This window comes from Miscanthus floridulus, chromosome 7 (assembly GCF_019320115.1).
Source record: "Miscanthus floridulus cultivar M001 chromosome 7, ASM1932011v1, whole genome shotgun sequence".
NCBI classification, from domain to species: domain Eukaryota; kingdom Viridiplantae; phylum Streptophyta; class Magnoliopsida; order Poales; family Poaceae; genus Miscanthus; species Miscanthus floridulus.
Window position 1 is genome coordinate 21,389,879 of NC_089586.1, and position 144,179 is coordinate 21,534,057.

Consider the following 144,179-nt stretch of genomic DNA (forward strand, 5'->3'; position numbering starts at 1 on the left):
GATGATGTGGTGGTTGTTGAGGAGGAGGACACCACCAGGGAGCTCAAGAGACTGGAGTCCACTCTTGCCAAAGTGATGATGTAGATCAAGGTCAGTACTGCATCTATAATGCTTGTCTTTGACATTGGAGATCGGAGTTCTTCATAGTCATTGTGCATTTTCAGGGAATAACTTAGACTATCGAGCAACGGCGCCAGCTGATCAAGAGGATGGAGCCTCTTACTGAGGAGAATGAAAACTCAAAGAGGCAATGAAGCTCATGGAGAAGAACATCCAGAGGGCCTAGCGTGAGAGAGACCTTGCTAAGTCCAATGCGCGGGACCTAGAATACAAGAAGGGTGTCCTATCCAAATAGCTAGCGACGACATCTGAGCAGCTATGGGGCAATTCTGAGCAGCTGGCCACCATATCCGAGAAGCTGACAAGTACTTCCAAGTAGCTAGAGCAAAAGTCCAAGCAGCTCAGAAATGTCTCTAAGCAGAGATGTTGCATTGTTGAACAGTTATACTATTACTAATGACTGTTGTGCTTGTAGAGCAAGATGTAGAGCTTGGCCAGCTGTGCCAAACCATCGAGCAACTCTAAGAGGAGATGGCAAAGGAGTCAGGGCGAGTAGACAAATTAGCTGAGGAGCTAAACAGTGAGTACTTCTTGGTCAGAGTTACTATTGGAGTAATTTCGTTACCTGATGGAACCTTATAATGCATGCAGACTACCATCAGCGGGTCAAGGCGTAGTTTGATGTGCTGGAATAGGAGGCCAAGACCCAAAGGAACAAGTTCGACGCTGTAGTCACTAGAGTCAAACTGGTGCTCGATTGCATCAACCTAGAGGTGGCTCCTCAGCCCAACGGTAGGCCACCATGTCCAGAGACCATCATCGAAAGGTGCAAGGTGGCATGGGAGAACTTTAGGAGTTTCAACCATGACACCATTGTTACCGTCGTTACTCACGCCCTTGCGGTGGTCTGGTCCCACTACCCAACCATTGACCTTTAGGCAATTAGGGCCAGATTCATCGGAGGGATGGGTGAGCCGAAGCACCAGCAGCTAGAAGATGAGGTGGAAGACATGGCGAAGAAGCTAGCCAATGACATCGACCTATTCAGTGAGATGGACGGCGATGGCGAAGCTAAGTGATCTGCTTAGAGAGTCATGCTATATTAACTGGATAGAGTAGTTAGATTGCGCAAGGGCACAAATAGACATTTATGTATATGTATAAATGCTGAACTCTTTGGCCTTAGCCAGCCCATAGTCCATAACATCGAGTGTGGAGCCCATGCACGTGTAGGAGGAACAGGCGTCACCAAGAAACCACAACCGACCACCCATAACGCAGAGCGTGGAGCCCGTAGCACGTGTAGGGAAATATCAAAGACTGGGTCTTCTCCATAGAGAACAAAGTGGAATGTGTGCTGCTCGACGGTTGGCAAAATAACTTAGAGATAAATGTAGTATAAGTGGCGTCTGAGTAGTTAGTTCTTCACTGAACTCTTGGCCCCGGCTAGCCCATAGTCCATAACGTCGAGTGCAGAACCCATGCACATGTAGGAGGAACAGGTGTGACCAAGGAACCACAGCTGACCACCCATAACATAGAGCGCGGAGCCCATAGCATGTGTAGGGAGAGATTGGAGACTGGGTCTTCTCCATAGAGAACAGAATAGAGCGTATGCTGCTCGGTGGTCGGCGAAATATCTTGGAGATTTGGAGAAACATGGCCGGTGATTTAGAGAAACCTGTTAGGTGAAATACGTTGGAGATTTGGAGAAATGTGGTCGTCGATTTGGAGAGACCTGTTCGGCGAAAATGTTGGAGATTTGGAGAAACGTGGTCAACAATTTGGAGAAAACTGTTCAGCAAAAAACATTAGAGATTTGGAGAAACATGGCGGAGAAGTTATGGCGATCTCATACTGGAGTTCGTTAAGGAGTAGCTTAGAGCTCGACGACCGTAAGTGGAGATTAAATCATAATGGAGAAAAAATGGAGACAAATTATGGTGACCAAAAATTTTATTCATCATAAAGTGGAGAATACATATACGTGGTGTTTCAAGGATAGAAACGTATAAGGTGCTTGATGTGCCATGAGTTGGGGACATCAATTCCGTCTAAGTCACATAGGCGATAAGACCCTGGTTGGGTAACCTCTTTGATGACATAAGGCCCTTCCCAGGGGGGAGAGCTTGTGCATCCCTTCGCTTTTTTGTTTTCTGCGGAGAACGAGGTCGCCGACAGTAAATGATCGACCTTTGATGTTGTGGTTGTAGTACCTCCGCAAGCCTTCTAGATATTTGGCTGTGTGAACACAAGTGATCAAGCGTTCCTCTTTGGCCCTATCAACATCCTCTGTCCGAATAGCTGTGGCTTGCTCTTCATCATAATTTTCCACCCTAAGTGCTTAGAAGGAAATGTCCGCTGGTAGTATTGCTTCTGAGCAGTAGACCAACAAATATGGAGACACACCGGTGCTACGACTGGCTTGAGTGCGTAGTTCCCAGACCACAGCTGGTAACACTTTGAGCCTTCTGCCTGAATGCTTTTCTTCTTTCTGATATAGCCTCTTTTTTAGGGCATCAAGAATCATGCCGTTCGCTCGATCGACCTGGCCGTTGGCTCTTGGATGGGCAACAGAGACGTATTTGATGAAGATGCATCGGTCTTCGCAAAAGTCCAAAAAATGATGGCCAGTAAATGTAGTTCTGAGGTCGGTGATAATGCTGTTCAAGAGACCGAATCTGTGGATGATATCCTCAAAGAGCTTGACTGCTTTCTTTGCAGTAGCCGAGACGAGCGGTTTATACTCGATCCACTTGGAGAACTTGTCCATGGCGATGTATACATACCAAAAACCACCTGGCACTAGCTTGAAAGGTCCAATCATATCTAGTCCCCAACATGCGAAGGGCCAAGAAGCTAGGATGGTCTACAGTTCTTGTGCCAACACGTGTATTTGCTTGGCGAAAAATTGGCATCCTTCACATCGTTGGACGAGGTCTTCTGCATCAAAGATGGCCATGGGCTAGTAAAAACTAGCTCGAAAAGCCTTACCAACTAGGTTTCTCGAGACCACGTGGTTGCCGCAGGAACTAGAGTGAATTTCGAGAAGTAGCTTCACTCCCTCTTCATCGGTGATGCATTTTTGCAGTATCCCTTCCTTGGCACTATTCCTCATCAAGTTGTTGTCCACCAGCATGTAATGCTTGCTTTGACGGATTAGGCATTCAATTTCAATCTTGTCGGTGGGTACTTCGACGCTGGTGAGGTACTTGATGAACTGTTCCCTCCAATCGGCGGTCGGTGAAGGTACCGTGAGTACCAACTGCTCGGGGGGAGATTTCCTAAACTTCCTTCTCTTCCTTGGTGGATGGCGCCAAGAGATCTTGAACGAAGACCCTTGGTGGAATCACGATGTGAGAGGAGCCTCACTTGGATAGGTGGTCAGCAAGCTAATTTTGATCTCGTACCACATTGTGATACTCGATACCGTAGAACTTCCCTTCAAGCTTCCTGATTTCGGCACGGTATGCATCCATCTTTTCACTGGAGCAAGTCCAATCTTTATTGAGCTAGTTGTTGATAGAAGATGCTTGGCAGTCCTCCGAGGGGTATCCCACAAAGGTAGATTGATCAGTGGAGGTGTGCGTGATAGGAACTAGATGGTGACACAAGGCACAGAGACAACGATTTAGATAGGTTCAGGCCATCTGATCAACACAAATACCCTACATCTAGTGTTGTCAATAGAATATTGTTGGCAGTCCTCCGAGGGGTATCCCATGAAGGTAGATTGATCGGTAGAGGAGCGCGAGATCAAGAATAAGAAGGCAACAGAGATACACGAGTTATATAGGTTCAGGCTATCAGTACGATGTAATACCCTACTCCTATGGTCTGTTGGTTTGTATTAGCTATCGTATGATATGCTGTGATTTTAGAGGGGTCCCTACCTACCTTATATAGTCTGGGAGGCAGGGTTACAAGTCAGTTAGATCTAAGAGATAATCGGAAAGTAATAACTGATTACAGTTGTCTTAGGATCATACATATCCTAACAGATCTCATAGTATCTATAGGATATCTTCCTGATGTCTTGCGGAAGGTGCCGAGTAGAGTCATGCCTCGCAAGGCTTCTTCTTGTGGGCTAGGCCACCCCTAGGGGCGAAGCCCATGAGGTCTGCCATGGGTATCCGGGGTCATACCCCTCATAGCTAGTCCCCGAGCACCTTGTACCCATTGTGCAACACCGTCTTGAGCTTGTCCGAGCAGGTGCGAAACAAAGCCGAGCAGTCCAACTCATGGTCCGACCACTGTGATGAGTCACCGAGCAGCTATGAGCAGTTGGCGAGCAGCGTGCATTATAGCCGAGTAGCATGGACCATCGCCGAGCAGCATGCCCCAAGCACGGCTTGTCATAAGGGTGTAAGGAGCTCAAGTCTAGAATTAAAAATTTCCTCTTAGTAGACCAAGTGTGCCCACTTAGAGTCCGACCACAAGGAAAGGAGATAATCTTGTTTGGTTTCCAGAGTAACGAAGTCTTCTAGAAAAATCAAGCACATTCACCACAAGGTGAAGTGTGCCCACTTAGTCCCCGAGCCTGATAGTAGATGGCGTAGTCATGTGGTGCCAAGGTCCAAAGTAGAAGAAATAACAGACAACCAGCTGAGCAGTCAGCCAGTCCCCGAGCATAGCTCTAAAACAAGACGAAACACATTCACCATAAGGTCAAGTGTGCCCACTTAGTCCCTGAGCCTGACAGTAGGTGATGTAGTCACGTGGTGCCAGGGTCCAAAGTAGAAGAAATAACAGACGACCAGCCAAACAGTCAGCCAGTCCCCAAGCTACAAGTAGATATACCAAAACAATCAAACCATGGCAAAAAAATTGGAGTAATGGTTGTACAGTGTTAGTTACTGAGCCACAATAAATGGCAGAGAAGTCAGCGATATTTAGGTGAGGAGCAACTGAAGGTAGTGATAAATGAGCGCCGTGAGCTGCGGTTTGCGCGGAAGCCCACGTAACAGCCCATTTGCCGCATCAGAGCAAGCGCAGCAGCGTAGATCGCAGGAATGGTTTCCCAAAAACCCTCAGATGCAAAAAAAAGGGTGGGTAAAGTGCTTTATAACTATGCCGCCATAGTCCCCACTCCCACCCTTGCCACTTTGTCTTTCTCCAATACACCCGCATTTCTAGATTCATATGTACATCTACCTCTGCCGCCAAACCCTAATCGAAATATGAGGGATGGAGCCGAAGAAGGGAGCCATGAAATCAAAGAAGATGAGCCCAAAGAAAGTAGGCACTGAGGCCTAGAGGGATGAAGAGTGGGTGCCGTCGCGCACTAGAGAGGCAGAGCTAAACAGACTAGTTGAGGCAGGCGTTCTTCCTGACCGCGCGACCGCCGGATGGTGGCCGGCCCTCGGTGAGCCCTTTCCAACACCTCATACCAACGAAGTTGTGGTATTTGAAGATTACTTTTGGCGTGGGTTGGGATTCCCTGTTCATCCATTCCTTAGGGATTTGTTGGAGCTATGGGTAGTCAGTTTGTGCAATCTCCACCCAAATACCATTCTTCACATATCTATCTTTATCCACTTTAGTGAGGCATTCCTTGGTATCCTTCCCCACTTCAACCTTTTCCGTTATCTATTCTAGCAAAGAAGAGAGGTGGTGGTGGTTCCAAGGTGGACGGCGGAGTATACCTTCAACTGCGAGACGGAATGGCAGGTGAATATCTTACTGTGCCACTGAACACATCATTGAAAAACAGGAACACTAGGTGGTTCTACATAAGGCAGACTAACCTAGCCATCCGCTGTGACCCTGATCACATCCCGAAGAACCAAAAGAGCTGGTCAGAGATGCCAAGAAACGCTAATATGGACCAAGTGAAAGAGCTTCTTGACTTAATCCGAGATGTGAATATCAACAGTGGATTGGTAGCAGTGAGTTTTATATTGTGCCACGTTCAACCCTACAAGGAGAGAGCCCATCCTGCCTTTGAATTCAAAGGGAAAACTAACAGTACCCGGGAGAAACCGGATATGCTATTGAAGGAGGTTATTGAAGAGTGAGCTGCAGAGCTGTTCACTTCGCATGTCTCGTTCAACATGCCAGGGTATTCAAAACCCTTTAACTGCAAGAACCAACCACCCTAGATAAACATCTCAGCATTATGTTCCTGATGCTTTTAATCTATCATCATTTCCAAACATCTTAACTCATTCACCTGTAAAAAGATCCACTCGTAGGATAGAGCCGTATACTTCTCGGGTGTATCGAGGAGTGAATGGCCGACAGGAGTAGACAGCCGATGACTACTACAGCCCGAAGAGGAGGGGCTGAGCACCTCGTTGGATAGTGCATCCCTAGTATCGGAGAAAATCCGTGGGAAAAGGCCAACGGTAGACGAGTCAGCTCGGAAGAGGAGAAAGACGGCGGGCACCGCTTCCTACAAACTGGGCGGCATCTTGCTTGGTGATGACCAGGCTACTCGACCATGAAGGACTGCAGTGTTGGAGTGGTCTGATGATGATGAAGACCTGATAGCACGTCCGTCGAGCACGAAGGAGCCACCACTCCACACTGAAGTCCCCGTTCAGAGAGCAAAAGAGATTCCTGCACAACCGATGACGGAAGTCCTGGTGGTGTAGATGACCAAAGTCCCCGAGCAACAAATGGGAGTAACCTTAGAGCAGCATGTGGAGAGGGCTCTAGAACACCAAATGGATCGGCAGCCTTCTGTAGAAGAGCGGGAACCTCCCCAGCAGAGCACTGAGGCAGACCACGCAGTTGCACCTAGAGGATCAGCCAGGTATTGCCGGTTCAAGAAGTTGAACCGGAAGACCAAACCGTGAGTATATTTGTCTTGTAGTAGTAACGTTGTTCCTTGACCTCTTTTGAATACCGACAAGCTGACATTATGCAGAGCAATGTCAAGGACCGCACCTACGATAGAAACAACACTGACTACTCCCGTACCGGAGTCCCCGAGTGCTCAGCAACTAGAAGAGAGGTCAGCTGTCGCTGCCGGCGGTCCCGGCGATGGCAAAACTGTAACACCCCGGTGTTAAGCATGCATTAACATTATACAAATCATGAACATAATACATCATCAAGCATCATAATCATACATGCATAATCATGTTAAATAATAACTGAAACAATGCTTTAAAACATATGAAACATGCTTGTGAAACATGTATGTTGCATTACTGTTTAAATGAACCTGGGTTGTGTTTGTGCTTGTAATGATGTTTAACATGATTGTTTGGGAGTACAAATGACTTAGAAATGTTTCACATGCATTTTGGAGCAAGGTGTATATTCAAAGTTTTCTCAAATTTTGCTTTTGAAAATAATCTTCCAAAATACGGTTTTGAAATTAAATTGACCTTAATTTTGTAATTCAAAATCTAGTGGGATTTAGCCCTAGCTCCTTTTGACAAAGTTGTAGAGAATAAATTTTAGAGCAACTTTTATTTTTGGACCAAAGTTTGAAACTGATTGAAATTGCTCAAAATTTGCATTTGAATGTAATAGGAATAGAAAATAATTTCAAAAAAAATTCAAATTGCTTCTTACCGGGCCACCGCTCCGCTTTTGGCCCGCTCGCGCAATCCGGCCCGCATCGCCCGTGCTCTCGCTCCCGCGCCGCACTCTTTGCTCTGACCCAGCAGCAGCTTCGTTGGCCTAGGCCCACACCGCGCCACCCGCTCGCCCGCCCCCGTGCTCCGACCACGCCAGAGCGCGCAAGCCGCGTGGTGGCCATGCGCCGACGAGATCACCACGTGGCACCATCGGCCTGCCCCATTCCGACCAGCCCTGCCCTGCCTTCAAGACCCCTGTTTGAGCCTCCCTCTCCTTTCTCGTGCTTTCTCCTAGTTTCCTCTCACCCGCCAGCAGCAGAGCACGCGCTCGCCTCCACCACCGCCGCGCTCCCTCGTCGGAGTTGGCTCGCCCAGCCACCATAGCTCGCCGTCGACTGCTCCATCTTGCCAGCAGCTCCGCCTCCACCTCGTGCACCCCGTGCTCGCGTTGGTTCACCTTGGTAAGCTTCCACCGGACATGAATCGCTCACCGGAGTGAGCTCCTCCTCGCCGGTGATGCTCCGCTCCAAGGACCTTGCCCCTCCGTCCTCCTTCTCGCTCTCTCTTCATGCGCACGAGCATCGCCCGGGCTCGGTGGAGCTCCCACACCGCTCCCCACGCCACCCCCATCACCGGAGACGCGCTCCCGCCGGAGAGCCGAGCCGCTGTGCTGCCATGCACGTCGGCGAGGTCGCCTCCGTGCACCTCTGGCCATGCCCGTTGCACAGCTGAGTTCGCCTTGAGCCATAGAGCACGTAGGTCACCTTCACTGGGCCAAAGACCTCACCGTCGATGAGCTCTCACCGTCGGTGATCTCCTCTGTTTCGATTCGGCTGACGGGTGGGGTCCCGCTGACCCTCGAGCCCGTTTGTCAGCCCCTGTGTGTGTACGCGCGTGTTCAGATTCGGGTGGATCTAGCATTTTTGAACCGGGATTTTCATAAAGAATAAAAGAAATGATTTACAGATTTTGTTTAAATGATTTGGAAATTTATAACTTGCTCAAAATAGCTCCAAATTGGTTGAAATAAGTTTTGCTAGGTTTCTTGTGACTAGATCTATCTGTTAAAAATATTGCACGTCAGATTTGTGATACTTTTCTGTGTAGCTTTATTTAAATTGAATAAATGCTCATTTCTTAGAAAATGTCTAATAAATAGAATATACATCAGAAAAATATGGTTCTAGTTTTATTAATCTCCTTTAGTGATGTGCTTTGTAGAAAAAAATAGATGTCATGCATGTTCTATAGAGCAATATTGATGTGTAGTTCAAGTGCCTTTAATTGATGATTTTTGTTATTTTAATAGAGACCAAAAATTGTATAAAACATGTGTATGATAATTTTTGTGCAGTGATTGTTTACTGTGTAGAACATAGGAAAAATACCAAATCTGTTGTTTGACACTTTTCATAGTACAAAGTATTTACATGCTCATATTTATGCCATAGCTTGTCATTTTTGTGTAGGCTATTTTACTTATCCAAATGCCATGAAAATTTTATGGTAGTCTACTTAGGGTAGTACTAAGCTACTGTAATTTTCTCAAATTTTATGAGCACCAGAAATATATGTTGCTGTTGTAGCCCTAGTTTAAAATGAAATAAAATAATCTTCTTCAATGCATGTTTAGTTAATAATGTTTGCTTTGGTGTATCTTTGAAGCATCTTAACTTGCTGTGGTGACTTGCCATGTTAGTACAGTGGTTGTAGTAGTAGTATAGTAGTACATGTTCTTGGATGATGTTGGCTACCTTGTAGAAGAGCATTACTTCTACTATGTCCAATAAAGTTAAACATGTTCATCTACATTCCATGCATCATGATCATTACATGCTATCTCTCCAATGCACCTATGCATGAGCACTTATACATCTGCATCATATAGGATCACAGGAAGGGTTGCTAGTAGCAGTTTAGGAAGAGCAGACCGGGATAGATCCACAAGAAATCCAGGCACAGGAGGTGCCAGAGGAAGAGGAGAAAGGAGAGGACTTGCCTGAGTGCGTGGATCATCAACCTAGTTTGTTCGAACAAGGCAAGCCCTGGAGCATTCTAAGTCTCCTACTTTATAAAAGCAATTCTTCCTATATATGCGTTTATATATTGTTGCATTAAGTTGTAGGAGTTGATTGAAACCGTTGATGCATTTATTACTATCCTTGCCTACCTTATTACCTTATTACCCTGTTAGGTCAAGATCGAATAACTGCTTAGCCTTGCTTAGACCGGTAGCGATCGGTGATATCCGGTCACCTACATTTATAGGTGGTTACTGGAAGAATTTAGCTATGGAAATAATGATATCCTAGAATTAACCATGTGTGATGGATAATTGGAGACCGGACAGAAAAGTTGGAGGCAACCAGACAGGGTACTGGGTTGCTGTTAGTTTCTATCTGTGTCGATTAAGGACCGATCGTTGCTCGTCCCTCTTGTCATGTTGAACGCATGCCTCACATTTCGCTGGCCGAATAAAGTACCTTTCGACCGTGAAGCTAGTGACACTATTCGAGCCGGGATAAACTCGTATTGGCAGACTGGTGCTGAAGGGGGTATGATGTGGACACAAAGAGTGAGCCCAAGGTGCGTCCTGGCTGTCGGGCGGTCCCTGGGTAGTGCGGTCCCTGACTGTTATCCCGTGGCTACTTGGAAAGTGTTATTGGTGATCTGTAGCTCACTTGATCGGTGAGTGTGGTTTGTGTGAGGAATAAATCACCAGCTAGTTAGGAATCGATTCAAATCGCCATCGCTCCTGGATAGTGAGCACTTGACTCGAGTTACAGCATCGTAGTAATTATGATGGAACATTGATGGTTATCTGGATGGTATGGGATATGCTAAATCTAAGTTGGTAACTGGATGTTATTGGTTAATCAAGTGATTGCTATAGTATAGGTGCTTACCTAGATGGATAGGTCATAATAAAGATGATGCAAAGTACTTAAAATGGTTTCTTCATGATAGCTTATGCTTTTCGCAAATGAGTCAGCTAGCCCACTAAAGAAAGCCTTGCATAATCCTTGGTGTCGCTTTATTTCGGTTTAAGACGGGTAAGTTTAGTTGAGTACCTTCTCATACTCAGGGCGTTGTTCCCATTGTTGTTGTAGATGGTCAAATGTACTATGGCTTTTGCATTAACTGCCTGTACTCGGCGATGGGTGACAACTAGGACCGAGGGCAATGGTCACTCCATATCTCTCATCTGATGCTTTTGTTGGAGATGACTACCTAGTGGCACTGTATCTGAACCAAAAGTGTGTGTGTGGCTTTAAAACTATTTGATTCCGCTATTTCAGTTTGAACTTGGGTTGTAATAACTTTATGTTCTAAGCTCTGATGTATCCAACTGTCATTGTGAACTTTATGTTGCATGGGACGGTGATTGCTAAACTTGTACGATCTTGGTTTGTATGTCGATTGGTTTGAAATCCTTCATGTTTTCATAGACTACCGGGTTATACTGGCTTAAGTTTGCTAAATTATCTGCTTCGGCGGAAGATTTCCTTACTTAATCTCGTATAATTGGTCGGTTTTGTTACAGCTGGTATCAAAGCAAGGTTTAGCAGGTTACTATTCCCATGAGTATTTAAAATCAAAATTATGCTTAAAACTGAGTTTTAAAACTTAAGAGTGTGCCGGTGGTCATATCATGTATGCCCAATTAAGGACTCTAGGTGGCTTATTTAAGTACTGACTTAGGGGTCTTTGCATCATATTTCTATTTCGTTGCTCATACGGCGTGCTATTGTATGAATGCCATTCACTTGAGTGGTAATGTATGGATCCATTGCCTCTATGCCCCGGTAAGCGAGAGTTGTGAGAGCATGATCGGATACACTGCCGATCTAGGGAAGTGCTCATATGATGCCGGATTATTTACATGCCATATGCATGTTTGTATGAAGGTATCCAATGTGTGGGGAAATTCCATCCTGTGGTCACAATGCCGTCGATAGGACGATGGTTTGGATAGTTGCTACCATTGTACGCGTATCTGGGGATACGTGTAGAGCGAGTAGATTACTTTATTGCTTTCGTGCATATTTTTCATACTGTCAGGGTTTGGGCTGAAGTGGATCTTTTGTAGGTACATAACAGTGTTATCGTGTAGTACGTATTAGCTACATTTATGAGAGGCCGTTGTATGCCACCGTCTATGCCGCTAGCAATTGTTATTTTTCCTAAGTTTGTGAGAACGTACGGAACGTGCATGCATCATGTTGTTACATATCATTCATGGCATTGTTCCTCCCCTTATAAGTTGATTATCTCATTTTAATAAAAATGACAACTTAACCTTGTTCTCACGTGAGTAATAAAACAAAATTTGCTATAGATGGCATGCACAAAGCAGACCGCTCGCAAGTCCACCAGAGGCAGAGCTCCCCACCATCAGCTTGCTCCACGTACCTGTCAGCACCACACGTTTCTTGAAGAGTTTGGGATGCCTACACTCTTGTGGAGAGTGCTCAGCTATGTAGGCTATCCTGATGGAATGGAGTCCCGCTATTTCTGGACAAATGAGCAGTTGGGGGAAGGTCTCTTGGTTACTATGGAGGCCGTTGTTCATCCCTGAGGTGACGGTTCTGAGTGGACTGGTTGGCGTTATGAGTCAACTGGTAGGACCGCTAAAGAAGCAGCTGATAGGGTAGCCTTTGGGATACTAAGGGATATCATGGATTGTTTTCCTTAGGAGTTGGCAGCCGCTATAGTTGGAGTCTTTCCGAGGGGCAACCCCTCCACTAACTTGTGGCAGCAAGCAAGAGGAAGATCTCTAGAGATTGGTGCAGCAGAAGGATAGAACAGTGATAACCCTACAATGAGCGCCATGTTCACAGTGATGAAGGCTTTCAATGGAGTAGAAGGTAGCCTGAGACATGTGTCTGGTGCTCTTGGTCATGCCCGCGATGACTGATGTTAGCTTCAGAGGGATCACGACATAGAGATTGAGAGGCTCAATGCCGAGATGGCTCAGTTGACTCGTTAGAGGGATCAGGCGACTTAGAGGACTAGAGTCTATGAGGGAGATGTATGTGCACTAAGAGAGCAGGTTGAGCATCTGACCACTGCCAACAGGAATGCTGAGCGCATGTTGATCCATGTGCTCCACCAAAGGAATGAAGCCTGGTCCGCAGAAGATGTTCTGAGAGCTCGATAGGTTAAGCTAGAGCAGCAGCTGGCCAATGCAGAAGAGTACAACAACAACCTACATGAGGAGGTTCATCAGCTGAATAACCAGCTCCACCCTTACGTTCCACCTAGAGCAGCAGAGATGGATCTAGATGAGGACAAGGATCCCGAAGAGCCTGAGGCACTAGCTGATGATGACAACGATGATGTGGATGGTGACAATGTCGACATCTCTGACTTAGACAGCGACCATGATGAGTAGGCTAGTAGTTGTTGCGCTAGCTACTAGGATTTTATTTGCGATGACCTTTTGCATGGTTGGCATGTCTGGCATGTAATAATGAGTAGAAAGACTAAGACCTTGATGTAATGTTGGAAAACTTGGATGTGTTTGTGGCGAAATCTGAACATCAAAAGTCCAGTGTATGTATGCTGGCAATTTGGTTGTATTGGACATGATGTGTGCGCTTAAGTAATCTAATTAGTGATGTTGTGTTAATTGGAATGACTTATTGTGTCCCTATTTTATTGTATGAATTTATTCTCTCCAGTGAATTCAGTACGGCATAATTTTTCATTCACCTGCAATTTCTACAACATCGCCTAATAATTACTGTTGCTAAAATATGCAGATGCCAAACACTCGCCGTACCATGTATGACGCTACTGAGGCAGGTGGTAGTGCCCCTGGGAATGAGAACCGTGAACCACCACCACCTCCTCCTCCACCGTACACCACGGAGCAGTTCTTCACACAGTTCCTTGGAAGTCAACGCAACATGGAGAGCGTGCAGCAGAACATGGAAGCTGCATTGTGCCATATTGCTGACAACACCCGCCATGGGTTAAACCCAGGTGGACATGAAGCGAATCAGTATAGCAGTTTCAAGGACTTTATGGACACCAGACCACCAATTTTCAAAGAAGTGGCAGAGCTATTGGATGTAGAAGAGTGGATAAACACCATGGAAGATAAGTTTCATGTTCTAAGGATGGCCGAAGTCTTGAAGACTGAGTATGCAGCTCATCAGCTACAAGGCCCTACAGGAATGTGGTGGAAGCACCACCGCACCACTTTTCCCACAAATGCCCACATTACTTGGAGGGAATTCACTGAGGCTTTTTGTGGAGTTTACATTCCACCTGGTTTGACAGAAATGAAGTTTGGAGAATTTCTAGCACTAAATCAAGGCACCAAGAATGTGACACAGTATCTACAAGCATTCAACAATCTAAGTCGCTATGCCTCTGACATGGTGAATACCGATGCCAAAAAGATCGCGAGTTTCAAGAGAGGTCTGAATCCCAAGATGATGAAGCATGTGGGTACCAACACAAGAACTGGTTTCAATGACTTTGTTAGTGACTGCTTAAAGCAAGAAAAGAACAACAATGTATATGCTACATCCAAGACTCGCAAGAGGGCTTTTGAGTCAGGTCCATCCCAGCCAAGGGCCCCGATGGCAAATCATTCTGTGTATCATCCGCCTACCCCTGGTGCAAGGTTTAGGCCACCCTAGCGGAGGAATTAGAATGCCCAGCAACCTTAGAGGAATCAGAAGCCATTCAAGATGGCGGTGCCACAAGCCAAGACCGGACAAGGTAGTTCATCTGGAGCTGCTACTCAAGTAAGAGGACCATGTTTCAACTGCAATCAACCTAGGCACTTTGCGAAGTTTTGCCCCTATCCCAAGAAGCAGCAGAATCAGTACCAAGCTCATGTGCACCACACCACCATTGATGACATCCTAGAAGGAGAGCCCATGACAGCCGGTATATTTTCTATCAACAATCATCCTGTAGTCATTTTGTTTGATTCTGGATCATCTCATTCATTCATAAGTCAAGCATTTGCAAGAAAGTATGAGCAAAAGATAGTTGAATTAGAAAGTGCTTATCAGATCAGTTCAGCTGGGGCCGATCTGTTAACTAATCAGATAATCTAGGGGGTAACCCTATGTATAGCAAACAGGCAGTATAAGCTTAACTTGATAGTTATGCCAGGGCTAGTTATGGATGTTATTATGGGAATGAACTGGATGAATAAGATGGGAGTAGTAATTGATGTTGGAGGAAGAAGCATTTCTCTCAAGGAACCTGTTGGAGAAGGTACATTTCAAGTAACCTTACCTCGGAGAATAGATCTGACCAGTACTACTTGTGCAATCCAAACTACTCTTCTAGCCAAGATTCCTATAGTGTGCGAGTTTCTGGACATATTTCCAGATGAGTTACCCGGTCTCCCACTGGATAGAGATGTTGAGTTTGCCATTGAGTTAATCCCTAGAACACCACCGATCTCAAGAAGGCCTTATCGGATGCCTCCAAATGAATTAGCCGAGTTGAAGAAACAACTCCAAGATCTGTTGACTAAGGGTTTAATTCATCCAAGTTCATCAGAATGGGGATGTCACGCACTGTTCATGAAGAAGAAGAAGGATAACTCCTTACAAATGTGTGTGGACTACCGGCCACTGAATGCGGTGACAATTAAAAACAAGTATCCTCTACCTCGGATTGATATCTTGTTTAATCAATTGTCAAAAGCCAAGGTGTTCTCCAAGATAGATTTGAGATTAGGGTACCATCAGATCAAGATTAGACCACAAGATATACCCAAAACCGTGTTCTCCACCAGATATGGTTTGTATGAGTATCTTGTCATGTCCTTTGGTTTGACAAATGCTCCTGCATACTTTATGTATCTGATGAATTTAGTCTTTATGCTAGAGTTGGATAAGTTCGTGATTGTGTTCATTGATGACATTCTAGTATACTTAGAGAACGAACAGGATCATGCAGAGCATCTAAGAATTGTCTTGACTAGACTCAGAGATCACCAGCTGTATGCTAAGTTTAGTAAATGTGAGTTTTGACTGAAGACAGTTCCTTTTCTCGGTCATCTGTTATCTGAGAATGGAATCTCAGTGGATCCTAGTAAGGTACAAGAGGTTATGGACTGGAAGGCACCAAGCACAGTTCATGAGGTTCAGAGTTTTCTTAGATTAGCCGGTTACTATCGTCGTTTTATACCGAACTTCTCAAAGATTGCCAAGCCAATGACAAGTTTGCTACAGAAGGATCATAAGTTCGTTTGGATAGAGGAGTGTGAGGTAGCTTTCTGCACCTTGCGGAATTTGCTAACCACTGCTCCTATTCTAGCGCAACCGGATATAGAGAAGTCATTTGATGTGTTTTGCGATGCATCAAAGAATGGTTTAGGATGTGTTCTGATGCAAGATGGAAGGGTCATTGCTTATGCCTCATGTCAGATGAGGAAGCATGAGGCTAACTATCCTACGCATGATTTAGAGCTTGCGGCCGTTGTGCATGCTCTAAAGATTTGGAGACACTACTTGCTTGGGAATGTATGCAATATCTTTACAGATCATAAGAGTCTCAAATACATATTTACTTAGTCTGAGTTGAATATGCGATAGAGAAGATGGTTAGAGCTGATAAAGGATTATAATCTGAATGTGCACTATCATCCGGGAAAGGCAAATGTAGTAGCAGATGCCTTAAGTAGGAAGTCACATTCTCTTGCTGTGCAACCATTGTTTGAAGATGGGTTCAATTTGTTGCATCCTGCTATGTTGCATAATATCCAAGTTAGTTGTACCTTGGAGAGTAAGATCATTGAGGGTTAGAAAATAGATAAGGGAATATTCCATATCAAGGAGAAAATGAAGAAAGAACTGACCAAGTACTTTAGAGTGGATGAACAAGGAGTGTTATGGTTTAAGGATCGTCTGGTTGTACCTAAAGATCGAGAGCACAAGAACAAATTGATGGATGAAGCTCATCACTCTAAGTTGTCTATCCATCCTAGAAGTAACAAAATGTACCGAGAATTGAGACCTCGTTATTGGTGGACGAAGATGAAGGAGATTGCAGCGTATGTTGCTCATTGCGACATGTGTTGTAGAGTGAAAGCTCTTCACATGAGACCCATAGGAATGTTGCAACCTTTGTCAGTACTAGATTGGAAATGGGATGATATAAGTATGGATTTTATCACCGGTCTTCCCACCACACCAAAGGGGAATGATTCGATTTGGGTGATTGTAGATCACCTTACCAAATCAGCTCACTTTTTACCAGTCAAGATCACTTTTCGACCCCCTCAGTATGCTAAGAAGTACATTGCAGAGATTGTCCGATTACATGGTATACCAAAGACTATCGTGTCTGACCATGGGTCACAGTTTACCGCTCATTTTTTGGAGCATCTTCATAAAGGTTTGTGTAATAGCTTGGTTCATAGTACAGCTTACCACCCATAGACAGATGGGCAGACAGAGCGAGTAAATGTTGTTCTTGAAGATATGCTTAGAGCTTGTGTGTTATCATCTAAGGGTTCATGGGAATCATGGTTACCTTTGGCAGAGTTCGCTTACAACAACAGTTACCAAGAAAGTATCAAGATGGCTCCATTTGAAGCATTGTATGGTAGGAAATATAGGACACCATTGAATTGGGTTGAGCCTAGAGAGAGAAGGTTTTACGGAATTGATTTTGTTGACGAGGCTAAGAAAAAGGTCCGTATTATCCAACAAAACATGAAAGCGGCACAGTCACGCCAGAAGAGTTATGTAGATAAGAGAAGGAGACCGCTAGAATTTCAAGTTGGTGACTATGTCTATTTGAAAGTTACCCTAATGAAGAAGAAACGGTTTGGAATCAAGAAGAAACTTGCTCCTAGATTTGTAGGACCGCACAAGATCATAGAGAAGAAGGGTCCCATGGCTTACAAGTTATAGTTACCAGAAGCAATGGGTTCGATCTTTCTAGTCTTCCATGTGTCACAGTTGAAGAAGTGCTTGCGTGTTTCGGAAGAGAGAATAGAACCTTAGAGCATTCGGCTCAAATCAGACTTGGAATACCGTGAGCAACCGGTTCGAGTTTTGGACACTAAGGACCGAGTCACTTAGAACAAAGTGGTGAGAACATATAAGATACAGTGGAGTCATCACGATGATGGTGATGCGATGTGGGAAACAGGAGAATATCTGCAAAACGCTTATAAGGATTTTTATAACAAATGGTTCATAACTCAAAATCTCGGGACGAGATTCTTATAAGGGGGAGGGCTGTAACACCCCGGTGTTAAGCATGCATTAACATTTTGCAAATCATGAACATAATACATCATCAAGCATCATAATCATACCTGCATAATCATGTTAAATAATAACTAAAATAATGCTTTGAAACATATAAAACATGCTCGTGAAACATGTATGTTGCATTACTATTTAAATGAACCTAGGTCGTGTTTGTGCTTGTAATGATGTTTAACATGATTGTTTGGGAGTACAAATGACTTAGAATTGTTTCACATGCATTTTGGAGCAAGGTGTATATTCAAAGTTTTCTCAAATTTTGCTTTTGAAAACAATCTTCCAAAATACGGTTTTGAAATTAAATTGACCTTAATTTTGTAATTCAAAATCTAGTGGGATTTAGCCCTAGCTCTTTTTGACAAAGTTGTAGAGAATAAATTTTAGAGCAACTTTTATTTTTGGACCAAAGTTTGAAACTGATTGAAATTGCTCAAAATTTGCATTTGAATGTAATAGGAATAGAAAATAATTTGAAAAAAATTCAAATTGCTTCTTACCGGGCCACCGCTCCGCTTCTGGCCCGCTTGCACAATCTGGCCCGTAGCGCCCACGCTCTTCACTCTGGCCTAGCAGCAGCTTCGCCGACCTAGGCCCACGTTGCGCCACCCGCTCGCCCACGCCCACGCTCTGACCGTGCCAGAGCGCGCAAGCCGCGTGGCGGCCATGCGCCGGTGAGATCGCCGCGTGGCACCACCGGCCTGCCCTGTTTCGACCAGCCCTGCCCCGCCTTCAAGACCCCTGTCCGAGCCTCCCTCTCCTTTCTCGCGCTTTCTCCGAGTTTCCTCTCACCCGCCAACAGCAGAGCACGCGCTCGCCTCCGCCACAGCCATGCTCTGTTGCCGGAGTTGGCTCGCCCAGCCACAACAGCTCGTCGTCGACTACTCCATCTCGCCAGCAGCTCCGCCTCCACCTCGTGCACCCCGTGCTCGCGTCGGTTCACCATGGTAAGCTTCCACCAGATGTGAATCGCTCACCGGAGTGAGCTCCTCCTCGCCGGAGATGCTCCACTCCGTGGACCTCGCCCCTCCGTCCTCCTTCTCGCTCTCTCTTCACGCGCACGAGCACCACCCGGGCTCGATGGAGCTCCCACGCCGCTCCCCGCGCCACCCCATGGTCGGAGACGTGCTCCTGCCGAAGAGCCGAGCCACCATGCTGCCATGCACGCCGGTGAGGTTGCCTCCATGCACCTCTGGCCATGCCCATTGCACAGCTGAGTTCGCCTTGAGCCGTAGAGCACGTAGGTCACCTTCACTAGGCCGGAGACCTCACCGTCGATGAGCTCTCGCCACCGGTGATCTCCTCTGTTTCGGTTCGGCTGACGGGTGGGGTCCCGCTGACCCCTAGGCCCATTTGTCAGCGCCTGTGTGTGTACGCGCGTGTTCAGATCCGGCTGGATCTAGCATTTTTGAACCGGGATTTTCAGAAAGAATAAAAGAAACGATTTACAGATTTTGTTTAAATGCTTTGGAAATTCATAACTTGCTCAAAATAGCTCCAAATTGGTTGAAATAAGTTTTGCTAGGTTTCTTGTGACTAGATCTATCTGTTAAAAATATTGTATGTTAGATTTGTGATACTTTTCTGTGTAGCTTTATTTAAATTGAATAAATGTTGATTTCTTAGAAAATATCTAATAAATAGAATATACATCAGAAAAATATGGTTTTAGTTTTGTTAATCTCCTTTAGTGATGTACTTTGTAGAAAAAAATAGATGTCATGCATGTTCTGTAGAGCAATATTGATGTGTAGTTCAAGTGCCTTTAATTGATGATTTTTGTTATTTTAATAGAGAGCAAAAATTGTATAAAATATGTGTATGATAATTTTTGTGCAGTGATTGTTTACTGTGTAGAACATAGGAAAAATACCAAATCTATTGGTTGACACTTTTCATAGTACAAAGTATTTTCATGCTCATATTTATGCCATATCTTGTCATTTTTGTGTAGGCTATTTTACTTATCCAAATGCCATGAAAATTTTATGGTAGTCTACTTAGAGTAGTACTAGGCTACTGTAATTTTCTTAGATTTTTATGAGCACCAGAAATATATGTTGATGTTGTAGCCCTAGTTTAAAATGAAATAAAATAATCTTCTTTAATTCATGTTTAGTTAATAATGTTTGCTTTGGTGTATATTTGAAGCATCTTAACTTGCTGTGGTGACTTGACATGTTAGTACAGTGGTTGTAGTAGTAGTATAGTAGTACATGTTCTTGGATGATGTTGGCTACCTTGTAGAAGAGCTTTACTTCTACTATGTACAATAAAGTTAAACATATTCATCTACATTCCATGCATCATGATCATTACATGTCATCTCTCCAATGCACCTATGCATGAGCACTTGTACATCTGCATCATATAGGATCGCAGGAAGGGTTGCTAGTAGCAGTTTAGGAAGAGCAGACCAGGACAGATCCACAAGAAATCCAGGCACAGGAGGTGCCAGAGGAAGAGGAGCAAGGAGAGGACTTGCCTGAGTGCGTGGATCATCAACCTAGTTTGTTCGAATGAGGCAAGCTCTGGAGCATTCTAAGTCTCCTACTTTATAAAAGCAATTCTTTCTATATATGAGTTTATATATTGTTGCATTAAGTTGTAGGAGTTGATTGAAACCGTTGATGCATTTATTACTATCCTTGCCTACCTTATTACCCTGTTAGGTTGGGATCGAATAACTGCTTAGCCTTGCTTAGACCGGTAGCGATCGGTGATATCTGGTCACCTACATTTATAGGTGGTTACTGGAAGAATTTAGCTATGGAAATAATGATATCCAGGAATTAACCATGTGTGATGGATAATTGGAGACCGGACGGAAAAGTTGGAGGCAACCAGACAGGGTTCTAGGGTGCTGTTAGTTTCCATCTGTGTCAATTAAGAACCGATCGTTGCTCGTCCCTCTTGTCATGTTGAACGCATGCCTCACATTTAGCTGGCCGAATAAAGTACCTTTCGACCGCGAAGCTAGTGACACTATTCGAGCCGGGATAAACTCGGATTGGTAGACTGGTGCTGAAGGGGGTATGACAGGGACATGAAGAGTGAGCCCAAGGTGCGTCCTGGCTATCGAGCGGTCTTTGGGTAGTGCGGTCCCTGACTGTTATCCCACGGCTACTTGGAAAGTGTCATTGGTGATCTGTAGCTCACTTGATCGGTGAGTGTGGTTTGTGTGAGAAATAAATCACCAGCTGGTTAGGAATCGATTTGAATCGCCATCGCTCCTAGATAGTGAGCACTTGACTCAAGTTACAGCATCATAGTAATTATGATGGAACATTGATGGTTATCTGGATGGTATGAGATATGCTAAATCTAAGTTGGTAACTGGATGTTATTGGTTAATCAAGTGATTGTTATAGTATAGGTGCTTACCTAGATGGATAGGTCATAATAAAGATGATGCAAAGTACTTAAAATGGTTTCTTCATGATAGCTTATGCTTTTCACAAATGAGTCAGCTAGCCCACTAAAGAAAGCCTTTCATAATCCTTGGTGTCGCTTTATTTCGGTTTAAGACGGGTAAGTCTAGCTGAGTACCTTCTCGTACTCAGGGCGTTATTCCCATTGTTGTTGCAGATGGTCAAATGTACTATGGCTATTGCATTAACTGCCTATACCCGGCGATGGGTGACAACTAGGACTGAGGGCAATGGTCACTCCATATCTCTCATCTGATGCTTTTGTTGGAGATGACTACCTACTGGCACTGTATCTGAACCAAAAGTGTGTGTGTGGCTTTAAAACTATTTGATTCTGCTATTTCAGTTTGAACTTGGGTTGTAATAACTTTATGTTCTAAACTTTGATGTATCCAACTGTCATTGCAAACTTTATGTAGCATGGGACGGTGATTGCTAAACTTGTACGATCTTGGTTTGTATGTCGATTGGTTTGAAATCCTTCATGGTTTCATGGACTACCAGGTTATACGGGCTTAAGTTTGCTAAATTATCTGCTTCGGCGGAAGATTTCCTTACTTAATCTTGTATAATTGGTCGGTTCTATTACAGAAACATTGGCGCAAGCAATAGGCGCGTCGGCAACAGCGATCGAGGCTACGACTGAAACCGTCGGTACTTTGGGAGCGGAAGCTGGAGCTGTTGTTGATGCGTCGGAGGCTCGGGAAGCAACTCCAACGATGGTCGAGGAGCAAATTGTACCGCCCATAGCAACACTAGGAATGGTCGGAGCTGCTGTTCGGCCACGGAGCCCCCTAGTGGTGCCTCGAGCGACGATGGAAGAGGACGAGGTCGAGGAGATCGAGCGAGCCGAACCTCAACCCCAGTCCATCTAGGTTATCCGAAAACACAGGGAAGAAGTGTTAGTTATTGAGGATGAAAACACCACCAAGGAGATGAAGAGGCTAAGATCCGCGGTAGCTGGAGTAATGACTCAAATTGAGGTTAGTACTGCAACTATAATATTAATAAATGGTGTTGGAGATCGAAGTTCATCACTGGCATTGTACACCCATAGGGTATAACACGTACAGCCGAGCAGTGGCATCAACTGATAAAGAGGATGGAGCCCCTTGCTGAAGAGAACAAGAAACTCTGGGAGGCAATGAACCTATATGAGAAGAACATCCAGAGGGCCCGACATGAGCGAGACCTTGCAGAGTCCAATTCGTGGGACCTGGAACATTAGAAGGAGGTTCTGTCCGAGCAGTTGGCAGCTGCAACCAAGCAGCTACAAAGGAAATCCGATCAGCTAGCAGCAGCATCCGAACAACTACAAAAGAAAACCGAGCAGCTGGCTATTGCATCAAAACAACTAAAAAATGCTTCCGACCAGTTGGAAAAGAAAAACCAGCAGCTAAAAAGCCTAACCGATCAGAACACAGGTATGATTATCGGCGAATATACTTTGTATTTGGTTGAACAACCATCTTCTAGGTGATAACTATTTTGCTTGCAGAGCGAGATGCGGAGCTTGGCCAGCTTCGCAAGACCATCAAGCAAATCCAACAAGAGAAAGCAAAAGAGTCGGAGCGAGCAAACAAACTGGCCAAGGAGCTAAAAGGTGAATACCTCCTAGTTGGAATTACTGCTGAAGTATTTTTCTGGTATGATGGAACATTATAACGTTTGCAGGTTATCGCCGTAAAGCTAAGGCACAATTCGATGTGCTGGTGCAGGAAGCCTAGGTCCAAAAAGACAACTTCAATGCTGTAGTTACCTCAATAAAGCCGGTGCTTGACTATGTCGACCTAGAAACGGCACCCCAACTTGACGGTAGGAGGCAAGGGTCAGATACCATCATCTAGAGGTGTAAGGCAGCGTGGGAGAATTTCAAGATCTTCAACCACGATGCCATTATGACCGTTGCTACTCATGTCCTTGCGGTTGCTTGGTCCCACTACCCAACCATCGACGTTCAGTCGATAGGGGGCGGTTTCGCCGAAGGACTGAGCGATGCGGAGACCCAAAAGCTAGAGGATGAGGTGGAGGACGCAGCGAAGAAACTGGCTGGCGACATAGATCTATTTAGTGAGACGGATGGTAGTGACGTAGCCTAATGATCTGCTTGGTTGATATCATCTGTAATTTCTGTGCAATGCAATTAGAACACGCAAAAGTGCAAGAAAACTTATATATACGATAAATGTTATAAAGTGCATGTGTATGCAGTTAGATTGTATTTCGGCGTAAAAATCTTCGTAGTTATTACCATAAGATATTTATATGAAGTATAAGTAGAGTCCGAGTAGTTAGTTTGCTACTAAACCCCATGGCCTCGGCTAGCCCATAGTCCATGACATCGAGGGCGGAGCTTGAGCACGGGTAGGGGGAACAGGCATGACCAAGGAACTGCAGTCGACCACCCATAACGTAGAGCGTGGAGCCCATAGCACGTGTAGGGAGAGATCAGAAACTGGGTCTTCTCCATAGAGAAAAGAGCGAAACGTATGCTGCTCGGGAGTTATCAAAATGACTATAGATGTTATAAACGGTGACCGAGCAATAAATTTAGCTCTGAGCTCTTGGCCTCGGATAGCCCATAATCTATAACGTCGAGCGTAGAGCCCGTGCACATGAAGGAAAAATAGGCATGGCCAAGGAACCATAGCCGACCACCCATAACACAGAGCGTGGAGCCCGTGGCATGTGTAGGGAGAGATCGGAGGCTGGGTCTTCTTCGAAGAGAACAAAAAAGAAAATAGGCTGCCCGCTGATCGGCGAAATATCTTTAAAGGTTTACAGCAAATTATTTGGCGGTTTGGAGAAAAACATGTGGCAAGACATGTTGGCGATTTGGAGGAGACGTGTTTGGAGAAAAATTATTCGGCGTTTTTTGGTGAAAATGTGTCGGCGTTTTGGAGAAAACGTTTGGCGTTTTACGGAGAGAACCATTCAGAGATTTTGGAGATTTGGAGAACTTTATTCGGTGAAATCGTGGCCAGTGATTTGGAGAAATCATTCGGTGAGTATCGTAATGCTCGGCGACCGTACGTGGAGATCGAAAGTTAAAGGTGAAAAAATGGAGACAAATTATGGAGACAAAAAAATGGAGAGTACATATCTGGAGCGTTTCAAGGGTAGAAACGTATAAGGTGCTCGATGTGCTAAGAGTTTGGAACATCAATCCCATCTAAGTCACATAGGCAATAAGATCCTGGTCAGGTGACCTCTTTGACGACGTAGGGCCCTTCCCAAGGGGAAGAAAGCTTGTGCAACCCTTCGGTCTTTTGTTTTCTGCGGAGAACGAGGTCACCGACGATGAATGAATGACCTTTTACATTGTAGTTATAGTACCTTCATAGACCTTCTAGATACTTGGCTATGCGGATGTAGGTGATCAGGCATTCTTCCTCGACCCGGTCAATGTCCTCTATCCGAACAGCCGTAGCTTGCTCTTCATCATAATTTTCCACCCTAGGTGCTTGGAAGGCAACATCTGCTGGTAGTATGGCCTCTGAACCTTAGACCAAAAAATATGGAGACACACCAGTACTGCGACTAGCTTGAGTGCATAGTCCCCAGACCATAGCCGGTAGCTCTTTGAGCCATCTGCCCGGATGCTTTTCTTCTTTCTGATATAGCCTCTTTTTGAGGGCGTCAATGATCATACCATTAGCCCACTCAACCTAGCCATTAGCTCTAGGATGAGCAACGGAAACATATTTAACGGAGATGCACCGGTCTTCACAGAAGTCCCAAAAATGATGGTCAGTAAACGTAGTTTTGAGGTTGGTGATAATGTAGTTCGGGAGACTGAACCTGTGTATGATATATTCAAAGAGGTCGACTGCTTTCTTTGCAGTAGCTGAAATGAGCGGTTTGTACTCGATCCACTTGGTGAACTTATCAGTGGTGACGTATACATACCGGAAACCTCCTGGCGCTGGCTTGAAAGGCCCAATCATGTCTAGTCCCAGCATGCGAAAGGCCAAGAAGCTGGGATGGTCTGTAGTTCCTGTGACGGTACGTGTATTTGCTTGGCGAAAAACTAACATCCTTCATAGCACCGGATGAGGTCTTCTGCGTCAGAGATGGCCGTGGGCCAGTAGAAGCCAGCTTGGAAAGCTTTGCTAACCAGGTTTCTCAAGGCTGCGTGATTGCCACAAGAACCAGAATGAATTTTGTGAAGCAGCTTCACTCCTTCGTCTTAAGGGACGCACTTCTGCAATACCCCTTCCTTGGCACTCTTCCTCATCAAGTTACCATCTACCAACACATAGTGCTTACTTTGATGGATTAGGCGTTCGGTGTCACTCTTTTTGGTGGGTACTTTAGAGTTGGTGAGGTACTTGATGAACTGCTCCTTCCAATCGGCGACCAACGAAGGCACCACAAGTACCAACTGCTCGGCAGGGGGAACCTCCTCAACTTCCTTTTCTTCTTTAATGGATGGCACTAGGAGATCTTGCATGAAGACCCCCAGTAGAACCATGGCGTGAGACAAACCTATTTTTGAGAGCTGGTTGGCTGGTTGATTTTGATCTCGTACCATATGGTGGTACTCGATACCATAGAACTTATCTTCAAGCTTCTAGATTTTGGCACAGTATGCATCCATCTTCTCACTAGAATAGGACCAGTCTTTATTGAGCTGGTTTATAACCAACGCAGAGTCCTCGTACACCATAAGTCATTTGATGCCGAGCTCGATAGCTATTCGTAGACCATGGAGACATGCTTCGTATTCCATGGCGTTGTTCGAGGCCGGAAAGTGTATCCAGAGGACATAGTAGAGTTTATCTTTGGTCGGCGTAATGAATAGAATGCCTATGCTAGCACCGCTGATGTTAAGGGCGTCATCAAAATACATCACCCAGTGCTCTAGGCAAGTGGAGGCAATGGGTTCTTGGATCTTGGTCCGCTCAGCAATGAAATCAGCAGGCGCCTATGACTTAATGGTAGATCAGCTTCTAAATTCAATGGAGTAAGTGTCGAGCTCAACAGCCCACTTAATGATGTGGCCGTTGGCCTCTTTGTTGTGGAGAATGTCCCCTAGAGAGAACTCAGTAACCATGGTGATCTTGTATACTCAAAGTAGTGTCGGAGCTTTCGCGACGTAATCAAAATTGCGTATAATAGCTTTTGTACCTGAGGATAATGAGTTTTGGGCTCATTAAGCACCTTGCTGATGAAGTATACCGGACGTTGCACATTGTAGTCATGCCCAGACTCTTCGCATTCGACGACAATAGCCGTGCTGACGATGCGAGAAGTGGCGGCGATGTAGATCAGCAGAGTTTCATCTGGCCATGGCGCTGTCATGATCGGAGGTTTTGTTAAGAATAACTTGAGCTGCTCAAAAGCTGTCTCTGCCTCCTCCGACCAGGAAAAATGTTCGGAGGCTTTAAGGAGCTTGAAGAAAGGTAGCCCTTTTTTGTTGAGGCGTGAGATGAAGTGACTTAATGCAGCCATGCAGCCTGTAAGTTTTTGTATATCCTTGACGCATGTCGGCCGCTTCATGTTGGTGATGGTGGAGACCTTGTTAGGGTTTGGTTCGATGCCTCAAGCACTAACGATGTAGCCCAGTAGTATACTAGATGGAACTCCAAAGATGCACTTTGAAGGGTTTAGCTTTCATCAGTATTTGTTCAAGTTGGAGAAAGTTTCTTCAAGGTTAGCGATAAGATTGTCGGCGGTTTTGGTCTTGACGACCACATCGTCGATGTAGGCTTTGATGTTGCAGCCAATCTATTGGTCGAGGCACATCTGGATAGCCCTTTGATAGGTCACCCTAGTGTTTTTGAGTCTAAAGGACATAGTGGTGTAGCAGTATGCACCGAAAGGTGTGATGAATGACGTCTTGACCTGGTCTTCTTCCTTGAGGGAGATACGATGATAGCTAGAGTAACAGTCAAGAAAGGAGAGCAGTTTGCAGCCGACGGTGGAGTCTACAACCTCATCTATCCGAGGCAGGCCAAAGGGGTCTTTAGGGCAGTGTTTGTTAAGATCAGTATAATCAACACACATTCTCCATTCTTTATTCTTTTTTCGAACAAGAACAGGATTAGCTAACCAATCTGGATGATACACTTCTTTTATAAATCCAATAGCTAAAAGCTATTTTATTTCTACCCTAATAGCCTTCTTCTTGCCTGGCATGAATCGGTGGAGTTTTTACTTGATCGGTTTGGCGGTCAGCGAGACATTCAAGGAGTGCTCGATCTTCTCCCTAGGTACCCCCCGGCATGTCTGTAGGTTTCCAAGCAAACATGTCGGTGCTGGCACGTAGGAAGGAGATGAGCACGCTTTCCTATTTGTGGTCAAGGTTGTAACACCTCTGGTGTTTTGACCTAACACTAAAATTTGCCATGTCATCATATGCATTGCAAAGCATTCATAAAGTAGAAAATTTTTGAATGCATTCACTAAATAAGCTTTATTTAGTAAGTTGTTATTTTATGTGTGATGTGATTCAAAACCCTAAAAAAAGATCATGACCACAAGGTCAAATTTCATATGATCATATGAGGCCATGTGTCATTTGACTCAAATAACCCTAATGGGCCATGCTACTGGTCAAAAATCAAAGTTAAAGTAAAAGGAAAACAAATCAAATTTGAATTCAAATTCAAATCATAAAGGTCCTTTTTTGCCCCTTTTGTCTAATTCAAAATCCATTTGGAATTTGGGGTTGAGGCAAAAAGCAAAGTTGAAGATTATTTTATAAGGATCAACTTTGGTATTCAAAGTTTTTCAAGTTTACATATAAAATTTGGAGTAATTTTGAAATGATTCAAATGCTTAAATGCACCCCAAATTCAAATTTCAAAATGGAGGCAGAATTTGAAAATATTCTTTGAAGCAAAGTTGTAGAGTTTGAAAAGTTGAGAAACTTTCATTTTTGGAGATTTTCAACTTCTTTAGAAAAATTGGGAGTAATTTGTAAAATGAACTCAGTGGCAAATCTGTAATTATTTCAAAAATTCAGATAACTACAGAGCGCCACTACCTCACCGCTGGCGTTCTTTCTCCGGTCTTCTAGGCACGCCTGTGACCGCCCTTGGCTTTGCGCTGGCATGGGGAGCACTCTGCGTGTCGAGTCCGTGCGCTCCTGGCCAAGCTATAAGACCCTGATGACGCCGTTCATTTTTCTTCCTCCCCTCTGTTTTCCCGACACCGCCATCTCAACTCCGGCGAGCTTCTCTCATCTCCTTAGCACAAGCAAGCCCTATCAAAGCCATGTTCTAGTTCTGCCTGCTCCTTGCGCATTCGACTGAGCTATTGCTACCACCTAATATCGCCGAGAGCTCGGGGTACACGTTCATCTTCCTCGTGGCAGGCGACATCAACAGAAGCTTTGATTCACCATGGTCAGCCTCGTCCGGTGAGCCGTTGCCCTTGCTGGTTGACTCTATGGATTCATCTCGATGCTGTAGTGCTCATTCCACTCTTGCCAACTCGTTTTGCCCACTACAGTCATCGGAACGCTGTCGTCGACGAGGTCCGCTCTGCCATGATCTCGGTCACCGTCGAAAAGCATCACCGTAGCTTCTCCGGTCTCGCCTGTTGCTTCAACACGATCGGGGTGAGCCACTGATGCTTCCTGTACTCTCTCTTTCACCGTTGCTGGCCTTGTTTCGCCAGCATAACGTTGCCGTGCCACCGCGTCCGCCATGGCCGGTGTTAGCCTTGTTCCATGTTGTAATCAACCTCCGTAGTGCCACAGATCGATGCGCCTAGCTCTTGTGAACATGTTGGTACTTTGGCCGTCGCTGTTGGACTCACCGTCGACAAGATAGCGCCAGTCAGCACCATCGGAGCCACGGTCAATGCCCGAGGTTGGGGATGACAGGTGGGGGCCGGCTATCAGTGAGAGCAAGAGAGAGAATAGTGAGTTTTGTTATTTTCTGATTTTGAATAGTGTTGAATCTTTGGAAATTTGTAGGAAAATAATCCTAGCTCCAAAAATTCTGAAATTTTGTGTGTAGCCTCTGTACATGCTCTAGTATGGCTCAAAAATTTGAAACTTGAAATCTGAATATATTTTTAATGTTCAAATATTCAGTCCATTAATTGATAAATGCAATTTCCATGATTTTTGTAGGCCACTGTATAATTCCAAAAATTATGAAATTTGTTTTAGTACACTAATTTATCATGAGGAAGCTTACATAAAATTTTGAGGTCATTTGGAACAAGTTCATTTTTGGGCTTATTTCCAAATTAATTCAAAAATAAATAAAAGCAAACCCTAAGTGTTTGATTAATGTTTGATCTGGTTTTGGTCATGTTTTGTGACCAGTAGGGTTCAAGATCAGTGTGGTCGGAGAATTTGCCATAGTGGTCAGAGAGTTCACCGTAGTGGTCAGAGAATTTGCCATAGTGGTCGGGGAGTTCACCGTAGTGGTCGGAGAATTCACCGTAGTGGTCGGAGAATTTGCCGTAGTGGTCAGAGAGTTCACCGAAGTGGTCAGAGAGCTCACCAAAGTGGTCGGTGTTGGCGTGATCACATCTATTATGAATATGGTTTAGTTAATTTGGCTTGTAACTGTACCATGAAGGAAAGTTGTATTCCAGGTGTTTTTACATTTCATGTACCATGAAAGCATCATGTTTACGTTATCATCATGTTAAAGCATATGTTGTCATTTCGTGTAGAATCCAAGAGTAAAATGATTCTAGTTGAACAAGTTCTGGAAGAATCCCCAGTTGTCATGGGATTCGATAATCGTGGTACTGATCCGGAACCTGAGATCATCAATGAAGGCAAGCCCCGGTTTATGCATTAAACCATTATCTTGTTACTTTGAAAAGTTTGTCACCTATGTTACTTATTGCATTAAGTTGATTAACTCAAATGTTACCTACTTGATGCATTGCCTACCTTGATAATTGTTTACCATCCTTGAAGATGTTTTCTTTTACAAAGGCATAGAATGCTTAGTATGCTTTATGGTAGGCTTTCCAAAGTAAAAGTTTCGATACAATTAAAGATGGCATACTGGCCAAAGAAAGAAAGAAGGTAGAATGAACTAGAGACTAGTCGGGTGACTTATCTTGAATGTTGGGTAATATTACCGACTATGTCGCTTAAAGGCCACTCATTGTGGATCTTCTAAATGAGACACTTTGTAGTACTAGCCACATACTCCGGTAAGCCTAGTTCAGCTAATCCGATACTAAGACGAATGCCCATGCACTGGGAGTGGAGAGATGGCGGGAGTAGCATGTACCCTCGTGGCTGGAATGTGGCTGGATTTGAGGTGTGCTGTGCTCTCGGGTGGCGTGGAGATGGCTTAGTATAGGAGGATCCGGTAGCGAGGTTGATATATGCAAGATTAAGTTCTACATATGTCGTGTGATAAGGAATCCCCAGCTGGGACTTGAATCAATTCGAATTGCCGGTGCTCCGCGGATATGGAGACTCGATTCATTACAGAAGCAATGCAGGACTGGTGAATTACTAAAATATGAGAAAAGAATGGAATAAGAAGAATTGAAATATGGGAAATGTACATTTAGTTGAGATAATGAACTAAAAGAACTTAGGGGTAAAACTTGAAAATAGAATGAAGAATAGTAAGCTTTTGGCAAAGAACTTTTGAATCTTGCTACATCCTTACCTTGTCCCAAACCCCTGCATCTCTAAAGTCTTACACCCTGTTACGTCGGTTAGTCTTGTTGAGTACCTTTGTACTCAGGGTTTGTTAACCCTTGTTGCAGGTGAGTCGCATGCGTAGGCTTGTTTTGGTCCCTGCTGCATGTCTATGTTTGAAGTCTATGACGATGAGGAATGATGAATGGCCTTTGGACAAGGCACTAGTTTGTATGATAAATAAAGTTAATGTAATATTATCCCGCTACTATGGTTGTATGACACTTATGGTATTGTAAGTTTGAAAACAACTGGTTTGTAACCTATGTTACCTTAAGACTTCCGCTATCTTTTACTCTGGTGTATATATTTGAATAAACTATTGTAATCTGCAATGTCTATGATTAGGATCCTATTTGAAAAGAGAATTGTGGATGATTCAGGTTTCCCGAGGACACCTGATAGACCTGTTGAGTTGTTGGGAACTCGTGAACGCTATCCGAGGTCTGTTAAGACAATGATAGGTGCACATGGGCCCGATTTCTTAGGAGGTTCTGCCATAGCTGGTATTAGAGAAATTCCCATCTAAGATCATTGTAGGTAACTTTGGAAAACCTTCAAATTGATTTGGATCAAAGAAAGTAAACTTGATATTTTAAAGTTCAAATTTTTTTCTTCTTACCTTTGATCTAGACTCAATCCTGTCTTATTTGAAAGTTCATGGCGGACAATATGATTAGGTTTGTCCTATGTATTAAAAATCTAGTACTTATGATTATATAAATCTTTTGTACCTAGATTCGTAAGATTGATTCATGCATCATGCTTGAGCACCTTGCATAATAATTCCCCTTAATAGTGGTTGGGTAAGTAATGTCAATCCTATTCTTGCTAACCTCCATTATCCTCAAGCTATTCTTATAGTCTTACCTTAAATCCTATAGGCTATGGCTAAGACCAAGGTAACCGCATGCAAGTCCACTGGACCTCATGGAGTCCCTCATCACCAGTTGGCACCACGAAACCATGAGCTTGGTGAAGGAAGTTCTAAGAAACTAGGAGATGAAGGATCTTCAAGCAATTCCGCCAACATCGAGAACCTTACCAAGGAGCTTAACACTCTTCGTCGAGCTCATGCTAAAGATCAAGAGGAGCTGGTGGAAATGCAAAGGGGCATCACCATGACCATGGAGCTATGGAATGAAGCCTGGACATGAGAGGATGCGGCCAATGAATGCATCCATGAGTTGGAGTTCTACGTAGAAGACCTAGAGATGGATAATGCCATTCTTCATGAAAATGTCCACCTACTGTACGCTCAACTTCATCCTCCTCATGGGGATGGTGAAGTTATAGATGAAGAAATGATTGTAGACCCAGGAGAAGTCGAGAATGAAGAAGAGGAGGATCCTGAGGAGTTAGAGTACTTCTTAGATGAAGATGAGGTTTCGTCTGATATGGGCACGGATGCCGATGACTGAGAGCTCGGAGTAGTAATAGTTCCTCTACTGCTTTCCTAGAAAACCAGGGTTGTCTTGTGGGATACAAGACATGTAATTTAAATAGGTAACCCTTTGTAGCATGGAACCTTTTAAATGCTTTCAATAAAGAATAATGTAAGTAAACGTGTTTCTCTAATAGATGCCTTGTCCTATCACCCAAACTGGTGCTAGTGGCTCGCATGACGATGATGAGTGCCCAAATCCTCCACCAATGCCTTCGACTATGGCGGATGCCATCGCCGCGCTCGTCAATGCAACGGTAGAGAATGCTAGGTTGTTAAGGGAATTAGCGCAGAACCAACAGGCACCATACCCTAATCGTGGCCATCGTAATAATGGAAATAATGAGTTAACCTATGTTGATTTTTATTGACACATGTCCGCCAGTGTTCTCTAAGGTAGAAGAACCTTTAGAAGCAGACAATTGGCTTAGGATAATAGAGCAAAAGTTTGAGCTGATTCGCTGTACCGAGGTTCAGAAACCAAGGTTCACGGCACAGCAACTTCGAGGAGCTGCTGGTGCCTGGTGGGCAAATTTGGTAGCAGTACAACCCGCTGGTCACCAAATCACCTGGAGGGAGTTTAAGGATGCCTTCAGGGCACACTATATCCTAGATGGTGTGATGACCATGAAGTTAGAAGAGTTTTTGGATCTTAAGCAAGGGGAGCACCCGGTGATGCATTATGTTGGACACTTCAATCACCTGTCGCAGTATGCTATAGAGTATGTGAATACTGATAGGAAGAAGAAGAATCATTTTCATAGAGGCCTAAACACTAAACTTCAGACCATGATGGCAACTTGTGGTAATGCAACTTACCATGAGACAATCAACATTGCTATCGCTTTAGAGGAGAATTACCACCGACAAAAGGAGGCGAAGAAAAAGAAAATATTTGCTTCTGGATCATCAAGTGGCAAGCGTCAAAAGATAGTCTACCATCCTCAGAATCATGGCCGTGCACCATTCCACCCACAACAAGGCCAAGGCAGGCAGCAAATCTTTATTCACCCTGCAACTAATACGCCTTACCCTCATCAAGCACCGCAGCAGCAAAATAATACAAGTAATGCAAACCGCAATGCTACTCCCCAGAATCACAATTATCCATGTTATAATTGTGGTAAACCCAGACACTTTTCCCGTGAATGTTCGTATCCTAGGAAGAACAATTCTGATGCACCTAAAGCCCCTGTTACTCAAGCTCAGAATCAGTATAAGAGCAATGCTCAGAATAATCAGAAGGGTCAGGCTGAGAAGAAAACTAGAAGGGTCTTCTATACTCAGGTGGAATCTATTCCAGAAGGAGAACCAGTGATGATGGGTATGTTTCCCATTGCTAAGCATCCTGCAATTACCTTATTTAATTCCGGTGCATCCCATACATTGATCAATCGTACATTTGTTGTGAAGCATGGGATAGCTATTGGGGAAACAAAAGAACCATATCATATACAGTCACCTAGGGGATGAATCTGTACAAGGGAGGTAGTTCAGCATGTACCTATTGATTTAGGAGGTTATGAGTTCCCTACCAATATGCTGATATTAAAGGATCAAGATATAGATGTGATTCTTGGTATGAACGGGTTAACCCAACACGAGGCTATCATAGATGTCATGCGTAGAACCATAAGGGTAAATGCACCTGATAGTAAAACCCAACTTCTCATCCAACTTCCCTTTCCTAAGAGTACAGTGGAGACAGTCTGTGCAACTATTATTGAAGGAGCCAAGAAAATTTCAATGGTATGTGAGTTTATGGATGTCTTTCCCGATGATCTGCTTGGTCTACCACCAGACCGAGACGTAGAGTTCAGAATTGATCTGAAACTAGGGACAGCACCAGTGTCTAGAACAGCATATAGGATGCCACCCAAAGAATTAGTAGAATTAAAAATGCAACTACAAGAGTTGTTAGACAAGGGTTTCATTCAACCCAGTTCATCACCTTGGGGATGCCCTGCTATCTTCGTGAAGAAGGACCAAACCTTAAGGTTATGTGTTGACTATCGGCCATTAAATGAAGTCACCATAAAGAACAAATACCCCTTACCTCGAATTGATTTGCTTTTTGATCAACTTGCGGGAGCTAAGGTGTTCTCAAAGATAGACTTAAGATTAGGCTATCACCAGATTAAGATTAGACATGAAGATGTGTCGAAGACAGCGTTTACTACCTGATATGGTCTATATGAGTATCTAGTCATGTCTTTTAGGCTAACCAATGCCCCGGCTCATTTCATGTACCTGATGAACTTAGTTTTCATGCCCGAGTTGGATAAGTTTGTCATGGTGTTCATTGATGGCATTCTTATCTATTCTAAGAGCAAAGTGGAACATGCGGAACATCTCCGTATTGTTCTACAAAGATTAAGAGATCACCAACTATATGCTAAATTCAGCAAATGTGCATTTTGGTTGGAGGAAGTAAAATTTCTGGGTCATGTGTTATCTGCTGAAGGTATAGCTATTGATCTGAGCAAGGTAGAAGAAGTCCTTAACTGGAAAGCACCTACCACTGTTCATCAAGTTCATAGTTTTCTAGGGTTGGCAGGGTATTATCGTCGGTTCATCCCTGACTTCTCTAGAATTGCGAAGCCAATTACTGGACTATTGAAAAATTAAACTAAGTTTGTATGGTCAGCAGAATGTGAGGAGGCCTTTCAAACATTGAAGAAGTTGCTGACAACTGCACCAGTTTTAGCACAACCGGATATCAAGAGGCCATTTGATATCTATTGTGATGCATCTGGAATTGGTATTGGCTGTGTTCTGATGCAAGAAGGCAGAGTCATAGCATACGCTTCTAGACAACTCAAGAAGCATGAAGAACATTATCCCACCCATGATCTTGAATTAGCCGCCATTGTTCATGCGCTCAAGATTTGGCAACATTATTTATTAGGCAATATCTGTCATATCTATATGGATCACAAAAGTTTGAAATACATCTTCACTCAGTCAGAGTTGAATATGAGGCAAAGAAGATGGTTGGAACTTATCAAGGATTATGACTTAGAAGTGCATTATCATCCAGGCAAGGCTAATGTGGTTGTCGATGCCCTGAGTCGCAAGAGTCATTGTCATTGTCTGATTGTAGAACCTATGCAATGAACATTGTGTCAAGAAATGGAGCATCTGAATTTACAAATCATAGAACAAGGTTCCCTGTCCAATATTGTAATTGAGTCCACTATCAAAGATTAGATCATTGATGCTCAACGGAAAAGTAAGGGCATAGCCCATATCAAGGACAAAGTCAGATCTGGAAAACCAACATTTTTCAAGATTGATGAATCAGATGTTGTGTGGTTCAAGGATAGATTGGTAGTACCCAAGAATCCGGAGCTACGAAAGTAGATTCTTGATGAAGCTCATTCTACAACATACTCCATTCATCCGGGTAGCAATAAAATGTATCATGATCTGAGAAAGAGATATTGGTGGACCAAAATGAAAATAGAAATAGCTCAATATGTAGCCAAGTGTGATATTTGTTAGAGAGTCAAAGTGGTTCATATGAAGACTGCAGGTCCATTACATTCTTTGCTAGTTCCATCTTGGAAGTGGAAAAATATTTGTATGGACTTCATCATGGGATTGCCCAGGACATCTGCAGGCTACAATTCAATATGGGTTATTATTGATCGCCTAACCAAGATAGCTCATTTCTTACCAGTTAGAGATAAATATCGAGCAGAACAATACGCAAAGCTTTATCTTGATAGAATCTTTAGTCTACATGGGGCACCCAAGACCATTGTCTCTGACAGAGGGTCATTGTTCATATCCAAGTTTTGGAAAAGTCTACATGAGTCTTTAAGAACTAAACTTATCCATAGTTCTGCTTATCATCCGCAAACTGATGGACAGACTGAAAGGATAAATCAAATTCTGGAAGATATGTTGAGAGCATGTGTCCTTTCCTTCAGTGCTAAATGGGATGAATGCCTTCCCTTAGCTGAATTCTCATATAACAATAGCCATCAAGAGAGCATTAAAATGGCACCATTCGAAGCACTGTATGGTCGTAGATGCCAGACACCTTTAAATTGGTCAGAAGCTGGAGAGCGTTGGTTCTTTGGGCCAGATGTGGTCAAGGAAGCTGAAGAGAAAGTTAAGCTCATACAAGCTAATATGAAGGTAGCTCAATCCCGATAGAAAAGCTATGCTGATAAGAGGAGACGACCGCTAGAATTCAAAGTGGGAGATCATGTCTACCTCAAGGTATCACCAATGAAAGGAGTTCATCATTTTGGGATTCGGGGAAAGTTGGCGCCTTGTTATATAGGTCCTTTTCAAATCCAACAATGATATGGACCGGTCGCCTATCGCGTCAAGCTACCAGATCATATGTCAGTTGTGCATGATATCTTTCATGTATCTCAGTTAAAGAAGTGTCTTCAAGTACCTGACCAAGTGATCGACTTTGGTGATGTAGAACTAGAACCTAATTTGACTTATGCCGAGTACCCCATTAGAGTCTTAGATCAGAAAGATCGAGTCACTCGAAGACGTATAATCAAGTTCTATAAAGTATAATGGAATCAACACACTGAAGATGAAGCTACTTGGGAGTCCGAGGATTACTTAGAAGAAAATTTTCCTGACTTCTTCACTTCTATCTAGTTGCAATACCTTGTCTATATTGTAACTTGTCTTGTTTGTCAACAGAATGGAAAACCCCCTCACTAGCCTTTTGAATAAAGTTGGATGTGTTAGCTTGACACATTTCCTTTTCTATTACTTAGCCTTAAGTTTTAAATCTCGGGATGAGATTTCTTTAAGGGGGAAGGGTTGTAACACCTCTGGTGTTTTGACCTAACACTAAAACTTGCCATGTCATCATATGCATTGCAAAGCATTTATAAAGTAGAAAATTTTTGAATGCATTCACTAAATAAGCTATATTTAGTAAGTTGTTATTTTATGTGTGATGTGATTCAAAACCCTAAATAAAGATCATGACCACAAGGGTCAAATTTCATGTGATCATATGAGGCCATGTGTCATTTGACTCAAATAACCCTAATGGGCCATGTTACTGGTCAAAAATCAAAGTTAAAGTAAAAGGAAAACAAATCAAATTTGAATTCAAATTCAAATCATAAAGGTCCTTTTTGCCCCTTTTGTCTAATTCAAAATCCATTTGGAATTTGGGGTTGAGGCAAAAAGCAAAGTTGAAGATTATTTTATAAGGATCAACTTTGGTATTCAAAGTTTTTCAAGTTTACATATAAAATTTAGAGTAATTTTGAAATGATTCAAATGCTTAAATGCACCCCAAATTCAAATTTCAAAATGGAGGCAGAATTTGAAAATATTCTTTGAAGCAAAGTTGTAGAGTTTGAAAAGTTGAGCAACTTTCATTTTTGGAGATTTTCAACTTCTTTAGAAAAATTGGGAGTACTTTGTAAAATGAACTCAGTGGCAAATCTGTAATTATTTCAAAAATTCAGATAACTACAGGGCGCCACCGCCTCACCGTCGGCGTTCTTTCTCTGGTCTTCTAGGTGTGCCTGCGACCGCCCTTGGCTTCGCGCTGCTGGCCGAGCTATAAGACCCTGATGACGCCGTTCATTTTTCTTCCTCCCCTCTGTTTTCCCGACGCCGCCGTCTCAACTCCGGTGAGCTTCTCTCATCTCCTCAGCGCAAGCAAGCCCCATCAAAGCCGTGTTCTAGTTCCGCCTGCTCCTTGCACATTCGACTGAGCTGTTGCTACCACCTAATATCACCGAGAGCTCGCGGTACGCGTTCATCTTCTTCGTGGCCGGCGACATCAACGGAAGCTCTGATTCACCGTGGCCAGCCTCGTCCGGTGAGCCGTTGCCCTTGCTGGTTGACTCTATGGATTCATCTCGATGCTGTAGTGCTCATTCCACTCTTGCCTACTCATTTTGCCCATTGCAGTCGCTGGAACACTATCGTCGATGAGGTCCGCTCCGCCGTGATCCCGGTCACCATCGAAAAGCGTCACCGTAGCTTCTCCAGTCTCGCCTGTTGCTTCAACACGATCGGGGTGAGCCACTAATGCATCCTGTACTCTCTGTTTCACCGTTGCTGGCCTTGTTTTGCCGGCGTAACGTTGCCGTGCCACTGCGTCCGCCATGGCCGGTGTTAGCCTTGTTCCATGTTGTAATCAACCTCCGTAGTGCCACAGATCGATGCGCCTAACTCTTGTGAACATGTTGGTACTTTGGCCGTCGCTGTTGGACTCATCGTTGGCGAGATAGCGCCGGTCAGCGCCATCAGAGCCACGGTCAATGCCCGAGGTTGGGGATGACAGGTGGGGGCCGGCTGTCAGTGAGAGCAAGAGAGAGAATAGTGAGTTTTGTTATTTTCTGATTTTGAATAGTGCTAAATCTTTGGAAATTTGTAGGAAAATAATCCTACCTCCAAAAATTCTGAAATTTTGTGTGTAGCCTCTGTACATGCTCTAGTATGGTTCAAAAATTTGAAACTTGAAATTTGAATATATTTTTAATGTTCAAATATTTAGTCCATTAATTAATAAATGCAATTTCCATGATTTTTGTAGGCCACTGTACAATTCCAAAAATTATAAAATTTGTTTTGGTATACTAATTTGTCATGAGGAAGCTTACATAAAATTTTGAGGTCATTTGGAACAAGTTCATTTTTGGACTTATTTCCAAATTAATTCAAAAATAAATAAAAGCAAACCCTAAATGTTTGATTAATGTTTGATCTGGTTTTGGTCATGTTTTGTCACCAGTAGGGTTCAAGATCAGTGTGGTCGGAGAATTCGTTGTAGTGGTCAGAGAGTTCACCGTAGTGGTCGGAGAATTTGCCGTAGTGGTCGGGGAGTTCACCGTAGTGGTCGGAGAATTCACCGTAGTGGTCGGAGAATTTGCCGTAGTGGTCGGAGAGTTCACCGAAATGGTCGGAGAGCTCACCGAAGTGGTAGGTGTTGGGGTGATCACATCCGTTACGAATATGGTTTAGTTAATTTGGCTTGTAACTGTACCATGAAGGAAAGTTGTATTCCAGGTGTTTTTACATTTCATGTACCATGAAAGCATCATGTTTACGTTATCATCATGTTAAAGCATATGTTATCATTTCGTGTAGAATCCGAGAGTGAAGAGATTCTAGTTGAACAAGTTCTGGAAGAATCCTCGGTTGTCACGGTATTCGATAATCGTGGTACTGATCCAGAACCTGAGATCGTCAACAAAGGCAAGCCCCGATTTATGCATTAAACCATTACCTTGTTACTTTGAAAAGTTTATCACCTATGTTACTTATTGCATTAAGTTGATTAACTCAAATGTTACCTACTTGATGCATTGCCTACCTTGTTAATTGTTTACCATCCTTGAAGATGTTTTCTTTTACAAAGGCATAGAATGCCTAGTATGCTTTATGGTAGGCTTTCCAAAGTAAAAGTTTCGATACAATTAAAGATGGCATACTGGCCAAAGAAAGAAAGAAAGTAGAATAAACTAGAGACTAGTCGGGTGACTTATCTTGAATGTTGGGTAATGTTACTGACTATGTCGCTTAAAGGCCAATCATTGTGGATCTTCTGAACGAGACACTTTGTAGTATTGGTCACATACTTCGGTAAGCCTACTTCAGCTAATCCGATACTAAGACGAATGCCCACGCACTGGGAGTGGAGAGATGGTGGGAGTAGCGTGTACCCTCATGGCTGGAATGTGGCCGGATTTGAGGTGTGCTGTGCTCTCGGGTGGCGTGGAGATGGCTTAGTATAGGAGGATCCGGTAGCGAGGTTGATATATGCAAGATTAAGTTCTACATATGTCGTGTGATAAGGAATCCCCAGCAGGGACTTGAATCAATTTGAATTGTCGATGCTCCACGGATATGGAGACTCGATTCATTACAGAAGCAATGCAGGACTGGTGAATTACTAAAATATGAGAAAAGAATGGAATGAGAAGGATTGGAATATGGGAAATGTACATTTAGTTGAGATAATGAACTAAAAGAACTTAGGGGTAAAACTTGAAAATAGAATGAAAAATAGTAAGCTTTTGGCAAAGAACTTTTGAATCTTGCTACATCCTTACCTTGTCCCAAACCCCTGCATCTCTAAAGTCTTACACCCCGTTACATCGGGTTAGTCTTGTTGAGTACCTTTGTACTCAGGGTTTGTTAACCCTTGTTGCAGGTGAGTCGCATGCGCAGGCTTGTTTTGGTCCCTGCTGCATGTCTGTGTTTGAAGTCAATGACGATGAGGAATGATGAATGGCCTTTGGACAAGGCACTAGTTTGTATGATAAATAAAGTTAATGTAATATTATCCCGCTACTATGGTTGTATGACACTTATGGTATTGTAAGTTTGAAAACAACTGGTTTGTAACCTATGTTACCTTAAGACTTCCGCTATCTTTTACTCTGATGTATATATTTAAATAAACTATTGTAATCTGCAATGTCTATGATTGAGATCCTGTTTGAAAAGAGAATCGTGGATGATTCGGGTTTCCCGAGGACACCCGATAGACCTGTGGAGTTGTTGGGAACTCATGAACGCTATCCGAGGTCTGTTAAGACAACGATAGGTGCACGTAGGCCCGATTTCTTAGGAGGTTCTGCCACAAAGGTGAGCCCTAATCTTCACAGTCTTGGAGGAGTCGTCGAGGCCGACCTCCTTGACTTCTTTGGACTTGGCAGAAGCGCGAGGAAGCTCCAGCTCTAGGATCTCCATGTCATCGACAGGTGCCATCTTGGCTTCGACGACTATGCTAGCCATCTAGATGGAGAGGTCGGTGGCTTTAGCGAGGGCGAGACTCTCTCTCACAAGCGTAGGCGACGGAGAGGTTGGCGCGCAGAGATAGGACTCCTACAGGCGAAGGCATCTTTAACACTAGATACGCATAGTGCAGTATGACCATGAACTTGGCTAGAGCCAGCCGACCAAGTATGGCGTGGTAGGTGGTGTTGAAGTCGGCGATGTAGAAGTTAATATGCTCGACGCGGTAGTTGCTTACCATGCCGAACTATACTAGTAGGGTAATCTCTCCAAGTGGTATGGATGCCCTGCCAGGTACCATGCCCCAGAAGGAGGAATCCGAGGGCGTGAGATCTGTTGTCCCGAGACCCAACTCTCTTAGGGCCTCAGTGAAGAGTAGGTTCAAAGCGCTCCCACCGTCGATGAGGACTTTTCTGAAGAGTACCTTCTAGATAGTCGCATCGAGGACAAGGGGAAAACGCCCTATGTAGGGTATGTCCGCCCACTGGTCGGCCCTACTAAAGGTGATGGGGACCTCAGACCATGGGTGGTAGCTGGGGTTGGCCGTGGTTTCCTCTAAAGCAACGGTGAGCACTCGTCGGGTGGCGAGCTTCTATTCTCTTCTACTCTCATTGGAGGCAAGGCCTCCGAAGATGGTGGTGACCACCTTGTCATGATCCTAGAAGGCATTATTATTGCCCCTAGGTGGTCGGCGGCCACCGTTCTTGTTGGCGTTGTCATCTAGCTTCTTGTCCTAGAACTCCTTAGCCAAACAAGGCAGTCTTTTATCTAGTGTTTGGCGTTCTTGTGCAGGGGGCATGGGCTATCAAGGATCTTCTTGTACTGCTCATCATAGTTACGCTTGGCTCGCGGCTCATTGATGTTGGCAACAAAGTGGTCTGGTCGGCGACGGCGATTCTGACCAAGCTTGAACCCTTCTGGCCAATCACGTCCGCTGTCCCAGTGGAAACTACGGTCGTCATAGCGGTGGTCATTGTGTCATCGGTCGTCGGTGCGGTCATCATAGCGATGAGTCAGGCGATTAGTGCCCGTATCTTCATTAAAATGCACCTCGGCTTCCTCGGCGTCAGCATACTTGTTGACGGTCGTGATCATCTCGTTGATGCCTATAGGTGGCTTTCGGTTGAACTTGGAATGGAGCTCGCGGTGATGAAGTCCTCGGACAAAGACGGTGATGACCTCAGCTTCTGTGATGTTGGGAATAGAATTCCTCATCTCGGAGAAGCATCTGATATAGCTGCGGAGGAGATCAGACGGCTTTTGGGTGATGCAGTTGAGATCATGCTTGGTGCCCAGATGCGTACATGTAGCCATGTAGTTGTCGGTGAAAACTTTCTTTAGCTCTTCCTAAGATGCGATGGAGTCTGGGACAAGGCTTGTGAACCAACTCATGGCGGCTGGTGTGAGCATGATAGGGAGGTAATTCACCATGACATTAGTGTCACCTCTGATGGCGCGAACGGTCGTGGCGTAAGCCTACAGCCACTGGGTTGGGTTCATCCTTCCTTCATAGGGCTCGACCCCAGTGATTTTAAAACCACGTGGCCACTGGAGTGTTCAGAGTGCCTTGGTGAATACCGGAGGTCCTTCGGGATTGCCGGCTCCATCATCTGTGACGTTGCCAATGGCGATCAGCTCTAGAGATGAGTCTGGGTTACCGTACTCTCGCTCGTACTCTTGGCGGCGGCGTACTTCATCTTCATGGCGACCAAAGCGACGCTACTCGATACGCTGTCATGCATCTCGGAGATTGCTGAGGTGCACTCAAGCGTCCTATTCGACCTCCTGGTCGTGCTGGCGATGGTGCTCGGTGCGGTGGCCCCCAACTCCACCATGGAGGGGCAGTGACTGGTCGGTGAAACGGCTTTGGCTGGGGCGGCGATTGGATCTTGGCGCAGCTAATCGATGAATCGTGCTTGTCGAGCACGAAGGTCTTTGGTCCTGGCAGATATCATTGACCTAACAGTGCGCCGCTTTTAGCATGGCAGCGACCTTGGTGACCTCGGGAGTTTGCGGGAGCTGGGCGAGCTCATTGGCAGCTACGGCCAGGTTAGCACTTGGAGTTTTGTAGACGTCGTGACCATTGACATGAAGAAAATCTTCATCAAGGTTGCGATGAAGCGGCCTCCCTTGCGAGTCAAATTGGTTGTCACGAGCGGCCTCAGCCATCATGAGGGCGCGCTCATTTTCACAGTGCTGCGCGCGGTTGACGTTCCTATTTTCACAAGCGGCGCGTTCCTCATCGGTTTCGCCGTTCTGAGGGGGCTGTCGATACTGACGTTGAAGATGGCACCACCCCAAAAAGGTGAGAAAGGAGGTTGCTCGATGAAGGTTTCGGCGAGGGTCTCCGTGGAGCCCTAAGATTCAGAGTCCGGACTTTCCTCCAAGATGGTTTGGAGGGATGCTCTGGGGCATCGGCTGGCGTGCAGCATGTTGACCGTCGACGAGAGTTGGTAGGCGATCTGGTCGGTGAGAGGATGGATATCCCCCACCTGGTCGGCAAATCTGGCCCTGAGGGCATCTTGGTACGTGGCGGCGGTGTTGGCAAGCCCGAAGGGTAGGGCCATAACCCTTAGAGTTTGCCAAGCAGCTTCTAATAGATTCGGATCAGAGAGTGGTCGGCACCGAATGAAAGTGTCCAGAGCTGATTCAGCAACGGAAAGGCAATCGGCGAGCTTCAAGCCGACCCGATCGATGGATTCGATCAGATCATCATTGTTTATGTGCCTCCTCTAATAACAAGGAAGCGAATGGCGAGTCATTGATGAAGGCGACCTTAGAAGTGGATCTAAGATCGAATCTGTAGTTGCAGGTGCGAGGGTGGTCGGCACAGAGCGGATCTGCACCAGCTCGAGGAGCTCTCCGACTCCGTCGGCGTTGATGGCCCATGAGATGGATCCGACCGTGAAGATTTGATCGGGCTGTGGGAGGGACGAAGAGCCTATGAAAAAAGCCATCTTGTTCGATGAGGAAACGGCACGCTAGCCCCTACCTAGCGCACCAACTGTCGATAGAATATCATCGGTAGTCCTTCGAGGGATATCCCACGAAGGTAGATTGATCGATAGAGGAGCGCGAGATCAAGAACAAGAAGGCAACAGAGACACATGAGTTATACAGGTTCAGGCCATCAATACGACATAATACCCTACTCTTGTGGTCTATTGGTTTGTATTAGCTATCGTATGATATGCCATGATTTTAGAGGAGGTCCCTACCCGCCTTATATAGTCCAGGAGGTAGGGTTACAAGTCGGTTAGATCTGAGAGATAACTGGAAAGTAATAACTGATTATAGAAATCTTGGGATCATACATATCCTAACAGATCTCATAATATCTTCAAGATATCTTCCCGATATCTTGTGGAAGGTGCCGAGCAGAGTCATGCCTCATAAGGCATCTTCTTTGTGGGCTAGGCCACCCCTAGGGGCACAGCCCATGTGGTCTGCCATGGGTATCTGGGGTCGTACCCCCGACAAGTGTCTTTGTTGTATTATATTGAATATGGGATGTATGGAGATGCCGACTAGGGGGCCCTGCCTCTTCTTATATACTCTAGAGGGGTAGGGTTATAAGAAAAGTATCCTATTTGGTACTATACAATATCTTGCGGTGCACGTCGACCAGTGCCGTGCATGTCTTGATCTTGTGGGCTGGGTCACCTCTGATGGTGCGGCCTATGTCTTATCTTATGGATACCGGGGGCCATACCCCATAGCTAGTCCCTGAGCCTGACAGTAGGTGACGTAGTCACATGGTGCCAGGGTCAGAAAGTAGAAGAAAGGCAGAAGACCGGCCGAGCAGGCAACCAGTCCACAGGTAGAGCCCTGAATTAAAAAGTGTACATTCACCGCACGGTGAAGTGTGCTCACTTAGTCCCCAAGCCTACTAGAAGATGAAGAATGAATCTTGTAACGGGGTCAAAGAAAAAGAAATCTAAAAGCTTACCGATGTCATCTAACATGCGTATATCAAGACCCTAGATGTGCTGCTCAGGATCAGCACCCTAATCCGAACAGCATGGAGCAACTTGATAGCACACTGATGAGGCATAGCAAGATCTGACCATCAAGGGAGTCCTCGACGTAGCTGGCGACATCCGAGCACCGAGGAGTGCCCGGCGTAGTTGGTGATGTCTGAGCGCCGAGGAGTCTCTGGCGTAGCTAGCGATGTCTGAGCACTGAGGAGTCCTCGACGTAGCTAGCGATGTTCACAAGGTGAAGTGGGGTGAATTGTGCCCACTTAGTCCTCTAGCACGAAGAATCCAAGCACCGAGGAGTAACCAACGTAGCTGGCGATGTCCGAGCACCAAGGAGTCCCCGATGTATCTAGCGATATCCAAACACCGAGGAGCCCTTGGCGTAGCTGGCGATGAAGCATGAGCGACGAATAGTCTGGTCAACTAATCGACGGTGAAGTGAGCATTGAGTAGAAGCGATCGGCGAATAGTCTGATCAACTGGTCACGCGATGAAGTCCATGAACCTAGCGGTTCGACCAGTTGATCGGTGGAGAAGTCTGAGCACCAGGTGGTTCAATCACCTAAACGATGATCTTGCAATACAAATATATAGAACGGGTAGTATATGATATAAAAATATATGAACTCCAGAGAAAAATTAGCAATGGCGATGAAATAGCGTATGTAGCTCGACGATCAGTTGGTGTGAAGATGAATTTATATTTAATACAAACCGCCCGAACAGTTAGTGTGTAGCTGAGTCTCCAGCCCTAGCTAGCCCATTAACCATAACGTGGTGCACGGAGCCCATGTGCGTGTAGGAAGAACAAAGTGTCGCTAAGGAGCCGCTGCCGACCACCCATAACACAGAGGACAGACGCTCGTGCACGTGTAGGGAGGAGCCAGAGATAGGGCCATCTCTAGGGACATCCGAGCGTCAATATGACTATTCGGGGTTCAGAAAATCGTTTGGAGAGCAAACATTGAGAAAATAGCTCGGAAAAACATTATGGTGATATACAAAGATTGGAGAATATTTAGAAAAAAATATTAAAGCATGACTTAGCTTTAGACAGAATGTCTGGTCGGTGGCGTATGACGTTATCTGGTCGGCGACGCGGGCAGCTTGCTTGACGGCTAGAACAAAGTTGATCTCATGTTGGAGTAGAACAGACGTAGTTAGAGCTTGGCGGTGTCAATCCGCGTATGAAGACGTGCGCCATGGTTATCGGAGGATGTCGACATGATCAGTCGAGTTTCCACGAAGGATGTTGATCTTAAGTTACGCCATCTGGTTCGCCAGGGATCAGCGCGCACGACCCCTACTTGGTGCGCCAACTGTCGACAGAATATCATCGGTAGTCCTCCGAGGGGTATCCCATGAAGATAGATTGATCGACAGAGAGGCGTGTAATCAAGAACAAGAAGGCAACAGAGACACATGAGTTAGACATGTTTAGGTCGTTAGTATGACGTAATACCCTACTCCTGTGGTCTGTTGGATTGTGGCTATCGTATGATATTGTCTATGTTTGGAGGGGGTTCCTTCCCGCCTTATATAGTCCGGGGGTAGGGTTACAAGTAGCTTAGATCTGAGAGATAACCAGAAAGTAATAGCAGATTACATGAATCATGGGATCATACGTATCCTAACAGATCTCGTAGTATCTTTAGGATATCTTCCCGGTGTCTTGTGGGAGACGCCGAGTAGAGTTGTGCCTCGCAAGGCTTCATCTTGTGGGCTAGGCCGTCCCTAGGGGCGCAGCCCATGTGATCTGCCGTGGATATCTAGGGTCGTACCCCCACAGAGTCTTACTAGTATGACATGATCGTGTAGATTGCTATGCTATAGGACTCCGATAGAAGTCAAGTGATTGACTGTCACTCGCGAGAGATAGGAAATATATTATTGTTGTTACTATATTATTATCATCAGGAATATATATGAATGATAATTGGAGATTGGGCGGAATGGTACTTTGGATCTGGACTTGGTTTGGCATTCGAGCGAGACTCGGATTGCATTGTTCCGCCTATGTCGGTTAAGGATCAGCCATTGCATTGGGTTCTAGGCAGGTCATAGACTTATTATCCTGAACACATACTTGTGTATGGGCACGCAAAGTCTTATTGCTCTCTTGTCATGGGTTCCAGCTCTTTCTGGACCGACTGATTGGAGGCAGGGATGGTGGAGGTCTAAGCACCGCACTGAGTCTGGGACTCTGGAGCGGGGGCTTGGAGTCCAAGTTTGGATGGAGACCTGGACCCCATGACAGGAGGGTAGTGGATTGGTCCTGCTTGTGCCTGGGGTATAAGCGGGGTGTGTGTTTCAAGGTATTCAGCTGGGATACATTGGTTTGCGAATCGCCGGATGATCCGGTACGACTTGTCTACAATCTAGCACCGTAGTAAGAACTGAAATAGGAAATATGTAAAACTGGTTCTGATTGTTTACCACCTGCTTGAAAGAAGTACAAGTGCTTACATAGAATGGTTAGTTAATGAACTAATGATGACTGCTAATAAAATTAAATATAAGGACGTACGTTTAGTAATGCTCCTACAGATGCAATAAACCCATAAGTCAGATAGCCTTGCATATCCTTGGAGTATTTTCTTTTCTTCAATCGGGTAAGTCTTGCTGAGTATAATTAATTACTTAGGATTTTATTTTCCCCTGTTGTAGGTGACAAGCGGATGCTAGAGCTGACTCTTGGGTGTAGATTCCTCCTGGTATGCTCAGAGATGATTCCTTTACGCTGCGATCATAGTTTTTATTGATAACTCTCGCTAAATGTTTTATAAATAGAAGTTTTATAATCTGTTGTCATAGTTTATATATCAATGCTTCATTATGTCATGAATAGATATTTATTTCTGCTATAACTCTGATCACATGTTTATATTCCGCTGTTAAATTAAATTGTCCATAAATCTGATAACCTGGGTATATTCCGCTGTTATAATCCATAAATAGTATACTCTCATGCTGCATAGAAAGTGATGTAAGAAATGATTTAAGAATGTTGTAAGCTTTCTTCTCTCATTTGTGATCCTGATGGAAAAAAATATGGATTTTCGGGTTCTCCCTTGGGGTGTGCTCGACGGAACTACGTAATTTAGTGTCCTCCCTTGAGTACTTAGTATCTTGAGTACTTAGTGTCTAATGGAAGACAAGTACTCCTGGAAGGTATTAGATTAGACGGTTCTGCCACATGTCGAAAACTTGCTTCTTTCTCGTTTCTTCTCCTCCCTTTTTTCCCTTCCTTTTTTCTTCCTTCTTCCACACAAATTATAAAGGGGAGCTCAATGAGAGCTCGTTATGCGGGAGGCGGTAGGAGGGTTCATGCCTCTGCTCGTCCCACCGTTGGATCCGCACCTACCTACGATTATGATTGGGCACCCCTCGTGTCCTCTCGCTTCTCAATATGTCACCCACCAGATCACCACCCCCAATGCATGACACATAAAATGCATGCTAAGCTTTTGTACTATGATGGAAGCAAAACGATGCATTCTAAAAACATTATATATACTTCATCCGTTTTAAATTGTAGGTTGTCTTAATCTTTTTAGATATATTGTTTTTAATTTACATGTAAACATAATAATATATGAGATGCGTAACAAAAAAGATACATGGGAGCCAATTTCGTATGTGGGGTCTCGTCACTCCTACATTGGCTGGCTGCTGATGTACATTGTACACTCTCGTGGTGGCCCAGCCTAGCCCAGCCCAACCCCTGAGCTGTGGAATGGTCAAGTCACTCGTGCAATGCAACGCGACCACACCTCACCTTTGCGGCTGTGCCCAAACATGCATGGCGCCCTGTGCCCCTGTTGGCATTGGCACTGGCAACTTTGAGACGTGGCCCTCCTTTGGCTTTATTACTTTTTCTGAGCCTAGGGCTTTATTTATTTTAGCTGTATTAATTATTAATTCAGCGGACGATCGAATATACGAGTACAACAACAACACTTCTGGACGGAGTAGATCGTCTCGTGCGCGCTTTGCCATCACACGTGCTGCTAGAACGCTAGTGCGACCACAATCTGGACCTTGTTTAGTTTCTCCCATTCGTATCCCATCAAATATTTAGGTATGTATAGAGTAATAAATGTAGACTAAAAATAACTAATTATACAGTTTACGACTAATTTATGAGACGAATTTTTTAAGCCTAATTAGTTTATGATTTGACAATGTGGTACTACAGTAACACATGTGCTAATGACAGATTAATTAGGCTTAATAAATTCATCTGTACACCTGTACACGCGGCAGCCATCAGGTGGATGTATGCATGCCTGCTCGGTGCATACAGGATGCTTGGAATTTTTTCCCGCATGGAGAGGCTCCCGTTGCCCGGCCGACACGTCGAACGTGCGGTGTGGACATGCTACTTGGGTTTGTTGCACAGAAGATCACCTGTTCGTCCGATGCGAGGTGGTGGTAGTAGTGGTATTTTTTACCGTGAGGTACTGATGCGGTCCTTTTTGTTAATATTCTGTTCATATTATTCTATATTCGACTTATTCAATTTTTTAATTAAAATATTATTTTTTCTCATAATAATTCGATCAAAATTTTACCAGCCGAACAGAACCATCGGAGAAGCAGCAATAACAAAAAAAAAATATATATATATATACCCGCACTCCTGTGGTGTCAAAGCAACCTCTCGGCTCCACCTCTCCCGCAACGATTGACGTGCATGTGGCTACACCTCCTTCCGGCGGTCCTGCTGGCTGCACGGCTCGACCTCACCTGACACAATCACACATGGCAACCCACTCCCTCCTCCAGTACTCCTGCCGTCCAGCGTATGTTCGATTGATTGATGCTGTGATGGTCTCACCTGTCTCTTCTCCTCATCTTTTGCTACACCGCCTGTCAGCTTTGCCGCATGTAACCCAACCAACCAACCAAGGCAGGGCAGCACCCTGCACGGCTGCATGCACTGCTCTGTGCGCTCTCTCCCCAGTCCCCAGTTTGGCCAGTGGGGTGATCCAAATCGTGAATTCTTGGTCCGTGTGGTGGCATTCAAGATTTGAAGTGCGCCGGGGGCCAAACCAACAGGCCTTTCCATGCGCATTGCCAGCAAAGGCCTTCACTAGACACAACTCGTGCCAGATTTACTCCAAAAAGACGGCTGAAAGCCTGAAATATTCAGAATCACTCAAGCGCGCGCGCGCACAGAGAGAGAGAGAGAGAGAGAGAGAGAGAGGGGAGAGATACGAGGCAAATTTCTAAGGCAAATTTCTAGGATTTGCTTAAACTTGTTGGACCCTTATGTGATGGAGCTGGCAAAGCGGCAATAATGGTGGATGGAGCGAAAGAGGCTGGGGCCTGGGGAGCAGGAGGCGGGGGTGGTCCAATCGCTGGCGCTGCGGCAGCTCTTGAAGCTGCAGGGGAAAGGGAGGCAGCGCCGCCCCCATCTCACCTGTGCGCGCTTCAGGTTTCGCCATCCCCACGCCTCCATTATTGTACGGAGCTTTTGACCGGTGGTCTCCTCCTCCCTCCAGCTGCCCCACGGCCACCTCAGCAACACCACGGCCACGTGTGCCACCTACGTGGCGTCCACGTCGGTGTACTCGCGTGCTGCTTTGCTATTCATGTAAACATTCCTGTGAAAAAACCCAACCTTCTCCAGACTCCAGCAAATTGGTCTCCAGGTTATATTATTGTATATATTATTATATTATGACAGATGAAATGCGTCTGCTTCACACTGTCAGGTCCAGGCAACGCTATTTCACCCAACTGAGTTGCAACATGCTCACTCCCAAGTCCCAACCATGTAACTTGGTCAACCAAAATCAGAAACTCTGGCCACCCTAGAATTTTTCTACAATTACAATTTGCCTGCTGACAAACCTGAGATGAACACCACGGCACACAATCAATGGTAAATCCAACAGTTTCCCCATGCAAACTGAAGGTCAAGGATCCTTTCAGCATCAGCACTCGCCAGCTTCCTCAGCCCGTCTGTCAGCTTCATGACGCGGCATAAGGGGAAGCACCAAGGAACGTCTCCAGCGCGGCCAGATGGTGTCTCAAGAAGCTGTACGCGAGCTCCGTGCTCACCGCGGCTATCCGAGCAACCATGCCTGTTCCCTGCGGCCAAAAACGATGACAGATGCGGTGTTCCATTTTCATAAACCAAAGGGGCCCAAACCGCACACATAAGAATTGAATCTAGCACAACGATGAGATGGAGCAGCGACAAACTGTGCGGCCGAACGGGCTGCAAGAGGCGACGAGCGGAGGCCTTTGTGGACGCTGGGGAGGTTTTGATCTTATAGTGTAGAGGCTACCGCGGGATGTCGGAGGGCGCAGTTGCCCGGACATCAGCTTCTTCACTTTGTCTTGCATCTTGTCTTGTATGTGCCTTAGCTTTGGCCTTCAGAGGAAAGTATGCCATGAATCATGAGCAATATAGTTTGGATTCTGTCAGCCAGAATTTTCCGTCAGGCAAATGGTAGCTTAAATTCCAAAAATGTATGTCCTGAACTCCTGATTTCTAACAATTTCATTTGTCGATTTGTTCCTAATAGAAAACACCAAATCCTAGATAGGCCCTTGCATATAACACTAGCTCTTCCTATGAATACAGCAGTGAACTGTTAGCTATATTGAGTTATTGACAGAAACAGAAATAGACAATCATAGCATATGGTACTGTTAACTTTGTGCCCTACAACAATAATTGCAAAACAAAAAAAACATAAGCTTCTAGGCTGAAGTGAGTAATGCAAATTCATCGGTGTAGTGCTATTTGAAACTTCATGTAATAACTTTCAAATGTTCAAACAGAGATGACCAGAGCATAAGGCAACATGTGTTTGAGATGATGATGTATTGACCTTACCCCAGTAACACAATCATCGCAATCACATTGTACTCATGCATCCGTTCAGCAATGCTATAATTTGAGCCTTGTTCCAATAAAGTCTGCTCAAATATATATGGCGTGTTAAGAATGGTGAACAACATAAACAAAAATGGAAATGGATTAACAATTTAACATAACGAAGACATGCTAGGAGGAGGAGGTCAATAGTGTTTACCGAGTCAATAAAGAGAGGCTGATCTCCCAAGAAAATATGGTTGACACTTTTGTAGAAGCTAAAATCCCATTTTTCTCCACTCTCATAACGGCCACTTGTAAACCAATCTACAACTACCAGGTTTGAATTGGCAGAGACTTGAAAAACTTGCTTTTGGTGGTACCGAGCGGTTGAGAAGCAGGTTACAGGGTCTGGAATAACAGCAAGCAGGGCATCTTCCCCAACTCTGGCCTACTGCATGTAATAAATGTTTAATCATGGACCTTTCTAGTTAGGAATGCAACTAAGAGCCTAGAGCCCTTTAATATAACAAATGCTTTGGAAGAAGAATTACCTCTAGCAACTGTTCAGAACATTTTGAACCCACAGCCTTGTACACCTACAAGCGTATAAATAAAGTCAGCAGATTCGAAGCAAACTAGTTTTGCAGTTGACAATTTTATCAACGGACTAGTTAAGCTTACGCGAGTACTTGCGGACCATGAAAAATACAACAGATCTGATTGAAACTAACTTTTCAGTTGACATGTAGACAAAAAACTTGAATGAAGGAAATCAGCATTTTTCAGTTGACATTTTTTATGAAGTTGTCAGTTCATGAAAGCTTAGGCATGGCAATAACTGAGCGGAATGATTTCCTGAAGCAGGAAACACTGGAGTAGTATCCCAAAGCTAGAAAGATCAGGGCTAAACAATCTTAGTAAGAGAACGTCATCAGCTAGCTAATTTCTTTGTTGAGCTTTAAAAGGTTCACAGTAGAAAGCCCCCCCCCCCCCCCCCCCCCCCCCCACACACACACACACACAGAGTTTGAATTTTGTTCAGCCAGTGGCAGAGCTCCCAGATTTGGAGAATTTAACGTGCCAGTCCTTGTGTTCAGCATTGTGATGAACTCATGAACAATCACTAGTTTCTACCATGGGCAGAGGAAGAAATTAGCCTCCCACATTGTACTAATGCAGCCTAAACAGTGCAGCTGGAAGGCTCATAGACTCTTGTTTATCATACATTCCTACAGAGCCAGTATTTTGGAATCCAGACATCTTCTGGTCAAGGTTCTATACAGTAAGTACCATACGGCATACACGGGTAAGCATCACAAGACCACACAAAACAGCCATAGTATAAGTATAGGCAGGAAGCGCAGAGTCAAGCTTCATTAAGCAACCAGCATACCTTGGTCGAGGCCTGCGTGGTGATCGCCGCCGTGCACCCGTCGCCGACGCTGACCGTGCACGATATGGTGTCCCCCTGCAAGGGCGCGCGCGGGCGCGGCACCAGGAGCACGTCACGCTACAGCAACCTTCTCCGACTCCGAGCCGCGAGTACCCAGCAACGGCGCAGCGGGCAAGAACGGAGAGAATAGAAAGCGGAGGGAGGTCCTCGGGACTCACGGAGACGATGCCGCCGCCGTAGGTGAGGGCGTAGAGCCAGACCGCGTTGCAGGACGAGGGCCCCACCTTGGACGGGGCGATGAGCTTGAGCGGGTACCTGGCGAAGCAACGGGTCAGCGCCGACCTCCCCCGCACCCTTCTCCACCCGCACCGCCCCCGTCGCCGCCTCCGCCATCGCCATCGCCGGCTGACCAGACCCCACTACCGGGAGCGTGGTGATTGGACGGTCGATCCGTCCGTGCCTAGCCTAACCCGATGGGCAGATCATCCGCATTTGCCTCGGGAGTTCTTAGAGACGTACAGTAGATTGAAGCAGCCCAGCTCTAGTTCAGCCCACCGTGTCACCGGGCTGTCGGAAGATCTAATGGGCTTGCTTATCTGCGGACTGCGGATGACTTTGGGCCGCGAACGGACACGTGCTGTGTTTTCCCTCGGGATTTGGAACTGACAGTGTAACAAACTGATCGTCTAAAAGCTTTGTAATTCCACTACTGAAATACAAATTTCCGATTCCTCTACGCTCTGCGATGAGCTTTCTGGATGAATTCATGTCTCGCCGCTCTCTATTTGCTATTACTCCTAAGTTTAAGTCTGCAACTAGCAACGGAGGATTGGAGAGGAAATGCAGGTGACAAGGCCGGTGATTTTCAAACAATTTCGATGAAATGAAAGATAGTGATACTAGCACTAGCAGTGGAGTCGGAGTGGGCACTGGAGCACCGCTTCGACTCGGGCGCTCCACGTTTCGGGCCGGTGGCCGGACCAGACCAGCGCACCGCGCCGTCCAGGCCACGTTCCGTGGTCGGCGCGCAACCGGCCAGCCCACCTCACCACTCTCTCTCCGCCTCCACGACCCGATATTCCGATCGCGTCACCATTCAATTTCAGCGCGGCCACCTTATCTCTGTCCGTCCAGGTCCAGTGACCAGTCACCACGCTCCACCTCACTGCTCTGTGCTGCTGCCGGGCTCCAGCGCCATGGCCGCGGCCACGCTGCTCCCGGGGCCAGCCACCGCCGCCTCGCCGCGTCTCGGCACCGCGGCTTCCGCCCCATCCGCGTCCCACGGGAGGCGTCGTCTCACCTTCATCTTCAGGTACGCGCGCGTACGGGCCCTCACCCACCTCCTCGCTCGCTCCCGCCGCCGGTGGCCACGGTCAACGCGTGGCCGCCCGCCAGGTGCTCGACCTGTTTCCCGCACTGTTCCACCACGGGAACAATGGGCTGTTATCGGCTCCAGCCTGCAGTTGGGGGGTGCCGCCTGCTGAATTCGCACGAATTACTGTTGGTACCTGACAGAACAATCACTACTAGTCTGAGTGGCTGATCGATCGGCCCGTGGCAATTGGGCGTTGGTGCAGGTGCCAGTCGACCAGCGTCGACAAGCAGCAGCAGCCTCCGCCGCCTAAGCCGAAGCAGCGGAACCTGCTCGACAACGCCAGCAACCTGCTCACCAACTTCCTCAGCGGCGGCAACCTCGGGGCCATGCCCGTCGCCGAGGGCGCCGTCACTGACCTCTTCGGCAAGCCCCTCTTCTTCTCGCTCTATGATTGGTTCCTTGAGGTGAATGCGCAGCCCCTTCCTGTACCCCCGCGTCTCGTGCATTATCATCGTTTCGTTTCTTTAATATAACTCTGTTCTCCACTTAGTTTACCAGTTACCACATAGGAAAATTCGACTTAGAAACTATGAGGACATATCCTGCAACACTGACATGTTATGATGTCATTAATTCACAGCATGGCTCTGTCTACAAGCTTGCTTTTGGACCCAAATCGTTCGTCGTCGTCTCTGACCCTATTGTTGCTAGACACATCCTCCGGGAGAACGCTTTCTGTTATGATAAGGTATGCTGTCTAGATACTAGTGTCAGACATGGATTGTTGAAAACTCATTGAAAAAAAGGATTGTTGAAAACTATGGAATATACAAGGATTTGGACCATGATCACCTTACACTCATGATGGTTGCAAAGCTTATTTATAGAATGATCGCTTCCCTACAACTGCATTTTGCATATATATTATTACTTGTCGTGAAGACCTGGCTTCGCTTCTGAATAATAATTGGTGTAGTTTGGTGGGTTTCTTTATTACATGTTATTTGATTATTTCTTACTTGAAATCAGGGAGTTCTCGCTGAAATTTTAAAACCCATAATGGGGAAGGGTCTTATACCTGCTGACCTTGATACCTGGAAGCAAAGGAGAAAAGGTTAGAAAGGTTGGATATTCAATCATATTTTCTGTGTTTTCTAGTTTGGACTGACTACAATACTGCAGATTGCTCTGCATTAATCTATGGGCATAGCCCATACTGTTAGTCAAAAGTAGCAGGTTGATCATTGGCCTGAGCCTTCAAATCCAGTCCTTTCTAGTTTTGTGTTTCCTATCTTGAAAGTTATTTCTAGCTCAATTGTGTATTTGTGTATTCTGAAAATGGACATCTCTAGGCATGCAAAATGATCCTAGTGCTTCTTTCAATTCTGAATTTATTAGCCTTGCTTTTTGCCTTGAGGGATGAAACATAGGCCATTTTTCTGTCTTTATAAGTGCGATATTTAACAGTTACTACTGTTTGACGAGGCAATCAATCAACATAATCGAATTGTTTTAGAGATCATTTGAACTTCATGTATGCATTTCACATAATATTTTACTAATGGCATACCTTATCCTATCCTTGTGTTCTGCAGTTATAACACCTGGGTTCCATGCCTTATTATAGAAGCTATGGTGAGAACATTTACGAAATGTTCAGAGAGAACAATATCAAAGCTTGAAGAGCTTACTGAAAGCAAAGGTCGTGAACAAAAATCGACTATAGTGGACCTTGAAGCTGAGTTCTCCAATTTGGCACTCGATATCATTGGCTTGGGTGTGTTCAATTTTGATTTTGACTCGGTTACTAAGGAATCTCCTGTAATCAAGGTTGGTATTAAAAAAAAAACTGAGGTTCCCCATTATGGGTTTTTTTTTTTTGTAATCAAGGTTGGTATATCTGTAGTTCTATCTTACAGTATGTTTACTTGTGTATAGGATGTATTACACATGCTCATATAGAGAATTTGACTAAAAGTAGAATATTCATAATTTGTGACTATCTTGGGTAGATGTGGATTGTGTTTTTCTGCTACTTTTCTCTTCCCTGGTTTGAGGAGCTTCTGTCTCCATTGTGCAGGCAGTGTATGGAACACTTTTCGAAGCTGAGCACCGTTCCACCTTCTACATCCCCTACTGGAATCTTCCTTTGACAAAATGGATTGTTCCAAGGCAGCGCAAGTTCCATAGTGACCTCAAAGTGATCAACAATTGCCTTGATAACCTTATAAAAAATGCAAAGGAGACCAGACAGGTTTGTGCAACTGAAACGCAGTTCTAACTTGATGACATTTTAAGGAGCTTGCTGTAGTTCTGATGTTGTAAAGTTGTTATATAGGAAGCTGATGTGGAAAAGCTCCAGCAAAGGGACTACTCTTCTCTGAAGGTTGGCTGCTGTTCCTCCTTCCTTTTTTGACTCATTTCAGTGTCTAGAACTCACCAGTTTACCTTTCTGAACGTCTAGGCATTTTTGGTGAATAGTATCTCATATCTGTGTCATCATGCTTTTAGGATGCCAGCTTGCTGAGGTTCCTTGTTGACATGCGGGGAGCTGATGTTGATGATCGCCAGGTAAATTGTGGAAACCGGGCATTTTAGAATTTTATGTTATGCTTTCTATTTCTTCCTATTTGCAGCAAATTAAGTTGATGAATTTCATGGTTTGTGTTGTGACAGCTTCGAGATGATCTTATGACGATGCTTATTGCTGGACATGAAACAACTGCTGCTGTTCTGACATGGTCTGTTTTTTTGTTAGCCCAGGTACACAGATGTTACACAGAATTCTTCAAGTAATTAAATTTTTGCTTGAATATGTATGGTCATACTGTGATGTCATGCAGAGCCCTACCAAGATGAGAAAAGCCCAGGCAGAGGTTGATTCTGTTCTCAGCAATGGGGCAATTACTGTCGAATCCCTCAAGAAACTGGAGTATGTCACCTGTACCATTATTTTGAATTTTGAATTCAACTAGCATTGATTCTTTTATTTTCCATTTCTTGAGGGATAAGTGTATGATGCTTAACAATATCATTGGATTATTGTTTCATAAAAAGTATGATTAGATTATTAACAATAGAATATCCATGCATCCGACTTGTCTGAAATTACTAGCTATATTTAATTATTTATACATCTGAAATGAATTTGCCTTCCTCTCATGAAACGTTTGCATTGCCCTCTAGGTATATAAAACTGATTATTCTTGAAGCTCTTCGCTTGTATCCTCAGCCACCATTGTTAATCAGGCGTTCTCTCCGGCCAGACAAGTTGCCAGGTACCATCTTCTCTGTAATGTTGTAAGTTCTTTCCCGAACAATGCAAAGGGTGTTTAGTGGTCATTTGAGTGACCATTTAGATTAGTTTGGTTGAAGTCATCATTCTTGTTACTGGTGTTTCTGTTAATTAATAGGCTGTGAGTGGGTGGGTGTTTGAGTGTGCAGGTGTGGTGCAACCTCTTTATTCTTCTTCTTAATGCAATGATACACAGCTATCCTGCGTATTCAAGAAAAAAAAAGATGTTAAGTGGTTGTTGGGTAATTGAGCAGATGCATGGCTTATGTTGTGAAGGCCAAAGGGCATGTCATCAGCACAGAAATTCGGATTGAATAATACCTGTATTCTCATTTGATAAAGAAAGCTTCCATTAATTTCAACTTATGACTGTGGACAGGAAACCTTCCACTATTGCAAAACTTTTTTATAGTAACTTGTATTTCAAAAATGTATGCACAATTGCACATGACTTTATGGCATGAGGTTCTGATCTAAATTTCTGTATGTGGAAGTAGTTTTAGTTCACTGCACGTTTGGATTGCACCTAGGTATGAGGAACCGCCAAAGTGATCCAGTTCTTTTAACCATGTATCCATTTCTCGATGTCTGTTCAGCCCATTTATGCCTCCCATTTGATTTCACTAGATGCAGCCTACTACTGTGATATTTGTTGAAACTTTGTGTTTGTTTTCGTTTAGTGACAAGCAGGGTATGTTGCCTTCACTGGTACATGCCTTCTAACTCTGTACTGATCGTCTATTTACCTAGGTGGGTACAATGGAGCAAAAGAGGGATATGAAATACCAGCTGGGACTGATATATTTGTTTCGGTGAGTTTTGGGAACTGCAGTTTTGAAATGGCTTGGATAGGATTGTGCAACACAAATGGCTATAAATTTGACTTCACTATATAAGGTTCAGTCCAAGCCAAGCCATTGCTTGACCTATGGTAAATTCCGGCACTGCAGATATACAACCTCCACAGATCCCCGTATTTTTGGGACCGACCAAATGAATTTGAACCCGAGAGGTTTTCAGTTCCAAAGAAGGATGAGAGCATAGAAGGCTGGTCTGGTTTTGATCCTGACCGTAGTCCTGGTGCAATGTACCCCAATGAGGTGAGGTTCAACAGTTTTTTCTCTTCGACTGCTGTATGAATTTATTCCCTGTATAAGAAATTAAGAACATATCAATTTGCTCTTTACCAGATCATAGCGGACTTTGCTTTCCTTCCCTTTGGCGGTGGGCCCCGCAAATGTGTGGGGGACCAATTCGCGCTCCTGGAGTCGACGGTAGCTCTGGCCCTGCTGCTGCGGAAGTTTGATGTGGAGCTGAGAGGGTCGCCCGACGAAGTAGAGATGGTGACAGGCGCCACGATCCACACAAAGAACGGGCTGTGGTGCAAACTGAGGAAAAGGACTTGATCAAACATAGCTTTACACTGAGAAGTAGCTCTCATTCTTGACTTCTGATGTGCTTTAGGCAAGTTAAACAGCCTCATGAACAGTGGATGGGAATCATGTACATTGAAACATCTCCTGTAGCGCAATAGGGGCAACCATTTCTGCATATATATCTAATCTATTTCAGCTTGACATTGTGGTGCAAGTACTGCTTGCATAGTTGCATGCATGCACCTAAAAATACCTGTACACAGACTTCATACCAACCAAACTGATGAGACAGCAGAGATAGCGTAAGCCACTAGCTGTCTCGTCTGAGGTGTCCCGTTTCTTCTGATTTCTGAACTCAGGTAACCTGATCTTGTCCTGTTAACGAAGTTAGGTTTCAGTGATGTGTTTGCTTGGCATGGCAGTTGGCAGGTAGCATTATCATCGCCATCATCAGTTCATCACCATGTGCATCAAAGCTGGGGCGTGCAGCAGCTGATGCGTTGCTGTGCCGTGCCGCCACGGGATGCATGCAGCGCAGGGAACAAGAAGCCCACAGGAATGAACAACACGGCCGTATCGATCTGACGGTGCAGACAGCTACGGGTAAGCAGGCTGCTCACCATGAACTTTGTTTCTTCTCCACGGGTGTCGTATATTCGTACGTGCCATAATTATTGCCCTGGCATGCTACTCGCTTACGTGTGCGTGCGCGCGCGCTTCTTTGACGGCGAAAATTCGCTGCGGTTGAACTGGAATTTTTTGCTCGGCTCGTAGCCCTTGGTTTCAAGCCAAAGCCGCACGTTCCTGCGACCTTTTGCGGTCAGCAAATTCGCTGTCGTACGAGCTGTAGCCTGTATGTATTGGGAAGGATGGCCGAGTCCGTTTCTTCAATTCTGGGCTGACAGTGAAAGCCTTCAGCCTTGTCGTGTTTACTGATTCGGCTAAAAACAGTGGTACCGTCTTTGGTTGTGGTCTGCACGCCAGGCCAAGCACAAGGGCTCAGCCGCTTGGGGCTGGTAGAAAAGAAACTCTGAGCCACCGATCTCAGTACTTAATGGCATTCCCATATGCTCAAACCATAAGTAAATCGCGAAAAAAAAATAGTTCCCTCCGTTTCAAGTTATAAGTCACTTTTACTTTTTTAGTACATCAATTCTGCTATGCATCTAGGTATCTAGATACATAGCAAATTCTATGTAAAAAAAAGCAAAGCGAGTTATAATTTGAAACGGAGGGAGTACTTACTTAATTGAATGGCGAAGCTCCTGTCTTTTCCTGAATGAAAAAAATGGAGGGAAAAATGGCAGGTTCCTTGCCTATGACCTTGCCCAGATGTTTGACCATGGCGGTCATGGTGCTTGCTAGTCGACTGCCTAAATTAGGGAGCTTGGACCTTTGTGGGAGAAACTTCTATAAAGAGGATCCGACCCTCTTGACCCATCATGTGATATATATGTATGTACAGTGTATATGATGGAATCGTTGAAGTTAGGGCTGCCGCCCTCCAACGACTTGAAATTTCAACGGCATATGCTCCTTTGAATTTCCCCCTATTTTCTCGTTGGGCTCGTGGGATATGGGACCTGGTGGACTGGCTCAAAACTTTAGGACGAAGCAAGCAAGATTGGTAAACCTTTGGTTTATCTGATTTGCCACTATATTATCCAATCCAGTTAGCAGTGGCGTAATCTGTGGATTTAGAAGTGATTTTGGGTTATTTTTTCCACAGTAATACGTGAGTAATATAAGTGCGAATTTGTAGGGCTATTTTAGGTTAGTTTTAATAATGGCTGAGTTAGTTTGTACATGGCTGAAGGTTTCATATTTTCCAGATGTCTTGTAAGTTTGAACACACTGAAATGAAGAGTGGTGTTACTGTGTTAGCAATGGTAAAAGGACATGGCAAGTGGTTTAGACCTGCCGAGGAGGTGTGACGACATAGGAACATCACACAGGTGTGAAATGGAAGCTGCTAATTGACATGGGCGGGAAAGGCGAAAGCACTAGGAAAAATCCTAGTGAACCAATTGACTTCCCCTGTCAAGAAAAAGGGGGCCGGTAAACCAATTGACTTGTGTGGGGGAATCAAAATGACGCAAAAGTAAAATCTTTACTGATTTAATTGTACCATCCAAGATGGCTGCTAGAGTAACATGAAGGCATTTGAAGAGTGACTTGGTGCTATCTCATCTATAGAGTTGAATCATTCCAAATTACTGTAACTCGTGAGTGAAGCAATGATTCGACTATACATGGATGAGCACGTGTGGCAAACAATGTCCTGTAAGACGACACGGCAGAGATAGATTGCATTCAAGAAACAAGGTAACCTTTGCATTTATCTACTATGTAGGCAAACAAACGACACCCAAATTTGAGCTGAAGAAGATAAGTTGGAACTAGATGCGCGCATACACGGCTATCGCCAATCGGTTATTAATCTCTTCACCTCTTGAAGAAAAATAATCATGATGAAAACCCTTTGCAACCACCCTGTTTCCCGGCAAAATTTACCTTGCACAGAAGTTGGGCAGCTAGGCATCAACAACCAGGATTCTAGATAGATGGAACCGGCCCATAGGCCAGCAGCTCCCCTGCTTCCTTCTCCACACCAATCAACCGTGGAAAGGTCAACGTCCTGGTGGGGCCCGGTCCACACCAAATCCTATCCTTTCTTCATCCTGTGTTTCTTTTGTATTATATCCTATAAGCTCACATGTGGTAAAATAGTGACCGTGACAGGTAATAATACTCTATTACCAAAGACTTGCAGGTCATTTTCTTAGCCTGAGTGACGGTAGATGAAACCTGTTCTTCTTTTATGCAGTATCTGAAAGCACCACCATCATCCTCTGTTTTTACAGACAACATGGGAAGAAGCCCCAGTACCTCCGCTAGTATATCCACGGCACCTACTTGCCCGGCCGTCTGGAAATCGTCGGACGTGCGGATGACGGACGGGGTCGGTCCCTAAACCAAACAGCCTATTTGTTACCTTTCAAAATTTAAATACGAATCATGTGATGCAGGTCAAATAATACGCATACCGGGCTTATATGTTTGGTTCGTGTCCCAGAAATTTTGCCTAGTCTAGGCAACAACATCTAGACACAGGCAACCAAATTTGGACGGCTAGGATTGATGCTTGGACTGGACAACTTTTCTAGGGTCCAAACCAAACAAGTTCATATAAAAGTTTATGCAATTCGTTCTTGAAGTCAATTTTTTGAAGTGCTATATATGTTGATGTTCGCTCGACGTGTTAAGAGATGAATTAAGCATTTCACATACGTCAAGAGTCAAATATATAATCTTTGACCAATTGTTTTGCCAACAATTTTTAACTTATCGTAATACAAGCTTAGAACTATTAAATTTGTAATCAATTGTAGTATCCAATAATTATAAGTTTATAATCATAATAAAGCAATTTAACCTAAAATATATGAATGGAAAGGTGTCATTTAGAAGACACGTACTATGTCAGGCTATGCCAACTAGACCACACCAGAGGGAGTAGAGGACACGTTCAACTTTCACCTGATGGGCTTTATGGTTTGAGCACATAAAATCAGCATGCCTTAATTTTATCAAATACAGGCCGGGGACTTAGCAAGAAGCACATTATATTGGGTGTTGGATTAACAAAGCATATAATAGGAAAAAGATGCTGAGATCGATGTTGATTAAAGGGGAGCTGCATGCGTGTGAGGGCGAAGTGTGGAGGAAAAGAATATCCAATCCAGTCAACCCAGCGACTCGTGCCATATCGTCAGCTCACACGTAAGGGTCCTGTCCGCATCTGCTGCTGGGTCCCACCGCAAACTTCCACGGCCTGTTCAGCGGGCCGTAAACGATCGTATACGATCGTGGATTATAAGCTGGAACAGTATTTTTCTCTCACACCAAACCAACCAGCAGTAAATAATCCACGATCCAGCCCAGTCAGCCGGGCGGAGGGAGCACGCTGGAGGAGGCTGGAGCCATTTGGAAACACTAATCGAGCGTTTAAGCTTTTTAATTAAAGATACACCTTGCTCAAAACTGAAATAAAAAAGCAAAACAGAGTGTGAAATTGCAGTCGATTAATTGAGCTATCCTGTCTCGCTGAACTTTATATATACTTGTGTGATATTATCATAAATGCAGAGGCAAAATCGAAGAAATAAAAATCATGTGGTGGCCAGACTCACACATGTGTGGTGGACGACTATTGCTAAGAGAGATGGCTTTATGTTGGCAGGTCTAGCTAATATAAACACGTTTGATACGTACAGGAGGTGGTGGTGTTATAGTAGTGGTCATCGATCCTACTATCCTAGGTGTGGTCACGATCGAACACGTACGTTGAAGCAATGAAGCTAGCTAGCTAGCCACCAACGTACCAGACAGTCCAGTCCCATTTGACCGGCAAGCTAGTCAGATCGATGGAGGGCCGTGCCAACTCGACGAGCAAATAAATGAATAAAAAGTTGCTTGGCTGATGGGTGGATAGATGGCGACCGTCGCTTGATGTAGCTTACTAGTAGCTTAATTTAGAGGCTGTCATTTTGGAGGAGGACCGGGCAAATCCTCTGACCGGCCGGAACAACCAGCCGCAGCGAAATTCAAGTGATTGGCTACGTACCTAGTACCTAGTATATGCATGTGTTCGTTTCTCACACAACCGTTTGTAACTGGGTTTTGCGTTGCTTTGTGTGCGTTAACAATCTCTATGGCACTACGTGTTTCTGCGATGGCCTAGCTTTATGTCGTATATGCTATAGAGCTTCTCTTTTGAAAAGTATATAGCTGGCATGGTCGTTTACATAGGGGGTTCTCTCTCTCTCTGTCTGTAAATATATGCACGGTACAGCCTCGTAGATTGTATATACTTTAGAACCTATGTTGTGATAATAATGAGCTTATTAGAGCTATAGTTATTAGTACATATATGTAGTAGCTACTCCACAGCTCATGTAGCCATGTGGAGGTATAAAATGTATCTAGCTAGAATGAAGCCAGTGAAGGACCCAGGGTTTTTTTTGTTGAAAGATCCGGACTTTGACTTGGGCCGCCCGTGCTGCAGTCCTGGTCCTTGGCTATAAAACTCTATATAAACTTAGTTCATTAGCCCAGGGTTTAGCAGATTTCTAGGTCCGTCTCTAAACGAAGCTACAAAAAATAGGCTAGGCTGGAATAATATATATTTGGTCTTGGAACAATGTTTTTTTTTATCTAAAAATGTGTAAACTTGACTGACGGCGGCGGGTGTAAACGCATAGTGTGTCCGATTGAACACCAGGCTTTCGATTCAAAGGGGCACGTGCTGGGTAAAATAAGGAAGAAACAGACAACCTAAAGCGTTGTTGCAGAGCCCAGTCAGCATGCGCCATGGTCATGCACGTCGCCGTCGCCGTCGACGGCCCTTTTTTTTCTTGGCGAGAGCTGAAGACGAGAGACTACCGATGGATCGAGAGGATAAGATGAGATGCCTACCGACTCGCTCCGATCCGCCGCCGGAAGCTTCGTCGTCGTTGCCGCGCTCCCTCACCGGGTCAGTTCACATGTGTCAAAATGGCGGCCGCGCCGGCCCAATGTGCCCCATGCATTTTATCCGACCCAAATACAAGACATATTCATCATTTAGATAGCACTACAGGCAAAGAGTTTAATACATATTTTTAGTCTTCTCCAACAACAAGACCTAAAAGACAATCATTTCTGCAAATGGGTCTTCAGGAGAGAGGATACTCAGATTTGGCTTATGTCTCTCCTGTCATCCAAAATAGATCTCCCATATAGATATTCTATTGGAGGTTATAGGTATTGTGTTGGAGACACGTCGGTGCAGAAAGTGACCAACTAGTAAATATTTGTCGTTTTGTCGTACGTTGTGATCGGATGTGGCCTAGCATTCAATGACACATGGTTTATACTGGTTCAGGCAACGTGGCCTACGTCCAGTTTGAGTCGGTCGGTGACTTTATTCCTGAGCCCAGGTGCTCGAAGTTTGCTGTGGAGTTACAAACGAGAAGGGGTAAGATGTGGCTATCAGATGTCCGGTTGGACTCCGGACCGAAGGGCCGAGAGTGACGGAAGTTCCGACATGTGCTAAGTGTCGCTCTATTCAGCTTTAGAGTTCTAGAGCTCAGCAGAGAGAATCGGAACGATCCGTATGTTGTTCGTTGAAATCGTTGTTTGTTCGACTCGATCGTTCGACTCGTCGTCTATGTCAATCGATCATCCTTTTGGAGAGAGCGCATCCCCTTTTATAGATGAAGGGGACGGTTTTACAAGGGAGAGAGTGTGAGAGAAAGAGAGAGTCTGTGTGTGCTTCGTTGCCCACGCCGTTGGGTACAAGGCGGTTTGTCGACACCCATAACACCGTTGATGTTCAGATGCATATGGTAGGCTCCATCGTCTTCTTCTGGTATGGCAGATATCGACGCCTACCATACTGTAGGATAAATGTCGACGCCCACAACATTGTTCATGTTCTGACATGTCTGGAAGGTTGCGGTGCATCCTTCTGACACGGCCTGATAGTACTGTCCTGCAGGTGTGCAGGGTACGGTCCTTGATATTACGGTTGACTGGAGCGCCCTGCCTTACTTGATCTGTCCATTTCCTAGGTCTTCATCGAGCGGGCGTCCCCGATCGATCGTTCCTCAGTCAGCTCCGGCCTCCCGGTTGAAGAAGAGCTGTAAGCAGAGGTTTGACGTGCTCCCGGTCGGAGAAGCGAGTCGGAGTCGGAGGCGAGCGCCGTCCCTTCTCGGCCAGGCCTTCCGGTCGGAGAGGCGGGTCAGAGTCGGAGACGAGCGTTGTTCCTCTTGGCTAGGCTTTCCGGTTGGAGAGGCGGACCGGAGTCGGAAGCGAGCGCTGTTCCTCTGGCCTGTCATTTAGGTATTTAGACCGGCACAGGAGTTGCGCGTCGTCCACAACGTCGCCTGCTGGGCCAAGCTGTTGCTAAAAAAACAGATCTATAAAGAACCCCAGATTTATAAACCGACCAGACACATTTTCGATTTGGATTCTGCGAGGAGTCTGGTCGGAGACAGCCGAAAGCGCAGGCAGCCGAGGGAACGCAACTCCTATCGTTGCATGCATGTGCACGCGCGCGCGGCCCAGCCCGAGCCCAGCCAAATGGACCGTGAGTGCTACTGCTTTCTGAGTTGCTGTTGCTGGTACTAGAATCTGTGCGCGCGTGTCAGACGAGAATCGACAGTGAAGTTGAAGGAACAGTAGCAGCACGTAGTAGAATTTAGAAAAAAGAAAAGATGGACTCTGCTCACGAGATCGTGCGGCTCAGTTGGCAGCTACACTAGCACCACTCGATCGGCCGGCCGGCGAAAGGCAGCAGCTTACATGCAGGCGCACCTATCGTAGAGGTCGTCGTCGTCCGCCGCGACGAACACGAACCCGACACGGCCGCCGCCTCGCCCCCGAAATCAGCAGCAGTGATGCACCGGCGGCGCACGTCGCCTGCAAAATTAACCACAGCCCTCCTTTTTTGCTGCGACAGGGAGGAGTGGATGGATGGAAAAGGGAGGTGGAAAAGAGAGAGAAAAGAACCGCGACCACAACGAATTCACGGCGCGCGCCATCCCGGCAGCTCGCTCGCGTGGGCCCCGCCCCAGCGACCGGTCCCACCTCCACGAGTGGGCCCCGGCTCCACCCCGGCCGATCCCCCGGTCCGGACGGACGCTTCGTGGAAACCTGCACGAGCCAGACACCTTCCAGAAGGCGACGTGGCGCGCCGTCCTCTGCTGTGCATCGCCGCGCATCCGACGGCGCGGCGACCATCCCAAGCGCCCCGTTTGACTCGTCGCCGGGGGCAGCTATAAGTAGCTCGCCTCCCCGTCCTCCCCAAGAACTCTACTCTACTCCTCTACCGGCCGGCGTACGCCGACGACGACGACGGGCACAGTAGCTGCTAGCTAGCTAGGTAGCGAGCGAGCGAGTTCGGGCTCGGCATGGGTGACACTGGCGCGAACATGTCTCCCTGGGGCGGGCTCTACATGGGCGGCGGCGGAACACCGGCGACGACGGAGGCGACGGTGGTGACGACGGCGGCGGGGACGATAGCAGCGGCAGGCGGGTCGGTGTCGAGCCCAACGTCCGGCGGGTCCGGTGGCAGCCCGACCCGCGCGCAGCAGCAGCACGGGGTCGGGGTGGAGGGCGGGCGCGTGGGGAAGCCCGCGCGGCGGCGGTCCCGCGCGTCCCGCCGCGCGCCCGTCACGCTGCTCAACACGGACACCTCCAACTTCAGCGCCATGGTGCAGCAGTTCACCGGCATCCCGGCGGGGCCCTACGGCCTCGGCAGCGGCGCGGGCGGTGGGCCCGTGATCAGCTTCGGTGGCGGCGCCGGCGCCGGCGAGTACGGCCCGCAGCTGGTGCGCCCGTCGCCGACGTCGGCCGTCATGTCGTTCGACCACCACCTGGCGGCGGCGCACGCGCACCACCACCAGCACCGCCCGACGGCCACGTCGCTGCAGAGCCAGCTCTTCAGGACGCAGCAGCAGTACGGCGGCGACGTCGGCTACGGCATGCACGGAGGCGTGGACGGCATGGCGCCGTCGTTCTTGCACGGCGGGTTCGAGTCCTCCTCAGCGGAGGACCGGCTGCTGCTGCAGAGCATGATGCAGGCGGCGCAGACCACGATGCCCACCGCCGGCCGCCCGGCCTCCACTAACAACGGCAATGGCTACAACTTCGGCTGATCGATCAGTCAAGGTAATTAATAAGCGGGGGATCGGAGCTAGTGAGGTCGCTTTATGTTCAGGTAGAACGAAGAAGCCATGGTGTTATTTGCTCGTCGATAACGAGCTGATCATGGTGCGTGTTCTTGTTGCTGCTAGCTGCTTTAAGCAGTTAAGCATTATTTTGTTATGTTTTTGCTGGCCTTGCACAAGGCTAGCTAATTAAGGTTTAGTAGTAAGTAATTAGTAGTGGTAGTATTAGCTTGCTGCTTTAACTAGGAGGAGCTACTTACTAGTAGTAGATGCATGTGAAATGAAAACAAGGGACGATGATGTAAATAGTTTTTTTTTTTTTTTTTTGTGATATAAAAAACGATGGAGAAGTTTTAGTTTGGGGCCGTGTCGTCTGGTTGGCGCGCGTGCGCTGTCGGTGTGTAGTAGTAGTGCTAGTGCAACTGATAGCGAGGAATCTTTCTAGATTGCCTTGCTTCGGAAGCAAAGTCCGAGAGGTTGTACTACTGATTAATTATATTATTATTAAGCCCCGCCGCTAATTAATCCCACGTTGATCAAATGAGTGGCATATATGCTTGTCTTTTACAATGTTATTACGTATATGATTATGCTATATGCATGGATCATCGATCGGACTTCAAGCATAATTATTGATTTTGCATTCAAACGGTGTTGGGCATTCACAGTTGTGATTTTATTTTATTTTATTTTTAAAAACACCATGAATCCATGATGAACAGCATGTGGACGTTTTTTTTTTCTTTTATCTCTTGAGATCTCTCTACATGTCGCAATGCTTCTTCTCCATGGACCTCGTCAAAGCACCAACACTGCGACACATATCTCTCTAACAAGCAAATAAGCAATATATATATTACTGCTCGCTCCATTTCATCTAAATATATAAGACCTGGTTTGAATGATTACTGTATTAAATTAATTTAGAGCTATACTCTCAGTTGTACTACAATAATGTTTCTAACAATAAATTGTAACCAAAGATCGACCGTGCATTTTGTACAACAAAGTTCACATCTTTCAAGGTTAATCCAAGTGTACAAGCTATCGTGTTTTATAAAAGTTGATGTTTAAATTTAGATTGTGTGCATGTTTTGTTTATTAAAATCAACTAGGCCAGTGTTTGGTTGAAAAAAAAAGGTATGGTGCAACCCTTCTGCCGTCGTTTCCAATTAAACATTTGAAAATGAAAAATTCACTGACTTTTATTGAACTTGTCCTAAGTTCTCGTCTTAATATTTACAAATTGCATACTCGGTTCACTAAACTTGTAGTGAGTCTCATTCCGGTCCCAACACTTGCAGATTACACACTCAGCCCCTTAAACTTATATTTATTATACCATCCCGACCGTTCTAGGGCTCGTTTGGTTATCACGGATCTGCTCTCTAGAATAATTCCTGGCTCAATTGCTTCTCTAATTTGTATAAGCTTCCATCGTCCGGAACAATTCCTGGGGGAATCCATACTAACCGAACAGGGCCTTAGTGGGAATTTACCAACCGTTCCACCATTTCCTTGGTCCAGGTCATATGAACTGTAAACAAGTTTACGAAGTTAAGTGTAAAATTTGCAAGTGCGAGAAAAGAGATGAGAAACCGGATTACCGGAACAAGTTCTAAAGATGGACCGTAAAATTTACTTCTAATCTAATTGGACGAAAAGAAAACTAGAATGCCCCTACGATTAAACACACCAGAGCGCTCGAGGCAGCCAGTGCACTGCGCGCGCTGCATCATCAATGCTAGTAGAGACGTGCTCTTCCTTAATTAATCCTCCCGGTTGATTTGACCGGCTAGCGGGCGTGTCTGAGACTGAGGCGAAGGCGAAGAGACTTGGCAGGCCCCACGTGCGAGCGGGCGAGCGGCGACGACTCCGCCAAAGTCAAGAGTCATAACAGTCGCGCTACCGCTACGAGCCTACGACCCCTCTATCTATATATACTCCCTTCCTATAGGATTTAGAAGCATTTAGGATATGATTGTGCTTATTAAGGAGTGATTAATTAGGAGGTATGTTTTCGGTCTGTCTTTATTAAATATGTTTGCGGGTGTATTCCATATGAGAAACTTGTGCAGCTGAGATGGCTAGTGCATGGAAGCGTGCTGAGTTCAAAACTCGACGGATGCATATTTTTTTTGCTGTGGCGACCTTCTCCGGCTCCTGCGACGACCTCCTGCGACTCCGGCGCGATCTCCTTCGACTCCGGCTCGACGAGCTCGTCCAAAACTTTGCTTGTACGCTAGAACGATTTCCTTTCCTCAACTTTGCTTCTGCGCTAGAATAACTTCTAAATCCTATACGGAGGGAGTACTAGTACTCCTGTATATCCAAAATATTAACACCTTAAACAAACCCTTTGTAATCTGGATAGTCGTGGATTACGCATGCAATGCAATATATGCACACAGATCGGGGTCAGGTCGCTGCGCCCTTTTAACTTGTCCATTTCTTTCTTTGTTTCTTTCGTTCTTACGGTGTCTTGTGCTGCTGATGATCAGATGACGCCGGCCTTTTAATTCTTGGTTATCTTATCTCCTGTCCTGTCATGTGTGATCCGCCAACGAGGAGGTCAAAGCTTTCACACGCGGGGAGAGGGAGCAGCTGGTAGCCAGAGTGATTAGCGCCGTGTTTACTTTGTAAATAAACCTAGTAGTGCCATTTTAAAAACAAAAAGGAGAACAGGACGCAGATCAATAACCAGCGTAGCACGAGTAGAGTAGTCTCAGCTTGCTTGTGGACGGAGGAGTCTGGCGTGTGCGTGTCGTACGTGTTGCCTTTGCCTTTGCCTCCCCTACAACTGCCATGTCTCCGACGAAAGAGACCGGCCGCCCGATGCGCGGGTCGTCGTTGCAGTAAAAACCACCGATCCAGGACACTCTTGATGCAGAAACCGCTATAATTTTTATGTACATTAATTATACTGCTATGTAAGTATTTTACTGATATGGCAAGATAGTTATTGAAGAGAAAGAGCAAAAATCATAGAAACCAGGTCTAAATTAGAAATCATATCTACACGAGAACCAAGACATGAAGAGATCTGATTGAGAGAGAATGTATGTAATTGGATAAAAAATTGTTATATAGAAACTATATATTGGAATCATGGTTTTTATATGTAGTGTCTATAGAAATTAATAGATATAGAAACTACATGTAGCTTGTAGCATTGCCCGGCAAGTAGGGATTTGTACTTTGTAGTAAACACGTGTGTATGTACAACTCACTGTGGATGCACGCAAACGGCCGGTGGTAACTTTTTTTTTTGTTTTATTAGATAAAAAAAGGTGACCAGCGGTTAATTAAGGGCGCGTTTGGCTCGGCTCTTCCGGGCTCCAGCTCCTTCATGCAGCGACTGTGCAACCCTGTAGATCACTGTAGCGGCTAAAAAAATAGCTCCGGCTCATATACAAATAAATGTGGGTTGAGAAGGAACTGCTAGAGCTACGTTTGTAGTGCTCCGCCGGCTCCGCCACAGTACCCGCACAATGGTAGAGCCGGAGCCGGCGCGAGCTCCACCAAACGCGCCCTAATTACCAGTGGGTTGTTTTGGACTTTTGGTCACTCCCATGTTGGAGTAATTTTAACCACTGGATTTGGAGTATTTGCTCACTCATCTGAGACCGGATCACCCGGATCCAGCTACTTTACTGTAATCGCTCGCTGCGATCGAGAATCGAAGCTCGTCTCTTTCTGTGATGACTCTTTCCACGCAGTTAAACAGGTCAAAAAGGCTGCGTCAGGTCCAAGCTAAAGCTCACCACAGCCTAGCTATTGAATGGTCTACCACACACACACATGGTTAAAAAGAAAATAACAACGTTGAACTGGATCAAAGGGGCTCAAAGACTCAAAGTGACATGACGCTATACATATACAGGATCGAGCACAGCTAGCTATCGCAAATCACAAATCAAAACGGCTGTGGCACGGCATTTTCTCTTTCACAGTACTTTTAGAGTGTGTCAAACCTGTCGTACTCTAACTAATCACTGTCATTTCTTTTCAGAACCAAATAAAGCTTCTAATACGAACTCCAACAGAATAGCTCATCATCCTGTGAGTACTTAATGATGATACATGTGGATAGCTAGTTATAATTTTAATGGTTATTTTGGGCTATCTTTAATAACAATTGTAAAGCTTGTTACCTTATACGTATGCAAATAAATTACAGGGTAATAACCTGATTGTTTTATATAATTGCAGAGATGGGTACTTTCAAAGTAAAATTAGAACAAATGCCTATTTGTTGCCAACAATGGTTCAGGCTCCAAAATTTATGGTACGATGTTTTGCTTTTCTACTACTGTTTCTCTATTTATCTAACGTGTCAACAATGCTTGGGGCACGGGTCACGTGGTTGCACACATGAGCGAACCTTTTATTGACAAATGCTCTAAATATATGCTGAAGCTACAATCAGGCGCCTCGCCCCTGTACACATGAACCTAGCACCTAGCGACTAGCGTGACGCAATTTCGCTGCTGCGTTAACACTGCAAGCACCACGACATCTTCTTCCTGGCACGCCGCCTTCAATATGGGCGGTCTAACTCCACTCGCCGCCGCGCGCCACACAATGAGGTGAAGGGGGCAAAACGGCGGCGCGGGATGAAGCTGCAGCGGGAGCACTGTTCGACAGTACGCGGAGAGATGTGGCAAAGAAAGGGGGTGACCTCTGCGTTCGGCGGCGAGCTCTTCCAGGGCGGACGAAGAGGAGGAAGCGGAGGCGACGGTGGCGGCGGCGGAGGCTCGCCTGGAGAGGCGGGCCCTGACGAGCGCGGGCACCGACGCCGGCGCCGTGCCGCCGCAAGCGCGAAGGCGCAGCATCGTCGCGTGCTTGAGTTTTCGCGGCCCAGTGCCTGCAGCCTTGCAGGCTGGGATATCTGCCCGACTGCCCCCGCGGCGATTGGTGGGCCCTTTCCTTGGCCGCGCCGCAGGCCGCAGCGGTCTCTTCAAAATTTGGATGGTTTTCCAACTTGCAGCTCTCTTTTACCCTCGTACCTACTTAGGTGTAATTCTGCTTCACAAGCTCTATCGTAAAATAGTTTTTTTAAAAAAAATAGAGTTTGTGGGGCACCTCTATAGGTGCTCTCACAACTCTACCATTTTTCTTCGAACAGAATGGGCGTAGCTAAAACGTGGAGCGGAACTGAAAAATATGGAGCGGAGCAGTCCCAAACATCTTCATATATAAACAAAATTTAATCATTTAAGTTTTTGAAACAATCTGAAAAAATCCTCTTGATTTGAATTTTTCAAAGTTTGAAGTCAACTTTTTTTATTTTATGGATATAACCTTTTTTTCCCTTTGCATTCTCCAGGATGCTGCAAAATGGAGTGAATATCGCTCGTAGCTTTTGTAATTAGAACTGAAAAAAAGATCAACGGATTGGAACCGAAAAAATTGGTAGATCGATTTCAGCGAAGCACACAATTTCCAGCGAAATTCTTTTGGCCCGTTTGGGGCAAATTTACGAAATTTGTCCTGGAGACTTTGCATGAAAATCGACGGACAATGTCATCTTTCCTCATTATATTCGGTTATTCACACGTTAAATCCCTCACTCCTTTTTTCTTTTTGATAAGGTCCCTCAATTCCACAATTGAGGCAAGGGTAGCAGGCACAGGACGACATCGGGCATTCCGTTCCGCCGTCATGCAGGTTGTTCGGCCGGTCAGCTTGTGCTGGCTGGCTGGCCTTTTTTTTTTTTAAGCCGGAGCCGTGTTTTTTTCTCAATAAATTCCAGTATGAACAGTATTTCCAGCTACTACAATAGAAATTTAATGTCAGCCGAACAATCCAATGACAGCAGGAATGGCGATCGATCCATGCCTCAGGCTCTCAGGCAAGTGAGGTCGGACATCCAGATGCTCCAATGGTCCCTTCCTTGCTAGGAGTTCAGGACTCGGTCATGCCGTGTCACCTGGCCGTGACAGGCTGATCCGCGCATTCCTCCCTGTGACTGTGACCCCCGACGAGCCACTCCCGCGCGGCGACGAGGTCCGGGAGCACGGGCGCGCCGGACCTCCGCCAGCTCTCCGCCTCGGCGGTCCGGAACCGGTCCAGCAGCAGCGCGTGCATCCCGAGGCTCCGCGCGGGGGCGTAGTCCTTGCGCAGGCTGTCGCCGATGTGGAGCGCCTCCCCAGGCGCCACGCCCCCGCCGGGCGCCTGCCGCAGCGCCGCCTCGTAGATCCTCGGGTCGGGCTTCTCCACGCCGACGACGCCCGAGAACACCCCGAAGTCCCACTCCGACCCCTTGGGTTTGGAATTTGGAAACACGCCGTCGGTCATTGTCAGTGCAGCTGCTCGTCGTCGGTGCAAGGATGAATGGATGGCGGCAGTGCTGGAGGGAGGCTGACCTGGTTGAGCCCCAGCGCCGGCAGAACGACGTCCCTGTACCGGTGCTCGGCGTTGCTGACGATGCCGACGACGAGGCCCTCCTCCCGCAGCCACCTGAGGAACCGCTGCGCGTCCGGGAACACCGCGTACGGCGCGGCGGAGCCGAACGTGGAGTAGATCCGCCGGAATATCCTCTCGAACGTCTCGTCGTCGTAGTTGTAGCCGGCCTGCATGCCACGGCGCGCCTCATACCAAATTGGATGCTCGATGGAATGCAGATCGATCGGTGGTGAGACGTGAGAGTGAGGCTGAGATGTTACAAGCTGCTTACCCTGACGAAGGAGTCCCTGACGCACGTCTTCCACCACTCGGCGGCGGGCATGGAGGCGGCGTGGCCGAAGCACGGGTGCCTCCTGCTCATGTCGGCGTAGGCGAGCTTGAAGCCCTCGTGCACGCGCCCGTAGTCCGGGCACGGCATCCCGGCGGACTTGGCCGCCATGCAGTAGTAGTCGCCGAGCTGGCCCCTGTAGGCGATCAGGGTGCCCGTCACGTCCACGGTCACCAGCCGCAGCCTCGACAGGAGCGACGACATGCTTGGTGGTCTACTGCCCCGGCCCCTCTTCCTCTCTGTCACCACCGATCTTTGCTTCAGCGGCCTGCAGCTGGAATCTGCTCGTTCACCATCAACTCATCGTCAAGAAATCATAAAGCCATTGCTAAACGGAAGGAATGCCGCCGTACCTATCAGGAGCAACATTTATCTGGTGGGGAAAGTAGAGCAAAATCATGTGTGTGAATATATATATACTCCTGTTTGTAGCTCTTGGCTCAAGCTGTCCTGAGCCACAGGGCAAAACGGGAGCAAGAAACAAGCTACCGCTACCTCTTGGATAAACTGAAGCAACCACGTATCCTCTGTATCAATTTCGAGCAAGTGATGTATCTGGGGAAGGAAGAGCAAACTTGTTCAAGCAGTCCAAGCAAGGATATATTTAATTAATTAGAAAGCTAAAATCATTCCTTGCTCAAGAGAAAAAGCAAGTCAAGTCTTAAAGTATCCATGAACCCTTGCTCGACAAGAAAAAGAAAATGAAGGCAACAGAGCAATTAGGATGGAGTTTGGCAACGGGCCAATTACACCTTATATTAACCCGAAACAACACCTGTCATGCTGACTTTGCAAGAACCCAAAACAAGGGGCACCGGAAATCGAAGATGCCAGCAGCCCAGCATTTCCCTTTCCGGGCTGAGAGTTCAAGGCACCGGTGTCCCATGACCATGGAAGGTACCAAGGAATCCAAGACGCTTTTGTTTGTCCAACACTCCAACACAAACAAAATTCCAAATATTCCTCGTGTTGGAAACGACTGTGAATTCTGTTCTCGGCGACCTGGATGGCGACCTTGTGAGACGATGAATGCATTCATACATGTCAGGGGAAGGAAAACAGACGACATTTCAGCAATTTAACCACCTCGACTTCAACTTTATAGCCGTACCCGTATGTTCTAACCCAAATGTAACAATCGAAATCTGTATCGTTGGCTGCAAAAGCCTTTCCACAGCTTTTACAACCTTGCGTTGCCTGAACAATCACCAAGAGCAGCTACAAGTATGGCAACCTGACCTACCTTTGACCATATAAAGACCACCAACCAGAGAGGGGCGACTGACTGACAAGACAATTTGCAACTACTAAAACCTTGTATATGTACAGAGGTGCTATTCCTTGACGTCTTCAAAGACTTCGTCCTCGTCGTCTCCGTTGGCTTCATCAGAATCGTAGCTGTCGTACTGTAGGAGGCTGCTAAAGTCGCTGGATTGTGCCTTTATGAGCCTCTCCTGGATCCTCTCCTTGATGGCTGTCCCCTGAGGGAGTTTTGGAAACAAGAATAGACGAATGAGCAGTGGATTCCTAAATAAAGCATACGCTCTATGCTAAGGGTGGTTAGAGGGTAACTCACCATTGAGTGGCACCCTTCCTCAAACTTCTCTAAGAAACCAGCCACCCAGCGGTCTGCATTTTCCACCCACTCTTCCTGGAGCAGCTTTGCAACCAGGTTCCACTGTAAATGAACAGGAGTATTTCAGAAGGCTAATCAACAAAAGAGCACCTTCCCAGTTAAAATCGTATGATGGCGGTAAATAAACAGGATGGTAGATGCAAATACCTTCTCCCCTACTTTTTCTTGGTGCTGTTTCACTTTGTCACGCAGGTTTTTAAGTCCCATGTTAACTCGCAGACGTTTTTCCTGTTAAGACATATAAGGGTCAGTTGGACAAGCACAACAAAAACGATACTACCAGACTAATATCAAACAATGCAATTATTGGATATTTGGGTATAGCTTTGGGTTTGTATCACATACCTTGACATAACTAACACCAAGATCTTTTCTAGTGTAGCCCCTGGCCAGATTCCGCATAACATACTCATTATAATCTTTAACAATCCGCATTATAACATCCGATGTTGATATCCCATCAGTGCGCTGAGTCTCCTTAAACTTACCAAGTTTTTTTACCTGATAAAGTAGCACTGCCATTAGTTATTGTCACAAAACCACAGACCAAAAATATTATTTAATTGACACTGTTAGTATCAAGATTATAAATTTATTTCTTAATCTGGAGCTTAAACAACTCACATGTTCATAAACATCTTTACCAGCTCCACTAGCATCAGCATACCTGTCTTGGTTCAAATAGGAAAAATAGGGTACATATTAACCAAATAGACTTAGATTTCAAACCCAGCATCTAGTAGACCAAAGCCTTTGAATATAATATGAACTCTAAAATGGTGAAAAATGCATTGCAATAATGATGGTCATATGTATCATCTCAAGCAGTTCCTTGGAAATATTTACTGCATAATGAAGCCATCAAGTCTTTTTTAGAACGAGTGCTTACGGCAGAGAATCATGAGCAACAAAATCAATGTTATGCTTATCCAAGAACTCTTCTGTCACCACCCATGGAGCATCTGGAATGACTTCATCAACCCACCTGGAAATGCAGAATAATATATAAGGTACAATTATGGCACTAATAAAACATAACTATAAAAAAGCATGAGAGAGCGGTTACTTGCAATGACGAAGTGACTCATATCGCTCATCCTCAGTCATTACAGTTCTTCCTTTGAATTTGTGTGTCAACTCATCATTGCAGCATCCAACAAGAAGATATGTGTTTGGAAACCTGCAGATTTGAAAGTACTTATTCAGCCTGCTCATATTACAAGAGCTACAGGAGAGAATGTTTTAATAGTGCTTAAGCACAGATGTTAACAAGGCCAATGGCAGTTCAAAGTTATATGCACAGCACCAATGTGAACAAGGCAAACGGCAGTTAAAAGTTATATGCACAGCACAGATGTTAACAAGGCCAATGGCAGTTCAAAGTTAGATGCACTCATTTCACTAAATAAGAACAAAAAAAGGGCTGTTTCATGTTACACTAGATTAAGGTAATACTGTCACTACGAAGTAACCTTTAAAGACCTAAATAACGCTTCACACTTAAGAAACTGATAAAGGCCAGTAGGCCACATGGCTGCTTATGAAAGGTACTGCAGGAACCCGAATGGATTTGTTTGTTCCTCTCCCTGCACACCACAAGTACCTAAAGTTCTGATACATGGATAAATTTGAGGAAAAGATTGAATGTAATAAAGATAACATAATTGCAAGAGTAACTTTGCCAGATTGAATCTTTTTGCAGAAAACGGAATTAATTACCAGAATTATTCCACTGCAGGTGACTGATTTTTCACTTGTGCATCAGTCACCCGCCCACGCACGCCAGCACGCCCCCAACTCGCGTGCCCGCCCGCCCGCAAGCGTCTTCTACCTCCCTCCCTCCCTCCCTCCCTCTCTCTCTCCCCGGCGCCCAGCGAGATCCTCGGCGGCGAGCCCCAGCGAACTCCTCCTCGTGCCCCACCCGTGCCATGGACGGCGACTTCAGGCGGATCCGGCGGTGGCCACGGCGGATCTAGCGAGGTACGCCCTCCTCCTCTTCCTCCTCCTCCTCCCGCGTTAGGGTTCCAGCGAGCTTCTCCCTTCTTCCCAAACTCTGGCGGCCTTAGAAGGAAAGGGTGTTGGGGTAGGAAGGCCGACCAGGCGGTGGGGAGACCGGCGGGCGGTTTAGGGACCCTGGCAGTGGAGGCGGCCGAGCCAGGTCGGGACGGGGGAGCTCCTGCGAGGACTATGGCGCAGCTCCGGCGAAGCCCTAGTGCGCCGCAGCGGGGCGGTGGGTGGCGGCGGGGGCGAGGACGAGGACGAGAGTGCGGCCGCCAGCGAGGAAGAAGAGGATCAGGCGGGTCGGGAGGTTGAAGACGACAGCTGCGCGTTGGATTAGGATCCATAGGCTCTCACGGTCGCCTGATGGATATGATATGCAATGTTTCAGGCACAGCAGACACACCCATTAATTACGCATGCTACTATAGTTACTCTTACTCAAATTCATATGGACCCACTATGGTAGGTATAGCCAAATAGGGAATGTGGAATTCATCAGAAACCACAAATCGATTCAGACAGACTGGCAAATTTCGATAGAACAGACTCATTTCACTACATCATGAATGAGTGCTACTGATATCTCAAAGAATAAAAACCAGGAAGCGGACTCCATTCTGCTGCCCATCTCAATAATTAGAAGATGTTCAAGCATCCTAGCTACAAAACAATGCATGGCAATTTTTACCCAAGCAAGCTAGCCCCTGAGTGAAAAAAGTTCAATTACCCAAGCACTCTGAACTCTGAAGCAACACAACAGGCTAAAGGGAAGTGTATGAATGATTCCGAATCGGACTGCACTAAGGACTAAGAAGGAAATAGATGCTTTAAGACTAAACGATCCAGTCGTATCACATCAGGTAGGAGTATAAGATACTAAGAATGGACCTGCAATTCTCACCAAACAACCCATCCAATTGCCCAAAAAGGATACCTAAAGCAATATTGCACATCAAGCAGCCAACTAAGCCGCAAACAACACTAAATCGGATTTCAATCAACTCACGGCAATATTTACACAAATGGGCATCGCTCGTGGTAATTTACTATTTTACTCACAGAAAGCCATTCCGGAACTGCTAAACGCGTGGGACAATTCATCACAAAATTGCCACAAAGAGAAGAAGGGGAAGTAACAACAACTCAACGCCAATCTCGCACAGAACCGTCTAATGAAGCGCGATCTAGACGCCACCGCAAGCGCTGCTAAAGCAGCGACCATTGCACGCTAGCACGCAACGGCGCCCGGCCCCACACCAGCGCGATAGGCAGATCGAGAGGTAGTTCAATTCGACCAGAGACGGCAGGCCCAATAGACGGAGGACGAGGCAGAGGATGGGGGGCGGTGTTCTCACAGCTTCTTGGCCTGCTCGAGCGACTTGGCGTGGCCGAAGTGGAAGAGGTCGTAGATGCCGTCGGCGTAGACCCGGATCGGCCTGTCCGTGGGCACGTCCCCCTCGCCGGTACCTTTGGTGGCGGCGCGGTCGACTTCGGCGACGTCCCCCTCGGCCTCCTTCCAGTCCTCCTCCTCCTCCTGCGAGGACTCCGGCCTCGCCCGCGCCGCCTCGGCCTTCGCGTCGTCGGCCATGTGAGGGAGGGGGAAAGGAAGGGGGACGTGGAGGGGGTCGAGAAGCTTCGGAAAGGGAAAGGGAAGGGGAGCGTGCCGGACTTGAGAGCCTCCACCAAGCTGAAGGAAACGGCTGGAGGTGGTACCGTGGTACATGCAGGTTTCGGGCTCGATCGACTGTGTCACTGTGAGGTGGGTCCGGAGGTGACGCTGCGGGCTCGGATGTGCCCTTTGGGCCCAGGTGAGGCCCTTGTCGTCGGTAGTGTCGTTTTTTTTCCCCCTTGCGAGGTCGTCAGATCACGAGTTCGCGATCATTGTGTAAGCCGTATTTTTTCGACCAACCAAAAATATTTTTCTCTTACAATAAATTAGTCAATAGTACTTTTCAGTCATGACTTGTCAGTCAAGCGAACACATCACGGTGCACCATGATGGTGCGAGGACATCATACATGTGCATCACAAGTAATCTATTGAAAAATAATGGTCCTGGGGGATTGCTTTTATCATAAATGTAATCGGCTACCCAGCCATGTGAACAATTTTATATAACACACGTAAAGATGCAAACATGTGTAACGGTAATACATGATGGGTTATGTTACATTTTAGCCAACCAAATAGCTCGATAGATAAAAACTTACAACTACATGGACAGTCCTTAAGCTACTACATAATTTTCACCTAAGTCCCCATACTATGAAGGGTTTCTACAATTTCTTAAATTAACGGCTTTGATGCACCTAGATGTGATAGCAGACTCTTCGTTGCATAGTTGATTTGGCATGTGGTTTAACTATATAAAGAAAAACTTCAGCAATCGATCATGCCTATCATATACTATGTTATATGAAAGCATCTAGGCCCTTAGTTGGATTTCGGTGATTAATGTCAATACAAAGATTACTATGACTAACGTGTGTTTTGCAGAGACAAGTAAGTTAGGTCATGGTAATGGAGATCGATTGGGCAATCGAGGTTGTCATGCCCCTACGATGGAAATCGTTTCGGTTTTCAAAGGATGGACGACAAGGTTAAGGATGACTAGTTCTAAGTGTCGATTGGAGTTGGAGAGACACTTAGAGTAGTTTAGGACTTTGTTTTTCCTTTGGCCATACTATGAAGGGGGGTATGAACGGGTAGCTTGACCTAGTTGAGTCTAGTGAGTTAGGTATGGTGCACACTTGTTAAAACTAGCTCTAGGTAGCTCCTATGAATGCCTAAGATCCTTTGGAGCAAACTTCATTCACATATGTTCGGAAGTTGGAAGTGAATGGAGGGTCAAATACTGACCGGACGCTGGCTCCGGTGCGACCGGACGCTAGCCGCAGGGTCCGGTCAGTTCATTTGACCGAGAAGATCAAGTCTGGTGTGACCGGACGCTGGGAGGTCATGTGACCGGACGCTGAGGACCAGCGTCCGGTCGACTCTAGTAAGGGTCCAGACTTGGAAAAGTGTGACCGGACGCGTCCGGTCAGTGTGACCGGACCCTGAGTATCCAGCGTCCAGTCGTTTACAGTAAGCATCCAAGAGCGACCGGACGCGTCCGGTCGGTACTGACCGGACCCTGACAGCGTCCGGTCATCACTTGAATGCTGGTTCGCGGGTTGAACTGACCGGAGCGTCCGGTCATTATGACCGGAGCGTCCGGTCACCCCGCAGAAGCTCATAACGGTTAGTTTTTCAGACTGGCTTATAAATAGAAGCTCCACTCGTGAGTGGAGTATCCTTTGCTCATTCCAACAGCTGAGAAACACGTTTGTGAGTGCCAAGAAGAGCAAGATCCTAGTGAGGTGTTTGTGATTTGAGAATCCAAGAGAGTAGCCTCACTAGCAAATCAAGAGTAGCAAAGTGTGCATCCATCTTCTCATTAGGCTTCGCGTGGTCAAGTGAGAGTTCGTGCTTGTTACTCTTGGTGATCGCCATCACCTAGACGGCTTGGTGGTGATTGGGAGTTTGGTGTTCACCCGGCAGAGCTTGTGGGTGACCCAACTCAAGTTGTGAGCGGCTTTGGGTGATTCGCCGCGACGGAGTGTCGAAGAATCAACCCATAGAGAGCACTTGATCCTTGCGCGGATCAAGGGGGAGCTACACCCTTGCGTGGGTGCTCCAACAAGGACTAGTGGGGAGTGGCGACTCTCCGATACCTCGGCAAAACATCGCCGCGTTCCTTTCTCTCTCTACTTACTTTGAGCACTTACTTTGAGTATTTACTTTGAGCAATTCAATACTTGTTTTACATCCATAGAATTGCTTGCTAGAGTAAGTTTGGAACATATGTTGAGAGGTTGTTGTGCATTAGTTTGATATAAACACTTTTCTAGGCACAAGGGGTTAATTGGGCTATCCGTAGGATTTGATTATTGCAAGAGAATTTAGAATTAGCCCAATTCACCCCCCCTCTTGGGCATCTTGATCCTTTCAATTGGTATCAGAGCCTCGTGCTCATGTTTTTAAGCTTAATCGCTTAGAGCAAGATGTCTCACAGGGATGGATCTCCTCCTATCTTTGAGGGAGATGATTTTCCATATTGGAAAATCCGCATGGAGGCATACTTAGAAGCTCTAGATGTTGGAATTCTTAGAGCCGCCTCTCAAGGGTTCCCCACACCTAGGAATGCCGCACAACTTCAAGGCGATGAAGTGAATTATGAGAAATGGAATGCAAAGGCTCGCAACACCATTTTTAGAGGCCTTTGCAAAGAGGTGTTCAATCGTGTAAGGAACCACAAAGACGCCCATGCTCTATGGTCGGACGTTTGTGCGCTCCATGAGGGAACCAAGAGTGAGCGTGAGGAACGCTATCATCTTGTGATTAAAAAGCTAAATTCTTTTGAGATGTTTCCCAAAGAAAGTGCTAATGAGATGTATTCTCGATTAAATGTTCTTGTAGAGAAAGTCAATGGGCTTGGACTTACTCAAATGTCATCATCCGATGTTGTAAGAAAAATCTTGAGTGTCCTCCCCATTGATAAATATGGGCACATTGTGACCGTGCTACATCAAGGTGATCTTTCCACCGCTACACCGACATAAATCTTGGGAAAGATCAATGCGCATAAGATGTACATGCACATCACACCACAAGATGGTTCATCCTCTACAAAGAAGAAAGAGAAGGACCTAGCATTCAAAGCTAGCCAAGACAAGGGCAAAGCAAAACTTGAGTATGAGAGCTCAAGTGATGAAGATGATGAAGAAAGCCTTGCCCTCATGGTGAAGAAGACCACCAAGATGCTAAAAAGGCTAAACAAGAGTGGCATCAAGTTTGATGGCAAGAAGAAGAAGTTCTTCACTAGCTCAAGAAGAAAGCCAATCTCCGAGATGTATTGCTACAATTGTGGCGAACTTGGTCACTTAGCTCATCAATGCACAAAGCCCAAGAAAGACAAGTTCAAGAACAAGGGCAAGAAAGATGATTCAAGTGATGAAGATGAAAAGAAAAAGAACAAGCCATACAAGAAGAGATATGGCAAAAAGAGGGACTTCTACAAGAAGAAGAAGAGTGGCAAGGCCTACATTGTCGGTGATTGGCTCACGGATATTGATTCATCAAGTGGATCATCCGATGATGATAGTGACGATGAAAAGGTGGCCACCATTGCTATTGATCTTGCATCTTCACCGCTACCATCGCCATCATCCTCTACACACCTATGCCTTATGGCCAAAGGTGAACGCAAGGTAACTAAGAGTGATGATAGTAGTGATGATGAACATGCTAGTGATGATGATAGTGATAGCGATGATGATGACTCACCCACTTATGATGATCTTGTCAAAATACTTAGAAAATATACTAAGATCATTAGAAAGAGTAGAGCTACAAATGAAAAACTTGATGCTAAAAATGACTCACTCTTAGCTAAATGTGACACATTAGAAAAGGCTAATGATGAGCTCAAAGAAACAAATGATTCTATATCATCCAAACTCAAGGAGCTCAAATCTTCTAAGAAAGAGCTTAAAGATAAAAATGATAAACTTGAGTGGGTGCACAATGAGCTTATCACTAGTCACAATAAGCTAAAAGATGAATATGCAACTCTAAAGATCAATTATGATACCCTTATTATTGCACAAGAATTCTTACCAAATGAGCCACATGATGCTACTAACCATGTTGTTAAGATTGATATAGCTACCTCATGTGATGATTTAATTGATGAAAGCATTGAGCATGGATCTAGTAGCAAGGGCAAGCAAGTGGTTGAGTGCAATGACTATGATGAGTATGTCAAGCTCAAGAGTAACAATGAGAAGATCATGAAAGATCTTGAAGAAATGAAAAGTCATAACACCATTGTGCTAGAAACTCTTGATCATGACAAAGAGGTGATCCTTGAAAATGAGAAGTTAAAAGAAGAAGTCAAGAAACTCAAGGAGGAGAAGAACAATGATCTTCTCAAGGAAGAGAACAAGAAGCTCAAGATGGAGAAAGAGCATCTCAAGGTGGGATTGAGTAAGTTTGCTAGGGGCAAGCATCTCCAAAGTGAGCTACTCATGAGTACCGTCATGAAGATGGATAGAAGTGGCTTGGATATATGGCAAGTGTAGAGAAGAAGAAGGCTCAAGCTCAACACCAACAATCAAAGCCAAAGCCAAAGCCAAAGAGATGTTTTGAATGTGGACAAGAAGGCCACTTTGCTCATGAGTGTCAAACTCCACCGCCACAACCCTTGCCCAAGCATGCTAGACCCTTTGCTTTCAATGCTCACTACATGCTTAGAAAAGATTCGAGTGGAAAGATGAAAGTCATGTTCTTGGGTCCCCCCAACAAGAGTAGGCCTAAGAAAATTTGGGTGGCTAAGTCACTTGTTGAGAAGGTGAAGGGCCCTCAACAAGCTTGGATCCCTAAAGCTTGAATCTCTTGTGTGTAGGTGAACTACAAGACCGGTGGAAGTCATTGGGTTATTGATAGTGGTTGCACTCAACATATGACCGGTGATCCTCGTATGTTCACCTCACTAGATGAAGAAGTAGATGGACAAGAGAAAATAACATTTGGAGATAATTCAAAGGGCAAGGTTAAAGGATTGGGCAAAGTGGCAATATCAAATGATCACTCCATCTCCAATGTGCTCTATGTTGCTTCATTGAGCTTCAATTTGCTATCCGTTAGGCAATTGTGTGATCTTGGCTTTCAATGCTTATTCACCGAGAAGGAGGTTGTTGTGTCCAAGGTAGATGACAATCAAGTGATATTCAATGGATTTAGATACAACAACTTATATCTAGTTGACTTCACCTCCGAAGATGCAAACTTAAAGACTTGCCTATTCACCAAAACAACACTTGGGTGGCTATGGTATAGAAGACTTGCTCATGTTGGGATAAGCTCACTCAAGAAGCTTATGAAGAATGATTTGGTGAGAGGGTTGAAGGATGTGAAGTTTGAGAAGGACAAGCTTTGTAGTGCATGTCAAGCCGGCAAGCAAGTTGCAAACACTCATCCAACCAAAGCTTTCATGTCAACCACAAGAGTGCTAGAACTCCTACACATGGATTTATTTGGACCAACAACATACAAGAGTTTGGGAGGAAATCTCTATTGTCTTGTGATTGTGGATGACTATTCAAGATATACATGGGTGTTCTTCCTTCATGACAAATCCGAAGTTGCATCTTGCTTCAAGAAGTTTGCCAAGAGAGCTCAAAATGAATTTGAAGTGAAGCTCAAGAAGATAAGAAGTGACAATGGCAAAGAGTTTGACAACACAAATATAGAAGCTTATTGTGATGAAGTTGGAATCAAACATGAAGTCTCCGCAACCTATACTCCTCAACAAAATGGTGTAGTTGAGAGGAAGAACCGGACTTTGATAACTCTTGCAAGGACAATGCTAGATGAGTACAACACCCCCGAAGCTCTATGGGCGGAAGCAATCAACACCGCATGTTATGCATCCAACCGCCTATTTCTTCAAAAGTTCCTTGTCAAGACTCCATATGAGTTGCTCAATGGGAAGAAGCCGGACGTCTCCTTCTTTAGGGTGTTTGGTTGCAAGTGCTACATCTACAAGAAGCGGCAACACCTAGGGAAGTTTCAAAGGTGTTGTGATATAGGTTTTCTTGTTGGTTACTCATTGAAGTCCAAAGCATATAGAGTATTTAATCATGCCACCGGCTTGGTTGAAGAAACATATGATGTGGAATTTGATGAATCTAACGGCTCCCAAGGAGCACATGAGAATCTTGATGATGTAGGTGATGAACCATTGAGGGAGGCTATGAAGAATATTCCGGTGGGAGACATCAAGCCAAAAGATGATAAAGATGATGTACAAGTCATCAATCAACCCTCTTCATCAAATGTACCACAAGATGGTGAAAAAGTTGGGAGAGTAGAAAATGAAGATACTCATATCTCCCATGAGCAAATGGTGGTACAAGCATAAGATGTTGATGCTCCACAACCTCCTCCTCAAGTGGTCAATAGAAGAAATACACCTCTCCTACAAGATCATCCACAAGATCTTATCATAGGGAGTCCAACAAAGGGGGTGATGACTCGATCTCAAAAACTTACTTCATTTATTGCTCATCACTCTTTTGTCTCTTGCTATGAGCCTACCAAGGTAGAAGATGCTCTTAAAGATCCAGATTGGATCAATGCCATGCATGAAGAGTTGAACAACTTCACTCGCAATAAAGTTTGGAATCTTGAAGAGCGACCAAAAGATGCAAGAGTCATTGGAACAAAGTGGGTGTTCCGCAACAAGCAAGATGATCAAGGTGTTGTTGTGAGGAACAAGGCAAGACTAGTGGCAAAGGGGTTCTCTCAAGTGGAAGGTCTAGATTTTGGAGAAACCTTTGCACCGGTTGCAAGATTAGAAGCCATCCGTATCCTTCTTGCATATGCATCACATCATGAAATGAAACTATATCAAATGGATGTGAAAAGTGCATTCTTAAATGGCTTTATTAATGAACTAGTCTATGTTGATCAACCTCCCGGGTTTGAAGACCCTAGATATCCTAATCATGTTTATAGGTTGTCCAAGGCACTATATGGGCTTAAGCAAGCCCCAAGAGCTTGGTATAAGCGCCTTCGGGACTTTCTTATTGAGAAGGGATTCACCATTGGGAAGGTCGACACCACACTATTCACCAAGAAGCTTGATGGGCATATCTTCATTTGTCAAGTGTATGTTGATGATATCATCTTTGGATCATCAAATGAAGACTCATGCAAAGAATTTTGTGAATTGATGTCTAAGGAGTTCGAGATGTCAATGATTGGTGAGCTTACATTCTTTCTTGGTTTTTAAGTCAAGCAAATGAAAGAAGGCATCTTCATCTCTCAAGAGAAATACACAAAAGATCTTCTCAAGAGATTCAAGATGGATGAATGTAAGCCAATCAAGACCCCAATGCCTACCAATGGACATCTCGACCTAGATGAGGGAGGTAACTCGGTTGATCAAACTCTCTACCGTTCCATGATTGGTAGCTTGTTATATTTAACCGCATCTAGGCCCGACATCATGTTTAGTGTGTGTATGTGTGCTAGATTTCAAGCTAGTCCTAAGAAAACTCATTTAATTGCCGTAAAAAGAATCCTTAGGTATCTTAAGCATACACCAAGCATTGGCCTTTGGTATCCTAAAGGAGCTTTATTTGAATTAATTGGCTATTCCGATTCGGACTACGCCGGATGCAAAGTTGATAGAAAGAGCACATCCGGAGGGTGCCATTTGCTTGGTAGATCACTTGTGTCTTGGTCCTCCAAGAAACAAAATAGTGTGGCTTTGTCCACCGCCGAAGCGGAATACATTGCCGCGGGTGCTTGTTGTGCACAAATATTATACATGAAACAAACTTTACTAGACTATGGAGTAGCTCTAGAGAAAGTACCTCTTTTGTGCGACAATAAAAGTGCGGTAAAACTTGCAAATAATCCGGTTCAACACTCTCGCACCAAGCATATAGATATCTGCCATCACTTTCTAAGAGATCATGTAGCTAAAAATGATATATCACTAGAAGGTGTAAGATCCGAAGATCAATTAGCGGATATCTTCACTAAACCGTTAGATGAAGCCACATTTTGTAGATTGCGGAATGAGCTCAATGTACTTGATTTTAGTAACTTCACTAAAAATTGAGCTTGTGTTGTCCCTTGCATTCATTGTAATATACAACATGTTTAATTTGTGGCAATGCATATAGGGCTTGTCTAACATGGTTAAGATAACCGCCGAAAAGCGTGTGAAGAAGCTTAACCTTGGATCAAACTTGACAAGCAACTAGATTTACTTACAAGTATTACATATGCATGAATGTTGTTTTATCGTTTTGTTCCATTTGCCCTCTTGTTGCCTATTTTCTTAAAAAGAATTATAGCCTAAGGCAAAATATTTTGAAAAATATGAAGGTTTGAGAGAGGTCACTCACATCAGTCCCAATTGGTGTTTATTTGGATCTTATTCAAGTTGGGACTTGATTGGGAACAGGTAGCGCGAAGGAATGTTGAAGGATTGCTGTAAAAGGTGCACTGGACGCTGCACCGGACGCTGCTGTCCAGCGTCCGGTCAGTTCACAGGAGGTGAACTGCTGTTGAAGGAGTGACCAGACGCTGCGTCTGTGTGTCCGGTCAAAAAGGGCTCAGCGTCCGATCGATCGGAGGATGGCAAAGTTAAACTGACCGGACCCTGCCTGCGTCCGGTCATGGACCACCGGACGCGTCCGGTCGCGATTTCAGAGGATTCGGACCTCTCTGGAATCGACCGAACGCTGGGTGGTAGCGTCCGGTCGCTACCACCGGAGCGTCCGGTCAGTAGATCTCGCGCGTCTTAAGGACTCTTTTCCCGTTTCCTTTTCTGTCACGTGTAGGGGGATTACTTAACTGACCGCAACCCCTGTCTCCCGTCGAACCCTAGCCCGAGCCGCCGCCGCATCGCCACCGTGACCTGCGCCAAAGTCGCCGCTGTCCAGCCGCGCCGCCGCAGCCTCCCGTGCCCACAGCCGAACCTCACGCCCGCGCCTCCGTACCGCTGTCCAGCCGCGCCGCCGCAGCCTCCCGTGCCCGCAGCCGAGCCTCGCGCCCTGGCCTAGCGCGCCACCAAGCCTCGTGGCTCGTCCCATGTGCCACCGCCTGCTTAGCTCCTCGCCGACCTTCTCACGCCCAAGCTCGTCGATTCACCGTTGCCAGGCTGCTCGTCTTGCCCTATCCTCCCATTGGTTGGTAAGGCGAGTTCTGCGTTTCAATCTTGATCTATACAATGGTGACCTAGATCAAATTCTAAATACATTGATTCCCCATTGCATTCAGGGCGTTTGACCTAACCCTAACCGGTTCCGAGATCCCCCACGTGACGTCTTATCTATTCTCGGATCGCTGATCGTCAGGTAGAAAGCCACTCGATTCAATTTCGCATCTACATTGCTTTCTCTATTAGGGTTTCGTATCTATTAGCAATATGGTATTTATTTGTATATCCATCTATTCTATCGTGCAGCGAGTCGGTTCCGTTGTGGTTCAATTGGCAGTTGGCAGTCAACTCGGAGCCAAGCTCGCGAGTAAGGATCGAGGCCAAGCCTCGAAAGCGACAGTTTGACAGTTGATCTTCATCAGCGACAGTTCACCATCTTGTCAGTTCAGATGGCTCGCACCAAGAATGTTGGTGGTGGTCCAGGTGATGATGATCGGAGGCCCCCGCCTCGTCAGCCAGTCGGATCCAAGGGCAAATCAACCAAGCAAGTAACATCCAAGAAGCGGAAGTACCCCGACGCAGAGACAGCCAGAGCAGCAGCTGTTGCAGAGGCCGCAGAGCGTGCCGAGAGAGGTGGCACCCGCAGGGGAATTGTCATTGCAGATCAGCCAGTTTCACCCGCAGTCAGAGCTGCGATTGAGGAGGTTGAGCATCGTCATGGTAGTCCAGCTGGGACTGCCACGTTTGCAGGACGACGGGTTGCCATTGAGGAGGGTCCGTCAGCACAGCAGCAGCCTCCACCAGCAGAGCCTCAGCTAGCCCAGGAGACTCAGGAGAGTCAGGAGACCGAGCCGGCACCTCAGCTATGCCGCTCGAGTCGTACCAGTGCTGCAGTTCCACCGAGGCCAGCTACACGGCGCAGGGGTTCACGCCCTCCGCCCAGACCACAGGGTCCGCCTCCAGTGGTTCACCTCGACTTGAGGGCCGCTACAGCCAGACAGGTTCAGCAGCTGCAGTTTGTTGAGTTTGAGGTTTGGTTCCCTCCGAGGAGGGATGAGAGAGCAGCTGAGGGGTTCTACACGCCACTGCAGGAGGATTTCTACAATGCATATCTAAACAGTGGGGCAGTGTTCAGATCACAGAGGGTCTGTCCGATAGAGTCCATTGTGGCAGCAGCCGGAGAGGGCATTCGGCAATACTTGTCATATTTGCCAGGACTGTCAGATCTGATTGGACGGACAGGGATATATGTACCTTCTTGGGTTCGTCAGTTTTATGCCTCGCTCTACATCGATCCTCATCACAGATTCATTCACTTTGCCTTCAACGGCAAAGACTATAGAGTGACGAGTAGCAGGGCCAGAGAGATACTAAGACTACAGGAGCAGCCTGTAAGGATGCATGAGGTTTGCTATGGACATCAGGAGCCTCCCAGGCATCCTCATGGAGGGTTGGTGCCCCCTACGGACTTAGTGCGCCCTTGTTTCAAGGAGCCGTTTGGTGAGGGGTCGAGCAGGAACCCCAGTGACTTGACTCCTACAACGAGGATACTAGAGGCCATCATCAGGAGGACACTGCTTCCCAGGTTGGGATACAGGGAGGGCCTGACTCGCTTACAGCTCTGGCTTCTCAATGCCATCATACAGATGACAGTGTTTGACATCTGGGACCTCCTTCTTTCAGAGATGGAGGATACTATAGCTGAGGGATTCAAGGGTCACAGGCAGCTTCCCTATGCTCACTGGATCACGTTCCTCATCCGCAGAGTTGTGATTGATAAGCCCCCTGGCATGATGGATGAGTATACAGGTGCCACTACAGAGTTCCCAGCTTACAACCTGTCACAGAGGATCAGGCACGCCACTCCTCAGGCACCCAGTCAGCCTAGCCGTCGCCCCGATGTGCCAGAGTCTGCAGCTCAGCAGGACGAGATCATCAGGGGGATTGCAGCCACTGAGGAGGTGGAGCTAGAGGCACAGCAGGAGGTGAGTGAGTACAGTGACAACTCCGACGACGACTACCAGCCTATACCTCAGATGCCTCCACGCAGACACGATGCAGAGGCCGGTAGCTCCAGTTCTGCTCCACCTGCTCCACAGACAGACCCCGCTCTCATTGCTATTCTTGAGCGGATGCAGCAGGATCAGACACGACAGGCACAAGAGACAGCTACTAACTTCGCTCAGTTTCAGGCTCGTCAGGACGAGTTTCAGCGGCAGCAGCAGCTCCTTCAGCACCAGCAGTTACTTATGCAGCAGCAGCTCATGGGATTCATGCAGCATGTAGTGATAGCCATTGGGATCCCACTGCCACAGACTTCGCCTCAGCTTGCACAGCCTCCTACCACTTCGACGACTCCAGCAGTACAGTCTATCGGGCTTCAGAGTCAGGGACAGCCTCCAGCTCAGTTTACTTCACCTCCTGTACAGGTGTCCCAGTGGTTAGCTTCACCTGGTGTAGCCCCGCAGTTCACTCCTTATCACACAGGTTTCTCACCAGAGCAGACTTCCTCGCTATTCGTGCCTGAGTCGTCAGTCTCTAGGAGTCTTGGAGCATCATTCAGCGAGTTGACCGGCATGCCTACTCCACCTCACATGCATACTGCCGGTCCATCTACAGCAGCTCCAGCTATCATGACCACTCAGAGGCTCCCCTCGTCTGTCGCCTCATCAGATCCTACGATAGACATTCTTGCAGCTTCACAGGCAGCACCAGCTCAGACCCAGACCGCTTCAGCGACTCTTCCTGCTTCAGAGGGTCAGTCAGTTCAGAGCTCAGGGTCAGATGGTGATGGCGCCTAGTTCCATCTTGCTCCACGTACTTCAGCACCCGACTCGTCCGCTGCAGCCCCACCGACCGACCCTTAGGTTTTGGTGTTTGACGCCAAAGGGGGAGAGGGTTTGAGTATGTAGACTTAGGGGGAGCGAGTTTTAGGGGGAGCTAGTTATCTAGTATTAGCTTATTATATATATTTGGAGTTTTATTTGTGTGATACACTATTTCTTATGCATTCGTGTGTTTTCTTTCATGCATACTATTATATATTCATGTGATAGTGCTATCTACATGATTGTGATATTTGACATGTGTGATTTCTACTTTGCTTTATCTATATGTCACATCACTTGTGGAATGCTCATTTGCTTTTGCTTCCGCGTTTTTACTTCAAAGCAAATGAGCTTTGTTATTTGTACTCATGCTTAATTCATATCCTTTGAGTACATTATGTTGGCTTGGGTCATATAAGCTTGACTAACTCTTTTGTTCTTATTGACAAAAGCTTATATGAACCAAGCCCGTCAAAAAAAACCTCACTCCATAACATACTCGAGGTGGTATTGTCATCAATCACCAAAAAGGGGGAGATTGAAAGCATCTAGGCCCCTAGTTGGATTTCGGTGATTAATGTCAATACAAAGATTACTATGACTAACGTGTGTTTTGCAGAGACAAGTAAGTTAGGTCATGGTAATGGAGATCGATTGGGCAATCGAGGTTGTCATGCCCCTACGATGGAAATCGTTTCGGTTTTCAAAGGATGGACGACAAGGTTAAGGATGACTAGTTCTAAGTATCGATTGGAGTTGGAGAGACACTTAGAGTAGTTTAGGACTTTGTTTTTCCTTTGGCCGTACTATGAAGGGGGGTATGAACGGGTAGCTTGACCTAGTTGAGTCTAGTGAGTTAGGTGTGGTGCACACTTGTTAAAACTAGCTCTAGGTAGCTCCTATGAATGCCTAAGATCCTTTAGAGCAAACTTCATTCACATATGTTCGGAAGTTGAAAGTGAATGGAGGGTCAAATACTGACCGGACGCTGGCTCCGGTGCGACCGGACGCTGGCCGCAGGGTCCGGTCAGTTCATTTGACCGAGAAGATCAAGTCTGGTGTGACCGGACGCTGGGAGGTCATGTGACCGGACGCTGAGGACCAGCGTCCGGTCGACTCCAGTAAGGGTCCAGACTTGGAAAAGTGTGACCGGACGCGTCCGGTCAGTGTGACCGGACCCTGAGTATCCAGCGTCCGGTCGTTTACAGTAAGCATCCAAGAGCGACCGGACGCGTCCGATCGGTACTGACCGGACCCTGACAGCGTCCGGTCATCACTTGAATGCTGGTTCGCGGGTTGAACTGACCGGAGCGTCCGGTCATCATGACCGGAGCGTCTGGTCACCCCACAGAAGCTCATAACGGTTAGTTTTTCAGGCTGGCTTATAAATAGAAGCTCCACTCGTGAGTGGAGTATCCTTTGCTCATTCCAACAGCTGAGATACACGTTTGTGAGTGCCAAGAAGAGCAAGATCCTAGTGAGGTGTTTGTGATTTGAGAATCCAAGAGAGTAGCCTCACTAGCAAATCAAGAGTAGCAAAGTGTGCATCCATCTTCTCATTAGGCTTCGCATGGTCAAGTGAGAGTTCGTGCTTGTTACTCTTGGTGATCGCCATCACCTAGACGGCTTGGTGGTGATTGGGAGTTTGGTGTTCACCCGGCGGAGCTTGTGGGTGACCCAACTCAAGTTGTGAGCGGCTTTGGGTGATTCGCCACGACGGAGTGTCGAAGAATCAACCCATAGAGAGCACTTGATCCTTGCGCGGATCAAGGGGGAGCTACACCCTTGCGCGGGTGCTCCAACGAGGACTAGTGGGGAGTGGCGACTCTCCGATACCTCGGCAAAACATCGCCGCGTTCCTTTCTCTCTCTACTTACTTTGAGCACTTACTTTGAGTATTTACTTTGAGCAATTCAATACTTGTTTTACATCCATAGAATTGCTTGCTAGAGTAAGTTTGGAACATAGGTTGAGAGGTTGTTGTGCATTAGTTTGATATAAACACTTTTCTAGGCACAAGGGGTTAATTGGGCTATCCGTAGGATTTGATTATTGCAAGAGAATTTAGAATTAGCCCAATTCACCCCCCCTCTTGGGCATCTTGATCCTTTCATTATATTATTTATGTTAGACTTTGTTTCACAGGCCTCCTTTAGGGGTTCCATTCTTTACTTTTCTATCTATCTTTTTTAGGTAAAGCTCTGTCAAATACTAACTCAAGAGAAACCTGAGATAGAAGATTGAAAAAAGGTGTTCTCCAACGACTCCCTACCTCAACTCTCAATATTTCCACACTTGAAAAAACTCGATCCAACCACGTGGAAATATGCGCACATGTATCGATTCCGCTAGAGGTGGAAGGATGTGGAGAAGAATAAGGAGAAGGACAGGGTTTCCAATATAAATGTACAACAGAAAAAGGAAAATATAAAAGTGGTTAGTGTGATTTGAAAATAGTCCGAGATTCATGATGCAAAATTAACTTCTATAGTTTAAGATCGAGTTTTGGAAAATGTTGGAGAAACCTAACAAATATTCTTGCAATGTTTTTAGCCACTTGAAAAACACATTGATTTACCTATTGAGTTTTTAGGAACTATCGGAGATGCTATAAGGACGAAGTCACCTTAAACATAATAGCCTTTTTGGTTTTAACTAGCAAATATGTCCGTGCGTTGCAACGGGAGAAAAAAACTATCAAACATTTTGGGGAACGAAGATAGAAATTGTACATATTATTTATGTTTTGCCATTTGCAAAATTTAAAAGTTATAATTTATTTTGTGATAACCATGACATCAAAATATAAGTTAATATTGGCAACAATGTGATAGTGTATTATTAAGCCTGAATTAAAATACAATCTTGATAGAGCTTTTTTTCTATTGCAAAGCCCATAAATATTTAGACATAAATAAATTTTAATTTTAATTTTCATTCTATCCATGTGTTGCTACATTTCAAGTAAATAAACAGTCGGTTACATGTGTCGTTATTGCCGGCTATAGCTATTTTGATCGGTACGTCGCTATTTGTTTACCTGTTTAGTTTAGTCGTTTTAGCCTGCTATAAATTGCTATAGCCGACTCTTAACCTCGAGATAGCCTTGCTGCTATATATCAATAGTTCGCTATTTATTGGTTATTATATTGCAATCAATTCCCATGGCCTTTGAGGACCCATAAAAATCTATAATTTTGATCTTTGATTAAAGTCAACAAGGAGTTAGTTGTCAATGTGTTAAAGATTAGTGTCAACCGGTGATTATGCCCGGAAATCTCTCTTGATTTTTCACGTGATAGCCCTCATCGGTGATTGATGAGATACATTTATTTAGACTGGATTAGATAATAAGCTACTCAAGTTTTTTGTTCACGTTTTGATTAGTTAAACCATCTACTAATTCAAATTTTACTAAAAATATGTTTCTTATCAAATTATCTTACTATTACTAATTAGAGGCTTCAATAGAGCATACATGTTAATCCTCACCAGAAGCGCAACAAAAAAGATAAATGCTAGAAATTGTCACATTAATCAGAAACATCTGACCATTAATCCAAGGACTTGAACTATCCTGGCCATTAGATCTGTTTTGGTTTTTAAAAGTTATCCACCTCTACAATTATATAGTAGATAACAAACAATTTTTTTTCTTAAAGATAAAAACGTATGGCAAAAACTCCTGGACTCACGGAAGCATCTCGCCATTAATCCAAAGACTCCAACTATCCTGGCCATTAGATCTGTTTTGTTTTTTTAAAAGTTATCCACATCCACAATTATATAGTAGACAACAAACATTTTTTTCTTAAAGATAAAAATGTATGGCAAAACTCCTGGACTCACGTTTACACACCTTTAACGTACATAAAAAAAGTATTCAAGAAAAAAACACATGAAAAAAAAATACTCACGTTCTCTCCTTAACCATGAGATCTGTTTTGTTTTTTCTAACTTCAACGTATTGAAAAAATTTTCTCGAAGAAAAAAGGTACGGAAAAATCTAAACTAATATTTGACCGGTTAAGTATTAACCAGGATTCAGCCCCGGTAAAAAAAAAACCCATCAGGGTAGGCCCACTCTGATCTAGACATTTTATATTAGGACTCTGATCTATTTCAAAAATTATTAAGACCCTTCCACCTTTTCTTTATCTTTGACATCTTTACATCTGGAACCCCGTATTTATTTTTATTCTCTTCCCCGCTCCTAATCTCCTTTTACAATATTAATGCAACCGTGAAAATAGAAAAGAAACATGACCCAGAGGAAAGAAAAAGCCGGCTAGAAATTTTGTCTCCTTAGTGTATAGATATAGATTCGTTGGATCGAGTCAATTCCTAGTTAAATAAGGTCTGAAAGATGGAAGAAGATTAAATAGGGTATGTGGTCCAAGCGAATCATGTAATCAAAGGAACCCCTGGGCCGCCGTAGCCGGTATGGCGGTATCTCCTCAGGTGCACGATTCTTGTCCACGTGCCAGATGGTCCCCGACTAGTCGTGTCGTTTTGTTAAACAAAATCATTTTTCTCTCTTTGTTTTTTTTCCCTCAAAATCTAATGTTAGAACCTATCCTTCACGCATTCAGGTTTCAAAGACACAAAAACAATTTTTTTTTAGCAACAGACACAAAAACAATTGAAATCAATATTTCTAAAGGATCGGATTTGGCTATCTCTTTCTTGTGTTTTGCTTGTGTTGTGACTTGTGAGAAGATAGTTCTTTTTTCTAATTTTTTTTAAAAGGAGTTCTGAATCTAGTTTGCCAGATGCTAAGGCCCATGTGCGAAGTGGGCTTCGCTAATCAGGCCAGTTCCATAGGACGTGGCAATGGGCCAGATAACAAGCAAATGGGCCTTCTTCCAGGTCGCAGGCAACATCTACTGACCTGTCGTTTTGTTTAAAAAAAAACATGGCAGCGCAAGAACATCATATTCACAAATCTCGTCACAAATCAGGACGAGCGCAAACCAGTTCACATGAAAATTCAACAAATTTGCCTACCCTCTCTAACCTGACATTGACCATTCCCACGCACTCCAGATTCTGCTTCGACCCTGGGTGCTGCGCTGCCTGCCCCTCCAAGAAACGTCACGGTGGTCCATCCAAGCCACGGAGGCGCGTTTTCACCGACAGGGTAGGGTGCCGTCATCGAGCGCGCGTAGTTCTCGGCCTCGCTCCCCGACCGGGTCGCCGGCGACTTGGGCTGAGCCTCTCTTCGCCGCCGGTGGTGTGCGTTCCATGACCTAATCGATCGGAGATGCAGTGATAGATCGGTTTGGGAACGCGAGGAAGGGAGCAGATCAGTGTGGCAGGCGGGTGTTTTCCCGCCAGATCGTAGAATGCGCGCCATTTTGCATACCGTTTTTTTTTTTTTTGAGTGGACGCCATTTTGCATAGCTGGGCTGGGCTGCTTCTTGGCCCATTTAACTTATAGCTCAATGAGCTTCGCAAAAGGAAAAGAAAACATACGAGATTCTTGAAAACAACAGTTGCGAGTTGCGACGAGATCTATACATCAGCATATGGCGGCGGCGCATATGTTGTGCTGTTACCGTACGGTGCCAATGATGCATTCGCTTGGACCAGAAACCAACGCGAGAATGTGCCATTTTGGCCTCTCTTTCATAGAAAGGGAAGTATAATATGTTGGGCCACTAAAAAAATTGGAATTTTATATCTACCACTTAAAAAGTTGTGGCATTTAACGTGTTCATATACTAAAACATGTCTGGTTATCTACATGCCATTACCGTCAGATTTAACGATAATGGCAACTAACTGAGGTATGGAAAAATAACACTGCTCCTGGTCGAGGTCACATTAGAATTTTTCACCGTTTCCTTACTTGCCACTTGAATGGCACATCTGCTATTGTTCGAGACTTGAAGAGTAGGCTCATCCTATCAGCCTTTCTCTCTCCCTCCCCTCTTCCTCCTCCAACCTACACCGTGTCAAGGGTCTTGCGCTCGTGCTTGTGTGCAACCACGTGACCCACACCCCAAGCATTGTTGACACGCTAGATAAATAGAGAAACACTAGAAACTCTAGTAGAAAAGCAAAACATCCGGCCATAAATTTTGGAGCCTCGATCTTTAACTTCATGCCATTGCTGTCAGATTTAACGATGATGGCAACTAACTGACACTAATACAGAGACGGGCTTTACTCCCGGTGGGGAACCCCCTCTAGTCCCGGTTCCCCACCCGGGAGTAAGCATCCGGGACTAAAGGGGGGTCCTTTAGTCCCGGGTCACGAACCGGGATTAAAGGGGGACCTTTAGTCCCGGTGGGTAACACAAACCGGGACTAAAGGTCCTCCCAGCTTTAAAAAAATAATACCTCCCACCGCTGCGTCCCGTGAGTTTCGAACCCAAGACCTCATGCATTGCCTCGCGCGTAGCTTACCACCCCACCTACACAACACATCTGACAATGGATGGGATGCTTCCCTTTTGAACTAACACATCGGGGGACCTTTAGTCCGGGTTGATGTTACCAACCAGGACTAAAGGGTCTACCTTTAGTCCCGGTTGGTGTTACCAACCGGGACTAAAGGTTGAGGACTTTTAGTCCCGGTTGGTGGCTCCAACCGGGAGTAAAGGTCCACCTTTAGTCCCGGTTGGTGTCTCCAACCGGGACTAAAGGTCCCCTGCCACTGTGCCGAGCGCAGTAGCCGTTGGGCAGGGACCTTTAGTCCCGGTTGGAGACACCAACCGGGACTAAAGGTCTCTCTAGTCCCGGGCGCAAAAAATGCCGGGACTAGAGCCCATTTTAGCTTCGGATGAAAGGTCTGTTCTCTACTAGTGTGAGGATGAAAATACAACGCTTCCCTTGGTCAAGGTCACATTAGAATTTTTCATGGTTTTCCTACTTGCCACTTGAGTGGCACATCCGCTGTTGCTGCTGCTGCTGCTGCTGAAGACTTGAAGAGTAGGACCATCCTATTAGTCTTTCTATCTCTCCTCTCCTCTCCCTCCTCCCTCCTCCAATCTGCACCGTGTCAAGTGTCTCACGTTTGAGCTAGTGTGCAACCACGTGACCTGTGCCCCAAGCATTGTTGACACGTTAGATAAATAGAGAAACACTAGTAGAAAAGCAAAACATCGTACCATAAATTTTGGAGCCTGAACCATTGTTGGCAACAAATAGGTATTTGATCTAATTTTACTTTGAAAGTACCCATCTCTGCAGTTACATAAAACAATCAGGTTATTACCCTGTAATTTATTTGCATATAAGCTAACAAGCTTTACAATTGTTATTAAAGATAGCCCAAAATAACCATTAAAATTATAACTAGCTATCCACATGTATCATCATTAAGTACTCACAGGATGATGAGCTATTCTGTTGGAGTTCGTATTAGAAGCTTTATTTGGTTCTGAAAAGAAATGACAGTGATTAGTTAGAGTACGACAGGTTTGACACACTCTAAAATTACTGTGAAGGAGAAAATGCCGTGCCACAGCCGTTTTGATTTGTGATTTGCGATAGCTAGCTGTGCTTGATCCTGTATATGTATAGCGTCATGTCACTTTGTGTCTTTGAGCCCCTTTGATCCAGTTCAACGTTGTTATTTTCTTTTTAACCATGTGTGTGTGTGGTAGACCATTCCATAGCTAGGCTGTGGTGAGCTTTAGCTTGGACCTGACGCAGCCTTTTTGACCTGTTTAACTGCGTGGAAAGAGTCATCACAGAAAGAGACGAGCTTCGATTCTCGATCGCAGCGAGCGATTACAGTAAAGTAGCTGGATCCGGGTGATCCGGTCTCAGATGAGTGAGCAAATACTCCAAATCCAGTGGTTAAAATTACTCCAACATGGGAGTGACCAAAAGTCCAAAACAACCCACTAGTAATTAGGGCGCGTTTGGTGGAGCTCGCGCCGGCTCCGGCTCTACCATTGTGCGGGTACTGTGGCGGAGCCGGCGGAGCACTACAAACGTAGCTCTGGCAGCTCCTTCTCAACCAACGTTTATTTGTATAGGAGCCGGAGCTGTTTTTTTAGTCGCTACATTGATCTACAGGGTTGCACAGTCGCTGCATGAAGGAGCCGGAGCCCCCAAAGAGCCAAGCCAAACGTGCCCTTAATTAACCGCTGGTCACCTTTTTTATCTAATAAAACAAAAAAAAGTTACCACCGGTCGTTTGCGTGCATCCACAGTGAGTTGTGCATACACACGTGTTTACTACAAAGTACAAATCCCTACTTACCGGGCAGTACCAATGCTACAAGCTACATGTAGTTTCTATATCTATTAATTTTTATAGACACTACATATAAAAACCATGATTCCAATATATAGTTTCTATATAACAATTTTTTATCCAATTACATACATTCTCTCTCAATCACATCTCTTCAATCACATCTCTTCATGTCTTGATTCTCGTGTAGATATGGTTTCTAATTTAGACCTAGTTTCTATGATTTTTTCTCTCAACTGTTAAGGTGGACCTGTTGACTTAGACAAGTTTATGATTCAGTATCAATTGGTCTTGATAGTTCATATTTTAGGTTTAATTCCCTCATTGTAGTTGTAGTACCTTACCACACTCATTGAGCTGGCAAGATGGTAATGAGACTGATGCGAAACATAGGAACCAATGTGTCTCTTACGGCTTTGCTGCCAATATGGCTACTGCTTTGCTGCTTGCTGAGGAGGGCCAGCTTTGGGCAATGGCTGGAGTGCGAGGGATTTCCTTCTTGTTGGCCCTCGTTCCTAGTGGCTAGATCTTTGGTATTTGTAAGGAAAAGGCATGTATGTAATTTTGTGATCCAATGGGCGTGTGGGTGTGGGTGTGGGTGTAACCAGGTTTGTTTACCCTTTTTTTCCTTCTTTAATATAATGATACACAGCTCTCCTACGTGTTGGGGGGGGGGGGGGGGGGGGGTTGAAGCAAGTGTGCGCTGTTACCTTTTGCAATTAGTTTGACTTTTGAGGTTGTACAATATATTGTTTCTGCGATGTTGTATCACCCATGGTATTGTTTTGTTTTCAGGTCATGGAGAATGGCATTGTCTACTTAGGCCCCGTTTGGCAGGGCTTCTTCACCGGCTTCGGGAGCCGTTTTCTACCAAACGGGGTAAAGTAAAATAGCTTCACTTGTAAAGCCCCTAAAAACATGCTCTCACAGTGATTTGGGGTGGGATGGAGCCAAAAAAAAAGTGGCTTCTCCTGGCTCCTCCTCCAGACCCCTAAAAACATGCTCTCACAGGGAAGCCATTTTGCCAAACGGTTTACCAAAACCGCTTCAGCTCCACCGGTGGAACTGTTCGTAGAGCTGAAGCCAAAAAAAATGGCTTCACTAGTGAAGTGAAGCCCTGCCAAACGGGACCTTAGTCTCATAGAGGGTCGGAAGACAGGGTTTTATGCGGATCAACGGGAAAACCGCTCTTTCATATCATTACTTTCAAAGGATCATTGGTAAAATACTTTAAGCTGATACCTTTACTGCTACAGTGGTGGCTTTGCTCTTAACGCAGCTAAGGGTGGTGCTAATAATGTCATTGGTAAAATACTTTAAGCTGATAAACATCTTTCAAGTGCTTTTCAAGTTATTTACAATTGAATTTTGGCGGGATAGCATCGTCTGTTTGAAAGTTTCACACTATGATATATTTTTTGGTAGTCTCCTTCCTATAATACTCTGCTGGATTTCCGGTACAAAATATTTCAATCAGTGTAATCATTTTCAGGCATTGATTCATCAGGATTGGCACTAGACCTTGCCAATGAGAATATCGTTCTGAATGAGCTAAACCATGGAAAAATCTCATTTGTAAAAGGAGATGCAACTACATTCATGAAAGGAGCTATCTCAGAAAATGAGCTGTGGGACTTGGTAATCCTTGACCCTCCAAAGTTGGCGCCGCGAAAGAAGGTATACATAATTGCGTCCTCTGGGCCTGGAAGATTTACTTGTTAACTTCTAGTTTGACTTGAAATGAATCTATGTTTTATCTGTGCATGCGAACGCTGAAGCATGCTATATTTTTAGTGTTTATGAATTATTAGTTCATGACTCACACCTGAATCTACTCCAATTTGCCTCTTTCTTAGTCTTTTTTTTGCTGCATTTATGTCGTGCCAATCCAAAAAAAGTCCCTATTCTATTTCCCCAAAAAGTCCCGATTGTTTTGATTTTTGGAATGGGATATTTACCCCCATGAATAGGATCAAACCTTATTCCATGCTATTTCCATAAGATTCCTCTTTCTTATTCTTAAGCAAGCCCCCACCCTTGGCATGTATGCCATGAGCTGCAGCCAATCCTTTGTCCTAATTTCAGGCAGCTGGCACATATTTACTCACACTAATATTATCTAATCAGGTGCTGTATTGTATGGGATAAATGGGTTATGTTGTACCCCTTGCAGATGAAATTATGGCAGTCCCTTCATTCTTAGAGCTTACCAAGTCAAATGATCTTGATTCTCTTAATATCCTTTTTCATTGTTTTTGTTGATCGACACCTCTTGTACTTGCAGGTGCTACAAAGTGCATCCGGTATGTATAGAAGCTTGAACACGCTTGCAATGCAAGTGGTGAAGCCAGGGGGGTTACTCATGACATGCTCTTGTTCTGGAGCTATGACCCAAAGTGGCGTGTTCCTCAAAACCATTCAGGTATCACAATGTTCTGGAACTTACTCATAGCATAACTACTCAACATACATCTTGCCACCTGTTTACTTATTTCTAGTATGTCAAAGTGTCAAACTATTTTGCATCTGTGAAAGTAAAAAAGAAGAAGAAGGTTCTCTTACCAAATAAAAGAAAGGTTACAGCCCTCCAAGTATTAAGTCAAGGTGTCCGTTGACTAAAATAAATCAGAGCAATGGCTCTTTTATGTTCTTCGCATCGATATTGACAATTTTGTGTTGGTTTGTCCACATAGATGCTCATAACTTCCTCTTGCTACTGCTTTTAGGGTGCTGCATCAATGGCTGGCCGTAAGGTTACGGTCTTACGTCAAGCTGGGCCAGCCTGTGATCACCCCATCGACCCTGCATACCCTGAGGGCCAGTATCTCAGCAATTACTTGCTGCGCGTGGCATGAAAAATAAGAGTTAAAAGCAGAGTCAAGTTAGTAGTTGTAGCAGGCTGACAAGCCTTCGAGGACTGATCACTTCTGAAGAGCTCCAAGTTCATCTCATAGCTTAGTCATGCAGGTTAGATTTAGTTGTTTTATGAGGAAAAACAAAGCATGTAACTGACATTCACTTCTGACTTCTGACTATACAATTTTGTAGAAAATAAAGCTATTTGTTTCAATGTAATGTACAGTCTGTGAACGAGTGGATCCAAAGTTGTCACTTGTACACGCAAGACTACTTTGTATATATTCTACACCAACGATCACAAATAAAATTTCTATTTGGTACAAAGATACATTTGTACCATAATCTGAATTGTTTGGTGTTGCCTGTGTAACAATTAGGTTCCAAAGCATATCAGCGACCTAAAGTGGCTCTGTTCCATGACAAGTAGCTGCTGTCTCCCATTTTCCTGTGGGTGACCAGAAGAAAATCATATTAGTACTTCAACGCAGCAAGAAGTGATGTCACCAGATATGTCTTATAGCATGTTCATCTTGATGTAATTGCAATACATGAGAACCAGAAAATCACTAACCTTGGTTTTATCAAGTATAACAAGGTGAATGCAAATGCCAAGAAGAAGCAGATTCCACCAACAGTGAGGTATGCAAGGCCCAGAAAATCATTCTTTCCACCAATCCAGGTTGCTGTAGAAAGCACCAACTTCTTCTTGCCACTAAAGCTATAGGTGTTGTAGTTGTTCTCCAATTGGACTGTAATTGTATCGTTTTCCTTGAGATCAACATATATCCTACCATACAGCTTTCTGAATGTTGGAAGTGCTGCAGTTCGCATCCAAACAATAAGGTCCTCTTGTTCACTCAACTGCTCAGAAGAAAAACGAGTTAGTGACTTCGGAGGCAAAAGGTATCCAAAATGATCAAAACAACTTATCTTAATCAATCTAAGAGAAAATTCATTGGGAGTCATTTGATCTTTAAACTTGATAACTACTGTATGCTAAAAGCATACTTTCCCTATTAGGTGGCCACCATTATGCAAAAAAAGGATGATACAAAGCAAGACCCATGAACATACCGGGATTTTTGAATCAAGTATTTTTCCACCTTGAAGAGGTCCTTTCTGAAAGTTCATTGGTAAGACATCACTCCCAAATTTGTGGTCTCTGTCACTCTTCCAAGAGATGTCTTTCTTATCCACACTCAAGGTTTCATTGTTGCGGATGAGATTATATGTATCATTGAACAGGCTCCATGCAATAAGCCCACAAGGCACAATTGGCTTTCCATCTACCGTTTTGGCCTCAGGATCACAATTGTCAGTCTCACTCGCCTTACTTTTATCTCTTAGCTGTACATCATTACGGCTCTTGACATACCTGAATGTGATGAATGTTTCAGTTAAGTAGGGAAAAATACATCTTAAGAGCAAGAAGACTTCTCACTGACAAAGTTTAAAACAATAAGAGAGAGAGAGAGAGAGAGAGAGAGAGAGAGAGCATTGGCTAAAGATTACATACCTCCTATGATTCTGGTAAAAGTTATCCAGCTGATAATACACGAAAATCGGCTGTTTCATATCCTTTGTAATCTGAAGACCATGTAATCAAATATTTCAGCCAATTATTCATTTGATCTTATGCCAAGATGCATACTTGTAAAGTAACTGACATCTCACACACCTTCACTAGTCAATGCTGTTTCTATTATAGTTTTTTCCATTCCCAAAATTTCAGGTTAGAAGAAGACATGCGGATAATTCCATTACCGTCAGATTCCTTGTGCAGGCTTTTGGTATACTATCATTCCGGATGTAAGCAAGCTTGTCAGTCACACCAGCAGGGACACATGCGTCATCATACCGATCAACAATCTCGACAACCTGCAGCAGAGAAAACAACCAACATAAACAAAATGACGGAGCTTATATTTCAAACCAAGCAGACAGGATATTGGGCATACTTGTTGTGAAGCTCGCAGCGAAACAATACCAATTGGGACAAAAATCACACCAACAAGAACAAATACTGAAATAACCTGTGTAACATAAGAAGTTAAGCATAACCATTTGTGGGGTTTGATGTAGGAAAGCTGATGACACCAAGGGAAATTTGTACTATTGAGCTTACCCATTTTGGAGTAAGAATCGGCTTGCAAGCTGGAAGCTCCTGCTGCGTAAACTTGGAATCTGTTTGCACAGAAGGACAACGTTAGAAATCCTTTAATTACAGCAAAGCTAGTGTATTTTTGAAGGAAAACCAGCAAAGCTGATATGAATATTTGGTCTTTTGAAAAATGAATATCTGATGAGCAGAATCGTCAGTTAAACAAATTGCAGTATTTTTTTTTAATCTCTTGAAACTCCAGTCCTGGTTCTAACACTACTCAGCATCCATAGGAGTATGGTGTATTAAGAGAGCAAAAAACATGCACTCAAAGTTCCTCTACCATATTATCCTAATAAGGAGATAAAAATATAGTACAAACAGAACATCAGATTTCAGAACTTATTTGAAATCAAACCTCACAAGGTTATACTCCTATAAAACTTATATTCAAGCACAAAACTAACAAACAACCAGCCTAAAAATACCAAAAGAAAAGGTGACCCCAAGGAAAACAGAAAGGAAAGAAGAGATAATACCCTTTGATTGAAGCCTTAAAATATAGAGATAATATCAGCGAAATCGTATTCAGAAAGAAGATCTCACACTTGGGCTTCCTGGAGTTCCTCCTGGGCTGCGCGGCGCCATCCCCGGATCCGCCGGAGCTCGACCCGGCGGCGTGGCTATCCATCCCACCAGCCGCCAAGAAAAAACCGCCTCTACCTACCTGCCGCCCAAACGGACCTCGCCAAAATCGCCGGCGGTCAGCAGCAATAGCCCAAGGAAGCACAACGGAAAAGAACGGCGTCCCCGGACTCCGCTGCCTCGAGAGATTTGGTGGCGCGCGGAACGAAGGCGAGGCGGGGGAAGAAGTAGAAGAACACGGGGAAAAGCTGGGACCTTGCTGGTACTCCTCTTGCGAAGGTTACAAGGAAGGAGGAGGGGGAGCGGTTTGACTATACAAGAGGAGGGTGGGCGTGGTGGTGGTCGTGCCCCCCGCGTTGAGCCGAGCCGGCGGAGATGACCGACTGACCAAGGCCAGGGAGGAGTCGAATTTGTCAACGGAATGGTCCTGTGTTTTTTTCTTCCTGTATGTACAAATTTTCTAAGGAGAAACAGCGTCTATCTAGAATAGAATGAATAGAAGTTGGAACGGCTGGGTTGGATGGAGTAGTTGGGCGATTAGCTGTCCTCACAATTTTGGTGTATGCTCCTCCTGCCTGCAACCGTGTGAGACTAGCTGCAACTTGCAAGCGTAGCATAGCTGCATAGGTGAAACTCATGCACTCCATCTAGTACTTATGATCGTGGTGAAATACCTGTGGAATGTTGACATGAAAAGCGAAAATGTTAGTTGGAATTAGAGGTGTGAGTTTAAGGGAAACCTTTTGTTTCAAAAAGTATAAGGGAAACCATCTAAACACACAAATTGGCTTTTCCAGTGCAACGTGCAGTTCTAAGCCATGTTAATAATATAAGAAGAGGTAGAGTTAGACCGAAATTGACATGAGGAGACAATAAAAAAAGATTTATAAGCTTGAAATATACCTAGATATTTATATTTAAATAGGAGTGCTTGGAAAGCAGTTATTGAAGTGCTTGAACCATGACTAGAGACTCTGTGGGTTTCAACTTTAGTCTACCCTAACTTATTTAGGACTGACTGACTTTGTTGATGTTGTAGTATTTTTTTTCATCTAGAATGTCCTTGCACCTCTCCATATCAAAGACTCATATTTTTCTCTTACGTCCTTGAAAATCAGACGTAAGTATCATAATTTGCACATGTCTCCTTGTAGCCATACTGTTATACTTTTCGTTCTACCTTTGAAAGTTCTTCTCATTGAAATTCCAAAGAGGAAAGCTACCTCATCTCGTCGTCTTTTACATTGACTTACACCGAGAGACAAAATGTTTTAAATTGTCTTGGTAATTTATTCAGACCAAAGCAAGAAGAATGCCCATACTTGCAAAGATTATAAGTACACTAGATAATTTCAGTGGCATGCATGAAAAGATAAAAACAAAGCTTGGTACACTCCACGTTTGTGTCCGCCGATGAGCTGATTCAACAATTGTGCACCAACGCCGCCGCCGCCCCCCCCCCCCCCCCCCCCCCCCCCCCCCCCCCCCCCCCCCCGCGGCTCGCCCCTTTTATTTTCTTCCGAAAAGAAAACAGAAATCATCGGCCATGGTAGACGTGAGGAGGAGGGCGCCGCGGATACGCACGGCGGGCCGCCTTGACGAGCCCGGCGATGATCATGGTGTGCGATGTTGCCGCCCGCCGAGTGGCCACGACGAAGACGCTCGCAAAGTCGGCCACGTCGGCGAGCCAGGGGTCGGCAGCGGTGAAGTGCAGCCAGGACATGGCCCTGACGCCGTCCTCGTGCGCGGCCGGGAGGCGGTGCTCGGGCGCCAGGCGGTGGTCGAAGGAGAGCACCACGGCGGGGAGCTCGGAGGCCAGGCGGAGGCACAAGGCGTGGAAGTTGGGCCACCGCCCGGACCCGATGCAGAAGCCGCCGCCGTGGAAGTAGGCCAGCACGGGGATCCATGCGTCGTTGGCCACGCCTAGGTGCCACGGCGATTACAGGCGCGCATTCAGGTCATGGTCCGGGTCCCACGCCACGTCACACCCTTCCACTCCATGCCACAGTCGTCGTCCGGGACGGCCTCTGGGAACAACTTGTGAGAGATAGCAGAGGGGGAAATCGAGAGTGGAAGCAGAAGGATTGGGAAGCACGGCAGCACGGCAGCGAGGAGGAGGAAGAAGAACAGGATATGGCAGACGAGTGCTTTAGTTTAGGAAATAACAGAATGTGTATACAACTTGGTGACTTCTCCCTTCCTCTCCCTCTCCTTAAGAGTACAGAGGCGTTGCCTCAGCCAGCGCATGCAAGCGCTTCTACTTGGCCCACTCCTGTCCGACGTATCGCAGATTGGGCCACCTGGGCCGTCGCTTCCTAGGCTGAGCACTAGAGACACTGGCATCCTCCGAGCTTTGGCCGTCGACAGCAGGCAGGCGCCGGTCATCAGGCGGTGTGCTCACATTCCCCCTCCCTTGGAACACTGCTTGTCCTCAAGCAGTGGCGCACGGAAGCTCTTGGCGAAGCGCGTCATAGTCTTCCCAGGTAGCGAGCGAGGTCGGCAGGTTGTTCCACTTGATCAGCACCTGCTGGACGGAGGAGTTGCCGCGTCGCACGGACCGAGTTTCGAGCACCTGCTCAGGCGCCAGCTGTAGAGCAAAGTCAGTAGGTAATGTTGGTGTTACATGATGAGCCGCACCGATGGCGCGCTTCAGCTGCGAGACATGAAACACCGGGTGGATGGCTGAATGTGCAAGCAGTGCCAACTTGTATGCAACAGAACCCACACGCTGCAACACGGGATATGGGCCGAAGAAGCGGAAGGCAAGCTTCTAATGAGAACGAGGTGCCAATGAAGACTGAACATAGGGCTGAAGTTTTAGAAACACCATATCACCGACTTCAAAGTGTCGTTCAGCTCGGTGCTGATCCGCTTGCTTCTTCATGCGGTGTTTGGCTCTATGCAGATGATGTTGCAGAATGAAGACAGGTGTTATACCAGAATTCCGCTGTGGCCAACCATTGACTCCATTTTGCTGGACAAGCATGGACGAAGCACCGGAGATATGTCTCGAGAGTCGAGACACTGGTTCAAGCGTTCGGTCTGTCCGTCGGACTGAGGATGATAAGCAGTGCTGCGACAGAGTTGCACACCAGCAAGCTTAAACAGTTCGGACCAAAAATTACTAGTGAAAATCCAGTCTCTATCAGACAAAATAGATGTAGGTAGCCCATGGTGGCGATAAACATGCTCGAGGAAAGCTTTAGCAACCACTAATGCAGTGAAAAGGTGGCATTGGGGAATGAAGTGCCCATATTTTGTAAACAGATCAACTACCACCAATATGCAGTTAAACTTATAGGAAGATGGACGCTCCTCGATGAAGTCTAGGGAAATCACTTGCCAGGCCGAATCAGGAACTGGTAGGGGTTGAAGTAACCCAGGAGACTTGCCACGGTCATACTTGGATTGCTGACATATAGCACAAGACTGAACAAAGAGCTTAACTGCAGCTTTCATACCTTTCCAAGTGAAGTACTGGTTCAGGCGTGAATAAGTAACAGGTACTCCCGAATGGCCGCACCAAGCACTGCCATGAAATTCGGCTATGAGCTTGAGCTGCAAGTCACTATCATTGCCCAGCCATATCTTGTTACGGTAGCGCAGAATACTGAGTGCAATGTGAATCCGGATATAGAGTTAAGGTCCAGGGCCAATTTGGCTATCATCTCTTGAGCAACTGGATCATTATCAAGGTTTTAAATAGCCGGCTATACCATTTAGCTTTCTGTGTCCGAAAACAGGCTATAGCCGGCTATAGCGGGCTATAACGTCAGTTAAGGGCTAACTTGTACATAGAAAAACTTAGCTAAATCCTTCTCAAACAGCTATAGCCGGAGATAGCGGAGGCTATAGCCGGAGATTTAAAACCTTGATCATTATCATAACTGGAGGTGACTGCTGTCAGCCAGGAAGGAACTAGTGAAGTAACCCCGGCACAGAGGGCTGGAGGGGAAGGATGGCATGACAAAGCGTCCGCCGCGCGATTATCAGCACCTTTGCGGTAGACGATGCGGTACTGCAAACCCAACAGCTTAGAGAAAACTTTTTGTTGCCAGGTGGTGTGTAGACGTTGATCCCCCAATTGTGTGAGACTTTTTTGATCTGTCAGAATCACAAATTCTTGGAACTGCAGATAAGAACGCCAATACTGAACTGCCAACAATATCGCCATGTACTCTTTTTCATACGTAGACAACCCACGGGATTTAGGACCAAGAGCTTTACTGAGGTACGCCAGAGGATGGCCATCCTGCATGAGAACTGCCCCGACTCCCGCATCTGATGCATCTGTTTGAATACAGAAAGGGCGGTTAAAGTCGGGCAGGGCCAAAACTGGGGACTGACAGAGAGCTTTTTTTGCGTGTCTGACAGGAAGTCTCATGATCTATAGTCCAAATGAACAAAGCATTCTTCTTCAATAAGTTGGTCTGTGGTTTGGAAATGATACCGAAATGGCGCACGAATTTTTGGTAATAACCAGTAAGCCCCAGGAATCCACGTAACTCTTTGACAGATGCCGGGGTCGGCCACTAGGCAATTGCTTCTAATTTAGCTGGGTCACTACTGACACCGGCCACACTGATCACATGACCCAGGTATGAGATCTTCTCCTGCGCAAAGGAGCACTCACAGAATTCAAACGGTCCAAAATGGGTTTGAAAGGCAGTTTTAAATTCTTCTCTAGATTTCATCCTGTAATAACCCGGGTTTTTGGTGCAACCCAAAAATACAAACTTTTTTTTAAAAAAAATTCTGCATTGTGTGTTGCATGTAATCGCTAGGTCAAATCTAAGTAAAACTATTCCCATCCCAACCTAACTTCAAAATCCAAATTTCAAAGTCATTTTTGCAACAAGCCACTTATCATGGTGTTGACCAAGTCAACAACATGACAAGAGGTACTTTCCAAACAAAATATTTTTGGAAGCAAATAAACGTTGGTCGAATTCAAGCTCCGCTCGAATTCAACATGTCAACTCTCATGATTTCGATTTATATCTAAAACAAAAACCCTAACTCTATCCCTCCCCTTGCTTCAAAGAGACTTTACAATATAACTTGATGCACTCATATAAATTAGTTGCATATTTGAGTGCCTTGAGTTCGTTCTTGTTTGGAGTTTGTTGTTTGATTGTAGGGCTAAATAGTTGTAGAAGAAATAGAAAATCCATTAGAAGAAATAGTAAAAACCCTCTCAACCAGCCCCCCTTCTTCCTCCCTTTTGGCCCAGCCTGTGGCAGAACCGACCAATTTATAAGAGCACAAGTACAATGGTAACCACCAGAGCGATCGCGCTGTCATACTTGAGCCCATATAAATCCAGTAGTCCGTCAAGTATCACGAAGGATCTCGAATAATCCAACATACAACAAAGATCGTACATGATTCAACATACAAGCCACATGTTACATAAGTTCACAAGTAGTTCAACATACATCGGATTACGAAAAGAGTTATTACAATCCAAGTTCAAATGTAGTAGCGGAAGCAATATAGTTTTAAAACCATCATCACACACACTTGTTCAAATACATGCCAGTTTGTGATCGAGTCCAACAAAAGCATTATAGGTAAGACAACATAGAAGAGCCTTGCCGGTGGCCTTACTCCTCATCCACGGCGAGAGAGAAGCAATTTTTGCAGTACCCATGGTATACAGTACCATCTGCAACAAGTGGGAAATAAACCCTGAGTACGAGAAGGTACTCAGCTAGACTTACCTGTCATAAACAAAAAAATAAAGTGACACCAAGGATCATGCAAGGCTTTATAAGTAGAGCTGGCTTGACAATATTTTGCATAAAAGCGAAAGTAATATATATTTTGATCTAATCAATTATTCTAGCAACAAGTTATACCTATTAAAATTAAGCATGTCTAGGTTGGCACCTGTACTAGAGTAATCACTTGATTTAAGATGAAGCAAACAATAGTAACCATATCCAGTGTAATATTTGCACATTTCTCATAACAATCACATTCCATCAAGTTACTACGATGAAGGGGCTCCGTTAAGTTTCTCACTATCCGGGAGAGACGACGATTTGAATCGATTACAACCAGCTAGGTAGTATTCCTAACACAAACCCAGACATACCTACGCCAAGGTAGTCTTAGGTCACCTTTGGTACAACTTAGGTACACATGTCGTGAGTTCGATCAGCGCCGCACAATCAGGGACAACCAGCTGTCAGGACGGTTAGGCCCAGCCTACCCTTGGGCCCATGTCTGGCTCCCCGCACATCCTTACTACCATACAGAGTTCACACTTTTATAGAACGGGGCCCAGCCTGAGTTGAGATTCTCGGCTTAGCGGTCGGAATAAGTTATCCGGCCAGCTAAGTGAGAGGCATACGTTCATAATGACAAGAGGGCCTCCAACATTGCGGTCCTTAAGTGGCTCAAACGGAATCACAAGTGTCAACCTACAACCTAGACTCCACCCGACCTCCATTTACATCATCACAGGGTTCTTTTCCATGACAGCAAATATAGCCAACCATGACCTGTCGGGGACCGAATACTGGGGTACCCAAAGAGGTGGAACTAATAACCATGAAATGCTAATGCTTCCGAATAGACGAGAGCACATCTACTCTTCTTGCCCATACGACCGAAGATTGGCTACGCCTCGCCCGACCCCTAAGGGTTGGCTCCGCCTCGCCCGAGGGCTGGACTCCGCCTCGCCTAATGACCGAGGGCAGGCTCTGCCTCGCCCGATGTCCAAGGACTGGCTACGCCTCGCTCGATGGCTGAGGGCTGGCTTCGCCTCGCCCGATGTCTAGGGGCTGGCTCCACCTCGCCCGATGTTCGAGGGCAGGCTGCGCCTCGCCCGACGTCCAAGGGCAGGCTCCGCTTCGCCCGATGTCATGTGCGTCTACATCCTGCTCCTTCATAAAAGACGAGCACATGGTAAGACAAGACACTCATGTCAACTGCAGTACCGATGACCATACCCTGCACGCCTGTGGGAAAGTACCGTCAGGATATGATGGGACGGGCGCTTTAAGCTCTTCCAGGCATGATAGAGCCCAAACAGTGTTGTAGGCGCTGACTTTTGCCTTACAGTGTTGTGGGCGCCGCCATTAGCCCTCGGACGTGGATCTTGACATAAGCATACGATAACCACTACAATCCAGGAGGGAACTCACATCATCTACAGTAATGGACGTATGGTCACTTCCCCGTCTACTCCCCGTTGGGTCATGGCTCGGCACCCTAGCACACCGTACCGTCTGCTGGAGTAGGATGGGACGCGACCACTTGCTGAACGAAGCCAGAGCACGGCCCTATCAGGATCGACGAACTTGCTATCCCTGGCACCGTCTGCCATGTCAGCAGGGTAGGTTCAAGGGAAAAAGGAAGACCCGGCACCTTCGAAGGACCTTCTCTACCTCTGGTTTTTTCCTCTTTCTCCCATCTGTAATCCCTGCTCCCCCTTGGGCTATAAAAGGGAGGGCAGGACACCCCACTAAGGGGACGAATTGATTTTCACACACAACACATCACACAACACACAAACAAATAGCAACTGAGCTCTTGGCATCCTTTCGACCTTTCCATCAGAGACTTGGGACTTGTCCCTCTCTCGACCATTTGTACCCCTACTACGAACCTTTTTCGATGCTAATAACATGAGCAGCAGCAAATTGGACGTAGGGACATTCTGCCCGAACCAGTATAAACCTTATGTTCTTTAGTACACCATCCGAGCCTAACGTGTAACAAATATAAATTTACTAGTTGGTATTTATTCGAAACATCGATAGTTGGCATGCCAGGTAAGGTACCTTTGCGTGTTCCGACGATAAACATCAGGCCACGGATGGCTAGCCACGATATTAGCTGGGTCCTAGGTGCACACGTGCGCTTCGGGAGCCTAGACTTCATCATCATGGTGGAAGGAGAGTTGGCATTGGCTCACGCTGCCATCCAATCTTTCCCCTCCATTGGCCTCAACCACAAGAGGCTTGAGCGCCAGCTCGGTGTGTCCCTTGGACCCCAGCAGTCCAGGGAGGACCAGTGCTGCCTCACCCTTTCTGACGCCAATGACGCGGCATGGTTTTCTAGAGGAGGGTCCCTCTCTCTAGAACACCACATATGGAGCGCCCCGACAGCGCTTCCGTTTGGTCTCCATAACGCTACGATGACCGTTAGCCACCTTGTGGCACGACACATGGTTCTACCACCCACGAACAACGAGTTCATGGGGGTAATCAAACACATCACGGAATCACTCCACAACCTCCTCATAGAGGAGCTAGGGTTGTCCTCTGGCTCTGACTCCAGCAGGGGGAGCCATCACCCCTCCCAGGAATGCTTCATGATGGGTACCCCTGAGGGACACGTCGAAAGCATCTCCATGGAGGAGGCTATCCTAGTGGGCAACCTCAGCGACAAAACCAAAGGGGAGACAATGGCCTCACCTTGCATGGGGGCGGAGCAGCTGAAAGCCCGAAAATGAGATCGAGGAAGCCATAATCCAGCTTGTGTAGGAGTGCGCAGAGCTCAATCAAGAGATCGAATGCCGCGGAGATGGTGGGCGCACACATGCCATGGCCCACGATGTAAACCAGAGGATCATCACCGATGATGAAGCGCTTCGTCGCTTTGCTCGGGTGAGCCAGAACATTGCTGCCACAATGGCCTTGCTCTATGGCCTTCTGGAGACCATGACGTCTAAGGATCATCAGGCCCACCATGAGATTCGCACGCTGCTCGAGCGTGCGGTAGCGCAGCAGGCAGAAAGCTCGTTGTCTTAGTGACGCAAGCTCAACACTAGCCAACGCCTGCCCTCGGCATGCCCCGCTAGGGACGCGTCAGTCCACCAGGCACCACAAGGCGGAAGGCAGCGCGCCACGGTCCTGGTGCATCAGCGCCTCAGCCACAACCACGATGCACATAGCACCCTCGATGCACCTACAGCGACCCGAGAGAAGGAGCCCACCGTGGCTATCATCCTCGTCGTGGTGGACGCTACGACAGCGTTGAGGACCGGAGCCCAAGCCCCGACCTGCTAGGCTCTTAAGCCTTCGGCCGGCACATCCTCAACGCTGCTTTCCCGGCAAGGTACCGACCACCTACCAATATCCCTAAGTACTCTAGGGAGACAAACCTCAGACTTTGGCTCAAAGACTATCGGCTTGTCTGCCAAGCCGGTGGTGTGGATAATGATGACTTCATTATCCGCAACCTTCCACTATTCTTAGCCGATTCGGCACGAGCGTGGTTGGAACACCTACCATCCAACGCGATTCAGAGTTAGGTGGATCTGAAGGAGATCTTTATGGGGAACTTCTAGGGCACATACAAGTGCCCTAGGAACCCATGGGACCTCAAGAATTGCTGTCAGAAGGCCGGTGAGACCCTCCGTGGGTAGCGGTGCTTCTCTCGGCAGTGCAACGAGCTCCCTAACATCACCGACACTGACATTATAGGAGCCTTCCTGTTCAGGACTACCTATGAGTCTTTGGTTCATAAGCTGGGACACAAGGGCCCGCAAACCACCAAGGAACTCCTAGACATTGCCACTAGCCATGCCTCAGGAGAAGAGGCGGTTGGAGCAATCTTCGATCGTCTCGAGGGCAAGGCAAGGCAGGATGAGGGCACTAGCGAAGGCACCTCCAATCATTCCACCAAAAGGAAGAACAAGAAGCAACAGTGTGAGGACTCGCTCGTGGCCTCTGCTGACCGTAAGGGTGGTCAGAAGCCCACGGAGGGCAGTCTAAACCACTTCAAAAAATTACTCGAGGGGCCATGCTCGAAGCATGCCTTCTCGGTTAAGCATATGCTAAAGGACTATAGCCTCATGCGGCGGTTCTTGTCTGGAGGCTCCAACAAGGGGGAGCATGGAAAGGACCCTACCCCCGCCATGGATGATGCCAAAGAGAAGGATGATGGCTCTCCGATGTCGGATGGCTGCCTTATGATCTTCAGAGGATCCACAGCCTACGACTCCAAACATCGTCAGAAGGTCACGTGCCATGAGGTCTACACAGCCGAATCGGCGACACCTCCCTTCCTCCGGTGGTCAAAGTCTGCAATAACCTTCGATCGGACCGACCATCTGGATAGCGGCCCACACCCGGGGAGATATCCGCTTGTGGTCGACCCGATCATTGGCCCAAAGTGACTCACCAAAGTACTGATGGATGGAGGCAGCGGCCTCAACATCATGTACGCCAAGACGCTCGATGAGATGGGCGTCGACCAGACACGCCTCCGCCCAACCCAAGCACCTTTCCACGGCATTGTGCCCGGGCAGATCGATCTGCCTGTTACCTTCAGGGATCAGTTCGATTATAGGATTGAAACCCTCACCTTCGAGGTGGTTGGGTTCCCCGGCCGTGAGAAACAAGGCGCACCCGCATGCAGGCGACTCTCTGCTTCCCCAGGCAGGACCCAGAAGGACCCAATGACGGAACCTTCATCAAAGGGAGCCCAACGGGCCTCCTAGGTCAATCGGACGGCCTAGGTGAATGCTGAACGAACGGCCGTCGAAAGATAAGCACCCTAGTTTACTTACTTTGCGTGTCAATTTTTACTACCGAGCCTCTGACCCCAGCAATGGCAGGGGCGCGGACATCGCTCGGGGGCTACCGAGAGTCTCTACTCATTTAGACGTTCTCTTCGCCCGACCCCTCCTTATGTTTAAAAATCGGGGGCACGGTGTGTGGGTGTAAAACTTTGAGTAAAACTGGACGAACCGCTAGACCCTACGCCCCAGTGGCTATGATGTTTTTGTTCACCAGCGTAATCAAATTCACAGTTCCCCACACCCCAAGCTTTAGCATCCGCCTTCTCAAGAAGGGTTCGGAGGGGTCTGCCTATGGAATCTCCTTCAAGGAGAAGCTGCCAGGTCACCCAAGTCAATCGTACGGCTCGAATAGCTATCGAGAGACAGGAACGAAAAATTGTGATGCTTGTGCAGGTTACGCCGGCCCTGTCATGAACGTCGGACCCAAACCCCACACAGACATGTCCGGTAAGAGCTTCCCGTCGCTCATGCCACCAAGGTAACATCACCGACCCTCGCTTTCGTTTCCATTACATTGTACGTTCATTCCATATATTCAAGCGTTGCATATGCGATTGCCGCATCTCAACGCTTCACGTCGCGTCACGAAGTGGTAGTCGCCTCATTCGATATGAGCGGCAACTGACTGAGGTTCAAAGGCTGGCCCACAAAGGGCTCAAGGCCGCCTCATGTCAAACAGAGATAGGGGAGAAAAAACTAGGATGAGCCCTAGCAGCCTTGCCTGACCTCGCTCGGAAGCGGACAGGGACACCTCGACCTTTCTTGTTCGATTCTAACCTTGAGCCAAACCCATAGAATCTCCATCAAGGAGAGGCCAATAGCCCACCCGAGCCTATCGAATGGCTCGAGCATCTGTCGAGAAGCAGGTTAAGAAGTAGTGGAATGCCACATGAGGGCTATGCTGACCCCATCAGCGAATGACAGACCCGGATTCCACACAAACGTGCCCATTAGCGAGCTCATTGAGCATGACACTTGAGCCATCGAGGCAAGCGCCGTTAGCTCAGCCCCTCTGGTTGTGGAAATTGAGGATGAGGTGACATGTGAAACATGGCTAACCCCTATTAGACCCCAAGGGGCCCGGGGGCTCAAGCCGTCCGATCCTAGATTGTGAGACTGAGGTTCGAACATTCCTGTTAGTGAGCTCATCAAGCGCATCACTCGAGCCATCAAGGCAAGTGACGTCGCTCCAACCCCTCTAGTTGCGAAAACCACGGGCGAGGCGACAGTCACAAAAATGAGCCGACCCTTGACCGAATCCCCGCCATGCGTGGGGGCTCGGGGAAGGCCAGACCTACAATGAGACCGAATGCATGGTCGTATAATGATAGCTAAAATCCTAAGGAAGGGGTACATGTGAATACAAGTAGTTCTGCTATCCTCTTTTCGATCTCCAGTGACATCTGACCCCTACAACCACAAGGGGTCAGATCTCACCCCCGCTAATAAAGGTATAAATACCTCCTTTTTCTCGAAACAGTCATTGTGTTGGACCTCTCCCTCACATCAAGGTTGGCGGAAAGGTTTGTGGGAACAAATAACTGAGCATGCCTGGTACGACTGCAAAAAACCCATGCCTCGATGGCTATGGTAACTTTGCTCACCAGCATAATCAAAATTCCCCTCTTATACACCTCGGGCCCTATGGCCTTAACAAACAGAAGGGTCGGATTGCATGAGCACCTTTTTTTCGAATGCAAAAAGGAAAGAAAACAAGTTCAATCAAACAAAATAAAATTGTGAATTCAACTAACTACCCCCTCTCGAGGAGAACCATATCTTCAATTCTACTCACCAGGGTTTCTGCAAAAGGAGTCACTGTCGCTTCTACGACATCCAGCTCGGAGGGTTCATAACTAGGCACAAAACCAAGGCTCATCGCCTCGAAATCGATGTTGTCGTCATAATGTGAGCGGGCGATGGTGAAGGCTTGGGTGATCCCTGAGCGAAGAGCTTCCTTCTCTAGCTGGTGCACCCATGCCATGATATCTATGGCATGGGCCATGAGCAAGCTGGTCCCCTCTGCCTGTACCACCTATAGGTCATCACAGACTATGCCAAGGGCATCCTTTAGGATACCGAGCTCATCGCTCTCCGCCTGAAGAAGACTCCTCGCCTCGGCAAGATCCGTGGATAATTCGATAGCGGCACCCTCGGCCTCTAGCTTCTAGGCTCTCACGGTCTCTAGCTCAGCCTGGAGGGAGCTGATCCTCTATTGTGCCTCATCACGCTCTAGGACGGCCTAGTCGTGCTCCCCGTAGTCTGCGCCACGCTAATAGCGAAGCCTCTCCACAGTATGGCGTAGCTCATCTCGCTCCATGCGTAGTTGAGCGACCATCTCGATGTCTAGTTTCGCCCTCTGCTCCAGGGCCATGGACCTCTCCTCGGCTGCCAGCCTTAGATCCCACTCCTTCTTGGCCTCAGCCAGGAGGTCAATGATATGCTGGTGGGTCTTCGCATCCTGCTAGAGCAGCTCGTCCTGCTCCTTTCGCACTTCGGTGGCCTCCTCTTGATCCTGCTGCATCCTCTCCGATAGCTCATCAAAAGACTCCTCGGCAAGCTCCGCATCTCGGTGGGCCTCGGCCGCCCGCCATCGAAGATTGTCCACCTCCACGGCAAGGGGAGTCAACTCAGCCACCCTCTGGCAGAGCTGGGTGGTCATGTCCCTATGCAGCTGTGCCTCATCAATGAGGCAGTCCCAATCCTCCTTGTGTTCATGAAGGAACTGGGATTTCTCCCGGCTGCGAGCAATAAGCGACTGAAAAAAGATGGTGGTCAGAAAACAAAAATAGATGAAGAAAGAATAGATCGGGAGGCAAGACCAAATGGATACCTGGGCAATGGGAATGATGACGTCTCAAAGGGCGCCATTGGCCTAGTTCAGAGCTTCTAGCATGGCCATGAACCCCTTGCGGAGCTTCTCCCGCTCCACGCCCTCGACGACATCGTCGAGGGTGAAAAGTTCCTATGATGGGTCCCACAGACTCACCCACCGGAGTGAGGGCTCATCCCGCATGGGTGGGTGGCGGCCCTCCAATGGTAGGACCAAGGACAACTCCCTGCCAGTCTCCTCAGCAACCATAGTGGTGTCTGAGGGTCCTTGGGCCATGACCCCCTCGGTCCTGCCCACGGCGGATGTCGTCTCAGGGGCCACTGGTAGCACGAGAAGCGCCGCTGCCTCAGACACCACCACCATAGCTTCTGGTTGCGACCCATCCATCATAGCCACCATCACCTCTGCCTCCATTGGTGGGACCTCGCCCGGCTGTGCCGCACCTGCCACGGTCGACGCAATGGGTGTGGCCGATAGCTCCGCCCGGCCCGACATTGGCAGCAGCATCACTTCTGTCGCCGATTGAGCGGCAACCTCCGAGGGTGCCTCCTCAGCCTCGATGATAACTTGACCCACTGAGGGCATGGGCACCACCATAGGTGGTGCTAGACTGGCTGACAAGGCTGTGACGCCGGCTCCGCTCTCGCTCGAAACGGTGGAGACGTTTGGGGGACAAACCCCTAGTTCCCTGCTCCACCTCATTGGGGCGGGACTGTTTGGAGCCTATCCCCTACTCCTAGGCCGAGGGGCTCTCCTCCCTCCTATCTAGGGGCATGGCGATGGAGCCACCCCCCTTTCTCAGTGCCACAGGTGCGGCAACAGATCCGCCTGCTCCCGTCGGCACCTCAGGCACGGTGATGGATTCGCCCGCCCCTACCGGCTCTTAGGGCATGGTGATGGGTCCGCCTGCTCCCACTGGCACCTTAGGCACAGCGGCAGATCTGCCCACCCCTAATGGTCCTAAGGATGGGCTGGCAGTTCGGCCCACCTCTTCTGGGTTCACGGCCATACCTTCCCTCGCATGGAACGGGAAGGGTCCCTGCATTTTTCGAGTGGGTACCTGTCAGCGCGTCCTCACCTCCCAGGTCACCCCACTCAATGTCTATGACTACCTCATCATCTTCCTCATCGTCATCATCGCTATTTGTCTCCTCTCCTCGCTCCTGTGCCTACTATTTCTGCTGCTTCTTCTTCCTCTTGAACTCTTTCATCTTCTTCTCCCACTCGGCCGCGGTGCGATTCGCCGCCGCCATGAGTGGGTCCTTCGGTAGTGGAGCCAAGCTATCCATGAAGATGAGTCTCTTCAGCTGGTCCCGCTATCCCAAGGTCAGCATCAAGGGGTTGGGAATTCAAGTAAAAAGGAGGCATGAGGAAAGAGAACTTACAAAATTGATGTACCCCGGCTCCGGTTGCATTGGGGGGGGGTGCCTCGGCACCAGATACATGAAATCAAGAATGATGCTGGCATCATTCTCCGAAGGCTCCATCACCTCCTTGATGCGCTGTGCCACTTCGGAGGGGGAGAGCGCTTCATCGGTAAGCGTCGTCCCATCGAGGGACACTCTGGGCACCATCAGGTATAGGGGAAGCGTGCGACTCATCAATGGTGCCACCCTCCATGTATGGTAGGCGCTGATGATCCCTGACCCCTTCACGCCCCTCTCCTTCATAATTTGGAGGGTAGTGAAATGGCCCTGGATTTTCTTCTTGTCTTTATCCAGGATGCCCCACATCCTCCATGATTCTAGGACCTCTTCAATGAGGCATCCGATGAACGCTGGCAAGGGGGCGGCTACGTCGTTCTTGACATAGAACCAATGCGAATGCCACCCCTTGTTGGAGGTCGATAGACGCATCAACGGGTACACGTTGACCTAGTTGTTGCAGAGCGAGATGTCAGCGCATCCCATCAGCACGCTCAACTCTCACTTCTTCTCCCACTTCTTCAAGAGGGTGACGGCGAAGAGATGCCACCACAGGTCAAAGTGGGGACTAATCCCCAAGAACCCCTCACATAGGGCGATGAATGTCGCAATGTGTTGAACCCCATTAGGAGTGAGATGCTGTAGCTCCACCTTGTAGTAATTCAGTAGCCCCCGAAGGAACTTGTGGGCGAGGGTGGTGAATCCCCACTCGTGAAAGTGAGCGAAGGACATAATGTAGCCATCGGGCGGCGATGGACGTCCTCATTACCGAGCAGTCGCCACTCATCGGCGGTGGTTCACGCATAAAGAAGTCTGCTGGAGGGTGACATTGGATCTGCACCACTGCTCCATTAGACGATGGGGGTGGTTGGATGTGAGCTTGACGATGGCTGTGATGTGGGTGCAGGAGGCTCAGGCAATTGGCGGTGGAGGTTGTAGATGCAAAGTCAAGGAGGCAAAGTACGGAACCCTGGGGGCGAGCCCCTTGGTTTTATAGGGGCGACGGATGCAAGAAGGGCAACCGTCCACCTAGATCTCTGTGCCTACCACGATACACCACCATGTCACATCGCGGCATATGCGCCCGCAATCCCTATCCTTTCCCACCAAAGTCACACCGGACGTTTCACCTTCCTAGGCAGACCAGGACTCTTTTCCTACAGAGGGGATATAGGTCAAAAAGCATTTCTTAGGCCTACCTGGGCCTAGGAATTCGAGGGCTGGCCCAATAGTTTCAATGGCCGTCCCAACGAGGGATGGGCCCACGAGCGGCCAAAACTCAAGCGCATGAGCCTCAAGGGAGTCTTGATCCATGATCAAATCTCAACCAGACTGACCCTGGACGAATCCCCACGAACAGGATACCAGGGTTCTCTTTAAAACTATCCGGTTGCCAAAACATCAGATCTCACAACAATACCCGCGAAGGGTCCAAATTACCCCTCGAGCGATTCTGTCCGAATCACCTAGGGGCTACACCCGATGGGTGCACTTGCGCGTACCCTGTGGCAAATCAAAATACCCCCTAGGTGATTCTATCCATGTCACCCAGGAGCTCAAGGGCTACACCCATCGGGTGTGCTCACATGCACCCTCTGGCAAGTCAAATTACCCCTGGGTGATTCTATCCGAATTGCCTGGGGCTCAGGGGCTACTGTCAGGGACCGAATACTGTGGTACCCAAAGAGGTGGAACTAATAACCATCCAACGCTGATGCTTTCAAATAGACGAGAGCACATCTACTCTTCTTGTCCATATGACCGAAGATTGGCTATGCCTCGCCCGACCCCTAAGGGCTGGCTCCACCTCACCCGAGGGCTAGACTCTACCTTGCTCAATGTCCAAGGACTGGCTATGCCTTGCCCAATGTCTGGGGGCTGGCTTCGCCTTGCCCGACGTCTAAGGGCAGGCTCTACCTCGCCCAACGTCCGAGGACTGGCTCTGCCTCGCCTGACGGCTGAGGGCCGGCTCCATCTCGCCTGACGTCCGAGGGCAGGCTCCACTTCTCTCGATGTCCTGAGGCTGGCTTCGCCTCGCTCGACATCTGAGGGTAGGCTCTGCTTCGACCGATATCCTAGGGCTAGCTCTGCCTCACCCGATGTCCGAGGGTAGACTCTATCTCGCCCGATGTTCGAGGGTAGGCTCCGCTTTGCCTGACATCCTGGGTGCCTACTCCCTGCTCCTTCATAAAATATGAGCATAGGGTAAGACAAGACACTCAGGTCAACCACAGTACCGAGGACCATACCCTGCACGCATATGTGAAAGGTCCTTGTTTGGTTTTGGTAATTGAGTGACAACTTAGGTGGACTAATTGTGGTTATGTGAGATACACAGATGATTAGTCCATAGGTACATGTGTATGAGCAACATATGCCATAAAGGTGAAAATGGCTTGGAGATGTTGCAAAGCTCACACATGTGATGATGAAGGAGCTTAAATGCACATGAGACATGACATTGAGTCATGTGATCAAGGTGGAGAAGATCAAGACAAGACTTGGCTTGATGGACTGGTTGCAAGCGTGAAGGGCAAGTCAAAGGCTTTGGAGTGATAGACCGTGTGGCGGTGAAGCTTGAGCAAGACTTGGCGCCGATGGACGATGGCAACGATGAAGAGCAAGTGAAGTCAAGATTGATGAACCAATATGATCACATGATGATATGAAGTGGATCATATCATTGTTGATCGTGTTGGTGCATGTGTTGCATCGATGTTGAAGGAGATGGAATGGAATGCGCAAGGCAAAGGTATAACCTAGGGCATTTCATTTCACTGGTTATAGGTGTGTAGAGAAGTTTATGACCGGGTTTAGGATAGATGGCCGTACTATCAAGAGGAGCAAACTTGTTTGCATATCGGTCATCTAGTGCCACTCGAGTGATCTAACTTTGCATTGTCGCTAGGATCGAGTGGCGTGGCAAGTTGAGTGGCTAACATCCTTTGGGAAATGATTGTGAAAAGCTAACACACATACACATGGTGGTGTACACTTGGTGGTGTTGGCACATTTACAAAGGAGGTGGTGTTTGTAGGGTTGAGATGGGTTCGGCGCTTTCGGGAAAATGGAATGCCTATTTTCTATTGCGCCGAATGCAAGTTCTTGTGGTTAGCACATTGGAGCAAGGGTGAAGAAGTTAGAAGTAAAAACAAGTTGATCGTGAAGACGCTGGCGTCGGTCAACTGACCGGACACTGGGTCTAAAAGCACCAGACGCTGGCAGGTTGCGTCCGGTCAGGCTGACATACGGTGACGCAGAAGCTGGAGTGTGACCGGACGCTGGGCTGCGTCTGATCGAGTGTGACCAGATGCGTCCGATCGAGGTCGGTACCTTACTAGAAATAACCGGACGCTGGGGGTTCAGCGTCCGGTCAGTTGAAGCTGCTGCATCCAGTCAGGTCAAGTGACCATTGGAATCGGGACACGTGGTCATCTGTGAGCGACCGGACGCTAGGGTCCAGCGTCCGGTCAACACGACCAGAGCGTCCGGTCGGCCCAATTTTTTGCCCAGTGAAGAGGTAACGGCTAGTTTAGCCCTTGGGGCTATAAATAGAAGTGGCCTTCGGCCATGGCTGGTGCGGAGCACCTTGGGGGACTTTGTGTCCATGCTTGAGAGTGCTTAGGAGCCCTCCATCTCACACATACTTGATAGTGATCATTCGATTGTGTGAGTGAGCGATTCTAGTGCGATTGCATCGTGAGGTTGCATTGAGTGGCACTAGGTGATCGAGTTACAAGCTGGTGGTGCTTGTTACTCTTGGAGGTTGCCACCTCCTAGATGGCTTGGTGGTGGTCTCCGTTGAAGCCCGCAAGAAGCTTGTGCGGTGCTCCGGAGAAGTGCTTGTGAGGGGCATTGTGCTCGCCCTGTGGGAGCCGCGAAGAGCAACTCTAGTAAAGCGTGTCATTGAGCTACCCTCACTCAAGGGGTAGGTTCTTGCGGCGCCCGACGTGCGGGCTTAGCGGGTGATGCTAATTAGCCACTGAACAACCAAGTGAGCGGTCGACACAACGGGGACTAGCGTGTTGGCAAACACGTGAACCTCGGGAGAAAAATCTTCGTGTCAACCTTGTTCTTCCCGTTGGTTTGCATCCCCATTACACAAGCTTGCAATTACTTTTATACATATTAAGCTTGTGTAGTTGCTCTTGTAATTAGATAGCTTGTGTAGCTTGCTAATTACCTTCTTGCTTGTGTAGCATAGAAGTAGCTCTCTTGCGTGGCTAATTTGGTTTTAGTAACCTTGTTAGTCATACTGCTTAGCTTGTGTAGCTAAGTATTTGCGCTCTCTAATTAGGCATTGGTTGCCTTGTTATTGAGCATTGCTAGTGAGCTTAGTTAGCTTTGTGCTTTTGCTTACTAGCATGTGTAGGAGCTCCCTTATTGCTTAAAGTACTAGTGGCATAGGTTTGTGTGACCTTGCTCCTAGAATTGTTTAGGAGAGCTCTAGCTAGCTCGGCACCTTAGTTGCATAATTAGTATCTTTGCTAGGTGCTAGTGAACATATATAAAGGGGTATAGTCTTGGCTAGACTGATTGTTTTAATTCCGCATTTATATCGGTTAGCCGACGCGATTAATTTTAGAAAAGACTATTCACCCCCCTCTAGTCCGCCATCTCGACCCTTCAATATGAGAAAGTATCGTCAGGATATGATGGGACGGACGCTTTAAGCCCTTCTAGGCATGACAGAGCCCAAATAGTGTTGTTGGCACCGACTTTTGCCTTACAGTATTATGGGCGCCGCCATCAGCCCTCGGACGTGGACCCTAACATAAGCATATGACAACCACTACAATGCAGGAGGGAACTCACATCATCTATAGTAACGGGCGTATGGTCACTTCCCTGTCTACTCCCTGTTGGGTCATGGCTCGGCACCCTGGCACGCCGCACCATACACTAGAGTAGGATGGGACGCGACCACTTGCTGAACAAAGCCAGAGCATGGCCCTATCAGGATTGACGAACTTGCTATCTCTGGTACCGTCTACCATGTCAGCAGGGTAGGCTCAAGGGAAAAAGGAAGACCCGACACCTTTGAAGGACCTTCTCTACCTTTGATTTTTTCCTCTTTCTCCCATCTGTAATCCCTGCTCCCCCTTGGGCTATAAAAGGGAGGGTAGGACACCCCACTAAGGGGACAGATCGATTTTCACACACAACACATCACACAACACACAACCAAGTAGCAACCGAGCTCTTGGCATCCTTTCGATCTTTCCATCAGAGACTTGGGGTCTATCCCTCTCTCGACCATTTGTACCCCCTACTATGAACCTTTTTCAGTGCTAATAACACAAGCAGCAACAAACTGTACGTAGGGACATTCTGCCCAAACCAGTATAAACCTTGTGTCCTTTAGTACGCCATCCAGACCTAACGCGCAACAAATATAAATTTACTAGTTGGTGTTTATTCGAAACACCGACATGACTAGACATCCACCTACCTCTCACAGGTGACAAGAAATCACCTGACTTCTACCAAGCTAAACATGGTTAAGCATATATTCGATCCTAAACCTGCATAGGGTTCAAGGTATATTTCTAGACAAGGAAATTATATGCATTAAGTGTTTCCAATCAACCCCTATAACCTAATGCATTAAACATAAAAGGACTCAAGTTGATATTTGTAAAACATAGGAGGTTTAGAATGCTCTAGGGCTTGCCTTTCAAGTAAGACGAGGGCTTATAGTCCGGGCACTCAAGTAAATCTTCCAGAACATGTTCTTCGCCTTCTGGAGCTATTGGCTGCTGGGTCTCCTGCTGGCCCTCCTCTTCTACCGCCTTGAACTCCAAAAGCGTTATTCTCTCTGGCGATCCTATATGCATGAGCACGCAATAAGGGACAAAGAATGCATATGCGATGATGTGGATGATATGGTGCAATGCATTAGGTATATAACCAACATGATAACAAAGTAATACTAGGATTAACTAAATTTTACTAAGTAGGTGTATATCTCTTCTCTAGTACAAGAAACATACACTCATCATGCTCTAGCAACCTAAGATAGAGTTGCTCATCATCACTAAGAGGTCTATTACCTGCAGCTAGCAACTTACCTTAATTAGCCTAGTCATCTAATTTAATAAGCATCAGGTTGATATAAAGAAAACAATGCAAGAACTAGATGCAATTGAATTATAGGGCAATAAATATATAACTGTATACACCCAATCAAAATTGATCACAACCAATTGTACCAATAGATTATATACATCACCAACATGTTGAAAGGTATAATGGTTGGACCTAAATCAATTGTATATAGGTCTTTATTAATTTATTTAATTTGGATGAAAATTGGAACTGCTACTTCTAGTGCACAGAAAATTCTAGAAAATTATAGTAGCTCATACATGCTCTCAAGAGACTGCTGTTAAAATTTCATGCCATTTGGACAAGTACAACAACCTCTATAAAAATGAGAAGTTACATGCTTTATATCCACTTAAATATACTTAACATAGTGAAAAGTGTCAAACAACAAACTTTATTTTTTTCTTACATTCCTTATAACACCAGTATACTGTGAAAATTAATTTATGTCCATAGGATACATAAATCGACCCCAATTAATTTCACAAGAATTAGCATTTAATTAAGAGAAAATAAGAAATCATATCCCAATCATGTCAACTATGGGTTTCATATTTTTCCTAGCTACAACATGTCAAAACAAGACTAGCAAAATTGGGATAACATTTTTAGCATATACCAAACTCTAGTTATGCATTTTCAAGATTAATAGGAATAAACAAGATAATTTAAACAGGGTATAAAACTATAGCGCATACCAAGTTTCATATTTTTAATAGATAGTACTCATCAAGATGAATCTAACAAAATTTGGTTCACTCAATTTGGACACTCCTAGAATTAGTTATGAATTTCTAAAGTTTGAATCACAATTTGGAAATCATTTACAGAAATTATAAAAATCGTTTAAACACTACGCACACATAACTCAACGCACCCACTGCCACTAACGTCCGGGCCTCATGGTCAACCAGAGCCACCCATTAGAGGCACAGCGTAGGGGCGTGGTTGACCAGTGCGAAGCTCGCCGACGACGAGGTCTTCGGCAACACGGTGTTCACCACTAGCCTCCTCTCATCACTCTACACTCAATGGCGTAGGTGGTTGGAGCTATTACAACCTCTAGCTAGGGCGACGACAACAATGGTGGATGACTACATGGCGTGGTGGTGCTTCGGCCATGGCATTGACAACTATGACCTAGGTGGTCGGCGAAGATCTAGGGTTAGGATTATGGCTCTAGGATGCGCCGGTGAGGCACGGCCGCGTGCATGGCGGCATGGCGGCGCAAGCGCGATGGTGGCACTGCGGCGTTTCGGTGAGCCAGTCGACAGTATTGAGCATCCGTGTTCCGTTTGAGCATCACCGTCCTAAGGCTAAGCCTTAACACCTAAAAGTGAGAGAGGAAGAAGACGAAGCAAGCACAACCACGGTGGCATGCATGGCGACGGCGCTCTCGGTTCATGACGATGGACTCGCGTTCTTCCCCTGGCGAGGCCGGCATTGGCCAGAGGCCAGCGGCTATAGCATCCACACGCTCTAGCAACTATGGGATGGTGGAGAGGGAGAGCGATGCATGCATGAGGTGGTCTGGACACGGTGAGCTCAAGCTCGGCGACGCACCGCGGTCATGGCGACGATGGTGACGGCACAATGTAGCCTCACCTATGCTCGGATGGTGGCGCTAGCTGCTCAGGGAGGTGGAGTAGGTCACGGTGGAGCTACGTGCGAGACGGATTGGGTGTTGGTGCTACGGTGGTGGCATGCTCGATCGGTGAGGGCGCGGCGGCGATGACGCAGTGGTGGCTTGCTCTAGCGGCGTGAGCGAGAAAGGAAGAGAGTGAGGGCGATAGTGAGCATGGGTGAGGTCTTACCTGGTTCTTTCTCCCTCTTGACATGGTGACGCGAGGACATGGTAGGCACGCGGCGCCACGCGGCAGGCGAGCCCTGGCGCCGGTCGGCCACGACGATCGGTTTTGAAATTGGCCAAGTGCTGATGAGGCCATCTGACGAGCCAACGTTGCACTTCTATATCTCCTAATCCAATTCGAGTTAGCAAAAAGTCCACTAATAGAAATTGTAGAGCTATGTGAGTACTACAACTTTCCTTTAGAAAGTTTCATCTAATTCGCCATGGTTTTCAAATTGCAACGCTCCAAGTAGGGTACATGAAAACTGTAAATCGGTTTAGACTTAGAAAATTTTCTAAGTTTCCCAAACAACATTTCATTGATTTTTGTGAGCTCTATTTGACCATGTTAGGCACTGAATTAGCTCTTTACCCTTAAACAAAGTTCGTTCCACATAAGATAAGCTACAACTTTTATTATGGTCCCACAACATGCAAGCTCTCTAAGCTATTGTTCAACTTTGGTCAAACTAGCAGCATGAAAAAGGCATTTCAAAGTAAACCAACACTTAGAAGCATAATTGGGCTAGATCATGAATACAAATATGGTTCCATTTTCCATCCTAAGTATGTCTAAGGTGTTTTAGTGACCAAACAACACTCACTTGCATTAGCCAAACAATGATCACAAGCATATACATGTATAAGTAAGCACCACATATGATAACATAGAGTGTATGAAATGAAATTTCATATGCTAATGCTCATGAATGAATGGGTGATGCTTATGCTCATGCAAATGAATGTGCAAGGTGCAAGCTTAACACTGGGGTGTTACACAGCTGGCTTCTCCACCTCACTAGGCCCGCTCACGCCTCCCCTACAGCAGCCCAGCAGCTGGTCGCACCCCACCAGCCCACCTATGCCCTTCCCCTTGGCCTAGCAGCATGCAGTAGGCCTAGCTCGCCCTGCCCTTTCCCTGGCCCATCCCACGCTAAAGGCCCAAGCCACGGCCGCACCTACGCCCAAACCCTAGAGCCATATGGAGACGCTCCTAGGAGCCACCGCCGTTGCCTACTGTACCAACCTTGCCTCGGTGTCCATACACTGTGAACAGGATCCATCGATGCGTGTCCCATCCATCACATCAGAAGGCACGGACGCCAAGACGACCGCCCAAACTCTAGCCCGACACCCTATAAAATGGCACCACAACCACCAGGACTCTTGGACTCCTTGTAGCTACCACCTTCCCCTTCCCTCTCCCTGCACCACTCTTCTATACTACGTAGCCATGCTGGGCCACCGCCGCATGCCATGGCCTTGGCACTGCTGGCCACACGCTCACCACGGTCGCGTCCAGCTTCACCGGCCGCTACCTTGAGCCCATGACCCCAACCACCGATGTTGAGCCCCTTTGCGCCACCTCGACCTCGCCATCTCCGTGCCTCCACCACGTCGTCGTGCCTCGTCCCCATCGGGTGCCAGGTCACCGAGCTAGAACTCCGTCGACTTCCATGGACGCGACCTCAAGACGATGGCTCCTGCACTGCTCTGCTTCTTCCCTAGAGCATGACATCGCGATGTAGGAGCCCCTCCTCACTGTTAGGGTGGACCTCGTCAGCGACGTGTCGATGCCCTTGCTTCGACCCGACCACACCGGCCCCCTCTGCTTCAAGCTGAACCGCGAGCACGACATCGAGCTGTACCATGAGCCTTCAACGACCACACCATGACGTGCTTGGTGGAGCACAACAGCCCCACTATCCAAGACCATGAGCACCAGGCTGCCTTCCTACTCTGCTCCGACCAATGCTCAACCAGCAGCCCTGCCTCACTAACCCCGATGAGCCACGACCTTGCCCCGGCCATCATCGCAGCAAGGATAAGCCTCCTCCTAGCCAAGCTCATTCCTTAATTTTGACCGATGAACCTGACCGTTTCCCGTTGTGAGTCCGAGGTCATAGCCTATAGACCACTCCGTTGTGCTGGAGCTATGGAACTGAGACGATGTGACCATCCTCTACTTCATCTACGGCAAGCCTTGAACCGAACCCCCGACGAGCGGTCATAACAACATAGCTGCGCTGCCGGCATCAAGCTCGACCTGCGTCAAGCGACCTGAAGTCCGCAAGCCCTTAGTGAGACAACCAAAAGCCAGACCTTTCCAACCCTTGCCTGCTGCCGGCCCAAGGCTAATGACCCCTCCATGTGTTTGGCCTTCGTGCCGTTGATTTTTTGCAGGGACCTCATCAACCGTGCATTACCGACGCTCGTAGGTACGTTGCACGTATGCACGCACTTGCTATGTCCAACCATGGCACTCATGCCCCAGTTGGCATCGGCATGAGCCTATTCTCACCGCTCGGTCGAGCACCTTAGCATGAACTTTGCGGTAAAACCATTTAGGCACCAATGCCACCCACTACCACTTGTGCAAGACCTTGCCTCGCACTCTTGCCGCCACCATGAACCTGAGTGCACCAAGGACACCATGGCCTAGCCACGGGCATGATTGAACTCTTGGAGCCGACCACGACACCTAGACCCCTCCTATTTAACCTATGCTAAGTCGGCCCTCGCCTTCCAACTTGGGAGGCATAAGGGTGTTTTCTTAGCTCCACTTGAACCTTGCACAGACACCACGTGTACCATCACAGACATACAAGCTATGGCCAAGACCTGAACTTACCACTGTGTGTGCCCAAGGTGCCACCTTGCGACCCATGGACATCTCGACATTTCATTGAGCACTCCATAGGCACCATGTGACCCTCCCCATCACCTCACATGCCGTGGTCTTGGCTCAGCTTTGCTCGCTGCCCTTCGCCTCACCCTAGTTTCATCAGTCATGTCTAGTCAGATCCCCTGCCACACGCCACACTGGTATGCATGAGCACAACCACCCGTGCTCACCGCCTCGAGCCTCGTACGATCGAGACGTCTCTACTGCTAGTTGTTGCGCAAGTCCATCATGGAGATGCGATGCCACCGTGACCTCGCCATGACCGTGACCTCACACAAGCATGAGCCCCAGCCTTGCCTTCACGATCACTGTCTCCAGCCCCTAGCCACTGGCCATAGAACGCTATGGACACGGCCCAGAAGCCCTCACCACCGATGCGTGCATGGTTTAGCGCTCGTGCTTGCCATGGCAAGACTCACTGCAGAGCTCTTTCTGAGCTTCCAATGAACACCCAGACCAAAGCCCATGGCACCGCCCTAGCACCTACATGCTCTCGCAGGCCATGCCCATGTTGCGGACGCACCGCGTTAGTACCAACGCGTCGGCGCGGCCCAAAAATTGCACCTTTTCCCATCGCTGAAGCCACGAGCTCAGTAGCACACACGCGCGAGCTGCACCACCCTGTTAGGCGCTTGCTCGCTGTAGTCATTCTTCTCGACTACCTACCCGGCCTTTGTGCCACCACACCTCCTCTTTTGATGAATGCATACGCGGTCAAGAGCTCGTGTTGCTTGATCCGTCGGACATCACAGGCGCGCATGCACGCTATACCATGCCCATGGCCGAAGCCATCATGGGATCACGGATCACCAAGGCACACGCACACTTGCCACCCATATTTCCGCCGTAGCCCTTCATGGCCATGACCGTGCACACGGCAACGCGGTCACGAACACCCTCGACCTGGGTCCATGAAGCCACAGCTTGGACATGATTGCGTCGTTCATAGACGTCGGAACCACCACAGCCGTCTGAGCCGTAATCTCACCAAGATCTAGAGCCCATGCCCTCACCATAGCCCACACAGTCGCTGAACAGCCAAAGCGCCATCATGCATGTGCACTTGGACGCGATGACACGCAGCCATGCCTTCGCGTGCCGTCGTGCGAGCCCCCAGCACAACACCACCATCGCGAACTACTCGCATTTGCGACCATGCACTTGAGCATCACACTCGCACGAGCTTGGTCGAGCGCAGCCACTACACTAGTGGCCACCATGGATTGAACCTCGTGCCACTCGGCCGAGACACCACTAGCACGCATGCGCTCCACGCCATGGCCTTGTGGGATGCTGCGGCATGAGCACGCACGCACACACATTGCCCTAGCCTTACACGAGCCAAAGACCCCGCCTTTACCTGCCTTGTCATTCACTGCTTCTGGCTATGGCCTCACCGTTGTCGCACACCTTTGTCTAGCCCCTGCCTTGCTATGCTGCCACACCATCGAAGCCCTAAAGCCAAAGCCACTCGTGTGTGAGACAAGTGGAGCGATCGAGGTAGCTGTTTAGCCCCCTCCTCCTCCCGGTGCCGGACCCTTCAAGCTTCTAGCCGAGCACCATGGCCGACCACCACCAGCGACGAAGTCAGGAATCGATGAAGCCAGGGCTGGCTTCCTCTTCTTCTTCCTCTAGCCCCTCCTTGCCTTCTTCTTCCTCCTCATGGCGGTAGCCCAGGCTAAGCTCGGGCTCCATGTAAATCATGGCCGTAGGGGGGGCTGGAGCACGGGTAGCACCCCGCTGGCTTCGTCGCTGACCACCACCATGCCCTAGCCACCTCACTGGACCGTGCAGCCACCTCTGGCCGCCTACAGCTGGTCCATGCCCAGCCATAGCCGCTGCTGGTTGGCTGCAGCCGCCCCTGGCTGGTCGTAGCCCACTGGTAGCTTGCACTGTAGGCTGCTGCTAGCTATAGATGGCCGAAGCAAGCCTTGGCCTACTCCATGAACCCTATCCTGCCTGGACGCATCCCTAGGACCTAGCCCTGTCATTCATGAAAAGCCACTGGCGTACCTTTGCACCGTCACAACGCATGCACAGCCGCCATACTCATAGCACTGCTGTGCCAACACCAATCCCATGTGTCCTGACAACCTTGCATGCTGGGAAGAGCCAAAGGGCTTTGCCATCACAAGGCATAATTGCTGGCACTAGGGATGAAAATGGATCGGATACGGACGGATATCACCGATATTATATTTGTTTTCATATTTTTGTCCGGATTCAGATTCGAATATGGATAGTGTCAACTATGTCGGATAGGATACGATTGGATATCGACATCATAAATATGCGATTTGAGTATTCAGATACGGATACGGTATCGGATGTTGGATATCCAGACTCGGATATGGGCAGATCTCAACCCCTCTAAACAGATTCAGTTTCGAATACGGTCGGAAAATATTCGTACCATTTTCATCCCTAGCTGGCACATGCGCTTAACCTTGGCACCCCCTTATCTACCCATCAACCAAGCCCTATGCCCTTACCGAGCGACAACCAAGTACTCACTTATGATATTGGCTAGCTTAGCGGATTTGGCAATCGAGCACATGTCACCCTACCACAACCTACATGTGCACCACCATGACTTGGCCGCGGCATGATCGAGTAGAGTCTTGACCTGCAGCCCGTGCAACCTACCTTGGCATTAGAGTGTGGTAATGCCAAGACTGGCCTAATCCCAACCCTTGACATAGATAGACCACCACTTTACAGCCTCGCTTTTACCCAACCCTAGCTTGGCATAACTTTAGTAGTCCAACCCTTGCAGCCATAGGGACCTAACGCCAACTTAAGGGGCCCATCAACCATGAGTCCATGCCAAACCTAGTCCCACCATGGCACCTAACCTAGACCTGAAGCCACCTTGCGCCTACCAAAGCTTAGGTCCAAGCCATAGGTTCGCAGCCTTTGAGTGAATTTGGTTCTTCTTTATTCTTTTGGCTCTTTGTGATAATCTATAGTTTATAGGGATATCGGTTGGGCATGCGTTAGCTCTGGAGGACCCGTGGAGTGGAGCTGACCCTAGTGGTGGAGGCCATTTCGATCAACTACACTGACTGATGGAGAATTGTACCACTACTAACTTGACATTGTAGGTGTCATGGCAGCACCTTTTACTTAGAGAATCCCATTAGACATTGCAAAGTAGAATAGCTAGCGGTCTACATTTATTCCTTTGCTAGATTATATGATGCATGACATTGCCTGAGCCTTGAATGCCTTGATTGAAACCACTTCACCCTGATTACCCAGCTCCGCGCTCGCACTTATATATGCTTGTCTGCTTGCTTGCATTTATTCCATCATAATTACATATATTCCTTGTTATGTGATGTGTGATGGATGTTTGGATAATGTGGGTGGTGGTTGGGGTTTAGCCGCGAGGCACCCCCATGAGGTGTGGTTTGATATGCGATGGGAGCGGTGAATCCTGAGTTGGTGGTGGTGATGTGAGGAGTTCTGGAGATATTCCTTGCCCTCGACCTGATTCTTGGAGATACTGGCTAGAGTGAGAGGTTGCTGTGGTGGACAGAGTGCACCAAGGGTAGTTCTTATGGAGGGAACACAGAGTCCTAGAGGGACAACGGTCCTCAAGGGACATTGGGATAAGGAGTTTGTGGATGGATAGATCACCTCTGTGGGGTGAGTCTAGTGCTCTGAGGGCACATGGTTTGGTGGAAGGTGCTTGCTCTGGCCAATATAAGGACTGACATAAGCTACAACCATAAATCGCGGGATACTTTCGTACACACCACATGCCTAAATGGGTATGGCCTGTTGCCCTAGTAGTGTAGACAACCACTAGTCTCTATGGGAGTGAGTAGGCATGCGGTCTATGGCCCTATGCAATTAGTGTCAGGAGGGCGGAGGCTACTCTGTGATACCTCAATAACACGACCCCAGCTTATATAGTGGCGTCTATATATCTTCGCTATGGCTAGTGGACATGACTGGTGTTAGTTGGCCTAGTATGTGGTGGCGGTGTTCATCGCTAATGGTGATTCATCAGTGGTGTTCATGTGGGGTAACAGTGTACTCTCTACAGAGGTTAATAATCTATACATATAGCCATGGTCTCGTATATGATCACTTACCTACCTGTATGCAGGGTTCAACTCACTAGCTTCTCTTATGCTTTGCTTCTCTCCCCCTGAAGTTAAGGTCCGACTTGAGGCCGTTGAGATGAGGGGCGTGCGGAGGCCGCCTCGTTGACTAGACTGAGAGACCAAGGGTGTTATGAGGGATGATGAGTGGTGACTTATGATGATGATGAGTGGTGACTTGTGATGATGATGAGTGGATGGTGAGAATGAGATTGTGGTTTGGGATTAGAGGTGATACACACTTTACTTATTATTGGTGCTTTTCTGCATGCTCTAAGGATGCAAACCATGGCCAAACTATCAGGATCACTAGATCTCTTTATTTTCTATTTTCCACTAAAGTTTATCGGTGCTGACCACGGCTAGCACACATCTGGCGGTGTGCAGATTTTCTTGACTTGCAGTGATTTGGAGATTAGTAGTTGGTTTCATTCTACACTCAAGGATGCCTCTAGATGGGAGATTGCCAAGCTTCGCTTCCACGATAGAATAACGGTGTTTTTTATGTTGTTAGCTATATCTAAACTATTGTAATATATTTATTTGTGCACTCTAATGTTGTATGACTCTGTAATCTTCTGTAATATAGACACTCGTGATAGCTGAGGTATCCTAGGACTATCACAGAAGGGCAAAAGGATCGGAATTTCTATTTTGGGAATCCCGATCTACTACACATCCGAATTTGGTGGAAGCCAGCGTGAAGGTACAGACTGGTAAAGTAGGTGGCACCGGTCAATTCATCCAACAAATCATCGATAATAGGAACTGGATATTTTCCCTTGACTATGATTGCGTTAAGGTGGCGATAATCGCCACAAAACCGCCACGATCCGTCTTTCTTTTTGACTAACAGGACAGGAGAGGAGAATGCACTATTGCTCTTCTAGATAATTCCTTGTTGGAGCATATCCCCCACCTGGCATTCAATTTCAGTCTTGAGCATCACCCGGGTCCAAACCTGCTGAGCTAGCTAATTTTTCCTTTACGAGATCTCGGCTCTTCGGAATGATTGGAGAGCCCGATGAATACTGGCTGGGCTCCCTCAACAAGCGAAATAGAATGATCACAATCACGCCTTGGCAGTAATTCAGTTAGGGGCTCAAAAAGAGGAGCGAACTCAGATAACAACTCAGTAAGCTTGGTTGGTAACACTAGCGCTGTAGAAGAACTGGCTTCATTGTCAGACTACAGCAATGACAACTGAATCACATATCCCACTAGCAGGTAAGGAATATCACCAAACAACATTGCAGGAGTACCATTGTACGGAATGACAATCCATTTTTGCTGCCAATGTACTTGCATGGGGTTGAAGCTTAATAACCAATCAAGACCCAAGATCATATCATAAGCTGGCAGAGGCAGAAGCTTGAGATCGGTGGTGAATGAATATCCCTACACTACACGGACCAGGACGCCGCAGGAATATGAGAGGTACACTGTAATACAGCCCCATTGGCTACCTGCACTTGAACTGCGGGCACAAGCTTTTGAATTCCTTGTAATGACTGAGCAATTTGTGTGCTGAGGAATGTATGAGAACTGTCGGAATCAACCAAGGTGGACAGAGCAACACCTTGAATAACACCAGCAAGGCAGAGGGTCTTAGGGGCTGAAGCGCCAACCGCAACAGCAACAGACAAATGGAGCATCAGCTGCGATTTAGTAGGAGAAGCTAGAGCTGAAGCCTTTGCATCATCTTCATCATCAGGGAACATATCCAATAGTTCTTGAACGAGATGCAACTGAATGACTTCAGAACATTTGTGGTCGTGGCTCCATTTAGCTCCACAACGAATACACAGCCCTCGAGCATGACAGGAAGCACGTAGTGACTAGAACTTCTCTTCGATAATGGAGTGCGAAGTATCCGTCAGGCGCTTGACTACACCATCGGTAGGCTTGGGTGGAGGTGGTGGCAGTGGGAGTGCCCCAGTCCACGCCAGCTTGGAATCATATCGCTGATAAGGTCTCTTGGTTAAGCGCATCGCCTCCTCCTGTAATTGAGCAAGCACACAAGCAGTATCCAGTGTGGTAGGGTGTTGCACAAGAATAATAGCTTGAATTTCATCACGCAAGCCATCTATGAAGCATTGGGTGAGGTAAAGTGGGTCAGGATGCTTAGCATAGTGTCGGTGCAGAAAGTGACCAACAAGTAAATATTTATAGTTTTACCGTACGTTGTGATCGGAGGTGGCCTAACACTCAATGACACATGGTTTATACTGATTCAGGCAATGTACCCTACGTCCAGTTTGAGTTGGTCGGTGACTTTATTCCTGAGCCCAGGTGCTCGAAGTTTGCAGTGGGGTTACAAACAAGAAGAAAGATGGGGGTACAAGAGGTCCGGTCGGACTCCGGTCGGAAGGGCCGAGAGTGACGGGAGCCCCGCTATGAGCTAAGTGTTGAAGCGTGTGCTTGAGGTTCAAACCTGGCGGTTCTGTGGTTGTGAACTAGTGAACTTGATCAATCTGAATCAACTTTTTTATGTTGGGAGAGAGCGCATCCCCTTTTATTGATGAAGGGGATGACCTTACAAGTGTGAGGGAGAGAGTATGTATGCTACTGAGCCTTGTTACCCACGCCGATGGGTACAGGATGATGGCAGGCGTCCACAACACTGTTGGATGTCAGATGCACATGGGAGGTTGCGTTGTCCTCTTCGGGTATGGCAGACGTCGGCGCCTACCACACTGTCGATACCTGGAGGCATGCAAGGGGTTTCACTATATTTGCCTGGTATGGTAAATGCCGGCGCCCACAACACTGTTGATGCCCAGAGGCATGTGGGGGGAGCCTTACCATATAGGAGTTAATGGCGGCCACAACACTATAGAGGAAAATATCGGCGTCTACAACACTGCTCGGGCTCTGCCATGCTAGGGAGGTCATAGAGTATTGTTTCTACAGGTGTACAGGTACGGACCTCGGTATTGTGGTTTGATTTGTGCGCTATGCCTTACTTTCTCCATCCATTTCCTGGTCCTTACCGAGCGAGCATCCCCGGTCGGTTGGTCCAAGTCGGCTCTGATCGCGCCAGTCAGAGAAGAGCAGTGAGCAGAGGTTTGGCGTATCCCCAGTCGAAGACACGGGACAGAGTCGGAAGTAGTGCTTTGGCCAGGCCTTTCGGTCAGAGAGGCCGTCCGGAGGCGGGCTGGAGATTGAAGCGAGCGCTCCGGTTGGAGAGGTAGGCCGGAGTTGGAGAAACGGGCGCCGTTCCTCCTTGGCCTATTCTTCCGATCGGTGATTGGATTGCCCTTCTGACCTGTCATTTAGGTACTTGGGCCGGCTCATGAGTTGCGTGTTTGTTTGCAACGTTGCCTGCTGGGCTGAGCCTCTGTTGGAAAGTCAGTCCGCGAGGGATTCCGGGTTTATGAACCTGACACATAGGCCTTAAGCTGATCTACCAAGGCAACAAACTCATCTATATGCTCAGTGACAGGACCAGACCGACGGATTTGGAACAAACGGCGAATGAGCAACTCATGTTCATCCCAGGCAAAGCGAGTGAGAAGTTGAGCACAAAAGTCAGGCCAAGTGGTGGACTCGAGCTGGTCCTCGATGGATGAGAGCCAGCGTTTAGCTGCGCCATGGAAACACATTGTGGCTACCTGGACCCAGACGGACGACTCAACACGGTATAGGGCAAAATAATGCACAACTTATTTAATCCATAGCTTAGGATGATCCCCAACAAATCGAGGGAAATCAAACTTGAAGAGTTTAATGTTATGGCCACCCCCGCTGCCGCCCTGGTGTCTAGACTCCCGATGACTGCTAGTGAGTGGTGGTGGTGGACGTGGTGGTGGACATGGTAGTGGAAGGGGGAGGCGGGTCGACAAGGAGACGTACCCTTGCCGGGGATGGAATCAGAGTGCTCACCACTCTGAATTCACCCGCCCGGGTCCGTAGGTCGACGCGGTGCCCGCTGGCCAGTTCGGCTGTTGCTCCAGCAGAGGCACGCCCGGTAGCCTGGAAGTCGCCGTCGATGGCCGACTTGAGTTCAGGAATGACGACGGCCTTGGACTTGAGGTCGGGAACGACAGCGGCCTTGGAGTCGAGGAGGACATTGCCTGGGGACGCAGGGGTGGGAGCGAACACGCCCGGGGTCGCTGATGGCGCGTCTACCATCGAACGCTCCGAGTACTTGGAGATCTTGCCAACCTCCATCTTCAGGGTCGTGAGCTTGCCGACTTCGATCTTCAAATCGTCAATGACACCTTTGATCCCGGGGCACCATTCGTCGAACACCTGGGCTGTGGTCTCCAGCGCCTTGAGGCGGGTGGAGGAGGACTGCGTCGATCTTACGCTCCAGACCATCGAAGTGAGCGGCCAACCTCTTGTCGATCTCGTCGAGCATGATCTTCGTCTCTAGGTTCATGGCGCCGCGCTGCCTTTGAAATCGGGTATAGTGGGTATGGGGAAAAGGCAAATCGGATGGATCTAGAATGGAAATTTGCCACAAATTGGACTATCGGAGAGGGGAATTACGGAATCTCAACCCAACTCTGCAGCTCACAGTTTGAGAAGAGTTAGACCTACCGTCTCAGTTGGATTTTCCAATCAATGGAGTGAGGATTTCACGGACGGAAATGGCCAAAGATTGGTACCTCTGATACCACTTGTGAGAGATAGCAGAGGGAGAAATCGAGAGTGGAAGCAGAAGGATTGGGCAGCACGGCAACGAGGAGGAGGAAGAAGAATATGATATGGCAGATGAGTGCTTAGTTTAGGAAGAAATAACAGAATGTGTATACTACTTGATGACTTCTCCCTTCCTCTCCCTCTCGTTGAGAGTACAGAGGCGTTGCCTCAGCCAGCGCATGCAAGCGCTTCTACTTGGCCCACTCCTGTCCGGCGTATCGCAGATTGGGTCGTCTGGGCCGTCGCTTCCTGGGCTGAGCACTAGAGACACTGGCATCCTCCGAGCTTTGGCTGTCGACAGCAGGCAGGCGCCGGTCATACGGCGGTGTGCTCACACAACGCCGCCGGCTCCACGCTGCGACGCACCATGCCGTCGCTCATCAGCTGCAGCACGCCACGGCAGTCCTCCACCACGCTGATGTAGCCATGAAAGCATGTGTGAAGAGAGCAAGAAAGCACATGCATATTCTTGGCTGTGCTGCATGGAGTTGAAAGAGTATCCGGATCAGACCGTCGGGCATCGGCGCTGGTGCTGTCGTTGCCCTGCTCCCGTCAATGGGCCTCCGCACTGCTTCTCCCTTCTCCCTCCCTGTCCGCGTTGGCTTCGATAGATGATGAGAGAGAGGGAGCCAAGGATCCGATCGAGAGTAGAGAGATGGAGCAATGGAAGAGGCGAGGAGCCGAAGAAAAAGGCGAGGAGCAAGAAAGCACACGCATATTCTTGGCTACGCCGGTCGCGTTCCACTGCCGCACTGGCCATGTCCCAGGGCTACGCCTGGGCGTGTGCGCGCGCGCACGGCACTTGTGCTGCGAGCCTTGACCGCCTGCCACCGCGCTGCCCGCGACCACCGTCACTGCCCGGACTACCGCTGCCGCTGTCTCGCCAACACGCGCCGGAGCGCCGATAGCGTCCTCGCTACCGCCCGTGAGCACACCACGCACAGGCCTTGGCTGCTTGCTGCCTCGCTGGCGCGCGGGTCACCTCGCCGGCTGACGCGCTGCGTCCAGGCCACCGACCGTGCCTACCGCGTCATGCCCTGCTCTGCCCTGCCTTGGCCAGAGGTGCATCGGGTCCGCGCTACACACCGCCAGTCGCTACTGCTCCCTTTGACCCACCTTGGCTGCACGCGCATGGAACGATCACCTACGTCCCTGTCACCTCGGTGTCGCGCTGCCCTGTGCTCGTCTTGTCCAGTATTGGCCGTGGTGGCGCCATACCATGCCTCGTCGCCTTGCAACAGCGGCCGTGCGGACGGCCGTCTGGGGCACATCCCGCATGTCTCGCTATCTCCCATTAGTGTACGATGCGTTGACATCCACAGTCGGGCCGAACCGAGCCGTGCCAAAGCTTCCTTGCCTTCACTGTCGCCATGCCTGGCGGGATCCCTTTTTCTTTAATTCGCCGTGACCGCAGCATTAGACTCCAATTTGTCTCATGCTCGGCTTCGCTAGGTAGCTGGTCATGCCCCGTCCCCACCTTGCTGCGTATGTCATTGCACATGGCCGCAATTTGTCAATGTCGTCCCGCCGGGTCCATAAGACCGGACGGACGCGCGTCGTCGGCTAGCCACGCAACCAAAGCATCCCGTCCCAATTCCATGCTCTCCTAGCCCCTCCTCCAGCTGGTCATCACCATGCTCACCACAGCCTAAGCCATGCCGCCGTATAGCAGTCGCTGGCACAGCCGTGCCATCGCCGTGCACCGCCGCACCACCTCGCGCGCATGTGGCCAGCTCGGCTCGCGCCATCTTCGGACGTGACAGTGCGTCGTAAGGTTCCGTGGTGAGTCGCTAGAGCTTGCTATCTACTTCTTTGGCCCTGGCCTTGCTGACGTTCACCGAAACGGCACCGTCGTGACTGCAGGTTGCCCACCGTCGTGGTCCGACCCCGCTGCTGTGTCCCGGTGAGCGTTTCCTCTGCCCTGCACTTCGCGTTCGCGCCTAGGTGAGATTCGGCTCGTTGGTTGGGGAGGAGGTGGCCTGAGGTGGCCGACGTGGGTCGCCGGTGCCAGCCCCGCCGCACCGGTGCGTGCGGGTGGCTACAGGGGTGTCGGCAGTGAGAGGACGAGAGATTCGGAGGGTGCAGTTGTAAAAGCGTAGACTGGTGGAATAGTGTCGTAGAGTTCGCTGTGAATACCGAGTCGATCAGGGGTGTCCGTGCATATTGCCATCGTGTGCGGGCCTTTCCCCGTCGCGGGCCGTTGGCCGGCTGGGCCGCGCTGTGGCCTGCTGGCACACGCGGGCGGGAGAACGGCTGGGCCGCGTGCGCGCTCGTGGGCCGCGCTGCGCTGGCGCGCGCGTCGTGCAGTCGTGGCCAGGCCACGCGTGTTGGGCCACGAAGCCAAGTTTCGGTTTCTTAATTTCCAGAGAATAGACATGTTTATTTATTTTTGAAGTGAACTTCGATAAATCGTAGTAAATTGCGCAGTTGTCCAAAAATAGTGAGACTAATTTTGTTAGGTTCGCAAAAATACCATCTATCTGTTAGTGTAGTTAGTTCAAAGTTAGCTGTTATAATCATAGGCTCATAAATTCTAATTAGAAAACTTAGTATTATGTAGATTAATATTTGTAGGAATTCTTGTGGCAAATCGGTAATAGTTTTAGCTTTGAAAATTTTACAGTAGGTCCCGAGGATGTTATGTGCTCGCTGTAAATTCTGTAGCATTAGAAGGTGTCGTTAAATAAAGTAGCTATTACCCTTGTTTATTGGTATATAGCGTAAATCGGCGTTAGGAGTGAAAATACCGATAGTTGCTGGAATAACGATGAATGCCTTACTTGATACTTGTTGTCGATAGCAATAGATAATTTAGCACCATGGTCGATAGCACTAGCTTAGTAGTTAAATCGATGTGCTTCTATTTTAAGAGCTGCTGTTGTTATATTATTAAACATTGCATCATCATTTCATGTAGATCACGAACTGGTAAACTTCGTGCCCGTCGGCGAGCCGGAGTACGACGAGGTGATCGAGGAGTACGAGGAGGAGATCTTCACATAGGAGGAAGCCCAGGAGCCTATTGGTGCTGACCCTGCTGACCCGGCGCCTGTCCAAGGCAAGGCCCGGTGCATAACCCATATTCTTATGATCACTGAATATATATATATATATATATATATATATATATATATATATATATATATATATATATATATATATATATATATATATATATATATATGATGTGCATTTAAGTTATAGGCATTTTATGGAAACTATCTGCATAAATATATCTACCCATGAGTCCTAATAGTACAGGTCGAGTAGCTGCTATGCTCAAGATAGCGATAGCATGAGTAACCTGCCGTTACTCGCAAATAGGTAATAAAATATGAACAATCATGATATAATGGTGGAAAGGAAAATGGTGACCGGGCAGGGATATGGATTGGGTACGGATGGGTGTAAGGGGTTGTGTCCTGCGGCCAACAGGCATGACTTGGTTACACTTTTTCCCTGTCCGTGTCGATTAAGGACCGGTTGTTGCATATGACTCTAGGCAAGTCATAGATTATTGTCCTGAGCGTATACTTGGGTATGGGCGCAGGGAAGGCTTTCTGCTCTCTTGTTGCGAATCCGGCTCTTTCCGGACCGACTGATGGGAAGAGGAGGTGGTGGAGGTCCTTGCACCACACTGAGTCTGAGACTCAGGAGTGGGGGCTTGGAGTCCAAGTTTGGACGGGGACCTACACACTCGGGACAGGAGAGTGGTGGGTTAGTCCTGCTTGTGCCTGGGGTACAAGTGAGGCGTGTGTTTTGGGGCACCCAGCTGGGCACATTAATTCGTGAATCACCGGGCGATCCGGTATGGCTTGTCTGCAGTTTAGCACCGTAGTAAGAACTGAAAATTAAAAAGAAGAAGCAATAGAACTGATTGCTCAACTCTTGCTTGAAAGTAGAACAGGTGCTTATATAGCTTGGCTAGATGAAAACTTAATACGGCTGATAATAATAATAATATATAAATAAGGACTCACTATTAGTATTGCTTTCTGCTAAAGAAAACCAGCAACCCATAAAGCCTATCATATCCCTTAGAGTCGGGAAAGTATTCCCACTAGTCGGGTAAGTCTTGTGAGTACATTGTGTACTCAGGGTTATCTACCCCTGTTGCAGGTAATGCTTGAAGAGTACCATTGTATGGAGGATCCTTCTGGTGGGCTCAGACAGAATCCTTGCCCCTGCCGCTGGATATTATTTTTAAATTTTGTTGTTTATCATTCC

General features: G+C 46.8%; 7 protein-coding genes and 1 pseudogene across 7 annotated transcripts; 3 read left to right on the plus strand and 5 right to left on the minus strand.

Moving 5' to 3' along the window:
• Positions 1–50,328: 50,328 nt before the first annotated feature.
• Positions 50,329–54,012, minus strand: LOC136462784 (urease accessory protein D-like; annotated as a pseudogene).
• Positions 54,013–54,392: 380 nt separating this feature from the next.
• On the plus strand, positions 54,393–59,503 carry LOC136462785 (cytochrome P450 97B2, chloroplastic-like). Its single transcript, XM_066461838.1, is given in 15 exon segments — positions 54,393–54,628; positions 54,894–55,095; positions 55,272–55,379; positions 55,661–55,745; positions 56,227–56,244; positions 56,247–56,461; positions 56,712–56,885; positions 56,970–57,017; positions 57,143–57,202; positions 57,308–57,394; positions 57,475–57,563; positions 57,818–57,909; positions 58,677–58,738; positions 58,877–59,026; positions 59,117–59,503. Coding segments are annotated over 15 exon segments (1,722 nt in total). The 5' UTR covers positions 54,393–54,512; the 3' UTR covers positions 59,333–59,503.
• A 7,630-nt stretch (positions 59,504–67,133) lies between these two features.
• On the plus strand, positions 67,134–68,854 carry LOC136462786 (uncharacterized). Its single transcript, XM_066461839.1, has one exon. It carries the CDS (start codon positions 67,258–67,260, stop codon positions 68,002–68,004), a length of 747 nt encoding a protein of 248 aa, XP_066317936.1. The 5' UTR covers positions 67,134–67,257; the 3' UTR covers positions 68,005–68,854.
• A 4,912-nt stretch (positions 68,855–73,766) lies between these two features.
• Positions 73,767–75,678, minus strand: LOC136466701 (uncharacterized). The gene is made up of 4 exons (XM_066465193.1): positions 75,106–75,678; positions 74,696–75,033; positions 74,385–74,591; positions 73,767–74,280 (listed from the first exon to the last, which is right to left on the minus strand). The coding sequence occupies exons 1-4, from the start codon at positions 75,119–75,121 to the stop codon at positions 73,945–73,947; spliced, it is 897 nt and encodes a 298-aa protein (XP_066321290.1). The 5' UTR covers positions 75,122–75,678; the 3' UTR covers positions 73,767–73,944.
• Positions 75,679–75,820: 142 nt separating this feature from the next.
• On the minus strand, positions 75,821–80,081 carry LOC136466700 (choline-phosphate cytidylyltransferase 1-like). The gene is made up of 8 exons (XM_066465192.1): positions 79,745–80,081; positions 77,455–77,568; positions 77,278–77,373; positions 77,013–77,055; positions 76,734–76,889; positions 76,536–76,616; positions 76,329–76,430; positions 75,821–76,233 (listed from the first exon to the last, which is right to left on the minus strand). Exons 1-8 carry the CDS (start codon positions 79,975–79,977, stop codon positions 76,087–76,089), a joined length of 972 nt encoding a protein of 323 aa, XP_066321289.1. The 5' UTR covers positions 79,978–80,081; the 3' UTR covers positions 75,821–76,086.
• Positions 80,082–101,295: 21,214 nt separating this feature from the next.
• Positions 101,296–103,223, plus strand: LOC136466703 (uncharacterized). The gene is made up of 4 exons (XM_066465195.1): positions 101,296–101,368; positions 101,641–101,825; positions 102,433–102,570; positions 102,875–103,223. The coding sequence occupies exons 1-4, from the start codon at positions 101,314–101,316 to the stop codon at positions 103,001–103,003; spliced, it is 507 nt and encodes a 168-aa protein (XP_066321292.1). The 5' UTR covers positions 101,296–101,313; the 3' UTR covers positions 103,004–103,223.
• LOC136466702 (ALA-interacting subunit 3-like) lies at positions 103,189–106,197 on the minus strand. Its single transcript, XM_066465194.1, has 8 exons — positions 105,715–106,197; positions 105,133–105,191; positions 104,966–105,040; positions 104,772–104,885; positions 104,524–104,594; positions 104,082–104,382; positions 103,579–103,868; positions 103,189–103,452 (listed from the first exon to the last, which is right to left on the minus strand). The coding sequence occupies exons 1-8, from the start codon at positions 105,797–105,799 to the stop codon at positions 103,398–103,400; spliced, it is 1,050 nt and encodes a 349-aa protein (XP_066321291.1). The 5' UTR covers positions 105,800–106,197; the 3' UTR covers positions 103,189–103,397.
• Positions 106,198–107,290: 1,093 nt separating this feature from the next.
• LOC136465201 (carboxylesterase 15-like) lies at positions 107,291–107,754 on the minus strand. Its single transcript, XM_066464036.1, has 2 exons — positions 107,742–107,754; positions 107,291–107,676 (listed from the first exon to the last, which is right to left on the minus strand). Exons 1-2 carry the CDS (start codon positions 107,752–107,754, stop codon positions 107,291–107,293), a joined length of 399 nt encoding a protein of 132 aa, XP_066320133.1.
• Positions 107,755–144,179: the final 36,425 nt, after the last annotated feature.

Coding starts and splice junctions, on each gene's coding strand:
- LOC136466703 (XM_066465195.1), top strand. CDS start 101,314: ATGCGGATCAACGGGAAAACCGCTCTTTCATATCATTACTTTCAAAGG. Junction 101,369..101,640: donor TTACTTTCAAAGGATCATTG/GTAAAATACTTT, acceptor AATCATTTTCAG/GCATTGATTCATCAGGATTG. Junction 101,826..102,432: donor AGTTGGCGCCGCGAAAGAAG/GTATACATAATT, acceptor TTGTACTTGCAG/GTGCTACAAAGTGCATCCGG.
- LOC136462786 (XM_066461839.1), top strand. CDS start 67,258: ATGGGTGACACTGGCGCGAACATGTCTCCCTGGGGCGGGCTCTACATG.
- LOC136466700 (XM_066465192.1), bottom strand. CDS start 79,977: ATGGCCGACGACGCGAAGGCCGAGGCGGCGCGGGCGAGGCCGGAGTCC. Junction 77,056..77,277: donor GTTGCTCATGATTCTCTGCC/GTAAGCACTCGT, acceptor GAACCAAGACAG/GTATGCTGATGCTAGTGGAG. Junction 76,234..76,328: donor AGGAAGGGTGCCACTCAATG/GTGAGTTACCCT, acceptor AAACTCCCTCAG/GGGACAGCCATCAAGGAGAG.
- LOC136466701 (XM_066465193.1), bottom strand. Junction 74,592..74,695: donor TCAGGGACTCCTTCGTCAGG/GTAAGCAGCTTG, acceptor CGTGGCATGCAG/GCCGGCTACAACTACGACGA. Junction 74,281..74,384: donor CGGCGCTGGGGCTCAACCAG/GTCAGCCTCCCT, acceptor TCCAAACCCAAG/GGGTCGGAGTGGGACTTCGG.
- LOC136466702 (XM_066465194.1), bottom strand. CDS start 105,799: ATGGATAGCCACGCCGCCGGGTCGAGCTCCGGCGGATCCGGGGATGGC. Junction 105,192..105,714: donor GAACTCCAGGAAGCCCAAGT/GTGAGATCTTCT, acceptor CTGTGCAAACAG/ATTCCAAGTTTACGCAGCAG. Junction 104,886..104,965: donor CGCTGCGAGCTTCACAACAA/GTATGCCCAATA, acceptor TCTCTGCTGCAG/GTTGTCGAGATTGTTGATCG.